This window comes from Musca autumnalis, unplaced genomic scaffold (genome assembly GCF_047663935.1).
Source record: "Musca autumnalis isolate F117 unplaced genomic scaffold, ASM4766393v1 scaffold_2, whole genome shotgun sequence".
Taxonomy (NCBI): domain Eukaryota; kingdom Metazoa; phylum Arthropoda; class Insecta; order Diptera; family Muscidae; genus Musca; species Musca autumnalis.
This window is the reverse complement of record NW_027411755.1, coordinates 215,860,142-216,004,320: the sequence shown is the minus strand read 5'-3', so window position 1 is coordinate 216,004,320 and position 144,179 is coordinate 215,860,142. Positions and strand designations below refer to the sequence as shown.

At 35.6% G+C, this 144,179-nt stretch overlaps 1 protein-coding gene across 1 annotated transcript; it reads right to left on the bottom strand.

The window, feature by feature from the left end:
• Positions 1-73,911: 73,911 nt before the first annotated feature.
• On the bottom strand, positions 73,912-140,421 carry LOC141392521 (uncharacterized). Its single transcript, XM_073965458.1, has 3 exons — positions 138,879-140,421; positions 137,967-138,807; positions 73,912-73,972 (listed from the first exon to the last, which is right to left on the bottom strand). The coding sequence occupies exons 1-3, from the start codon at positions 140,419-140,421 to the stop codon at positions 73,912-73,914; spliced, it is 2,445 nt and encodes an 814-aa protein (XP_073821559.1).
• Positions 140,422-144,179: the final 3,758 nt, after the last annotated feature.

The window sequence follows — 144,179 nt, the reverse complement described above, 5'->3', positions numbered from 1 at the left end:
CACTCACAACAAAATGTATTTTAAGGAAAAATATCAAATCAGTTGTTTAATTGAGAATATTGATGTTAATGCATAATATTACAATCTGTAATATGTGATCGAAACTTCTGTACAAAAGTGTTGTCTTAGAACATGCCGTTCGGACTCGGCGATAAACTGTAGGTCCCATGTCATTGAGCTAATATGAATCGGGGTGCACTCATTGATATGAGAGAAATCTCCCTTGTCCCTTATGGGATGTTTGTGGAACAATTATATAATATGTGATCGAATTTGTTCGAATAAGTTATAGGTACAACATAAAACGACATTTTAATTGCTGTCATAGAAATTATGACCATTCATACTGACTAACGTTACTTTTTGAGTATATAGTCATTCGGGTTTTTTTCACTCACACTAACGAAATTTATAATCTGCAAATGTGTATTTTTGGTCATCAATGGGCTACACTTTGAAAGCTTACAAGTCGCTTAAAAATAACTCAGTATTAACTCGAAATGAAAGAATTTACTCCAGAACATTTATCATGGTAATGCTAATTGTATTGATTAGTAATGCCTAGACAGCGAAATCCTATGCAAATGCATATATGGTTAGGATGGTCGTAAAGAAAATCTTATTAGACAGAAACTCGTTTTATCACAAAATAAAACGAATTAGGCCCAGAATTTTGTGCATATCGTCCATATTTTGACATATTTTTAAATATTTGCATAAAATGAGCATATGCAAAAATATATACAAGGATTTGTGATCTAAAAATCTCACCGAAATGGCTGAAATGTGGTATTAAGTCTTCGTTAGGCGTATGAAACTTTACATCTGAAATTTGTCCGCATGGATCCACGTCTTCATATAGCCCTCCATAGAACGGTACCTACCGATTTCCGATATTTTGAAGGCCTCAACATCACACTTAAATGACTGATATTTTGTATAAAGTCTTCGTTGGGACTATAAAACTTTCCACCTGAAATTTGTCTGTATAGGTCCACGTCTTCATATAGCCCCCATAGAACGGTACCTCCCGATTTTCGGTATTATGAAAGTAGTAGCCTCAATATCCCACTAAAATCACTGAAATTTGGTATTTAGTCTTCGCTGGGGGTATACAACTTTCCACCTGCAATTTCTCGATATAGGTCCACGTCTTCATATAGCCTCTATATAACGGTACCTCCGGATTTCTGGTATTTTGAATGTTGTGCCATTAATACCCCTTTCGAAATTGCTGAAATTTGGTATTAAGTCTACCTTGGGGTATACAAATTTCCAGTTGAAATTTGTCGGTCTAGGTCCACGTCTTCATATAGCCCCCATAGGACGGTACCTCCGGATTTCGGGTATTTTGAAGATTGTGGCCTCAATATTCCTCCGAAATGGGTGGTATTAAGTCTTCCTTGGGGGTAAATAACTTTCCACCTGAAATTAGTCGGTATAGGTCCACGTCTTCATATAGCCCCTATAGTACGGTACCTCCCGATTTTTCGGTATTTTGAAGGTTGATGCTGTGGTTATTACATATCTCTATTTTATTGGGTGCCACCGTGGTGCAATGGTATGCACGCCCGCCTTGCACGCAGAAGGTCGGTGGTTCGATTCCCCGGCCAGCCAACACCAAACATTTTTCAACGGTGGCAAAATACCCCTCAGTAATGTTGGCGACATTTCCTGAGTATTTCAGCCTTGAAAAACTTCTCTATAAGTGGTGTCTTAGGACACGCCGTTCGGACTCGGCGATAAACAGTAGGTCCCATATCATTGAGCTAAATATGAATCGGGGTGCACTCATTGATATGAGAGAAGTCTCCCTTGTCCCGTATGGGATGTTGTGGAACAATGTAATGTATTTTATTGACTTGTCTGAAAAGAATTTTAAACAGAAAAATTGTACATACAAACATTTGTGTACCTATTATTGAAATATTTGTTGCATAAAATGCCGCTGTCTAGTAATGTCCCACACGAGGCCTAACTTAACTTTATAGAACTTTGCTAATAATTAACCCCAAAATATTATTTCATAAAGTTCAACAAGAAAAATATGTCAACCAAAATTTAATTTCCCTTAGGTCAAATTGAGATAGCAGGCCTTGCTATTTTGTATTTACTTTAACCCTTTTGCCTTCTGTGTCATATCGCTGGAAATAGCTAATTGAAATATCATGTTAAACCTTCTGTTTTTTCTTGTAAAAAGTGGCACTTTTCAAAAGTACATGAAAATTTCAGCAATGAAATTTGCCGTTTTTTAATGTGATGATACGGCATCGTTATGGGAAGAAAATCATTATACCAAATAGGACAAATTAGTTTTGGACCGAGAATGAGGGAATCATTTGATCAACATGGTTTCAATTGAATTTGAAATATTTTTGTAACATCCACAATACTGTGGAGGGTATATTAAGAACTAACTGTATTTTATATTTGAGATTCCCTGAGGTCAAAAAACGACTGCAATAAAAATTATCAATATGTCCATGTTTTACTTAGACCCATATCACGGTAAATTCCGATTTTGAGCATTTTAACTACATCTGTATAGCCCTATATAACCTTTAGATTTAGGCTATTTTGAGAATATTAGCTGAATTTGCTGACCGAATTAGCTGTAATTGCGTATTAAGGACTCCTAGTGGTCAGAACGCTTCAAAACATACCCATAAATGTTGATCATGGGTCTATATTTTGGGATGGTCCCATATAACGGAATTTATTAAATATATTTTTCAGTGGCTGCAATTTGGGTTCCTAGTGACCAAAAGCTTCTCCAGCACTAATTGTGTTCGTATCAATATTTTCGGTCCAAATTGGCTATAATTTAATGGTAAGGATTCTCAGTGATCAAAAGCCTTTTGCGCTAAAAATAATGACTATAGACCAGGCATAACGGCACCTATTGTTTTAAGGGATTGCGAAGTTTTTCGACCGAGTTAGCTATTTTTTTGTTTTGGTGTTTTCTGCATTTTCGGCCCAAATTTGCTGTAATTGGTAATTAGTATTCCCAGCGGTCTGAAAACTTCCTATATATTTAATTTCAGTTCATAATATTTCATGGCGGAGGGTATAAAAAGTTCAGCCCGTCCGAGCTTTACACTTTCTTACTTTTTTAATATTCATTACAATTCATACTAATTAACATTACCAGAAGTATGCACCTCTAAAATCAAAACGATTCCAACTTTATAAACACACAGCAATTCAACTTGATAATGAAAGTACTTGAACCTAAATATATTACACGAAGTTGTTTGCTTTGGTATTGACCAATGGCCCTTAAGCCATGCATAAACATTTTACAATGCCATCTGAAGTTGTTTGGGAAAATTCTCGAAAACTCCCTTTGCACTTTGCATTGAAGGGGCTAAGAGGGTAACCAATTTGCTATTGTTTCTATACCACTAACATTGTGTTTTTGTGGTCATGTTGTTGTTGATGCTTTAGTTTTCCTTGCATTTCTGCACGCTCAACAGCAGCTACTCGTCGACCGTTATTGTGTTCTGGTTTTTCTTTCGCCTTGAGTGTGCAACAATTTTTACCATCATTAATCTTTTGTTGCACAAAAGTCAAACAATGCAATGACTTTCTGCATTGGCGGTGGTACATGGGTGTACGATGCAAGGCATAAGGCAATGTTGTTATTGCTGTTGCAGTTCGTGTAGTATGGAGGTCTTTGAAACAGCCTGAAGTACTCACCCGCAAACCAAATAAAACTTTAGCACAAATTAATGATGATCGTTAAAAAGAAAAGCTGAAAGAAATTCATTTTTCAGACCACCATAACCAAAACGATTGCAAAAGGTCCATAGGTTGGGTGTGCCCATGATACTCTGCAAGTACGGCACCACACATAAACAAATGCTTTAAAGTATTTATACACAGTTTCGTTAAGTTTCTTAAAAAAACAATCTTTTCTTCTGTTGCTATTGCGATTCCCTTGTGCTGCTGTGGAACTATTGTTACTCATTCTGGTTGGGTATTATTTTTTGAAGATACTTAATTTGTTGTAGTACTATCTTCTTGTGGCAAAAGTTGATATGTTTCATAAACAATTATCTTAAAAATATACAAAATAGAAAAAAAAAACAAAATTTTTAAAACTAGTTACAAAATAGTATCATAGTAGACTTCAAGTTGTTTGTTACAATTATTTTTTATTCATTCGAGTGACCATTAAGGGTAACATAAATGGATTGATAATAATTTCAGTTCTTTTCCCTAGAAAATAAGTAATTTCCAAAATCGAAAATGATAATTAACCTTAATCATGCAGATTTGGGCAATCTAGTTCATAGTCACAGTTCAAAAACGTGTCAGTAACGCCATAAAAACTAACGTATGATATTACACATACTCAGTTTGTTCATACAAACGACTGTAGTCCATTGAACTAGATTTACACAACTCTAGCAAAAGGGTTTGATGACATACAATTAAAGAAAAAGCTACGTAATATTAATGAAACACTAAGTTATATCCACGAAATTTTACATTAATTAGAGCTCATTTAATAAATAAAAAAAGATTCATTGAAGTAAAATTAACGAATTTGTTCATTAATGCAACAAAACTCCTTCATTGATGCAATGAAACTTCTTCGTTATGCTATGAAACTTTTGTCATTTATGCAACTCAACTTTTTTATTACTGCAATGACATTTTTCATTAATGCAATGAAACTTTTTTTAATAAATGCAATAAAAGTTCTTCAATAATGCAATGAAATTTCTTCATTAATGAAATGAAATTTCTTCATTAATGCAATGAAACATAATAAAATAAATGAAAATTCACATAACAACAACTGAACACATAAAAAGTACAAGAAATAGTTTACCCAATATTTGTATTTTCTTTTCACATTAAACCTTTCATACAACGAAGTTAATGATCATATTGGTCGTTATCACCTGTAAGTAAAATTGTATAAAAAATTTTAATAATTTATCTGCTTTTTTAAAAATAAACTTACCTTTAACTGTTGCCGCTGGACACCATCTCTTGGCCATCACCAGTGTATATCCACGTTGTTAGGATACAACATTTTGTTTTTTTTTAAGAGTACTGCTTCATTGGCCAATGACAACAGTTTTCCGTCATCCCATTCATCTTTAGTTTGTCTATTGCTTGCCTCCATTACAAAGAAAAATATATAAATTAAAATTCACTTAAAAGAATAACTGAACGCATAAAAACCACAAGAAATTGTTTACCCAATAATTACGTTTTCTTTTCACACCTATTAATGTTAGAAACACCAGACGTAAAATCATTTTTTTGTTTATCCACAATTGGTGATGATCGAACGCTAAATAAAACAATATTCTTCAAAATTTGTTGATGAACTTCACCCAGATATGCCGAGTGTATTACATTTAGTACACCAATTGATTTTAAGTTTCTGTGTTTATTTTTCGTTAAATTTTCTAATAAATTTACTGGGCATAGGCTGTCTATAAATTTTCTCCATCTCTGCAGGTTTGTAGCTACTTCACTCAGTTCTGCAATGTTATTATAGGATATTCCAAGACTGTGGGACATAGAGTTAATTTCTGATATCGTTGACCTTCTCCATGTGGTTTTCGGTCTACCGCTTTTTCGGCTTCCTTGAGGGTTTTAGACTAATGCACGGTTGCATACTTCTTCTAGTGTTTTTCGCAGTGTGTGGCCAATCCACGCAAATTTTCTTCTACGAATTTCGATATTTCGATGTTCGTTAGATATTCTGTTTGGCCAAAAAATACGTAAAATTCTACGTAGGCACCTGTTGACGAACGCACGCATTTTCCTCTGTATGTTCTCTGTCACAAACCATGTTTTGCAGCCATATAATAACACAGAGAGAACAAAAGCCTAAAAAATTTTAATTTTCGTACTGGTGCTATAACTATTCGCATTCCACACATTCCGCAATTCTGTAAATGATCCGAGGGCTTTGCCAATACGGGTTTGTCTTTTTTTGGCACCGCCGTCTTCGGATATGCAGCTTCCAAGGTACGTGAACTCCTGTACTCGTTCTACACATGCATCAAAGAGGTTTATTTGTTCCGTGGATGTGGAGTTTATTCTCATTTCTTTGGTCTTTGACGTGTTGATTTTAAGACCCACTTTGCTGGATTCTCTCGCAAGATCATTCAGTTTTTGCTGCATATCACAAAGCCTATGCGAGAGTTCGCATTTGTCGTCAGCGTAATCCAGAGATTCCAAACTTTCGTATGGTTTTAGAGGATCCCACACAATAACTCTAGGTTTTCATGATAGGCACGCCTCACTACGGAATCGATCACAACCAAGAAGAGCAAAGGTGACAGAAGGCATCCTTGCCTAACACCCGAAATTGTATTAAAGGGTTCTGACATTTTGCCCTCGTGCATAACAGTACGTTTGAAATTGTCGTAGCTGCTACGTATAATCGAAATTATTTATTGTGGCATCCGGGGATGAATCCCCAGGTTTTTTAGTTCTGCCCAAATGGATTCTCTATGTATGGAATCAAAAGCCTTCTCATAATCGACAAAAAGAATGTATAAAGGGGAACGCATTTCAATTGATTGTTCGATAATGATCAGTAGGGTGTTGATTTGACCGACGCATGAGTCTCCGCTTCTAAATCCAGCTTGTTCTGGTCGCAGTTTGTCATCAACTTGTTTGACGATCCGCTCCAGCAGTATTTTCATGAAAACTTTCATTATTATACACATTATAGTAATACCTCTGCAGTTATTGCAGTTTGTGACGTCACCTTCCTTTGGGATTTTAATAATTATACCCTTTAACCAATCTTGGGAAAACTTCGGTATTCCAAATCTGTTGAAAAAGTGGATGTAGAATGTTTCCGAAAAATAAGGGGACACATTTTTAAATTTCAGCAGAAATGTTGACAATTCCCGCATATTTTCCATTTTTTAAAGATTTAATGGCATCGACAATTTCTTCTTTCGACGGCGGTTGGGTTTCGGTGGGAAGGACTGGTGTAGTGTCGTTGTTTGTTACTACGGTATCTTCTCTGTACACAATTAGTACTCCCATAAAGTATTGCCTCCATCTCTTAAGCTGCACGTCAACTTGTGTTAAAAGCTTCCTTTCTATGCTTTTCACCGGTAGCGTATATTTCATTTGTGATCCTGCGATTTTCCTTGTAATTGTAAAAAGGTCCTTCATGTTCCCCACTGCAGCAGCGTCCTCTGCCTCCCAAATCATTTGGGCATACTTGCCTTCTTGTCGTCCCGTATTGACTGGTATACTTGATTATCAAGTTGGCGATATTCAGCTTGTTTTCTTCTTCTTTCTTCTCTGGGAGTTTATTTCATTTTTTTAATAAAGCTTTGTTATTAATCAGTGACCATGACTGAGCTGATATGAACTCTTCCCTTTTTTTTTCGCTAACTAGACCATTCCAGGTTTGGCCAACATTGTTGGAAGAATCGGTAACTTTTATATATTAAACTTATTAGTGTTGTATTTTATTCTACTGTAATTCGAACAGAACACCTGTCTGTAAAAAGGTTTAATCTCGTTGGATCCACCACAATTGGACCATCGCTTAAAAAGGGCTTGCGTCAATTGACGCAAATAAATCTTGAAAAACTACGATTACTGTGCTTCAAAAGACGTTTATAAGATGGTCGCAGGTGACGAATCATTGTTATATACGTAAGAGCCCGAATGTAAGGCAATCGGCCGTGTGGGTATTCGAAGACGAGCAAAATCCAACGAAGGTTGTTTATTTATTTTATTTTGTTTGAAATGTTTATTATAATAAAAAATTATAATAAAATTATATTAAAAATAGCATTATCATCTAAGGCTATCGGCTAAAACAACGAACGCTGTCCATGCCTATTTCTTCGCAAACCTAGTCAAATTCGAAACACGAATTTATAATGAAAGCTCTCACACATCGATCCAAACCAGCACCTTTTTGACCAGACAAAAGGTAGAATTAATAGGTCATCCGCCGTACAAACCTGACTTCATACCCAATGACTTCATGTGATTTGCAGGAACATCTAGAAAAAAAGGTGTGGTCAACGATTTTCGCCGCCAGGAAATATTGTTAAAACGTTCATAAAACATGCTTTGGACAATTGGTTTGAGCGCTTATTAAAGTGTATAAGTCAAATCTGGAGAATACATTAGGAAACAATAAAAAATTATTAGGGAGGAAACTTTTCTAGTAAGCCTCGAATTTACTTTACAGATGAAGATTTTGGTGAAGAAGGTGAAGCAAATTTTAAAAATTTACCATATGATGGTGACTTGATGCATATTATTCCTCAAATCTCCAACGAAAAATATATCAAAAGTGCAATTGTCTTTTGCATACATATATACCGAGTGTACTATATGTAGTTCGGCCTTAAGGACCAGTTTTCAGTTTTGTAATACTATTAGTCAAAATAACACTATTTTGGAAAACTACGAAAATTGCTTCACTAGTTTGTCCGTCGGCATATTCGGGTTAAAGAAGCACTTTTTGTTTGTACAGTTAGGCTGCTAGTGACGCTTCTGCTACGTTTTTGCAAATATTCATGCATACATATTTATGTATGTATGTGATTCCATACACACATATGTATATATGTGGAAAACTTATAAATGCGTTCTGTCTATGATTGCGGAAAATTTAAAACATTTGTTTAAAAAAAAGAAAAAAATAATTAGAAGAAAATTGGTAATATAAGGGTAATAATATATACAAGCACAGACCTTATTTTCATTCCGCATAATATGTAGTATTAGGGACTTCAAAAATGTTTCATTTATTTAATGAAACAGTTTCATTTATATAATGAAACAAGTTTAATTAATGAAACTGTTTAATTTTTTTAAGGAAACTATTTCATTAATTTTTGGAGCCAACCAAAAACATCAAATATGTAAAATATTTTTAATAGATGTTTACATACTAGTTTTTTAAGCACATACTATTTAGCACAATTTCAATACTCACACATTTTTCTTAAATTTAAAGAAATAAAAAGTTTCATTATATCAATGAAATCCCTTTCATTTATACAATGAAGCCAAAAATCATTAAATTTTAGGTAAAGTAAGATTTCATAGCACGAACAAAACATTTCATTGTATTAATGTAACATTTCAAAGCAGCAATGGAAAATAATCAATGAAACCCGTTCATTTTTCTTTCAGAGTAGCTTACTACCCTTCACCTGTGAGTGGCTGCTGACTACAAGTTAGAATCTGTCAAAGAGCGGGCACCAAGAAGCGTGGAGTATTATTTTGACCACGAATAACCGCTAATGCCTAAATCAGGTCAAAAATGTACAAAATATTAAAAAAATTTAAACAGACCACTGGAAACATTAACTGTTACATTTGTGTTGAAAATTTTTGGTGAATTGGTTTCTGACTACAGGGAAGCTCAAATAATACAATTAGTTCTGTTAACAAATGTGGCTAAAATCCTAAATTATCTAAAATCAGCGGGTGCCGTTATATGGGGACGATACCAAGTCATGTTCACAATTTTTGGGGAAGAACTTGTGTGAGCACTAGGAATCTCGCATGTTAAACAAGTGAGCCAAGGCTATAGTCGGGTCGGGACCGACTATGTAATACCCTACACCACTACCCCCGTTCATAAGCTTTTGATTAATAAAATTCAAAATATTAAAATTGGGATAGCTTAGCGCCTTTGCTCTGAATGTCTTCATTAACACAGGTCAATTTTTTTGAAACGCATTTAAGTGCATCGACAGTACAACCCAAATAAAAAATGGAAAAGTGGGATGTATGCTAACCATCAATAGGCTTCTTTCTCTGTTAGACCCCCATCAACCCCCAAAATTTCGTGAGGATCCGATCAAAATTTCGTAGTGTGATTGCACAAAAATGGAAAAAGGGATGCATTACCGACTATTGCGATATCTCTGTTGTTTGACCACCTATGACAACCAACTTCACATCGTTGTAAAGGTGATATTTTCTACTTTTCTTGCCAGGTTTTGCTTTCGATATACCTCATACAGAAGGGAGATATTAACTTTGAAATAAAACGTTGGTCTTTTTTCCAAATATTTTTTTCACATTCCGACCCCTGAATAATATCCGCCCATTATCAAAAATCAAAGGGTTTTTTTCCTCTGTGGGACCCCCAATAACATAATACATAAATTTCGTGACGATCCAATTAAAATTGCGACCTGTAGCGTGATTTCCAAAAAAGTGGAAAAATGGATGTATTACCGACTATTGCGATATCTCCGTTATTTGGATACCTACGCCAACCAGCTTTACATCATGGGGATTTTTTACTTTCATTGTCAGACTTTGCTTTTGGAAGGTCCCGAACCAAAGCTGTGATATTCGTCATTATTATTAAAATCGCAAAAATGAAAAGTTGTGTTCTATTAGCGGCTATTGCGATATCTTCGTTGTTTGACCACCTACGACAACCTACGTTGCAAAGGTAATATTTTCTACTTTCATTAGCAGGTTTTGCTTTTGATATACCCCTTTTAGAAGCGGAGATATTCGCTTAGAAATAAAACGTTGACTTTTTCTCCAAATAAGTTTTTTCCCATTCCGACCCCTGAATATTATCCGACCATCACCAAAATCAATAGGCTTCTTTCTCTGTAGGATCCCCATTAACCCCCAAAATTTCGTGACGATCCGATCAAAATTGCGACCTGTAGCGTGATTACAAAAAAATGAAAAAATGGGATGTATTGCCGACTGTTGTTATATCTCCGTTATGTGGCCACCTACGCCAACCTACTTTGCATCACTGTAAAGATGAGATTTTCTACTTTCATAGTCGGACTTTGTTTTTGGAAGATCCCCAACCGAAGCTGTGATATTCGTCATTATTATTAAAATCGCAAAAATAAAAAGTTGGGTTCTATTAGCGGCTATTGCGATATATTCGTTGTTTGATCACCTACGAGAACCTACTTTACATCATTAGAAAGGCGATATTTTCTACTTTCATGGCCAGGTTCTGCTTTTGGTATACCCCATATTGAAGCTGAGATATTCGCTTAGGAAAAAAACGTTGTCTTTTTCTCCAAATAAGTTTTTTGCCAATTCCCACCCCTAAATATTATCCGACCATCACCAAAATCAATAGGCTTCTTCATCTGTGTGACCCTCATTAACCCTCAAAATTTCGTGACGATCCGATCAAAATTGCGACCTGTAGCGTGATTTCCAAAAAAGTGGAAAAATGGGATGTATTACCGACTATTGCGAAATCTCCGTTATTTGGTCACCTACGCCGACCTAGTTTACATCGTTGTAAAGATGGGATCTTGTACTTTCATAGCCAGGCTTTGCTTTTGGAAAGTCCCCAACCAAAGCTGTGATAATCGTCATTATAATTAAAATCGCAAAAATGAAAAGTTGGGTTTTATTTGCGACTATTGTGATATCTTCGTTGTTTGATCACCTACAAGAACCTACTTTACAACATTAGAAAGGTGATATTTTCTACTTTTATTGTCAGGTTTTGCTTTTGTTATACCCCGTATAGAAGCTGAGATATTCGCTTTGGAAAAAAACGTTGTCTTTTTATCCACATAAGTTCTTTGCCCATTCCGACCCCTAAATATTATCCGACCATCACCAAAATCAATAGGCTTCTTCCCCTCCGGGACCCCCACCAACATCCAAAATTTCATGACGATCCGATCAAAATTGCGACCTGTAGCGTGATTACAAGGTTTAGATGGACAGACGGACAGACGGACGGACGGACGGACTGACGGACGGACACACATAGCCAGATCGACTCAGCTCGTCGAGACAGTCATTTTGGTATATATAAGTATGGGTCTACAACCATTATTGCGATACGTTACAAACTTGTTGGCCAAAACCAACTTATAATACCCTCCCCACATAGTGGTGTAGGGTATAATTACAGAGACAAAAACGTTGCCATAACAAAATATGGTATACTCAAAATAACGAATATCGGTAGGTACCGTTATATGGGGGTTATACCAAAACATGGACCTGTGTTGTAAATGTTTGGTGGAGTGGTTGTGTGACTATTCGGAAGAATGAGCTAAAACTTTTAAAATACTGAAGATCGGAGAAACCAATACCACCCCCTCCCGATTTTCGGTATTTTAAAGTGTTATCCTCATTATTAGACAGAACTGGCGGACAATTTTTATTTAGTTTTCTTTGTAAAGCATTGAAATAGTCATTAGCGACCCTATGAAGTATATATATTTGCACCCGAGTGTCTTTTTCCATAAGCAGGTCAAATGCGAAGATGGGCTATATTGGCCACGTTTTTGGTATAGTCTCCATATTACGCTAACTCCTGGAGCGTCCATCAAAATATTCCATACATTTTTTGGACAAAAAATCGCCACAAATTAAAAAAAAACGCTAATATACATTACTTTTGCGTTATAGGTTTTCGGTTGCGTAGCCGGTCTCTTAGCTATTGCAATCTTTGGAATCTGAATTAACCTCTTGTTAAATATTAACTTAAGAAACTGTATGTGCAACGTTATATGTCTTGCTTTATTGTTAAACCTTGTACATAAATGGTCTCAGACCTCTTATACATTTCTTCTTATAAAAATACAAGTGTGTTATAATGGTTACTCCTTTTCAATTTATGTGGAAATTACTATGCGATAAACATTTCACTTCCCACTAACCCTACGCAGTTTTTCTTTTCGTTTTTTTTCAGTAAATCTCTGCTTCCCCCCAAATGTCGACATATTAAGTTTTACATGGAAAAAGAAAAACATACGCAATCTCAAAAGGATAATATTGAAGATCCTCTGAAAGAGATAACTAAACTTCGAATATGTATTTGAAACAACGTCAATGAAGACTTATATGGACATCTGTTATATAAAAAATATATAAACCGTAATTTGAGGTAAAATGAAACCATTAACATCCGTATAAGGGTAAAATGGCATATTATACGAGGGCTGCGCGAAAACTGTCTGGTCTAGGCAACACCGTGTATTGCCAGGCGTCACACGTTGGGGCAAGATTGAAAAAAACGGGTCTTAATTGAAAAATTGAAACACAAATTTTTGATTATCTGTCTTGACAGGGTTAACGAGTACAGTATTCTACCTCACTAGCCAAAATAGAAAATCGTATTTTGTTAACTTTTCGTGTAGCACAGTGTTAAAGTTGAACATATTTTTAAAATTTAAGTAACAGGTGAAAAATATCAAATTTTGCTGCTTTTAAATCGCCATAACGTAGTTTTTGCTACATAAACTTGGCATTTTCAAAATGGATATTTCAAACAGAGGTAATTCTTAATATTTTAGGAAAAAATTGTTCTGAATAAGTCTTGTAGAAATGTGTTTAAAAAAATTCGTCAAAATGTGTCCAGATTTTGCATAATTTTGAAATGTATTGGAGTATAACAAAAAAGAGTGCCAAGAAGGTCGTATTTTTCTCTTGATTGTTGTCTTTGATATTGTGCAAACAAAACTTGCGTCTTGCTTGCGCATTTTGAGTAATGTCAAAAATGGTGGAAACAGCCTTGTGTAAAATGTTTGCATTTTGGTGTTTTTATACCCTCAGCATTTATGCTAACGAGGGTATATACACTTTCATACAGGCAAAATGTGTCTAGCTGGCTGGAGCGCACGATAACTCTCGAACGGATGAACTGATTCGGTTCAAATTTTGGTTTCCGTAATATTTTGCCCAAACTTAGTTTAAGTTCGAAGATGTGCTATATAGGTCCACTCCTTCCGGTACCTCCCCCACAAAAGTTCGAAAATGATCAGAAAATTTGTGCGCACGATAACTCTTGAAGGGAGTAACCGATTAGGTCCATACATTGCCAATCGTGAAATGTGTACCATACATAGATAAGGCTTCAATATGGACTCAATCGGTCCACTCCTTCGGGTACCCCCCACACAAAATTTCGGAAAAGTTCTGTTTAGGGCCATCTCTCGAATCGCTTTGATTTTTGCTTAAGCAACTTGTATTCACTGCCCTCCATACGACGGTATAAGTTTCATCAGGGGCAAGTCCATACTACGTGTGAAGTGGTTGGAGCGCAAGATAACCCTCGAATGGTTCTGCCGATTCGGTCCAAAATTTGGCCTTAGTAATATTTTGTCCAAACATAGTTTAAGTTCGAAGATAAGCCATATCGGTCCACTCCTTCAGGTGCCTTCCCCACAAAAGTTCAAAAATGTTCGGTAAATTGTTCGTACGGTAACTCTTTTAGGGAGTGGCGAATTGGTCCATACATTATACATCCTAATATATCTACCAGATATAGATCAGGTTCAAATATGGACTATATTTGTCCACTCCATCCGGTACCTCCCACACAAAATTTCGGATAAGTTCACTTTATGGTCTGATATGGAATCACTTTGATTTTTGTTGAAGCAACTTACATTCGCTGTCTCAATTGCGATGGTAAAAGTTTTTTCAGGGGCAAGTCCATACTTCTTGAGCAAACAGCCCGAAAGTTGTAAAATCCCCATATGGTACCATATGTAGTGGCTGGAGATCCATTCTTTTTAGTATCTCCTCCCCAAATTTTTGATCTTTAATCCTAACCAACATTATTGTCGGTTCAAACGCCCAAAACTTTTAAAACCCCCAAAATACATGCGTTTTTGGGAAAAAAACAGCAGAGCTCCGTTTCACTCGCGAGTGAAAATTTGGGGGGAGGTGGTCATTTTTTTGGGTGCAATATTTTTGGTGTTTGTGGGGAAAGTTTATTTGGGGGTGGGATAAGTTTTTGTTTGGTGTTGGGAAGGGGGCAAGTTTCCCCCCTCAATTTGCTCGAAGAGTTTCAATCGCGAGTGGAATTCGAGCGTGTATTCGGAGCTCTGATACACATGCTGAGGGTATATCTCAGTCGGCAAAGCCGACGGATACTGTTTACTTGTTTTGTCTTCATTTTCCCATTTATTGTTGTACAGTATGTCGAGATTTAGTTTAATGTCTGTGTTCAACCTACATAAGACAATGTGAGCAGGTCCACCGTTATGTTATAGTTACTATATATAATGTCATAGTTACTATATATAAACTGTCGTTACATGGTAATATGGTACAAAATTCTAAGTCTTTAACCAAAATGTCAAGATTATATATTGTTTACTTCTACAGTTACACTGTGATAAAGCTAAAGAATTTTTAATAATTTGAAGAGCACCATAAAAAATTAAATATTTTGGTGTATAAAGAGTAATATTTTTTACGCATCACAAGTGTCAATTTTAGAATGGAATCGTCAACTTCAGGTAGAAAACTGAATCTTAGAAAAATATATTTCTGGCAAAAGAAGTTTAGAAACATATTAAAAAATAATTTAAAATGTATCCATTTTTCCCTATTTTTGAAAAGTATTTCGAGTTAAAAAGGTAGCGGAATATTTCATATGGAGGATATTCCACAACGAGAATATATAGAGTTGATGTTTGACAGAAATATTTTCAATCCCTTCAAAATGCACAATTCACAATTTGAGCCAGTTTAGTTGCAATATATGCATAAAATATTCGAAAACCCCCAAAATTTACTGTACCTGTATATGGGTGCTATACCAAAATATTGACCTATATTGACAAATTTTCACACTATGAATTCTTAGGCATTCAGAACTATAAATCCTAATTTACAGATAAATGTACTAAAAAAATGTGGCCAAGACCCTCGAAATACATAAAATCGGGAGATACCCTTGTATGGGAGCTACACTAAAATATTGACCTAACTTAATAATTTTTTGCCAAATATTAGAAGATTTTAGATTCATCAAATATGAAATGTAGGCAAAACTGTAAACACTCTTTATAGTTTTTATGGTACCCATTTATGAGGGCTTCGATAATACCTCTCCAATCCCTCAATTTGCACCAAAACTGTGTCCCGTTATATTGATTGAAGTGTAAACATTCGAAAAATATTAACATTAGATCACTCAAATGCTTCCCTGAATTAATCTCCGTTGTTTTTAAATCTTGCCCCAATGTGTGTCATTTGAAATTTTTTTGGACAGTTTTTAGCCTATACGTACTCAGGACAGTTTGTCATACGACCTTATGTTGTGTTGTTTACAGTGACTTGAAAAAATCACTTTGTAAAAAAATTGAATTTACTTGTGAACATTTTCATTCGGCCATTTTTCAGAAATGTCGACATGGATAATTACGGCAAAAGTGCATCGATCAAATTAAATCTGTGTATGTCGATAAAGGACCATCCTAAAAACTGGTTTAATGAATTCAATCACCAACACTCGCTAAAAAACGAATGTCGTGAGGGTCGTCCAAAAACGGCCGTTGTGTCAGAAAAAAATTAACCAGTGCGTGAACGGATCCTTGGGCTTTTCTTCAAATCCAACGAAAGTTGTTCGTGTAAAAAGAACTTCGAAGCAAATGGTTGCATGTTTCTTCGGAAAAACTGAGCCTGTGTCGGCTATACCGCTTCAGAAATGCTGAGCGGTTAATTCTGAGTGGTACACTAAATTTTTTTTGCCAAAAGTCTCCCAACAAATTCGAAAAACGAACAAGTTAAGTCGAATCATTCTGCATCACATATCGCTTCAAAACAGCGCATGTTTTACCGGACAACACGAGGAATTGATGGGTCATCCGCCCGTACAGCCCTAAGTGGGGATTCAATAACCTTATTTGATTCCAGCGTATCAAGATAAAACGGCTCGGTCAACGATTTCCGTAGCCATAGGAGTCTGCAAAAGCGTTTAAAACCATGTTTTGGAGGTGTCTAAATCGGAGTGGAAAAAGGGATTCAATAATTGCTTTGAGAGCACGAAGAAGCTTATAAATCATGTTGGAGGCTACTTAAGGAAACAATAAAACTATTTTTTATGGTAAATATTCGCGTAATCATTGTTAGGCCAGATAGTTATCGTTCAGCCCTCGTATCGTAATATGAATTAGCTTTTCTTGAAAATATTTTGTGGTTGAAATACTGTCCAAGTATGTATTTTGTTCATATTAATATTTCCATTCCTTTTAAATATAATAGTACGACGATTGTCTCTTGTGTGTAACAATATTTTAAATTTGTGTAATGTGACGTATACGTTTTTACTCATGTTGTATGTGTGTAAAGTATACGCAAATGGGACATTTACAGTTTATCATAACTATAACACTTTATAGGAAGTTGAAACATGAACTAAAGATTACAATATATGCATGTATGTCATTTTGGTTAGAAGACAATTTCATTTTATAGTACACTAGCTTAACCCGGTGCGCTTCGCTACCCCGACTAAGTGAAAAATAAATGAATGAGTCCTACGTAGGTCACATTTACAAAGTTTATATACTCTAACACTCCTGAGTCCACTCTCTCCTTTAAAGAAGATAATTAAATTAGGAACAACACTTGTAATTTATTCAGCCTATTGGGACATCTTAAATTACTCTTAGGATAACTGCTTCTGTTATTGATAATTTTTACTCCAATATTGATATAGATATGTCAATAATGATACAAATTTCATTGAAATGGGACGTATATATCTAATCAAATACATGAAATCGGCCGAAAATACACATGGGAGCTATATCTAAATCTGAACCGATTTCGAAGTATTTTGGCACAATTATTTCTAGGCCAAATTCCGTCGCACATTACGAATGTCATTGAAATCGGACATATACAGCGTGATTGGTGTATATGAGCGCTATATCCAAATCTGAACCGATTTCGATATAATTTAGAACATCTATTTCTAGGCCAATATCCGTCACATATTCCAAATTTCAACGAAATTGGACATAATAGCGTGTTTGGTGCATAAAATACAGGAAATCGGCCGATAATATATATGGGAGCTATATTCAAATCCGAACCGATCTCGATAAAATTTGGCACATTTATGTCTAGACCAAAACCCGTTACGCATTCCAAATTTCAGCGAAATTGGACATATATAGCGAGTTTGGCGCATAAAATACAGGAAATCGGCCGAAAATATATAAAGGAGCTATATCCAAATCTGAACCGATTTCGATATAATTTGGCACATTTATTTCTAGACCAAGTTCTAAAACACATTTCAAATTTCATCGAAATTGGACATATATAGCGTGTTTGGTGCATCAAATGTGGAAAATCCGATTTCGATATAATTTGGCACATTTATTTCTAGACCAAGTTCTGTAACACATTCCAAATTTCAGCGAATTTGGACATATATAGCGTGTTTGGTGCATCAAATGCGTAAAATCGCCCGAAAATATATATGGGAGGTACATCCAAATCTGAACCGATTTCGATATAATTTAGCACCAAGTTCAGTCACACGTTCCAAATTTTATTGGAGCTATATCCAAATCTGAACTAAACTCGATATAATTTGGCACATTTATTTCTAAAACAAATTCCTACACATATTCCAAATTTCATTGAAATTGGACATAAATAGCATGTTTGGTACATAAAATAAGGAAATCGGCCGAAAATATATATAGGAGCAATATCCAAATCTGAACCGATTTCGATATAATTTGGCACATGTATTTCTTGACCAAGTTCAGTCACACGTTCCAAATTTTTTTGAAATTGGATATAAATACCGTGTTTGGTGCCTCAAATACATGAAATCGGCAGAAAATATATATAGGAGCTATATCCAAATCTGAACCGATTTCGATATAAATTGGCACATATATTTCTAGGCCAATATCCATCACACATTTCAAATTTCAGCGCAATTGGATATATATAGCGTGCTTGGTGCATAAAATACAGGAAATCGGCCGAAAATATATATTATATCTGAACCGATCTCGATATAATTAACCACATTTATTTCTAGAACAAATTTCGTCAGATCCTCCAAATTTCAGCGAAATTCCGTTATAAATTCTAAATTTCAGCGAAATTGGACATATATAGCGTGTTTGGTGCATCAAATGCGGAAAATCTGCCGAAAATATATGTGGGAGCTATATCCAAATCTGACCTGATTTCAATATAATTCGGCACATTTATTTCTAGACCAAGTTCTGTAACACATTCCAAATTTCAGTGAATTTGGACATATATAGTGTGTTTGGTGCATCAAATACATGAAATCGGCAAAAAATATATATAGGAGCTATATAGAAATCTGAACCGATTTCAAAATAAATTTACACATATATTTCTAGGCCAATATCCATCACACATTCTAAATTACAGCTAAATTGGACATATATAGCGTGTTTGGTGCATAAAATAAGGAAATCGGCCGAAAATATATGTAGATGGGAGCTATATCCAAATCTGAACCGATTTGAATAAAATTTTGTAAATTTATTTCTACACAAAATTCCATCACACATACAAAATTTGGAGATTGTATCTGTAATAGTTCTAAAGATATTTGCATACAAAATCTAAATTTTTTGGAGGTACCTCCGGTTTTGATGCTATATCTCCAGATCAACGCGAAATTTCAAAATATGATGTAGCCTATTTTCATTCCAGGCCATGTAGCAATGTACCCTTAACATTTCAGTAAGATCTGTTCAGCGGTTTTCGAGTCTATAAGGCACAAACAAACAAACAGACAAACAAATTTCAATTTTATATATATAGACTAGCTGACCCGGTACCGCGTTGCTGGCCCGTCGTTTTGGATTTCCGTGTAAGCCTTAGTAATCTATCAACAATTTATCTATCTAACACTGACACCTCTAGATTTTCGAACCGACTTGACGATATGTCGATATTTTGGTATAACCCCCACATAATGGTATCTCCAGATGTAGAATAGAAAGTTACTTAAATTATAGCTTCTACCATACGATGTGTAAGGGTATAATTAACTTTGTGATTCTGTTTGCAACACATCGGAATATTCATCGGAGAACCTATAAAGTATGTATAAATTTGTGATCAACATAAAAAATAAATCGATATAACGATATCCGTCTATCTGTTGAAATCACGCGATATTAACATAGAACTCTTCAATTTGGTACAGAAGTTTCTATTTATTACTCGTAGCATATTTGGTATTGAAAAAATATTATATCAGTCCACATTTTGATATAGCCGCCATACCACTGACCGCCCGATGTGCCGTATTTTCAAGGCTTTAACAGCATTATCTTACCGAAATGACAATGATTTGTTATTTAGTCTCCCTTGGTGGCATAAAATGTTTCTGTAATAAATTATCGACATAGGTCCACGTTTTGATAGAGCTACTCTAAAGCGGTACCTCCCGAGTCTCACTATTTTGAAGGTTTTAGTCTCATAATCCCACAGAAATGGCTACAATTTGGTATTAAGTGTTCAGTGTGGGTATAAAATATAGAATATTCGGTACAGATCCAGGTTTTGTAAATAGTCATCGCTAGATTTCCAACTTCGGTATTTGTATGTGTATAGCCACATTATTCATACGAAATGGCTATAATTGGAACTTAGTCTCCCTTGGGGTATGAAACATTTCTGCAGAGAATTATTGGCATAGGTCCATGTTCTAATACAGCTACCATAGGACTGTACCTACCGAGTTTCGATATTTTGGAGTTTTTACACCTTTTTCAGATGTATTTCGAAACATTTTAGTTGTAATTCGTAACATTTCATTTGTAATTCGAGAATTCTATTTGTAATTCGTAACATTCCATTTATAATTCGAATTATTCCACTTGTAATTCGAATTATTCTATTTGTAATTCGAATTATTCTATTTGTAATTCGAATTATTCCATATGTAATTCGAATTATTTTATTTGAAATTACAAACAAAATCATTCGAATTACAAACGGAATAATTCGAATTACAAATGGAATGATTCGAGTTATATATGGAATAATTCGAATTTCAAATGGAATAATTCGAATTACAAATGGAATATTTCGAACTACAAATGGAATAATTCGAATTACAAATGGAATTATTCGAATTACAAATGGAATTCTCGAAATACAACTGAAATGTTACGAATTACAAATAGAATTCTCGAATTACAATTAAAATAATTCGAATTACATCTGAAAAAGGTGTAGAATCATTATTCCACCGAAAATGCTACAATTTGGTGTTTAGTCTCCATTATGGGTATAAAACATTATCGGTAGAAGTTGTTATGTAGCCTCAATTGAACGATACCTTCCGGTTCTCGGTATTTTCAAGGTTTTAGCATTATTCAACATTATTTGGCATGTAGTCTCCTTTGGAGGTATTACATATTTTAGCAGAGATTTGTCGGTAAAATCCACGTTTCCATATTTCCATATATTTTGGAGTTTTTACACCTTTTTCAGATGTAATCGAAACATTTTAGTTGTAATTCGTAACATTTCATTTGTAATTCGAGAATTCTATTTGTAATTCGTAACATTCCATTTATAATTCGAATTATTCCACTTGTAATTCGAATTATTCTATTTGTAATTCGAATTATTCTATTTGTAATTCGAATTATTCCATATGTAATTCGAATTATTTTATTTGAAATTACAAAGAAAATCATTCGAATTACAAACGGAATAATTCGAATTACAAATGGAATGATTCGAGTTATATATGGAATAATTCGAATTTGAAATGGAATAATTCGAATTACAAATGGAATATTTCGAACTACAAATGGAATAATTCGAATTACAAATGGAATAATTCGAATTACAAATGGAATTCTCGAAATACAACTGAAATGTTACGAATTACAAATAGAATTCTCGAATTACAATTAAAATAATTCGAATTACATCTGAAAGAGGTGTAGAATCATTATTCCACCGAAAATGCTACAATTTGGTGTTTAGTCTCCATTATGGGTATAAAACATTATCGGTAGAAGTTGTTATGTAGCCTCAATTGAACGATACCTTCCGGTTCTCGGTATTTTCAAAGTTTTAGCATTATTCAACATTATTTGGCATGTAGTCTCCTTTGGAGGTATTACATATTTTAGCAGAGATTTGTCGGTAAAATCCACGTTTCCATATAGCCACCACAAAACGATACCTACCGATTTTTGGGGATTTTTTCAACCGAAATGTCTAAAACCTGAATTCAATATAATTAATGCTGGTGGGTATCGTCGTTTTTACTTGTTGTTAACAAAGTGCTGTTCCATTGAGCACGTAATTAATTTACACTTTTAAACATGAAACGTCGGTGATTCATAAAAAATTACTTCAAAATGCTGGTTGAATTTATCCAGACTCTGTTGTATTTCAATCCCTAAAGTTAATGTTCACGGCGTGTTTGCTGCCCCTTATTAAATTAGTAAATCTAATCAGAAGAAGTTTTCAAAAATTGGACGCAATCGCGATATTCTGATTCAAAAAACCCATTACTGACAGGCGCCACAATTACTATTGTTTTTACTAATACGTCTAATAATCTCTGAGCGATTTGTTAAAACCTGTTATGGGAGAGGTCCCCCATCCCCTCCATTTTCTGTATTCTACCACCTTATGAACCTGCACACACGGAAGTCTAATTCAGAACATCATGCCAGTCTTAAAGAATTTATATACATTTAGATAGATCATTTCACATTTTTAGACGTTCCAGTTATTTAACCATCTTTGAAATTACGTTTTGCCTGATTTCTCAATAATTTTTTGGAATTTCGATCACGCAGCATTTTACATTATCGAGGTTGTACTGTATTCCAAAATCGCGCTTTCCCACTTATTGGAGCCAGTGTTTATGGTGTTTTTGTAGTCACGCTTACTAAAATTAAGGATATTATCTATAATTATAAATTTTTGAAAAATTGGGCTGACCACGATATTCCACTTCCGAGATGACCATTCAGGATCGAGGCAGTATTTACCATAGTATTGGAAGTAATTTTTATACAATTCGTTAAAAAAATATCCTTAATTTCACGTTTTCTTACAAAATTTTGTGGGGGAGGTACCTTGGTCACTCCACTGACCAGGATAAAAAATAGCTAAAAACCTTTTCTCAGATCTAAAAACTCCACATACAAAATGTCATCGAATTCGGTCCAGCCCTTTCGGAGGAGTTTAATTTCGAACATCATGGCAGACTCGAAGAATTTTATATATATATAGATTTTGAAAATATTTTTCTAAATATGACCTATTTTTTCGAATTGAAAGACAATACAATATTAAAATATAAAAATATTACAAACTTGATTGTTTTTAAGTCTGGAGCATTACCCCAATCCCAGCAAAATAAATTGGAAGTAGTTCAATGTGGACTAGTTCTTTCACGGCATGTTTTGATGCAGTTCAAACGGAGTCGTGAAAAAGGCACTCCATTCCTCACAATTTAACTGCATTTGGATGCAGTTCAACGGAGTCCTGAAAAAGGTACACCAATTCCTCATAATTTAACAGCATCAGGATGCAGTCCAAACGGAGTCGTGAAAAAGGCACTCCGTTCGCTACATTTTATTAGCAGTTATTAGAGATCCCTACAAGTACATAAATTGGTTTGTACACCTCTACAGACATCGGCATATATTTTCCAAAAAGACATAAGCGTATTAACATTTCCAAAAATTTGTTAATAAAAAATAAAAAATATGTAATTTGCGAACATTTCTTCGGTAATAAATTTTCCCAATGGAGTGCTGTTGGAGTACATGTCAAAATTTTAACTGGTGATGGGAAGACAATGTCAAACTCATTTAGCAAAGAATGCAAGAACAGTTCGGCTTGGATTAAATGGAGGGCGGAGGAAACACGCATGGTTGCGATTGAATTCAATGGAGAATTTTCATAATTTGTGTTAATGTAATAAAGTTCTTAATATTTTTGTTTTACACAAATAATGAATGCATTTTATTTATTCTGGCATATTTTGTAATGGCTTGCACACATTCCGCAAAATGTATGAAAACACTGCATCCTATTCTACCCCCAAAGGGTTAGTTAAAATGCAATGCCAAAGGGTCAGTTAAAATGTAGTGCCAGAGGGTCAGTTAAAATGCAGTGCCAGAGGGTCAGTAAAAATGCAATGCAATGGAGTGCATCTTTCAGTAGTCACGCTCTTCTAAAAATCATGATTGAAAATGCATAATTTGATGCACTTCCAAATCACTTGTACATATGATTTAACTGCCTCTTTGGAGGCAAACTTTTTGCTGGGAATGGCTTAACTTCATCACTACTTTCTATTACAAACTTTAAAACATAAATTTTTTATTTTAGTAACTCTTCTATTGCCTTATTGTCAAATTGCAAAGTACAGGAGAAACACCTTTATCGATAAGTTGCAAGAAAATGGCAGGAGATGTCGAATTTCAGTAAACCTTATACTATTTATCTCTAACTTCCATAACACAAAACTTTTCACTCAAATCGTTTATTTTCTTTTTATCATATCTTTAGCACTTACCATTAGCAGTAAGTTGAAACTACTTCAAACTGGAGTACAAATCACTTGCTAAATGCTGGAATAACATACCAATAACAAACGCAGGAAACGAAAGAAAATAGATAGCAACTTCTAACTATATACAGTGGAAGAAAATGGTAATATATGGTAAAAACAAAATTTCCTTTACAATTTCATTTGAAAAAAATTTGCGATCACATCTACGGTTTTTGGTATCGAGGTTAAGGAAAAAATTCTGGTTTCTCATCTGTTGGCGTTTACAAAATTGGCCGATGAGCCCAAAAGTTATAGTGGTTTTTATTCTCTCCTAAAGACAAAATATTTTAAAATGTCTTATTTGTTGTATTGAGAAAATATATGCATATTTTAGTAACATCATTTGATATCCATCCGTATATGCACCATAATTTCAGACGTTTGTTTTTATATAAAAAAATGTGACCACGTCCACTTTTTCGTCCACTATTTTGAATTTGTATCTTTCCTACAAAAACTACGGAACCGAGTCAGCGAATATACAAGGATGTCCCCCGGTTAAAATGGGCCACAAATTTTGTTGATTTTCGGAAGGGGCGGGGTATTTACCCTATACCCTGTTTCTTTAAAAATGCTTTATTTACAATAATCACGAATGTATCTCTATGTAAGGTCACCGACCTACTTATTTGAAACCCAAAAACTTGACCACGCCCACTTCTTAAAATTTGTTACATCAACAAAACTACTGAACCAATTTTCCTGAAATTTTCACGAAATGTAAATTGATGGCCTACGGAGGAAATATGATACATATTTTCTTGAATTTCGAAGGGGCGTGGTACTTCCCCTTGTCATTTTTAAAAAACCCCATATCTTTATGAATAAAAATCAAATGCCGTCATAACCCAACTTATGTTTTAACGGAAAGAAAATTTTACCACACCCACATAAAAAACGCAATGTTTGCAAAAATTACGAATGTATCGGTTTAAAAATATACGAATTAATCTACAATTTATGCACACCGTTGGGGCCTAAGGACACGACCACGTTTGTTTAAACCCTACACCACTATGGGCCAATTTTTATACCCTACACCCATATGTGGGGAGGGTATTATAAGTTGGTTTTGGCCAAAAAGTTTGCAACGCATCGAAATAATGGTCGTAGACCCATATATATATATATACCATATATATATATATATATATACCAAAATGAATGTATCGACGAGCTGAGTCTGGGATCTGGCTTTGTGTGTCCGTCCGTCCAAATGTCCATCTAAACATTGTAATCACGCTACAGGTCGCAATGATGATACAGGTCGCGATGGTGATGGTCGGAATGGGCAAAAAACTTACTTAGAGAAAAAGTCAACGTTTTATTTCAAAGCGAATATCTCCGCATCTATATTTACTTTACTATCTTTACTACGATGTACAGTAGGTTGTCGTAGGTGGTCAAACAATGAAGATATCGCAATAGTCGCTAATACAACCCAACTTTTCACAGCTTTGGTTAAGGAGCTTCCAAAAGCAACACCTGACTTTGAAAGTAGAATATCCCACCTTTACAATGATACGAAGTAAGTTGGCGTAGGTGGCCAAATAACGATATATAGGAATAATCGTTAATACATCCCATTTTTCAATACTTTTCGAAATCGCGATACAGGTCGCAATTTTGATCGGATCGTCACGACATTTTGGTAGTTAACGGGGGTCCCACAGAGGAATTAATTTTGATGATGGCAGCATAATATTCAGGGGTCGGAATGGGCAAAAACTCATGTGGAGACAAATTCAAAGGTTTATTCTTTGTGAATATATCGTTTTCTTGTAGGGGTATTTCATATTATATTACCTTTACATTGGTGTAAAGTAGGTTGGCGAAGGTGGTCAAACAAGGGAAATACCACAATAGATTACCGACTATTGAATCATACAATTCTTCCATTTTTTAGCAATCACGCTACAGGTCGCAATTTTGATCGGATGGTCACGAAATTTTGGTTGCTTATGGGGGTCCTAGAGAGAAAGAGGCATATTATGTTTGGTGGTAGTCGGATTATATTCCCTAAAATAAATGCTTACCAGTGAAAAGCTTATGCACAGGGGTAGTGCTGTAGGCTATCACATGGTCGGTCCCTTCCAGACTATAGCCTTTGATCACTAGTTTTTTTTTTTGTGAAATATGTTATATCTGCTATAATACTGAACCGATTTCCATGAAATTTGCAGGAAAATCGCAAGGTTTGCGATTTGGAGGAGGTGGGTACCTTCCCCACGCCTTTCATTCAAACGCTATATGATAAGCCAAACTTATGATTATATCGGTTTCAGCAACGTTTTGGGAGGTAATGGGGTTGTGTGTACCTTAGGTACATATTTGGAGCCAAAATACCGGACCACGCCCAATTTTTTTAAATATGTTATATCTTGAAAACTGAAACATTATTTTTTCAAAAATCCTGAACCTAATTTCATGCAATCTTCAGGAATGTTCCGTGGTCCAAAATGTTATATATTTGTTGACGAATTTTTGGGGTCTATTGTTTAATAATCTCTATATTTGCTTCACTTATGAGTGCATCGGCTTGCAAATTAGTTTTCGAGGCAACGGTGGTTGCGCCCTCAATCAAGAAAAACGATATATTTTAAATTTCCTTAAATGATGAGGTAAGGCAATGAAAAACTAAGACATATTAGTCTCAATAAGCGGGAGAATTCGACTTAACCATATTTTTACTTTTATAATTATATCGCTTTAGGCTAAAGGCAGGGGTCATGGACGATAATAACTACTAAACTCTACCAATGGGCAAAAAAATCGAAAAAGTCCGTAAGAGAAAAGAAAGGTTACAAACAAAATCTGTTGATAAATTTAAAATTTTCGTCTCTTGTAAAATTGGCCGCAGAAGTGAGGTAGAAAGTACCTATTTTTGAATTGTCAAGCTCATTGCTAGTTGTTAATAAATACGATTATGGTCCTTAAAACAATTTTTATAGGATCGTTACAGACGGCTTTAGTAACGTAGGACGGTTAATTCTGAGTGGTACACTTCAATTTGTTTGCCTCAAGTCTCCTGAGAAATTCGAAAAATTAACTAGAGACGGCGAATCTTTGTGCACCAAGACAATGCGTGCCCTCACACTTCAATTCAAATCAGCACCTTTTTGACCGTACAAAACGTGGAGTTGATGGGTCATCCGCCGTACAGCTTGGCACCCAATAACTTTATTTGATTCCTGCACATCAAGAAAAAAAACATGTTTATAAGATGTCTCAATCGGAGAGGAAAAATGCTTCAAAAATTGGTGTGAGCACATGAAAAAGTATATAAATCGTGCTGGAGACTTTTGAGAAAACAATAAAACTAATTTTGATGGTAAATGTTAGCATTAAACAGTGACCAATATTCATGAAGATATTGTGAGCTTTAAATTGGTAGCAGTTGTATAACCAAAATGGTCAAATACGATATATATAGAAAACCAGTAAAGAAAGGGTCACAGTCGAGCGGGGCCGACGGTATAAAACCTTACACCACTGTAAATATGTAAAATATATATAGGAGTTATATCCGAATCTTCACCGATTTCAATACAATTTTGTGATTTTTTTTCTAGACTAAGTGCAGTTACACATTCAAAAATTTCATCGAAGTTGGACACAGCAATGTTATATAATTGGTCCACAAACATCCAATACGGGACAAGGGAGCAATGTTATTGCATTAAATATATGATATCGGTCGAAAATAACCATAAAAACCAATTTTTGCAAATATATTTCTAGACGAAATTCCGTCTCACACATTCCAAAATTTCATTGAAATCGGGCATATATAAATCGGCCAAAAATATATATCATAGTTATATCCAAATTTGAACCGATTTTCACCAAAAGCAATAGCGTTCCTATGGCTAAAAAGTTATCCGACCTGTACGTTGCGAACAAAAATACATGGGCAGACGGTCATTCACAAATCGACTCAGAAAGTGGATCTATGTATATTCCTTAAATGAAATATGGGTCTGTCTCGCTTCTGTATGTATGCTACATACAAATGAACAGATTCATAATACCCTTTACCACAGTAGGTATAACAACAGCTCATCTATCATAATTTATAATTTGTGCAATTGTAGTTCCATGGCCGATATCTCTGCTCCTATTGATAATCATAATAAAAGTAGACCATCTGTGCGTATTCCATTCCACAGTTCCACTGGAATATCAACAATAAATGCCGTGTATGTAGTTCAAAACTTGCGGAAATGGATGCAAAGTAGACATGATAACCTCATGGATTTGACATAATCATTTTATTCACCGGTCCAATGATTCTCGGATATGAAAACAAGTGCAACAACAAATTGGAAGGCAGCTGCAGTTTTTTTTTTGATATCTGTTCCCAACATGCTGCAATCGACCACTCAATGATGAGATTTTTTTTGATTATCCAACAAAAAGGAGAGCAGTAATACGAACAACTAGCAATTTGTTGCCATAATAAAAAATAATAATGGGATTTATGTTATCAAAATGCTATGATTTCATTGATGGTCTTTTCGTTACTTTTTTCCTTTCCAAGTGGATCAAAATACAATGGAAATATTGAATAGATTTATTTGCATTAACGTTTTTGTTTTCATTTGATTTCTTCTTTTTTGCTGAAATACTTATTTGTTTTTTTGCTGTTGTACATGTTCTTATTGGGAAATGGGGCATATTAAAAGATTCCAAAGTACGAAACAGATTTAAATGTCCATTTATCTGGAAATTATATCCTATTTGAAATGCAGTAGCCTATAATCCCATGTTTTTATTGGTAATCGATAGATGTTTGATTTCAAATTTAAATTAAGACAACATAACTAATATTGATATGTACATATGTGTGTATATTGTAAATAGAAGTTTTTAACAATGCAATAATGTTTTACTTAGAAATGAAAACTTTATACTATTTAGAGATCAAAAATGTTCAAAGACATTAAGACTTCTCTAATGTTATATTTAAACTTTTAAATTTAATTATGGTATATTTTTTAATAAAACTATTAAGATATTTGGAAAAAATTGATTTTGAAAGTAAAGCAAGTTTCATCAATGGCAATAATATAATAACACTGTGCTACACGAATAATGTGAAGGGTTTCTGATATATTAATTCGGTTTTGTGGGAGTCCATCGAAGACGAAAATATTTTTGGTTTCGCTTTTTGATTTTATAAAGATAAATATAGTAAGAATCAGATTTTTTAGATTTAACGGACATATCTTATTTTTTTCACAACGGATTTTTATTATTCTAGAAGATACCAAACAGCTATTATGCTAAATTTCGAAAATGAGAAAAACCTATTAAAATTATTATTAGTTATACGAACAACTATCAATTTGTTGCCATAATAAAAAAATAATAATGGGATTTATCTTATCAAAATGTTATGATTTCATTAATGCTCTTTCTCGTTACTTTTTTTCTTTCCAAGTGGATCAAAATATAATGGAAATATTGAACAGATTTGTTTGCATTAAAATTTTTGTTTTCATTTGATTCCTTCTTTTTTGTTGAAATACATTTTTGTTATTTGTTGTTGCACTTGTTCTTGTTGTGAAATGGGGCATATTGAACGATTCCAAAGTACGAAACAGATTTAAATGTGCATTTATCTGGAAATTATATCATATTTGAAATGCAGTTGTCTATAATCCCATGTTTTTACTGGTAATTGGTTGATATTTAATTTCAAATTAATATTAAAACAAAACAAGTAAGCCAAGGCTATAGTCGGACTGGGCCGACCATGTGATATCCTACACCACTACCCCTGGGAATTAGCTTTCCACAAATCAAAATTTCTTCATGGAACAAAAAAACTTATTGTAAGAAATAACTTTGTGGATTCTGGCACCGTATCACACCAAGCTTAAATAATAATATATTCATTGTTTCACAAACATCCCAGAAGTGAGTGTACCCCTATTCTTATTATATCAATGATATTTGACCAACAGCTTATCTCCGAGTCCGAACGGCGTGTCCTAAACACCACTTGTAGAGAAGTTGTACATGGCTGAAATACTCAGAAAATGTCGCCAACATTACTGAAGGGTATTTTGATGTTGCCTGTGTGGTGAATCGTTTTGAAAAAAGGTGGCAATGCGACCCATGCTGCAATGTACATATGTATAAAGATGCAATTGGGCAATTAATACACTAGGGCACCATGTAATTTGCAATAATGCAAAAACTGGGAATGGGAAAATGTGATTCTCTACACAAGACCCATTATATATTAGGCAGTAGGTCCGTTATCTAACAGAAACGTTATTGCACTTTGCATCAGGGGGAAAGGTCAGTAGTTCCTATTCCATTTCTAGGCTATTTTGCCGGTATATACCCACCAGAAAATAAAATATAGACCAAAAATATATATACCCTACACCACTATGTTGGGAGGGTATAAGTTGGTTTTGGCCAAAAATTTTGTAACGCATCGAAATAATGGTCGTAGACACATACATATATATGTACCAAAATGAATGTCTTGGCGAGCTGTGTCGATCTGGTTATGTGTGTCCGTCCGTCCGTCTGTCCACCTAAACCTTGTAATCACGCTACAGAATCGTCACCAGATTGTGGGTGTTGATGAAGGTCTCGGACGGGAAGAAGCCTATTGATTTTGGTGATGGTCGGATAGTATTCAAGGATCGGAATGGGCAAAAAACTTATTTGGCGAAAAAGTCAATGTTTTATTTCAAAGCGAATATCTCCGCTTCTATATGGGGTATATCAAAAGCAAAACCTGCTAATGAAAGTAGAAACTATCACTTTTGCAAGGATGTCACGCAGGTTGTCGAATGTGGTCAAACAACGAAAATATCGCAATAGCCACTAATAGAACACAACTTTTCATTTTTGCGATTTTAATAATAATGACGAGTATCAACTCCGTGTGGAGTTTTTTTTTTCTTTTTTTTCTCCCATCGGACGCCTCCCCAGGTGGTGGATAGGGGAAAGCTCATCAGATATGACGGGTACCGCAAAAATAAAATATGTGGGGCGAACCAAAAAATAAAAGGAAAAAGGCAGCGTCTGATCGAGATTCGGCGGCAGCAAACAGCGTCTGTACTCCATTGGAGCGGCTGAATATATAGACGGAAAACTATAAACCCTTCAGAAGGCAACGGGAAACCACTGAAGTAACATCCCTTGAAAATCGTACAACATGAACAATACAACGCAAAATACACGGCCCTCAGTCTCCGGCCAAGAGAGGGTGCTAAGAATCCCCGGAGGTAAAACCAAACAAAAATTAACAATTGGGACATGGAATGTCCGAAGTCTCTATGAAACTGGAAAACTTAAAAACACCATCAGTGAAATGAATCGTCTTAAAATAGACATATTAGGTGTTAGCGAAACATGGTGGAAGGACAGCTGTGACTTTAGAACGGAAAATGTGGCTGTTTACCACTCAGGAAATCAGCACGGCATTCATAGAAATGGAGTATGTATCATTGTAAAAAACCACATAGCCTCATGCATAACTGGATATGTTCCACTGTCAGATAGAGCCATTCTACTTAAAATAATGGCAAAACCAATAAACATCAACATAATACAAATTTATGCTCCCACATGCGATGCAAATGCCAATGACATCGAGGAATTTTATAACAACATTGAGCAACTATTAAGAATGACAAAAAATCATGAAATTAATATTATACTAGGTGACTTTAATGCGAAGGTTGGTAAGGATGAAGTCAAAGACATCACTGGAAAATACGGTCTTGGAAACCGAAACGAAAGAGGAGACCGACTTATACAATTCTGCCAAGAAAATAATATGAAGATTATGAACACATTTTATCGTCTACACCCCAGGAGATTATACACATGGAAATCACCGCAAGATAACCATGGAAATATTGTAAGAAACCAAATAGACTATGTGCTAATAAACAAAAGATACAATTCCTGTGTTACGATGTGTACAACTTATCCAGGTGCTGATATTCCATCAGACCACAATCTACTGGTCTCAAAATTGCGCCTCAAACTGTCCCTAACACGGAAAAAGAAATCCCAGCCGAGAATCGATATCGGAAAACTTACCGATCCTATCATAAGGGATGAACTGCAACATCAAATAAACACAGAACTAGGAAATATCAATGAAGACAATTTGGATTTATTGTGGAACAACCTAAAAACTATTATAAATACAGTTACTAAGAGCACACTAGGAAACCGATCAATGGCAAGAACTGAAGACTGGATAACAGTCGAAATTCGAGAACTTTGGGAAGAAAGAAGTAAGCATAAAAATAAAAATTATGAAAAATACTGGGAAATAAACAAGGAAATAAGATCGGCAATCCGCGCAGCAAAAAATGACCAACTAAATAGAAAATGTCAAGAAATCGAATATCTGCAATCCATACATGACGACTTTAACCTACACAAAAAGTTAAAGGAATCTGTTGGGACGTATGGAAGAAAGTCTAACGCTGTCATATTTAATGATAAAAACGAAGCAGTATTTGATATAGAGGGTAGAAAGACCATATGGAAAGATTACATAGAAAAACTTTTCACGGATGACCAACGAGCACCTATTGAGAATAATATAAACAATTCTTTAACAGGATCACCAATAACACGATTAGAATTAGAACGTGCCATACAAACCCTAAAAGATAAAAAGGCTACAGGTCCAGATGAAATACCATCTGAAGTTTTAAAACTAATAGATACCAGCAATATCGAACTCCTCATCACTCTTTTCAACCATGTATACGACACTGGTCAATACCCAGCAGATTGGCTCAAATCTACTTTCATCGCCATACCCAAGAAAAACTGTGCCAAACGTTGTTGCGAATTCAGATTAATAAGTCTAATGAGTCACGTACTGAAAATATTTCTAAAAATTATTCATCAACGCATATATAGCAAATGCGAAAATGCTATGGGGAAAACACAGTTTGGATTTAAGGAAGGGATGGGTACCCGAGAAGCTCTATTCTGTTTGCAGATTTTAATTCAGAACTGCCGAGAAGCCCAAAAAGATGTTTTCATCTGTTTCATTGATTATGAGAAAGCATTCGATACGGTTAAACACGATAAATTAATGGATATTTTGGCATCAATTGGAGTACAAGGAAAAGAATTACGCTGCATCAAAAATTTGTATTGGAATCAAAAAGCACGAATCGACGTCAGTGGTGAACAGACTGAAGAAATTGTTATTTCAAAAGGAGTTAGGCAGGGGTGCATACTTTCCCCATTACTATTCAACGTGTACTCAAAAAAAATATTTCAAGAAGCGTTAGGTGGAGAAAACATTGGAATAAAAATTAATGGACAATATGTGAATAATATAAGATATGCGGACGACACCACATTACTAGCTGGGAGCATATCAGGTCTACAGAAACTTGTAGAAAAGCTGGCATTCATAAGTGAAAAGTTTGGGTTAAAAATTAATATGAAAAAAACTAAATATATGATCGTAAGCAGAAAGAACGAACATCGAAATGCGAAGCTTACTATACAGAATACCGAGATCGAGAGGGTACACACATTTAAATATCTGGGAGTTCTAATAAATGACCGGTGGGACTACTCCAAAGAAATTACCAGCCGAATAGAAATAGCGAGAGATGCGTTTTTCAAATACAAAAAAGTATTAGCAAGCCACGAAATAAATGTAACAACAAAAATAAGGTTTATCAAGTGCTATGTTTGGTCAGTCCTCTTATATGCTGCCGAAGTCTGGACACTTAAAAATTCCGATGAAAGGAAATTGGCAGCTTTTGAAATGTGGACATTCCGCCGAGTACTGAAAATACCCTGGACATCAAAAATAACAAATGACGAAGTACTTAGAAGGATGCATGTGAACCGACAACTAATCTCAACAATTAAAAAGCGCAAAATATCTTACCTTGGACACATATTACGGAATAACAAATACAAAACACTACAAACAATACTTAAGGCAAAAATTGAAGGAAAACGTGGAAGAGGTAGGAGAGAAACAACGTGGCTCAAAAATATCCTGACATGGACTGGCTATAATGATGAATACACACTTTTACATGCCGCTAAGAACAGGGAGCTGAACATCATTGTGTAACAACAAATAATTATAAATATGTATTTAATATTATGCATATATGTAGCATTGAAATATTATTGTACGATCACCAATATCCGAATAACGGATGAGTAAATAAAGAAGAAGAAGATCACAGATTTGGTTGGGGACCTTCCAAATGCAAAACCTGACTATGAAAGAAGAAAATCGCATCTTTACAACGATGTAAAGTAAGTTGGAGTAGGTGGCCAAATAACGAAGATATCGCAATAGTCGGTAATACATCCCATTTTTCCATTTTTTTCTTTGGAAACTTAAAAAAGTATTCAATAATTTCAAGGAAAAAATTGATTTTGAAAGTAATGCAAATATCAACAATGGCAACAAAATAATAACCCTTTGCTACACGAATATTGTGAAGAGTTTCTGATATATTAATTCGGTTTTGTGGAGTCCATCGAATACCAAAATATTTTTGGTTTCTTTGGGTCACTTCGCTTTTTGATTTTATAAAGATAAATATAGTGAAAAAACAGATTTTACGAATATAACTGTGTTTGGGGGGTAACTGTGGTGGGGGTAATAAAAAAATGTGTTGAAGTAAACAATTGATTTTTGTGTTCTTTCTTGATTTCTGGCCAAACCACGCAACATTCAGACCTGTGCTCAAAGAAAGAATTAAAGAATACCCCTTGGGCAACATGGTTCTAATGTATGATTTTTCGATATAAACACTGCATCCCACAAAAATCGATGCTGACATTTTGAAGTTTGGTTTCGGCGTTTTTTGAATTTTTGTTATAATTAGAGGGTGCAACCAGATAATTATCTAAACTATATACAAGATTGTAGAACTCGTGATTCCACGTTGTTTGATGTATATCTCATAGTGTGCTCCGACCAGTTTCCTAGGAATAGGAGTCCAAAGGCGATAACTTCTTGCGTAAATTTTTTTAAAAAACTTATTTTTTGGCTTTAAAATTTACAACTTTCCTACGAGTACCCTTGAACCCTGCGTGATTTTAGTTTTTTTGCGCGCCGAATCCATCTACTAAAACGGCGGATATAGATACCTTGAATGTAGGAAAATCTGCAAAAATATATCTTGACTATTCCGCGCGTTGAACCGCGTTTCTCTTTGATTATTTTTACATAAATGTAATCCTCTACACACGATTATAATATTTGCCTAAAAGGTATGTCATAAATTACAGAGATTCTGGAGTAATATCCGTATTTATCTCAAAATATAATGTAGTGGCACATCCGCAGTTCTTGACGAATCTGTCTAAAATATGTTATAATGACGTATTTTTAATAGGCGGTCACTGAAATCGGATGCACTTTATAATCATATGCACATCGCGGAATTTTTGCCCACATGAAGGTTTTTTGAATAGTAAGATGCAACTGATGGCACACTTTGGCCGCTGAATGAAACATGAGAAAATCTATACGTATTGATAGAGATGCACTCGCTGGATCCGAAAAGCGCATGCAATTCAACTGATTTTAAGGAATTTGCGAATTATACGCTATTTAATTTGTATGTTTTTTCCTTGGTTGTAATTATAATATTACTCACTATTTTTTATTATATTGCTTATCACAGTAAGCAAACGTACTTTCACGGTGATGAACTATTTTCCTTAAATATGTTTTACAAAAATACTTCAGTATTGTAGTCTGCGGAAACATGGTCTTTGAAAGCTGTAGATGAAAAAAGACTGAACTCGTTTGAATTATGGGTATATCGACGAATTTTAAAGATCACATGGACCGAGCGCATTACAAACGACGAAGTGTTAGAACGCATGAATGTCGAACGACAATTAATAAAGAATATAATAACACAAAAAAAAACCGCATATATTGGTCACATTATGAGGCATGAAAAATATAAGCTTCTGCAAACAGTTATCCAAACAAAAATCGATGGGAGAAGACCGAGAGGGCGACGGGAAACATCATGGCTCAAAAACATTCAAAATTGAACCGGACACCATAACGAAAGAACTCTTCTGAATGCCGCCAAAAACAGAGACCTATCTATAAATTAATAAACTGATTTGTTAAATAAAAAATTTATCATTATGTTATTGTATGATCGCTAAAACCCGAATACGGAATGGCAAATAAAGAAGAAGAAAGTACTTCAGCTTTAGTATCAAAATTTAGCGAAATAGTGGAATAACTCCCAAAATGTTTTCTCCGATTTTTTGTATTAAACCAAAACTTATATTTTTGAAATAATATTCCAACAATAATAGTTAATCTTTTATTGTTGCTGTAATATGCAAGTTATAAACCCAATCTTTATAATTCTGGTGTCACAATTTTATACGTGTTATCTAGATTGTGTACGTATTTTTAATTTATTATACCCTCAGGATTTATGCTAACGAGGGTATATGAGGAAAAGTCAAAATTTTTTAGTTTCCATGAAGCCAAGGTTTGCATTATTATAATACGCGAACTATTGTAGTTTACCAGTAACTATGACTATTGCTGGATTATTTTAGATGTTTTTGTACAAAGCTCAAAAATTTAGCAAAAAACGTTGAAGCTAAACAGGTTTTTTACATTGCTATTCGATTTCTGATTAAACCATTCAAATGACGGACATCTGTCCAAAGTAAAAGTAGGAGAATACAAAATGAAGATTACACTTCTAATCTATCACTTTCCAAAATTTCCACTGCATCCACCTTTTATGGATGCTGACATTTTGAAGCCGGATTTCAGGTGTTTTTTGTATTTTTTATGTAACTGGGACGCGCATTCGGATATTTCGAAAAACCAATTATAGGATTAAAGAACTCCCGATTTCGCATAATCTGATATGTATATTGATTATGTAGCCCACCCAGCAGCAGAGTAATCTACTGCCAAAGCCCAAAATTTAGTGTGATATTTTTTCTAAAAAAACTATTTTTTGGGTACAGTATTTACAGTATCGTTTTGAGTGTGCTGGTACCCCGCGATATTTTAGTTTTTCGACGATCCGGATCATATGAATCACAGATCATAAAAATCCATCTACTAGAACGGCGGAAATGGCTACTGCAAAAATTGAAAAATTTGCGAAAAATGTTTTTCAAAATATCGCTGACTAATTCGCGTTTTATGTGGATCGTTTCCATTTCAATGAAGAAAGTGAATCATCACTCGCGTTTGTGCGAAAACAGCGGTTTGAAAAATTTAGTGGCGTGGGAGCTGTATCCGATTTATCCAAAAAATACTGTCTGATGCTGCATCCACGGTTCTTGATGGATTTTATTGAAATATGTTTAGATCGATGTATTTTTTCACGGTTGATAGTGAAATCGGATGCGCATAAAAAGTGTATGCACTTTGTGCAAAATATAAGCGTTATACAGTTTGTTGCACACTAAACTGCAGACGATGCTACATCTTAGCGGCCAAAGTAAATCCTGGCAAATGTGTACAAATTAAAAGAGAAGGATTCGCTGTATTGGTAAACGCATGCGCATCAAGTGATTTTGAGGATTTCGCGATTTACATGCATTTCAAAATGAACATTACCCGATACAATTTTATTTCAAGATTATACCCCATTTAAAGGAACCCAACATTTATTTGAAAGATATACATATCTTCTGCTAGATGTTAGCGTGTTTTCGAGAAGTGATTAGAATAAAAAATGTGATTTATTGCGTGAAATTTAACTAAAATAGAAGAAAAACTCCGACCTATTTTTCTTACATATTGTTCAACTAACTCACAAAATAAATTTTAATAAATATTTTCTCTTACAAAAATTTTATAAATTTCCTCAATATATTTTTTTGTTTTCGCTATAATATGAAAACCACTAAACGGATTTGTATAGTTTTGTTTTCATTTGAATCTTTGCAATGTATAGATTACATACATATTTTTTATATATTTTTCAGAGGCATAAGCAGGTTGAATTTTATTAAAACAAGTTGCAAACTACCAATTGTTTGGAATTCTTTCCTAATTTCCGCGAAAATGCACAACTTTTTCACTAAAGTTATGGGACCTCAGTAAACATATAGTATGTAGGGAGCCCCTAATTAAGAGAGTTATATTGAGAAACTCTCTTAATTAGGGGCTCTTTAAGTTAGAGACTTTTAAAGATTTGTTTCTTTTTATAAGAATTGAAACCGCCATAACTTTTGCGCGCAACAACCAAAATTAGTATCACGAACAGATTTAAGAATGGCATTTTTTCCCAATCTATGTACCAAAAATCTTTCATGTAGCTTAAAAAAAATTTTAATTTTTTTTTATGGAAAACTAAAAAATTTTGTCTTTTCTTCATATACACTTTCATACGGGCAAAATGTGTCTCATCGAAATAATGGTTTTAGATCCCTAGTATATTTGGACGAAATGTGTTTCAGACAGTTTGGAGTCAATTTAGCAATGTCCGTTCGTCTGTCTGGCTGGCTGTTGCGCACGATAACTCTCGAACGGATAAGCCGATTGGGTCCAAAATTTGGCTTTCGTTATATTTTGTCCAAACTTAGTTTAAATTTGAAAATGTGTTATTTCGGTTCTTTCCTTCTGGTACCTCCCCCACAAAAGTTCGAAAATGTTCGGAAAATTTGTGCGCACGATAACTCTTGAAGGGAGTAACCGATGTGGTCCATACTTTGCACATCGTAAAATTTCTACCAGACTTAGATTAGGTTCCAATAAGGACTTAATCGGTCCACTCCTTCGGGTACCTCCCACACAAAATTTGGGAAAAGTTCAGTTTAGGACCAACTCTCAAATAGCTTCGGTTTTTGTTGTAGCATCTTGTATTCACCGCTTCCCATACGACGGTACAAGTTGTAACTGGGGCAAATCCATACTTCCTTAGAAAATGGCCTGAAAAGTACAAAAAGAAACCTATAACACCATTTGTAGTGGTTGGAGCGCAAGATAACTCTCGAACGTATCTGCCGATTTGCTCCAAAATTTTACCTTCGTCATATTTTGTCCAAACTTAGCTTAAGTTCGAAGATATGCCATACCGGTACACTCCTTCAGGTACCTCCCCCACATAAGTTTAAAAATGTTCGGAAAAATTGTGCGCACGATAAGTCTTTTGTCCATACATTACACACCCTAATATATCTACCAGATGTATATCTGTTTTGAATATGGATTATATTTGTCCACTCCTGTTAAAGCCCCATACCACTGGAGACCACTATAACTCTCGAACTGATCAACCAATTTGGTCCAAAATTTGGCTTTCGTCATATTTTGTCCAAACTTAGTCTCAGTTCGAAGATGGCAACAACTTGCGGAATTTCCCCCTCAATATTTAAAAAATGTCACTAGAAATGCAGAATGGAATGCACGATGTCTCTTGAACGAGGACAACAATTTGTTCAAAACTTTGGATCTCCTAATACGAGTATGTTGTCCAAATTAAGTTTAACTTCCAAAATAACCGATATCGATTTTCTGGTCCAAAATGTATGCGATGAAGAAGATCAACTTTCGCAATGGACTATGTCGGTCCATTCCTATAAGTACCTCCTTCGCAACACTTTTGAATTTTAATCCTAATCCAAATCGGCAAGTACAAATGTCCAAAAAGGGCCACAAAGTTCTGAAAAGACCCTAAATACATTCGATCTGACCGTAGATGATAGTTTAAATTCAGATAGGCTGAGGGTATATCTCTGTCGGCAAGGCCGACCGAAACTTTTTTTCTTGTTTTTTAGAGATTTATATTGACTCCGAATTAGAATAAATAAAATTTACTCCTAGATTTTTCACTATTTTTTGATTTTACGCGAAAATCCAAAGGGAATATTTAAATGTTTGTTCTTTATAAGAGAATAAAACCCCATAACGTTTAGGTGCAGCATCCAGTTTTGTGAACGCGATCAGATTTGAAACCAAGATTTTTTTTCTTGACCCATGTACCAAAAATTGGGGATGCTATCGCATACATTTTTTTTAATTTTTTTTCCAATGGATTTGTAAAAGAAATTCGAAATTTTCCATATACATTGTTATAATTGAACACAAGCTTCAGAGCGTAACATTGCATAAGATCATCAAACACGCAGTGGGAGGTGCGGCTGGAGTTGTATAAATCTTGCATAATTTTAACGCAAGCTTACAATAATGGTTGATTCGGTTAATTTTAATAGGAGTTTCACCAATCGGTTTTCAGACCTTTGAGAACTACAAATAGTTCTTCAAACTCATCAGCGCATTACAACTGTCTAATGAAAAACAGATCAACCGATGAGTGGAAAAATAAATTAACATATTTAGCACAACCTGTTTCAGGCATCAGAAACAACGCAAGAAGAAGAGTATTTTACAAAGAGGATCTTATTCCTCTCAGTGACGTGATGGAAGAAAAACTTTATGTCGTCTCTGTAGCCACCTGTTTCTTTAATCTGAGTTTTACCATTTATGAAGGCTGCTTTCAATTCAGCATAATTTCTCACAAAATTCTGCACAAAGAACCACTTGATATTTAGTGATTTATTCCATCCATCCCACCCAAGCTCATCTTTCATAACAACTCGATGAACACAACACACAATATAAGTATGGGTGTATTTAAATCCTGACTGCTTTATTCTGAATTAAAATATCTACATACATGTGTATAATGTTATTAATCTAATTAATGTTTTTTATTTATTTTTTATTCAATAAACAAATTTTTGATAAAGTCTATGCGAAAAACATCTGAAAAATCCCTCAACAAAACACAGTTCTTTTTAAAACTTTTGCCAAAGGCTTAACAGGAAAATCAATTTGTTTGACATGATAAAATGGTATTCACTGATTTGTTGATTGACCCTATAGAAACTCATAAAATAAGTATCAATTTGCTGAACATAATATCAGACTATCAATATTTTAACAGTATTTTTTAAACACCAAAATCAAAGTTCGTTTTTTTTTAGATTTTCTCTCGTTATTGCATACAAAAGTGTTGCAGTTTTTTTGTGGCATTGAGCACAAACATGATGCTTTTCAGATTGTATTAGTATATGTTTTTTGGTATTCCCATTAACCTCTTCAGATTTTTAACAGAACTTTGCATTTGTGTGAATTGTAGAGAAGTTTTAATTTAAATGTATTCACAACGAATTTATTTTTATATTGACCTTAATAGGTTAAAATATTTGTTCGATAGCTTTTGAAAGTTATACATGCATTCAAATCAAACACACAAAATGAAAATGCATTCAATTGAGGCAGTACAAGTGGCTGGAAAAAAATTTTGTAGCAGAATTTTATTCCATTTAGGGAAAAAAAGAAGTAATACTTTAATTGAGGATACTTATTTAAGAAAAAAATTAAGTTGAAATTGATTCTAAAAATGTGCACTGAAAGGTATGCTGGTAACGACAACCAACAATATTTTGCAATAGCCCTGTTCGGATTTAAGTTGAATAGTAATTAGTAATATATTCTAAGTGCCCTTTAGAAATAGTGTTTTAGTAATTCATTTTCTATTTGATATTAGAATGCGAGGGTATTAAATACAAAATTGACTTGATTGTTTACGGACAACTTTGGTTTTGATTATAATGTGATAGTATTCTCCGAAACATGGTTAAAAGCATCGGCAACAAATAGTGAAATATTATGTCAAAAATATCAGATATTTAGAAAAGGTCGTAAAGATAAAAAAAGTAGGTGGTGTCCTAATTGCAGTGGACACAATCTTTTCTGCTAACTAGATTAAATTAAGTCATTTTCCTGATATGAATATTTGAGCATATCTATTGAATTTGGCAAATTTAAATTATTTGTGACTTGCTCCTACATTCCTCCTTCCTCTCAACTCGAGACATATAAGCAACATATTTCTGCAATAAACTCAATTATTAAACAAATAAAAAAGTTTCAGTCAGCTTTGCCGACAGAGATATACCTTCAGCCTGTGTATATTGAAACAATTTTTGCCCCAAAAAACGTATGTATTTACGTGTTTTTAGAAAGGTTGGATGTATGAACCGACAAAAATGTTGATTAGGATTAAATATCAACAGTTTTGCGGAGCAGATACTTAAAGGAATGGATCGACATTGACCATTATGGAAGAGGATCTCCAGCCACTACATATGGTGTCATAGGGGGTTTTTACACACTTCGGGCTGTTTGCTCAAGAAGTATGTACTTGCCCCTAAAAAAATTTTACCATCGTCAGAGTTACCGTACGAACAATTTTTCCGAACATTTTTGAACTTTTGTGGGGGAGGTACCAGAAGGAGTGGACCGATATGGCTTATCTTCGAACTTAAACTATGTTTGGACAAAATTTTACTAAGGCCTAATTTGAGTTATCGTGCGCTCCAACCACCTCACACGGTATCATAGGGTTTTTTGCAACGTTTCTCAGGAAGTGTGGACTTGCCCCTGAAATGAAACTTGTACCGTCGTATGGGGGGCAGTGAATACAAGTTGCTTAAATAAAAATCAAACCGATTCGAAAGCAGATCCTAAACTGAACTTATCCCAAATTTTGTGTGGAAGGTACCCGAAGGAGTGGACCGATTGAGTCCATATTAGAAACTCGTCTAAGTCTGATAGATATTTCACGATTTGCAAAGTATGGACCAAATCGGTTACTCCCTTCAAGAGTTATCGTACGTACAAATTTTCCGAACATTTTCGAACTTTTGTGGGGGAGGTACCGGAAGGAGTGGACCGATATAACCCATCTCCGAGCTTAAACTAACTTTGGACAAAATATTAAGAAAGCCAAATTTTGGATCGAATCGATTGATCCGTTCGAGAGTTATAGTGCGCTCCAGCCAGACAGACAGACAGACAGACGGACGGACATAGCTCAATCGACTCCAAATTGTCTGAAACACATTTCGTTTAAATATACTTGGGGTCTAAAACAATTATTTCGATGAGGCACATTTTGCCCGTTAGCATAAATGCTGAGGGTATAAACAATGAAGCTTTGACTCCCATAACTATTCTTGAAGATAAATATCACCGTACTATATGCTTATCCATGATCCACAATTACTTCCTTGCAGAGAATCAGTGAAATTTATTAAAAACTGTTCGCAACTACAAATTTCAAAAACAAATTTTCGAAAGCTCAATTCTCTTATTTCGTTCATTAATTGGGACTCTGTCTGTTATTGTAAGAGCCATACTGACCTAGATCTTATAATAGATATGTTCTATAACATCTTAAATACATTTTTGTTAGAATGCGTTCCAACAACTAAAATTAAAAATAGAGATATATGTCCTTGGCTTGCACCTTTCAGGCTGTTTTCTCAGGAAGTATGGACTTGCCCCTGATGAAACATGTACCGTCGTATGGGGGCAGTGAATACAAGTTGTTACAACAAAAAACAAACTTAATTTTCCGAAACTTTATGTGGGAGGTACACGAAGGAGTGGACCGATTGAGTCCATAATAAAACCTCAACTAAGTCTGGCAGAAATTTCACGGTGTGCCAAGTATGCACCAAATCGGTTCCTCCCTTCAAGATTTATGGTGCGCACACATTTTCGCTACATTTTGGAACTTTTGTGGGGGAGGTGCCAGAAGGAGTGGACCGATATAGCCCATATTCTAATTTAAACTAAGTTTGGACAAAATATTACGAAAGCTAAATTTTGGACCAACTCGGTTGATCCGTTCGAGAGTTATCCTGCGCACCGGCCAGACAGACAGATATTGTTAAATCGACTCCAAATTGTCTTAAAAGAATTTCGTCAAAACATACTTGGGGTCTAAATCATTATTTTGATGAGGCACATTTTGCACGTATGAAAGTGTATATAACTTTACAAAATTTTCAACCATGATCTTTTAGATTTTTTGATCGGTTTTTCTCTATCTCCTATAGTTTTTGAGATATTAAGATCGAGACACCTAAAATTTTGTATTTTTGTTTCATATCCATAAAGCCTGGCGTATGGAACAAAACAACTTTGAAATTTTTAGTTCCATATAAATGTCGTTTGGCGTATGGAACAAAAACAGAAAAGACGAATTGACCCTCACCAAAAATTATGGCGTTTGGAACAGAAAATTGCCCAATTTTGTCATGTTACAAATAATGTGGCGTATCGAAAAAATTGTATTAAAAGACTAGATTTAAAAACTGAAGAGTAATAAATATTAAATCTAAATATTTTTGAATATTGTACTCTTATATGAAACTACATTTATTTTCGCTTAATTTTAACGCCTCCTTCAAATACAAAACATGTAAGATAAATTAAATTTCAGAAAATGAATTAAAATACAATTCCACAGTCAGTGCCAGTAATTAGAAAACGATCCCTTGATTTTGTTATTGTTTCGGTTTTTCGAACGGATTTACTGCCTTCTTAACATTATCACTTAATGCGAAACTTATAGTTTAAACTCCCAAATTTCCAATTCGGTTAGCTTCAATTTAAGTATGTATTTTTCATCAACATGAGAGTAAGTCGTTTGAATATAACAACTTTTTAAAAATAAACGAAGTTTACTACTTTTTATTCGTTTTATAAAAGTATATGACGTTTGCGATAATTCCAACTTCTTTACGGTCTAAAAGCTAAAAAAATCCATACGGATCATCCAAGGTCTTATTTTTACAAACAAAATGAGACATTTACAAAATAAGTGAAGGTATCTCATTTTGAATCGAATGTATGCCTTTTGGAAACAAGTACAAAAGTGTCGGTCGGCTTTGCACACAGAAATGTACCCTAGCAGGCTTTCAGAGTTTAGTGGCCTTTTTGGAAGTACAAAGTTACCGACATATATTTGGATTTAGATTAAAGCTCAAAAGTGTTGCGAAGGAGGCATCTGAAGGAGTGAATGGACGAACTTTATTCCGGAAGTGGCATCACGCCCTCCAGTTATTTCACTTGGTCACCGTATAGTTTAGAATTTTTCTACCATTATGTAAGGGGGCATGGACTTGCTCACGAAGAACATAAAATGGCTGCACAGTGGTCCAAAATATCAGCGTGTCGCCTCCGGGTTTGAACAGCTCGGGTGCTAAGCCATCGGCTTCCGCTGCCTTATTATTCTTTAACCGATTTATTGCTGACTTTACCACATCTTGACTGTGCGATATATATTCATTACCATCTTCTAGGGTTGGATCTGTGGTATCTTCTTCTACTATTGGATACCAGCAGTTTGGAAAAAGCTCTTTCCATATCCTGAGCACACTATCTCTTTCAGTTACCAAATTATATTGCTGGTCTCTACAGGAGGAAGTACCTATACCAAAGCGATCAGTTTGATGTTTCACTCTTTGGTAGAACTTTCGGACTTCATTCTGGATCCTGTACATCTTCACACTCCCGCTTTTCCATTTCTCTCTTTTTCCTGCGGAAAAGGCGTTTCTCCACTCTCCTTTTCACCCGATACCTCTCTCGTGGGCTACGCGTTGCTACTGATTGTGGAGTAACCTTATATGCCGAATTTTTCTCTTCGTAGCAGCATGACGATCCTGGTCATACCATGGATTCCTTGGTGGAGGTCTCTGGTATCCAAGTACTGATTTTGCGGCTGTTTGCATGGAGTGGGCAATATTTTGCCATTGTGCTGATATGTTATCGGGACGAGGAGTGCTTTCGTTAAGCAATTGGGTTAGTTGAGTGGAATATGCTGTGGGTATCTGTTGTGTCTGCAGCCTACCGATGTCTAACTTTGTGTTGTGCCTGTTCGTACTTTATTCGCTACACTTGACCGGATACTTACCTTTGCTGCAACAAGGTAGTGAACCGAATCTACGTTTGCTCCTCGGAACGAACGCACATAGATCCAATACGCCCGATAAATGTCTCCCGTCTATCAAAACGTGATCAATTTGATTTCATGTTTTCTGATCCGGATACAACCAGGTGGCCTTATGAATGTCGAGATGCTTAAATCTGGTGCTGCTTAATGTTTTTTGCCGCTGCAAAGTCTATCAGCCTCATACCGTTGTCAGATATTTCACTGTTGAGATTGAATTTCCCGACTGTAGGGCTAAAGATATTCTCCTTTCAAATTTTGGCATTAAAGTCGCCTAGAATAATTTTAATGTCATGGGCAGGACAACGGTCGTATGTTTTTTTAAGCGCTCGTAAAATATATCTTTGGTATATTCGTCCTTGTCTTCGGTTGGAGCATGAGCACAGATAAAGCTAATGTTGAAGACTTTTGCTATTATTCGTATTGTGGCAAGTCTTTCATTCACTGGAAACTGGAAACCCTGCGATCAACTACAAATCCGCAGCCAAACTCATGTTTTGTGTCATACAGTGCGTCACCTTTAGGTATTGTTGTGACGACTTTCCCAATCCATCGTATTTCCTGTATGGCAGTATTACCGGCCCTGTACATCTGCCAGTGCGTAAACTGCACCTTCTCAATAAAGAGTACGACGTCGTTTGCGGGCGTCGTCAACTTTAGATGGTATTGTTTATCTTTTCTTTTGTTTTCTAATGTGCGCTGCTTCTTCCAGATGAGGGTTACTAACCCTACGCCCAACCCCAACTTCTTAACGTTCTTATGGGTGAACGCGCGGTACACGTTAGTTCACTACCATTAATGGGTGTTAAAGGCAACTCACCAGGTGACACCACGTGGACGCCAAAGTCCACTTGAGATGAAAGAGTGACCAAGATAAGTCCTGGGCTTTGCCGTGTTAAAGGACCGTTCCTTGGTATCTTTCATCCAATATCTATGGAGTAACAATATCTTTTATAGTTTTTGATAAATAGTTATTTCTTTCTCCAGAAATTTGTAAAAATGAAGTATTTTCCAAAATTGCAAATATAGAAATTAACAATCAGTGACGACAAACAATTGGTGTTTTGACCAGGAAAATCGATTCCTGAACCACTGTTCGCTATAAACAGGAACACAAAAAGTACATTCAGTAAAAATGCCCAAAGAATACTCGAGCAGATTTTAAATTGCACCTTCATAATAAATGTGAACTTGGAGGAGGAGGTACCCTAAGAAGTGGACCGATATGGCCCATTTTCAAACTTAAACTAAATCACACGTATCATTTTAGAAAAAAAAACAAGTGAGCAAAGGCTATAGTCGGGACGGGGCCGACCATGAGATACCCTACACCACTACCCCTGTGCATAAGCTTTTCACTGGTAAACATTACTTTTAGGGAATATAAACCGGGACCCCCATAAGCAACCAAAATTTCGTGACCATCCGATCAAAATTACGACCTGTGGCCTGATTGCAAAAAAATGGAAGAATTGGATGCATTACCGACTATTGTGGTATCTCCCTTGTTTGACCACCTTCGCCAACCTGCTTTACACCAATGTAAAGGTAATATTTTCTTCTTCCATTGACAGGCTTTGTCGTTGGAATACCCCTACTAGAAGCCAATATATTCACAAAGAATAAAACTTTGAATTTGTCTCCAAATGAGTTTTCCCCATTCCGACCCCTAAATATTATCCAGATATCACCAAAATCAATAGGCTTCTTCCTCTGTGGGACCCCCATTAACCCCTACACTTTCGTGACGATCCGATCAAAATTGCGACCTGTGGCGTGATTACAAAAAAAAATCGGAAATGGGATGCATTATCGACTATTGCCATTTCTCTGCTATTTGACCACCTATGACAACCTAATTTACATCGTTGTAAAGGTGATATTTTCTACTTTCCTTTCCAGGTTTTGCTTTTGATATACCTCTTAAAGAATCAGAGATATTGGATTTGAAATAAAATGTTGACCTTTCTCGAAATAAGTGTTTGCCCATTCCGACCCCTGAATATTATCCGACCATCATCAAAATCAATAGGCTTCTTTCTTTTTGGGACCCCCATTAACCCCCAAAATTTCGTGACCATCCGATCAAAATTGCGACCTGTAGCGTGATTACAAAAAAATCGGAAATGGGATGCATTATCGACTATTGCCATATCTTTGCTATTTGACCACCTACGACAACCTAATTTACATCGTTGTAAAGGTGATATTTTCTACTTTCCTTTCCAGGTTTTGCTTTTGATATACCTCTTAAAGAATCAGAGATATTGGATTTGAAATAAAATGTTGACTTTTCTCCAAATAAGTGTTTGCCCATTCCGACCCCTAAATATGATCCGACCATCACCAAAATCAATATGCTTCTTCATCTGTGAGACCCCCATTAACCCTGAACTTTTCGTGACGATCCGATCAATATTGCGACCTGTAGCGTGATTTCCAAAAAAATAGAAAAATGGGATGTATTACCGACTATTGCGATATCTCCGTTATTTGGTTACCTACGCCGACCTAGTTTGCATCATTGTAAAGACGGGATCTTCTACTTTCATAGTCAGGCTTTGCTTTTGGAAAATTTTCAACCAAAGCTGTGATATTTGTCAATATAATTAAAATCGCAAAAATGAAAATTGGGGTTTTATTTGCTACTATTGCGATATCTTCGTTGTTTGGTCACCTACGAACACCTACTTTACATCATTAGAAAGGTAATATTTTCTGCTTTCATTGTCAGGTTTTGCTTTTGGTATACTCCATATAGAAGCTGAGATATTGGCTTTGGAAAAAAACTTTGTCTTTTTATCCACCTAAGTTTTTTGCCCTTTCCGACCCCTAAATATTATCCGACCATCACCAAAATCAATAGGCTTCTTCCCCTCCGGGACGCCCATCAACATCCAAAATTTCGTGACGATCCGATCAAAATTGCGGCCTGTAGCGTGATTACAAGGTTTAGATGGACAGACGGACAGACGGACAGACGGACGGACGGACGGACGGACGGACGGACGGACGGACACACATAGCCAGATCGACTCAGCTCGTCGAGACATTCATTTTGATATATATAAGTATGGGTCTACGACCATTATTTCGATGCGTTACAAACTTTTTGGCCAAAACCAACTTATAATACCCTCCCCACATAGTGGTGTAGGGTATAAAAATGGAACTAATGTGGGGGAGGAATCGGAAGGAATCTAAGATTCACAGAATCATAACGATATCCAAATTTGGACCATGCAGCACCCTGTTCGAATGTTGTTCTGCGCACCAGCCACGTGGTGGCCGTAGGGGGTTTTTACAACTTTCAGGAAGTTGGAAGTATGCCCCTGAAATAGCTTGAACTGCGGTAGAAGGGTCCGGAGAACAAGCTGTTGCAAAATAAAACCATTTGAGAGCAGGTCCTACACTGCACTTTTCCGAAATTTTGTGTGGGACGTACCCAAAGTACTTGACCGATATGGTTATATTTGAGCTTGATCTATGTCTGGTAGAAATAGCACACTGTTCAAAGTATTGACCGAATAGGTAAGTCCCTTCGAGAGCTATCGTGGGCATATTTTTTCCGAAAAATGTTGACCTTTTTTGGAGGAGGTACCCGAGGGAGCGGACATACATTACACGTCTTCGCACTTGATCTAAGTTTGCACAAAATACTACTAGAGCCAAATTTTGAACCAAATTGGTTGATTAGTTCTAGAGTTATCTTTCTTCTTAGGGTTGGTTTTTCTACAGAATCCACATATCGACGCCTCCAAATAATAGTATGCTAAGTCGACTTAGCATGTTTTCAAGTTCTTTACATTTTTATATTTAACGTCCTTTAACTTAAATTCTGTCAAATTTTGGTAATAATCGGACAATCCGAACAGAAGTTATAAACAAATATTTACTTAGCATAGTATTGAAGGTCAATGAAATGTCCAAATTTTTAGAGCTTGTCCTGCAAAACTCACTATTCATAATTAGCAAACTATTATTTGGAGGTGTCGAACGTCCTTTAACGTAAATTCTGTCAAATTTTGGTAATGATCGGTCAATCCGAACAGAAGTTATAAACAAATATTGACTTAGCATAGTACTGAAGTTAAAAAAAAATTCCACACTTTGAGAGCTTCTCCTGCAAAACTCACTTTTTAGACTTAGCATACTATTATTTGGAGGTGTCGATATATGAGCTATCAGTACATATGGCCACATTTAAAACATAAAAACTTAAGGAAACCGGATGATGCATAGACAATATTAAGTTTATCTCCCTCACCTCCCGTAGAAGATGGAGATCTCTTTTGCAAAGTTAAGGCTGATCCCAAACATCTACAATGCGCGCTGCAACTCTCGTGCCTTTCTAGCTCTTCTTGCGTTTATTTCGATGCCTGAATCCTGGAACAGTTTACGTAAAACATTCATTTCTTAATCAGAACTGATCATTGATTCAGTAGTAAATTTTTCTGCGCTGAAGAATTTTAAGAACTAGCATTTAATGCCAACCAAAAGCTCTCAAATGTCTGAAAACCCCATCTTCAATAAGCATTGTCGGAATCAGCCAGTGCTGTAAGCGGGCGATCAAAGTTATGCAAGCCTATACTACACCTGCTGCAAGAAGGACCACCTCTTACTGTGATTCAACCTATATGTGGATCTGAATGACTACACACACGAATTTACAATAGGGGTTACTAACCGAACGAATGAGGCATTAATTTTATAAAAAAGGTCCAAAAATTTCGATTTCGGTGCGGCCGAAGCAATTGAGATGAAAATGGATGTACTTTAAGTGCTTTGTTTTATGATAACAAACCCAATTACAATATTTTTTTCGGGTCCCAAATACATAGGTAATAGTTGTGGGATTTTGTGCCTGCTTCTAGTCGGCATGTACATATGTATGATTCGCCTTTGTTCTCATTTGAATTTTGTATTACATTATCATATCCCAATTTGACTTCCTTCGAATTTCTCATTTACAGAACATTTGAAGAGGGCTTTACTGAATTCCCAGAAGTTCTTTGTGCTGGCAACGAAATCAAGAAACCCACATTTTGTTTTTTGCTCAACGGTGCACATATTAACACTATTGAAGTGTGTTGCAATCGGTGGTGACCTCAATAGCGGAAATGACATCAATTTCATATGCTAATTGAATATGCGATGTACATACAAATATGCATGCGTATGCATGCATTGAGTGTGGTTTTTGTACGTTGTTAAATTCTTCGAAAATGCATAACACCTCACACTTCCGTCCAGAGACGTCAATTAATTTTTCGTGGCAAATTGAATGACGTGACGATGAAATCTCCCTTTCCATTTACAATTAAATGCTCAACACCAATAACAAGAAATGCAATGTTGAATGTGAATATCAACATTGTTGTTGTACATGAAAATTTAATTGTAAACATACAGCAATGGCTTCGTGCACACATACACCCCATGAATTATCAAACAGTCCTCTACCAGCTATATGGAAATGTTATTTCAATGTCAATCAGGCAATTGAAGAGTTTGAAATTTCACCAAAAAATGGTAGACAAATTGTGAATTTTTGTAAAACTGTGCAAAATGTTTGTGATATTTGCCAACTTTGAAGTAGGTTGTGTATGCATTGTCGAAACGGATTAACATTGAATTAGAACTATGAAGAATTATATGAAAGAAAATGTGTCAAATTGGAAACACTAAATTCTATACGCATTTATATTCGCATTGAATGTGTTATTATTACTCATGTTAGTGGAAAGGTGTGTCCTTTGTGCTAAGCACGTTTATGACGAATTGTTAAGGTTACTTAAATGTGTTATGGCTTTAAATAGTATTTAAATACTTTGGGAATGCTGCAAGGCTTTAAGATTAATCAACGAGGAGCACTAAGGAACCTTCTGGCTTAGGCAACTCGCAGTGTCGCCAGATGTCATTTGACATTTTTGTGGAAAGTTTGACAGTTTTTAGCCTAAGGGTACTCAGGTCAGTTTGACATATGACACCTGGCCGCACAAATGGTTTTTTCTCGCTAGATCCAGCAAAATTTGACGATCGCTCAAAATAAGGCTCTCGTGGGCTAGTGCAAAGAAATTGTGAATAAACACAGTCGCGGTGCTTCAAACGGCATTTATAAGATCGTCACAGATGACGAATCTTGGATCTATGCTTAGAAGCCACAAGCAAAACAGGAATCGATCGTTTGGGTCTTTGAAAGTGAGCCAAATCCAACGAAAGATGTTCACGGAAGAAGACCTTCGAAGCAAATGGTCGCCTGTTTCTTCGGCAAAACTGACCGTGTGGCGACTATATGGCTTGAGAAATGTAGGCAGGTTAATTCTGAGTGTTACACTACAATTTGTTTGCTTGAAGTCTCCTGAGAAATTCGAAAAACGAACAAGAGAAGACGAATCGTTCTGCACCATGACAATGCGAGCTCTCACATATCGATTCAAACTAGCGCCTGTTTGACCGGACAAAACGTGAATTTGATGGGTCGTACGCCGTACAGCCCTGACTGGGGATCCAATAACTTCATTTGATTCCAGCACATCAAGAAAAAAGTCGTGGTCAACGATTTTCGTAGCCATAAGATGTTGTAAAAGCGTTCAAAATCCATGTTTTGGAAGTGTCTCAATCAAGCCACTGTAAACAACCCAACACATGGTCGCATGTCAAACTGTCCTACGTACGCATAGGCTAAAAGCTGTCAAAGTTTCAAAAAAAAAATTCAAATGACGCCTGGTGACACTGCGAGTTGCCTAGGCCAGAAGATTTTTAGTGCCCCTCGTATAAATATTTCGCTTTAAATTGTTGTTTAATTTTATGGTAGCAGCTCACCCAACCAAATGTTTATAACTTATGCTGGATTTATCTCTCCTCCAACATTCACCGTTCCAGCTCTAAACAAATAAAAGTGGGCTATAGTTGGACGGGGCCGACCACCACTTCCCCTGGGCACTACTTTTCCGCGGAATTTATTTATATGATTGCGAAGTCTCCCTTGTTCCTTCGGGGATGTTGTGTTAATATACGTGTGTATGTATGTATGATTGTGACACTGTACATATTATTTTCATTATCTTGTAATGGCCAGTTTGCCTACATATACATACATAAGTATTTCTTCAAAAAATGAAAAATTGGCATTAATAAAGAAAAAATAGCAAACGTCTTTAGAAATAGCTTCTGGTGACTTTATTCGATTCGATCAATGAAAGAGATCAATATTTCGAGGTATAACATTACTTCTAATAAAACGTAGAATAAAAAACTTCATAACCCCCTACAGCATCGTAATTTGCATAATAAAAAAGCTGGGAATTCGTCTATCATGAATAAAAAAGAACAAAATAAAAAACCAAAATAGCGGTCGAAGGTCACATTTTTTTGGTTTCCTAGGATTTCAGGGTTTTGCTTGATATAATTTGCATCAAGTGTCCTAATTTCCCTTACTAATTATTATACTCAAATTGCCCAGTGATAATGGAGATCTCTTTCCCCTCCTCGAATTTTCCGAATATACCACAGAATTCAAATTACTGATTAAAAATTAAATTTGGGTATGTTTCCCACAAAAGTAATGGTAAATTTTACACGCTAAATACTATCTGATCATTATCAACAATTATTGGCACTATCCTTTACCAAAACTTTTACCACGTAAAACATTTGTCAATATTGAACTATAACTGCGATCTCAAGAGTGATTAAGGTTACCTGACCCACAATTCGGGTCTATAACCGACCTCCTTCGTGATTCTTCTTCTTTATTTGCCTATTCGTTTTACGAATTTATGGTGATCAATGCAGTTACATAAAATGTATTACAGTATATTCGGTATATATATGTGTTTATAAGTTGTTGATTATTTCAGCAAAAGATTGTCGATTTCTGCACTCGCTGAGTAGAGTTGCAACATCATTTATACCGGTCCATTCCTGAATATTGTTTATCCAAGACTTCTCTTTTCTTCCCCTGGACTGTCTTCCCTCTATTTTGCATCGGATAATGTTTTGGAGTAGTTTGTATTTGTTGTTTCGCATGATGTGTCCAAGATATGCTGTTTTTCGTTTCTTTATTGTACGTATAAGCTCTTTTTCTTGATGTATTCTTTGCAGCACTTCATTGTTCGTTACAAACTTGGTCCATGGTATTTTTAGAATTCGTCTGTAGGTCCACATCTCGAAAGCTTCAAGCTTCTTCATGTCGGCTGCCTTCAGGGTCCACATTTCGACTCCATATAGCAAAACTGACCATACATATGTTTTCAGATATCTTAATTTTGACTTTATATTGATATCATGGCTCACAAAAATTTTCTTGTATTTTATGAAAGCTTCTCTCGCCATTTCAATTCTGCTCCTTATTTCGTTTGAAATGCTCCACTTGTCATTTATTGTGGCACCAAGGTATTTAAAACTATGTACTCTTTCCACGTCGATATTTTTTATTTTTAAAGGCGTTTGATTACCCATACTCTCTTTGGAAATAACCATGTACTTAGTTTTTTTAATGTTTTGTAATGTACACGAACGAATTCGCATGAATGCATTTTGTATTTGTAAATTTGACATTCGAGGAGTTTGGGATGAGGTAGGACGATGGGAGCCTTTTCATCCTAGCTACAGTCGGGTGGGGGGTTCGTGTCCTTCTCATTCCAACCCATGTTCTCATTACATCCTTATTGTAGACTCCCCTGTTTATTTTAATTTTGCAAAAGAAATTAGATAAGGGCCAGTGAAATTGAAAAAAAAATAAACTAAATATTACATAAGAAAGCAAAGATACCCCACATTATAAAAAATGCCATGATTTGAATTGTAAGTTATTACATTTAGTCGCTGTCTAAAATGGATATATACTCTCTGGTGTTATCGAGAGTATCTGCTCACAACCCTCACAACCCTCACCATCCTATATTCTACTGGCAGAAAAAGTTAATAGTAGAAACCCAATGTTGATTACACCCCCCTTTCACCTAACCCATTTGCGCAAGAAAACGTCTAAATTTGCTTAGAAATTCATTATGAATTAAAATCCTATTTTTATTCAATTCATTATAAAAATTATGTAGGAATTATTTGTTGTATTAAATAACAACAGATTTTTACAATATATAACTAATGATAGGGGATTTTAAATATAGCAACTATATAAATGACAATGTTATAATTTCGAAATAGTTCAGGAAAATTCCAAATTAATTAATCTTAAAAAAATGTGCATTTATATCTCATAGATATTAATATGAAATTCAATGTTCATATGGTTTTGGAAAGTATGTTGACATTGAGTAAAAATAGTGACAACACTGTTTCCCGCAATGGGTTAATATCATAATCAACAATGATTGATATTCAACTAAAGAAATTTGTGAATGGGATGTAAATAAATAGATAACAATGTAAGGAGAGATCGATGCAAAGGCAGAGTAATCAATTTGTGGCTTTACCAAAACAAAAGGAATAACAATTTTGTTCTCAATAAAGAAACATATTATTATCAATATGTATGTAAGATTGTGTAATATGGGCACAAGGTGACTACTCCCGCATCATGTAATCTCAACAAGAGAAGAATCACAAAAGCGAACAAAATCAATAACAAAAGAAATATTGTAAAAATGTAGGTTTGTAGTTTTAGCTTACCCCTGTACTCCGGTTATGATGAAGGCCTCCATGCACGACTGAATACTGGTGTAGTTTTCTCTTGATTTAAAGAGTTATGTTGAGAGCTGAGAATAGTAATATTAATTGATTTTGTTTTATGTGATTCTCAGTGATATTCCTCTATTTTTTTGCTTTGTAATTTCTATTTCATTGATAAACGTTGAGTTGTAAAAGTATTTATGCGTAAATCAAACTAAATTTAAAGATACATGACTGGGAAGTATACCCCACTGAAACATGTCTTGCAACAAATTTATGCATTAAATTTAAACATTGTATTTTAGGGTGATATTAGATCACATGTATGTTGTTTAGTGAAACACGTATTATTAATTCAAAAGGCATGTAAATAGTATACTTTAAAAATAGTCTGATACGCATATAGATACTTGTATTTTATGACAAAGTTAACAATATAATTTGGTTTAAAGTGGATTTTAATTATAGTTAGGGTGTTTTAATGAATTTTGCATTTACAATTGGGTAGAAACCATTTTGAAGTTACTTAATGCAAATTATTTAGTATTTCTGATTAGGTCACATTAGAGATATTGCCAAACTTTTTCTTTGTGAATTTTTAGCTTATTGTTATAATCTATCTTGACGATATTTAAATTATGTCGTTCAGAGAAATGTGCATTTTTTACGAATATTGGAAACTTTGAGGTTAAAGTAAAACTTTAAGACCACTTCTTGAATTTTATAGAAAATGTAGCTTATTACTCGTTCGATTTTGGATAGATTCTATAAGAATTACGGGGATTCGAAAAACAATATTGTATAATCTTCAACTATAGATTGAATATCACATCGTTCACCAAAAGAACATCACTGTATAAGCACACTGTTTAATGATGGTTTTTACTCTGGAAAGTCTGCGCTGATTTGGAGCAAAATGTATGTTACGAAAGGTTACAGTCTCTTCTTGATGATGAATATAGAGCGCTGAATTGCATATGTCAAAGATGTCACATATCGGTTGCGTTTGTTACATGTGCTTCACGTAAGATACGTATTATTTCGTAGCTGATTCCAATCGAGACAAATTTTTGGCACCAATGCCTGGTGTGGGAAGCTTTCGACTGGTAGATTTTCGATCACGTGTGGGCGTATTTTCAGGTTAGGATGACAATACAGACAATTAGGGGTCTCCACAGAACAACTTTGGACGCTTTGAGCCAGAGCGGACTCCAGCAAAATGGTACTGGAAAATCACCGTAGGTGAATTGCACTCTCACCGATTCTTTAAAGGAATTCAATGGTGGTATTTTTATCCAGTAATAAAGACACTTGACGCAGTCGAAAATTACGTCAAAAATGGATTTGTTTGTGCGTAGATCTAGAAATGGAATTTTTCTTAAATAATTTTATAAATCCACGGAAAAGGTGTTGATATTACCATTCTTTTATGAAATAATATCAGTTGATGAACGATGTGTATGATAACTTTTAACTTTTTCCAAGATAATTTTTATGATCTGTTCACTTCAGTGGTATTAGCAGAAAGGAAGATTAATTTCAAGCCAAGTTTTTTTCTTTCTACGACAGAAACATGAAGTAGGAAGTAAAAGAGCAAAATGTCAAAACTGCTATACCGATAACTTCTAATCGATAGCTCAAAGTGGCCTGCAGTACTTCAAGTTTCACATATTTTATCTAAGTATTATTATCACTTTTTTTTATTGAAATTTATAAGAGTAATGTTTATATATAAACCATAACACCGGAAAAAGAAGGATAAATGTATCCTTTTTACAAAAAAGGACAATAAAAAATATTAGCTTCGAATGGATTCTAGTTTATGAAATCAAATTTGTCCATGCATGAAAGTCCGGTTCGTCATGTGTGCTTGTACGATCAACAGAAATCGGAAGTACTGTACAGTCAAATACTTGTAATGTACAAAGAGGAACACCAAACATTATCTCTATGGAGATCAAAACAAAAGATGCAAATATAAAAGCAAATGAAATTTGCATACGCGACGAATTGATCAAATGATATTGACTATTTTACAGCATTTTGGGTAAGTTTTAATTGTTTTTAATCTCAATATGGGACTTTAATATGTGTTTTTTTTTTTACAGTAGTGCCTTTATATCCAGGATTACCGTTTTTGATGTTTTTGAGAACAAAATGTGGTTGATTCTTATCAAAACACAGAGCTTGTAATGTTGTGAGAAATATACCGAGAGAATATTTAGCTCGTAAAAGAATACGTGTTTGTTTCAAAATGACAAAAAGTGAAAAAAATAGAATTACCATGAACTCATTGGACATTAGAGTGTCCCGGAGTCATGTCAATGAGGAGGAGAAAATAAGATATATGTGTGCTGTGGCTCCAGTGTATTTATAGTTTTGATTTTAGAAGAAATTTGTTGTGTTCAATAAAATATAGTGAACATTTATACTGAATCAAGTGTGGTATTTGAATTTCTTTTTATTTCATGGTTGTAAAGGATATTAAGGTTAATTTTTATACCAACCTATTAAGCTATCGAAAACGCACACTACAGTTTATCTTTAAACCGTAGCTTTCACTGCGTGCTGCCAGTCTATGTAGTAGGTATTGCAGTCCTACAAAGCTATCAGCTAGTATGGTTGTGTCGTCTGCATATCTAATATTGTTGAGAAAAGTACCATTTATAAGAATTCCTTTTTTGATATCGTTGATTGATTCTTGGAATATTCTTTCGGAGTAGACATTGAACAATAGGGGGGATAATATGCATCCTTGTCTCACACCTTTAGATATTACTATGTCTTCTGTACATTCTCCATTTACATCCACATGTGCAGTCTGGTGCCAATACAAGCTTTTTATGCATCGAATTCGTGATTGATTGGTCCATAATTGTGGCCTGTAGCGTGCGTACAATTTTACCCTTTCCACACTTTCTGCTGTAGGGTACAAATAGTGATATTTAAATCGATCTGGTTATTGCATTAAATTCAATAAAATCTGTAATGGCGGTATGTGACCAAACAAAACCATATGCAAATACCTTGGTCGAACCTATTTGTGAATAAAATTGCTTAAAATTACATTTTGTAATTTAAATCCTTTTTACTCCACTAACAAATGGTGTCGTCAGCAAACCTCACACTGAAATAGCTAACCACGGCCTTTTTCCATTATAACCATAATCATCACCAACACAGTCGTAATCATAATTTTTATTATTATAACTTAAAATTCCATTTTAGTCATCCACCAGTTTTGAATTGAGCAGTCATGAATCTCTTTTGGTTTACATAATTTTTATGGCATATTAAAATGTGGCAGTGCTTGACATTTAAGGACGTTACAACTATCGTAGAAGAACCACAAGCTTAACAAGTGGTATTTACATATAAGAAGACTAATAATTACTATCATAGAAGGCCAGCAGTTTTTTTTCAGAAGAGCCTAGAAGCATTTATCAGACAATATTAGTTGCCAAATGGATATTCTCATTAAAATTAAATAGGCCTTTCTATAGTAGTCCTATAATACCCTTTCCAATGGTAGAACAAAATATGATATTCTATAAGACCAATAGGAATTCTTAGATAGAAACAGCTCGGTCTTCTTATAGAGGACCGACAATTCTTCTCATTGAATAACAGGAGGTACATATTCTCAAAGAAGACCGATATGTCTTCTAATAGAAGGTTGACATATTTTCTAATGGAAGGCTGAACGGTTAGGTTAAGTTAGGATAGGTTAAATTAAAGGATGGGCAGCCATATAATAGTATAGGAGACTGTTTCACTCGGAGGCCATTGGACCATTGTATTCATCCTGGGTTGGCTGAGGATGATGATGAGGTAAACATGATTAAGAAATAATGATGATGAGGGGGCAAGGTGATGATAGATTATTCTGATGATGATGTCGTTTTTGGATATTTATATAATTATGGACCATTAGAAATATTGTGGCGTTTTTTTTGGTATAGCGTTTGCAATTTTGTTTTTTTCAAAATAGTCTAGCTTAATCCCATTGTTGTTGTTTTAATATTTTAAAACAACTAGTTTATTAGTGGAAAAGATTTGGCATTGTTCGCCAAGGGGTAAGGCAGGTAATACTATAGTTTCGATTCTCACCACAGAATCTCATCAGTTCCCTTGTTTTTTGTTCTATCTCATATCTACCAAGTATACGGTGCCTTCTTGTTCGCAGCCTGCAACTTGGTGGTTGGAGTTCCAAGATTACGTTTAAGGCCGCCTGAGGAGTACTTTTAATTGAGCCGGTAATGAGTATCGACGCAGTTATTTGCACACCTGATAGTTTGGACAGTAACGCTTTATTCCCAAGTGGTTGCAAACATGCCCACCGTAGGTTTAGATGGGTAGTACAACGCGTATGACTTGTCGCCTCAGTTCCCAGCTTTTCCAAATTGAGTTATTGCAGTCATTTCCTCGTCAGCTCTTCAACATTACTTTGCCATATCAACCGGTGGTCTAGGATTGTATTGTGGTAGTTTGCTTCCGGATAAAGTGCCAATACAACTCCGTCCAGAGCAGGAGTCTGTCAATTGGGAATTTTGCGTTTTCTTGTGAATAATGCAAATTTCATATGCTCTGGGTTAACTGATCCCAGCTTGACTGTTGTACCATTGTACTTTGCAAAAGATCAGGCAGGGTTGGTAAAAATGTGCTACTTATCAGCACTACCACATTGGCCAGCACCTTAGTCTTAAGCCGGTCGAAGCACACAAGAATTTAATTTGTCATCAGAAGCCAGAGCAGAGGGGAAAAATTTTTTAAGGATATGTTCTTCTCACAAAAGACCGGTAGGTCTTCTAATAGAAAACCGATAAGTCGTCTAGGAGAAGACCAAGAACTCTTCTCACAGAGGAATGATAATTTTTTTCAGAAAAGACCGATAGACCGACAAATATGCCCATAAAAAACGAAGGAATTCATAAAGTAGACCAATAATATGTCTTCTCTTAGAATATCGTCAATGACCGATAAGTCTTTCTTTAAAAGACCAATAAGTGCTGTCTTAGAAGATCAGTAGAATACCTATAGTCTCCTCACAAAAACTTAAAGTTTTTATTATAGCAATAATGTTTAACAAACATCCCAGGCGGGACAAGGGAGACTTCTCTCGTATCAATTAGTGCACCCCGATTCATATTAGGTCAATGATATAAGACCTACAGTTTATCGACGAGTCCGAACGGAGTGTCTTAAGACACCACTTGTAGAGAAGTTTTACATGGCTCTCATAAAAATCCGATGGTCTTCACACAGAAGACCAATAGTCTTTTCCAAGAAGATCGTCAGTCATCTCATTTATTTGAATAAGGAGTTTCTTAACGTAGCATTTTTTCTCATGCAAAACCAAGAGGTATTCTGACAATGGACCTATAGATATTATCACAGAAAACCGATTGGTTCTTTCAAATAAGAGAAGCTATCTAACAGAAGAGCGACAGGTATTCCTAAAATAGACTGATAGGACATATCGAAGACTGCCATTATATACTTTCAAAGAAGATAGATACTTCTTCAATAGGTCCTCTAAAAGGGGGATAAAAATCTTCTTATACTAATAGATATTCTCGTAAAAGATCAAAACGTCTTTTGAATGAAGACCAATGGTTGTTTTCCATAGAGCATCATCACACCATAGCATATAAGATCAATAGACCTATGATGTTAATTTTTGATGCGTTTTAAGAATTTAGATCTATATGATGTTGTGGCATACAATGAAGTCCCATATACCAATTATGTCCTTGGCATGCATCAACGACTTAATTATGAAGCGTGAAATTCATTTCCTGCTGGCTTGACACATTCACAGAATTTTCTGTTATCACCATCTATAACCCTGCGTTTACAAATGCCAGTATTGGCAAGACAATAGCAAAAATACAAACCTTTTTCACAAATACATTTACAAATTTTTAAATACATATAGAGAAAAGTATGAATGTATAGGTGAAAATGGTTTGTAACTTTGCTATTGTCTTGCCAATACTGTCTGTGTGTAAACGCCTAGTAAGGGAATATGACTCGACAGAAATTTTTTCTACATTTTGCATGTAGAGTACTTCATTTATTTGAATGAGGAGTTTCTTAACAATCCCAACTCAGCATTCGCATAAAATCCATTAAAAACTGACGCCTTTTTCTCTGTTGAATTTTATGAGTCAGGCCATCATAGTTGATGGGTTTTTCTTTCGGGTTATATGTAGACCACGTTCGGTGTCAACTATCTGTTTGGTTTATGTCGTCTAACTTGTGGTTTGTTTGAATGTAATATAGTTTCGTTGCTGTTTTTGTTGGATTCACGTTTTAATTGTCCAATTTGGGTGTTTTCAAATTCACAAACACGCACAAAAGTCATTGTGGAAGGATTCTTTTTGGTGATGGCAAATTTTAATGGACCATAAAAAATTTCCTAGAAAATATTTTTCAAACAAATGATAAGTTATTATGGTTTAAAATTCAAATTTTATAACCAGACAATAAATCTAGCTAAATATTATCCTTAAAGAAATAAAGGAGGGTGTTTCTGGATATTGTTGTGGTGCTCTTTATGTTAAGTAAAAAGTGGGATGGTCTTGTAAAATTATGAGTGGAAGAAGCTGCAAGTAAAATATTACTTTTAATTTGTGGATAGAATTGCCATGAGTACATAATTTTGAATAGATTTTTTTATGATTGCATTAAAGAAAATATTTTAAATAAATAAAAATATTATATTGAATTTTAATATGTTTCAAAATTATTTAATTATACCCTATACCACAATGTGGAAAAGGGTATTATAAGTTTGTTTTGGTAAAAATTCACGTAACAAAGCGAAATATTCGTCGGAGACCCCCAATGTGTCATACCAATCTTCATATCTCGACGAGATAAAGCGATTTTGAGATGTGTGTCCGTCCGTCCGTCTGTCCATTATAAATTGTAAACACGCTCCAGGCCGCAATTATGGACCGATCGTCACGAAATTTTGTATGGAGGTCGGGTTCAGATCAGAATAGATCCCTATTCTTATTGGTGATGATCGTGAAATATTTAGCGGGTGAAATCGACCAAAAACATAATATTTATCCAATTTTCTAGCGGCTCTGTAGGTCTCAATAATAGTCCGATCAACGCGTAATTTTAAATAAAGTAAGAGCATATCACAAAGGTGAAGCTTGCAATTTGAGATGGCGATCGCATAATATTTAGAGGGTTAAATTGACCAAAACTTTTGTGTGAAAATTGTGAAAATTTTTAATATACAGCTTATATTTTAATTCCTCGAAGTGACATTCCGGACAAGTGCGATATACTTGAAAGTGGAACGCTTGACCTTTCAATTGATGCCAATTATATTGGTATACATGCTAAGATAACAGAGTTACAGCCTAATATATTCCATTATTTGTTTGTAGTGTAATAATAAACTCGCTAGAAGTCGCAACTATACATCAATAGTCACGAAATTTTGTACCGGGTAAGAGTATAGGTCGAAAAAGGTGCCTACAATTTTAAATGATGATCTGATATTCTTTAGCGGGTGAAATGGACCATTACTTTTTTATGAAAAATATAAAAATGTTATTTTTGGTCGATATTTTAATTCCTTGAGGACATATATATTTCGCAAAGTAGCCTACATATGGAAAAAAACTACTGACCTTTCCTCTGATGTAAATTGCAATAAAGTGTTTGCTAGATAACGGGCCTACTGCATAATATATAATGGGTTCTGTGTAGAGAACCACATTTTTATCCCATGCTACATATTGTTTCTCCAAAAGATTACGCACCACGAAATACTCGTCCTAGACCCCTTATTTGGTATGCCAAAATTCATATCTCGACGAGATAAAGCGATTTAGCGATGTGTGTCCGTCCATTAAAAATTGTAAACAAGCTAAAGGCCGCAATTATGGACCGATTGTAACGATTTTTTTAAGGAGGTTGGGTTCGGGCCAGAATAGAAATGATTAGTTTTTGGTGATTATCGTGAAATTTTCAGGGGATGAAATGGACCAAAAACAAAATTTAATAACCGGCAATTTGTTAAAGAAAGTTTGAGTTTATGATGAAGAAGAAGCGTACAAACCAACGTGAAGATCAGATAAACTTTTGTGAAATTGGTAAAAATTTCAATAACATAGCGGTTAAACAACGGAAGTAGTAGTACTACATAAGTGGGTTTCATTACATTTTAGTTTGTGTGAACTAAATTTTCCTTTCCTGCTACAAAAATGTCTTTGTCATGCCAGATAACTTTTTGGTTCTGGTCATAAGTATTATACATTACATCTCTGATATTTGATAATTAAATGTTCACAATCATTGAAAAGAAGTTCCGTGGAGAGCGATTGTCCAGGGATAGTGGTATAGGGTATCCCATGGTCGGCTCCGTCCGACTATAGACTTTTCTTACTTGTTTTAATAAAAATAAGGGAATTGCAGCAAATTTCAAAAATTTTTAAAATTCTTAACTACTTTTGCTTTTCAAAAATAGTCAGGCTTAATCCCATAGGCGTTGTTTTAATATTTTATTAAAACAACTTTAATTTATTAGTGGGTAAATTGGCGATGTTTACCAAGGTGTAAGACAGGGAAGACTATAGTTTCAGATCTCGCCACAGATCTTCATCAGATGTTGAAAAACAAAAACAATTGCTCGCTCAAATAGATAAGTGCCCAAATATACACTTTGATCGAGCATTTATTTGGTACTACCTAAACTCGGGCAACTTCACTTGCAAACAAAACCAAATCTTTCAAACTGTTATGCGTTCGTTGAGTCTCAACAAAAACACATAACTAATTTGTTGGTATTGCCCATTACCGGCAATAAACAAACATTTAACGGTCTCACAATTAGGAGGGTTGGCGTTTTTTAGGTAGTGTCAATGAAATTCTCGATCAATTGCCAATTGGTTATAAAAAGTTTATTGTTGAAAAACGAGAAACAAGGCAACTGATGAAGATCTGTGGCAAGATCTGAAACTATAGTCTTCCCTGCCTTACCCCTTGGCCAATTTTTTTCCACTAATAAATTAAAGTTGTTTGAATCAAATATTAAAACAGCGACTATGGGATTAAGCCTGACTATTTTTGAAAAGCAAAATAGAAGTCGTCATCCCAAAGAAAAAAGACGCCAACACTCATAATTCTTAACTACATAAACCAATAGATAAAAAATTGCAACTCTACGAGATTTTACAAAAGGCATCTTCTGTATTAGCCAATTAGTTTTAGAATTACTAGCTGTCAATACAACATTGCAAAAAATATGATTTAAATATTATAAAGGGCGCCCCAACTAAAACGTAATTTTTAAATTTAGCGCCATTCGAAGTGTCATTGTTTGACATTTGAACAATTATTATTGTTTGCTAGCAGAAGGTACGCTACACGAATGAACAACCCATTCTCATTGTGAAATTGTTTTACGAAATGGTGAATGTTTTGCGGCTAGAGTTCGCAAATTGCGATCAGTTTGGGGTCACAATAATGCTCCAAAAGAGTCAACTGCAAAAACATTATTTTATAAATTTGCCGAAACTGGACCTGTTAGTGTAAAGACAACAACGCACCTTCGAACAGTTCGAAAGAGCGAAAAAATCGCAGCTGTATGTGATGATGTCGCTCAAACTCCATCCACCTCAATTCGACACCGAGCTCAGCAAGTTGGTGTCTCCAAATCCACTATGCAGTGAATTTTGACGAAAGATTTGCCTCTTCATACGTACTCAGGAACTGAAGCCAGCGGGCCATGGACAACGAAGGGAGTTCGTTAATTGAGTATTGGAGAGACAACATGAAAATGCTGATTTTGCCGATAAAATCATTTTCAGTGACGAGGCCCATTTCCATCTTGATGGCTTCGTCAATAGGCAGAATTGTCACATTTGGGGTGAGGAAAATCCTCGAGTGATTCACGAGCAAATGCATCCTCAACGTGTCACTGTGTGGTCTGGTTTTTGGACTTAAGGAATCATTGGACCTTTTTTATGAAAATGAGGCAGGTCATGCGCAAACAGTGTTCGGTACCGTGAAATGATAACCAGTTTTTTCTAGCTTAGAATTGAAGAAATTAATGTGGAGGGCATGTGGTTACAACAAGACGGCGCCACATGTCATACAGCCAGAGAAACATATCAATTGCTGCAGCAGTCATTTTCCGGTCGTGTTAGTTCGCGTTTTGTAGACCAGAATTGGCCGCCTAGATCGTGCGATTTAACACCTTTAGATTTTTGGTCTTTGGGGTTTTTTGAAGTCATACATAACCTCATTCTGCCTACTTTACGATACAATAAAGTTTCACGATTTTTTAAATATCTGTGTTTTATTCAAAATATAAAAATTGCGTTCTAGTTGGGACACCCTTAATTTGAAAATTATAATGATTTCATATTTTTTCAGAATATCTGCAACGACATCTTAGAAATTTTCAAGAATTTTGATTTTCCACCTATACTTGGACATAAGCTAGCTGCTTGTATATAGGGGACTTACATAATATCTGCTAGAATGTTCTGTGCTTATTCTGCATACTGTACATACCGATTTTATCACACTCTCGTTTTTTTAGTCTCCTTTTGATACAACCCACAATAGTATGGAGGATATATTAAGATTGTTTTTCCCTTTGTAACGCATTGAAGTAATCATTTGCGACTATATCAATTATATATATTCTTGATCGGATAAAATTCTGAGTCGACATAGCCATGTCCGTCTGTCCGCCTGTTGTAATCACTCTAGCGTCCGCAATAATTGAGCTAGAACGCTATATTTTTGACCCGAGTGTCTTTTTCCATAGGCAGGTCAAGTTTGAAAATGCACTATATCGACCCACATGTTAGTATAGCCCCCATATAACGGTACCTCCCGATTTTTGGTATTTTGAAGGTTTTAGCTACAATTTTCGGACGAACTAGCTGTAATTTGACGTTTTATGTTCCCAGAGGTCACAAACTAACTTGACCAAAAAACCGTCAACATAGATCAATGACTCGGTATAGCACCCACATAACTACACCCCCCGATTTTCGGTATTTTGAGGGGTTTAGCCACATTTTTAAACCAAACTACCTGTAATTTGTTATTAAAGGTTCCCAGAGGTCACAAAATATATACAGTAGAATTGTCAACATAGGTCCATGTCTCGGTATAGCTCCCACATAACGGTACCTGCCGATTTTCGGCATTTTGAATGTTTTAGCTAAATTTGTTGGCCAACCTACCTGTAATTTGACGTTTGATGTTCCCAGAGGTCACAAAATATTTCCACCAAACATTGTCAGCATAGGTTCATGTCTCCGTATAGCCCCCATTTAACGGTACCTCCCGATTTCTAGGATTTTGAGAATTTAAGCTTCATTTTTGACAGAACTACATATAATGGAACCTCCCGATTTTAGATATTTTAACGGTTTAAGCTAAATTTTTGGACTGAACTACGCGTAATTTGACCCTTGGGGTTCCCTGCGTCGCGAAACTTCTTTACCAACAATTTTTAACATCCGATTTTATGTATTTTGGGGATTTTAGTTAAATTTTCCATCGGAATAGCGGATATTTTACATTTGAGGTTCTGAGTGGTCACAAAACATTTCCGCTTAAAGTTTTGGGCATGAAAAAAATTAATAATTCCATATCACGGTGCTCTTGCATCAAATTTAAATGAAAGGTGCTTACACCTGGGAAGTTTTTGCGGGTTCTGAAACTACAATGTTCATAGATGAGAAGAATCAAAAAACTAAAAAAATCGCCGGAGCGCTTTTTAAATAAATCGCGATTCAAGTTGGCATTTTTAGGGGGTTTTTTAGGTTTTCACGATTTTGCTTGGAAACCGCAAGTCCTATAAGAATGGAACTTACAAAAATGTTGTAGATATCAAAATTCTCTACAAGATTGACCTTTATGGTATTTTCGTAGGTTTTACCTTTTTTCAGATATAGAAGTTCAAATTGGGACAATGCACTGACTGTATCGCCCCCTTATAAAACAATGTCATGAAGGGTGCGCCTTAACTAAATTTTAATGAAAACCGCTTACACAGGGAAAGTTTTTGTGAATGTTGAAACAGCTATGTTTATAGATGAGAAAAATCCAAAAACAAGTAAAAATCGCTGTAGGGATTTTTAAATAACTCGCGGTCAAAATTCACATTTTAGGTGTTTTGTAGGTTTTCACGATTTTACTTGGAAACCACAAGTCCTATCGAGATGGTGCTAAGGAAAATGTTGTAGCAGTGAAAATTCTGTATAAGATTGGCTGATTCATATTTTCCTAGGTTTTACTATTTGTGAGATAAAGAAGCTCAGGTTACATTTTTAGGTTTTTTTTTTTTGTTAGAGTTTCGCGATTTTGCTTGAATGTGGCAAGTCTTATCGATATGGGACCTGAGAAAATCTTAAAGCTGTGGAAATTCTTTACAAGACTGGCTTATGTAACTTTTCCTAGGTTGTACCATTTTTTTAGATATATAAGTTTAAGTTGGGAATTTGCAGTCATGACATTGTTTTATAAGGGGGCGATACAGAATTGAATTGAATTTGAATTGTCCCAATTTGAACTTCTATATCTCAAAAACGGTAAAACGGACGAGAATACCATAAAGTTCAATCTTATAGGAAATTTTCATAGCTACAACATTTTCTTTATTACCATTTTTATAGGACTTGCGGTTTTCAAGCAAAATCGCAAAAACCTGAATATCCCCTAAAAATGTCAACTTGAATTGCGATTTATTTAAAAAGCGCTCCGGCGATTTTTTTTGTTTTTTGATTTTTCCCATCTATGAGCATTGTAGTTTCAGAATCCGCAAAAACTTCCCAGGTGTAAGCACCTTCCATTTAAATTTGCTTCAAGAGCACCGTGATATTAGTTCAGAGTATTTTATGGTGGAGGGTATAAAAAAAGTTCGGGCAGTCTTAACTTAATATGTTCTTACTTATGACGACAAAACCATCATGATCCTTCCTTACAATGCTGTTCGGTAGTTCTATCCAACACATTATAATAAGGATGGTTTCAACGGCAACACTTAAGCTGGTAGTACAACGAAAGCATATTATTATGCTGACCCACGGGAATAAATCAATTTTATGACAAGTACTAGTACTCCTCCACTTGTATTCGAGCAGCGCAGACGCTGGCCGAAACACTACGGTTTCGAGTCCATCCGGTACGAAGGAACCCACTGCAGGGGGATTTGGCCTCTTATTATTGGTTATTGTTGGCGTTGAACAGAACCTGGAATCCAATAACAACGATGTCTATACCGGATTTTTCGTAATTTATTCCAAGCCACCGGTGTCATTTTTGTCTACTAATTTTGTGACGCATTGCGTTCTTTCAGGCACCAAGGACTAATCAGTGACGATCGCATTATCCTTATGACGGTCATTATCAACAATATATGATGCTAAGAAATGTGTCACTTAATTCTGTACGCCGAGTAAAATTATAAAGCTTTCTCACGATTATGATTCTCGCTCACAGCGGATGAAGTCTTAGCATTGGACAAGGACGATCATGCCATGCAGATTCAAGATTTCCTGAACTCCACACTGATGAATTTTTGGTGTTATACGATAGTTAGGGAACTATGTTAATGGCAGCCAAGCGTTTGTTGAGCTCAGTGGCTGGAAATATCGTTAACGCAAGATAAAGTTGGATGTCGTCAATACTTTTCATTTTGCAAACAGCAACGATACCTGCTCCAGAATCATACATATCGGATTTCCTCAAGAGAAGAAAATTAGTGCTGTCACCTACAAAATCATATATTAAATTGCAACATATTTCTAATAATAAATAATTCCATAGAAAACGTTTCTACAGAGGTATCTGTAGACTAAAATCCGAGAAAAAATTAAAAGGAACATTTGACCTTGAAGGTGAGGATGAATGGATTTTATGTATTCACAATTATTATTCTTTTAGACAAGAGCTCTACGAGTAAATCCAAATTCTTAGCGGTTTATAAGATATGAGCCTGACAAAATGATCCCTTTTGACATTAAGGCCTCAAGTCTTTGCGGGCCCATAACCGCGAAAGTTGAAGTGATAGGGAAAAACGCCGGGAAACATGTCCTTTTATTTTTGGTCTTCTTTGGTCTTCTAATTTTCGTGTCGCACAGTGTAATCTTCCATTTTAACTTCACATAATAATGTGGTATACCTATGACATAAACAATATAAGTTAAAGCTGGCAATTTTCTCGCATTAAGTCTGACACTTCTACTATGGCGTAGGCGCCCCATCCCCTACATATGTATTTCATAATATGAATATATTAACATTTGTAAGTACTTTTTCCGGCATATTATTGGGATTTCTATTACACTGTGCAACATTTTTGAGCCAATCGCGTGCAAACAACTTCTGTCCAGAATTTTATGAAAGTAGAGAACTAATAGGCAAAAACCATATTTGGGTTTTGTTTTCTTAGATCGGGTTAGATTTTTATGGCCTCATCTAAACATGGTTAAAGATCGAATTTTTAAAACAAATCGGGGCTGTATCTCTGAAACCAATACGAATCTTGTTTTGACATCTGCAGCAAACTTGTAGATAAGAGCAAGAAGAAAATATTTCTTCTTGTTCATCTGTTTGACACATAACTTCTACAACTTTAGGACTACAAGATTGCTGAAGACTGCAAAGCAAAATTCTTATTAGTTTTCGAGATAAAGCTCCGATCACTGGAAAAAAGGCTCATTTTAGGTCGGTTTAGATGAGGCCATAAAAGCTAAACCCGATCTAAGAACACAAAACCCAATTAAGGTTTTTGTAGTCTCAATATGTACTTTCGCAAAATGCTCATTAGGAGTTGTTTGCATTTCCAGTGTTGCACAGTGTTATTCAGTAGTTGTCTATTAACTGTATAAAATATATTTTTAAATCACAAAAGGTAAAAAAGGTATCCCAAAACATATCTACCATGTATATTTTTCGCAATACCCTGAAAACACAAATCCGCGTGCATCCGCAATCATATCTTGGACACAAATGCCAACTTTTGGGAGATGATAGATCTTATTTAAGCTCACAATTTTCCCTGTAACAATTTTTTTCTAGTACTTATAGTTTTCAAGAAAATCGGCGATGGCGAAGGCGCCCCAGTGGCGAAGCCGCCCTATGTTAACATACTTGTTACAAACCGAATTCACAAAGTTTCAATGGTATCAGAACACAAAACTTAATCCCGAATTTATAATATGGAAAAATCCACCAAACGGAAAACAATTCTCCTTAAAAAAAGCTTTCAAAAAAATAAAAGAAAAAATAGATTCATAAACCAAAAGTTTGATAAACAATTTTACTCTTCAAAAAACAATCACTGAAGTGTGAAATGCTTAAATTTGTTTCCGGCGCACGTCCTTCAGACAATTTGTGTCTCGTTGTTAAATTGTTTTACTGGCAGAATGGTATGGATTTAGAAGGAGTGACATTCAACAAAATTCAAACCGGATATACATATGTACATATATGGTTTTGCAATATTCGTATGAAGTCAGCGGAGATATTGCGCGACGTACTTGTTGTGTAGGCAGAGTATGACATCACAAACATTCACACCCAAAGATATGATGCTTATATTTCGGTTCAACAAACTTCTTCAAGTAAAAAAGGATAATCCATAGAGACTCATAAGAGGAATAAAAAGAACTCAACTCTCTGGAAACAATCAAATTCAACTCACTGTAACTCTGACATATGGCATACCACGAACTTGCGGAATAGAGTCATCACCGAGAAGTTCTTTGTCTGACAGGGACTAAAGTATGAAAGAAAGAAAACAACGCAAAATCTTACCAATTCCATTGTGGTTTATGCCTCAATGTTGGTAGCTTGTGTGTTGATGTAATAATGTCTTCATTTCGTCGCAATGTACTTCTTCAGGAATAATAATGCCAAAAAAAACCAACCACCCACTCATACTTGGAACTTTTTCATGTTTCCTGTTTTTTCCTTATTTGTTTAATGTATTATTTAATCACGCATTATGGAAATAATGTTAACAAGTTGTGAAAAGTCATTATGGAGAATTTTTTGCTTTGACTTTCGGTTTTGTGGAAATGTCTAATTGAACGTTTCAATGTTTGCTTAGAAATTGGGAATGAATGTTTTTTATGCACAAATTGTAGCTGTTGTTTTAATTCGTAATATTTACTTCAAGCAAATAAGACAACCGTAACAAAATTAATTATGTAAAGCCCTAATGGATTTTCAAGAAATTATTTATGACTTGTTTGGAAGAAAGCATGAAAAAACATGAGACTTTAATTGATTTAGAGTTGAATTCAAATATTTGTTTCTCCTTAAGACCATCTACATAACACAAAAAAAAACAATATTTGAAATAGGGGTTCTTTGGTGGGTATAACTTAGTTACCTACTAAGAAGGCCATATACAGAACATTTGTAATAAAAGCCGAACTAATAATAGAATTCCGATACTCTCTATTTTTTGCTTTACATTTCCAATTTTGAGTATTATGACTCTTCTTCTCGTCGTTCACTTGCCTACTCCATTAGAGCCTTGTCCGTCCGGTTCTGCGTGTACCACAATGCGGCTGATGCAGTGATCAACATTCGTTTAACCCTCCGTCATGCACATGTATCTGGCCAGATATTTTACGAATTCAACTGCGATTTAAATATATTTCAGATTTAGCTAGGGGCTTGAGTCTCCAGGTACCCTCTACAAATATTGTAAGGTATCGTTTTATAAAAAAAAACACTTTAAAAAACAACAACAATCTAAATTTATGTAGATTTTTTCATCTATACATCGTATACGTAGCGCATGTATCTGACCAGATACACACACATTTTGCTCCAATCAGGTATGCCTACAACATTCGAAATCAGATTATACATGTTTTAGGTGCTTACCTGAAGCTTTGTGAGACTTTTTTAATTAAGAATTAATTAAAACTGACTTTATAACTACTAAATTTAAATGAAATGAACTTTATACCAATTCTTGTTATTTTTTTGACATTACGAGTAAACACAAAAATACAATTTTTTTGTTTTATTTCTCATATTTTTTACACGGGTTAAGCATGTACTAGGAACAAAAAAAGTGAAAATATATATCTGCCTGGCGTGATAACAATACAAGAATATAATATTATCTCTAAAATAGCATATTTTTCGTATAAATGTACTGAAATACATACTGTATCTGGCCAGATACATGCGCTACGTACGTGACTATCGGAACATGTGCATGACGGAGGGTTAAGCGCAACACAAATTTTTATGTATATTTGTATACTCGCGAATTAATTAAATTTTTGTTGGTACAATTTGCGACACTTGCAGAAGCGCACTCTACTTAACAGTTAAAATATAAGCTTAACGTTAATTAATTCTTAATAGACCCTTTAGTACCCGGAATGATAAAAAATGCGATTTGAAATTCTTGTTATATGACTTTGACTGGCTTTGAAGTAAAAGTTGTACTAACACCCTTTACCCGACAATTTTTTACCATTGAATGTTAAAAATTGTCTTTCAGCTGTGTTCATCATAGCGGCGAGAGTGCAACATATTATATATCTTCAATACAGAGCAGGACTTTAAAATAACCGCGAAAATACATGGTGTTTTAAAACGTATCATGAAGATTGGAGGACAATTTCGTAAGGAATATACCGCAATTCCGTAAACCTAAACTAATTTGGCATATAGTCGCGTCTTGTTTTTTATTACATGAACTTTTGCTTGGGTTTTAAGGATAGCAATACCCTTTATGTGGTCAAAATTTCAATTCAACACATGTTTTTAAGATAAAAAAAAAACTGAAAAGAATAGAGTTCAACATTTTATTAAATTCAGGTTAAAAACTATGGAGTATTGTCTTGGTTATTGCTTACACTAGCGAAACACACTATTCAAAAGTCATTGATCTGAAAAAAGCGGTTAAGAATTGTTGTTTCAACTTTAACTTCAAAACAATTCATCTTCTTATAATAACAATTGCGATTCGCCAAGACACATTAATTAAGGTAGCCGATTCGACGAATAGCAACAACAAAAACCTCTTATTGTACACTTTAAATGTCAATATTTGTTATGTTTTAGTATGAAGAGCTGTTCTTGTATGTTGTTTACAACAACTTTTGACATTTAACGTTCAATCAGGTGGCGTGAATCGGCTACCTTATTCAATGTACCTTGCGATTCGCGTCTGCATTGAGGAAAGCATAGGTCCTATTAAGAATTAATCTAATATATAAAAGACAATGTGTGTATGTTACTATGTTTGTATGTTTGTATGTTCCGAATAGACTCAAAAACGGCTGAACAGATTTTCTTGAAATTTTCAGATAATGTACAGGGAACACCGGTGGTGAAAATAGGCTATATATTTTCTTGAATGGTCGTCGCGGAAGTGAAATATCGCGGTCATTCCAAATTATTCAGAAACGAAAAGACTCAAAAACGGCTGAATAGATTTTTTGGAAAATTTCCGATAATTTACTGGGAACACCGGTGGTGAAAATAGGCTATATATTTTCTTAAATGGTCGTCGCGGAAGTGAAATATAACGGTCATCCTAAATTATTCAAAAATGTACTATTTCAGATAGTATAGCAAATTTTAGTAAGCGTGACTATAAAACCGCTATAACACTGGCTTCTATGTGTGGGATAACGCGGTCAACGCCATATTTTGGAATACAGTAAAATCCCGATAACTTGAGATGTCACGATAAAGCAATTCCGAAAAATCGATTGGGAAATCTTATAAAATTTTGTATGTGAAGTTTTTAGGTCTGAGAATAGGTCGTAATCTATTTATTTAACCCGCTAAGTTTAGTGACCGGTGGTCCTCCCCACAATTTTTTAAGAAAACCGCGAAATTCAAGATACTTTTTAATATATTGTTTACAAATTGTTTGCAATGCTATGGTAATTACTGTCTTGACCCTGAATGGTCGTCGCGGAAGTGAAATATCGCGGTCATCCCAAAATTTTCAAAAATGTATTATTTCAATTAATTAGAACGTTCGTAAGCTGTTTTTATACGACTAAGAGTAGTGACCGGTGGTCCTCCCCTACAATGTTTTTAATAAAATCTGAAATCGCGGTCATTACAAAGTTTTCAAAAATGTATTATTTCAATTAATATACATAATTTTAGTAAGCGTGACACAAAAATGATACAATACTACTGTAATTACCGTCTTGACCCTGAATGGTCTTCGCGGAAGTGAAATATCGCGGTCATCACAAAATGTTCAAACATTTATTATTTCAGATAATATACATAATTTTGCGTGCCTAAAAAATGCTATAAACGCTGAAAACTAAACAATAAGTTAGATAGCGCGATCAACTCCACATTTTGGAATACAGTAAAATCCCGATAACTTGAGATGTCACTATCCAGAGGTTAAATCCACCAAAAATAGCGAAAATCAGGCGCCACCCTTCTATGGGAGCTATATAAAAACGAGGACGTATACTGAAAATTCTCTGCAAGACTGTTTACGACCCCCAAAACTGACTATATCTCCAAACTATTGAAAATCGGGAGGTACTGCTTTATGGGAGCTATATCAAAACGAGAACCTATAACTGTTGCATACCGAGCCCAACTAAAAAGGCGTGTCTTTCGGTCGATACGAATATTTATGCTCTCATCTTTAAATTACATTAAAACCAAATTTTAGCCATTTCGGTGTGATAAAGATGTTAAATCGTCAAAAATAGCGAAAATCAGCCGGTACCGTTCTATGGGAGCTATATCAAAACGTGGACCTATACTGACAATTCTCTGCAGTAATAATTACGACTCAACCAAGACCAACAATCCAATATATAGCAATGTTAATTGACGTGCACCGATCATTATATGTGGGTCACAAAGTGCTTTAAACTGTCAATTTATGGTGAAGGGTATAATAAAAGAGATTTTATATCTTAAATTTAGGGGATACCTGGATACATGGAATTTATGTCAAAAACATTGATTTATATTATGAAGTTTCTAGAGGGATGCCTAATTATGGCTGTATCAATGCTGGATAGATAACTAAAATTTACACGGAGAACCCAAACAACGGGCCAGCAACGCGGACCGGGTCAGCTAGTCTAATATATAAAAGGCAATGTGTGTATGTTAGTATGTTTGTTTGTTTGTATGTTCCGAATAGACTCAAAAACGGCTGAATAGATTTTCTTGAAAATTTTAGATAATGTACTGGGAACACCGGTGGTGAAAATAGGCTATATATTTTTTTGAATGGTCGTCGCGGAAGTGAAATATCGCGGTCATCCCAAATTATTCAAAAATTTATTATTTCAGATAATATACCTAATTTTAGTAAGCGTGACTACGAAACCGCTATAACACTTGCTTCAATATGTGGGATAACGTGGTCAACGCCATAGTTTGAAATACAGTAAAATCCCGATAACATGAGAGGGAAATCTTATGAAATTTTGTATGTGGAGTTTTCAGGTCTGAGAATAGGTCGTAATCAATTTTTTTATCCCGCTAAGTGTAGTGACCGGTGGTCCTCCCCACAAATTGTTTAAGAAATCCGCGAAATTCAAGATACTTTTTAATAAATTGTTTACAAATTGTTTGCATTGCTACGGTAATTACTGTCTTAACCCTGAATGGTCGTTGCGGAAGTGAAATATCGCGTTCATTCCAAAATTTTCAAAAATTTATTATTTCAGTTAATTAGAACGGTCGTAAGCTGTTTTTTACTGCTAAGAATAGTGACCGGTGGTCCTCCCTACAATGTTTTTAAGAGAATCAGAAATCTTTGATATTTTTGAACGTATTGTTTACAGATTGTTTTCCCTGAATGATCGCGGTCATCACAAAGTTTTCAAAAATGTATTATTTCAATTAATATACATAATTTTAGTAAGAGTGACACAAAAATTATGTGAACACTAGCTTGAACAAGTGGGATAGCGCGGTCGTGAGCTATTTTAATATGGCTAAGTGTAGTGACCGGAGGTTCTCCTTCAATTTTTTTTAAAGTCCATGATATTTTTGAACGTATTGTTTACAGATTGTCAAGTCTCCCTTGTCCCGTATGGGATGTTGTGGAACAATGTTTTTTTGTTTTTTTATTGTTTACAGATTGTTTGCAATACTACGTCTTCGCGGAAGTGAAATATCGCGGTCATCACAAAATGTTCAAACATTTATTATTTCAGATAATATACATAATTTTGCGTGCCTAAAAATGCTATAAACGCTGAACACTAAACAATAAGTGGGATAGCGCGATCAACTCCACATTTTGGAATACAGTAAAATCCCGATAACTCGAGATGTCACTATCCAAAGGTTAAATCCACCAAAAATAGCGAAAATCAGGCGCCATCCTTCTATGGAAGCTATATCAAAACGAGGACGTATACTGAAAATTCTCTGCAAGACTGTTTACGACCCCCAAAAGTGACTAATCTCCAAACTATCGAAATTCGGGAGGTACTGTTTTATGGCAGCTATATCAAAACGTGAACCTATAACTGTTGCATACCGAGCGCAAATAAAAAGGCGTGTCTTTCGGTCGATACGAATATTTATGCTCTCCTCTTTAAATTACATTATAACCAAATTTTAGCCATTTCGGTGTGATAATGATGTTAAATCCTCAAAAATAGCGAAAATCAGCCGGTACCGTTCTATGGGAGCTATATCAAAACGTGGACCTATACTGACAATTCTCTGCAGTAATAATTACGACCCCAACCGAGACCAACAATCCAATATATAGCAATGTTAATTGACGTGCACCGATCATTATATGTGGGTCACAAAGTGCTTTAAACTGTAAATTTATGGTGAAGCGTATAATAAAAGAGATTTTATATCTTAAATTTGGGGGATATCATTACATGGAATTTATGTCAAAACATTCATTTATATTATGAAGTTTCAAGATGGATGCCTAATTATGGCTGTATCAATGCTGGATAGATAACTAAATTTACACGGAGAACCCAAACAACGGGCCAGCAACGCGGACCGGGTCAGCTAGTTTATTATAAATGTTGGCCTAAACATGATATTAAATCCTATTAACTAGGGTGCGCTTATACGAATGTCTTACCATTTTTAAGGTTTTTGTAAATTTTTTCTCCGCCACTAATTGTTATGGAGTAAGTTTTGTGCCTAATTGGTTAAAATGTAATAAGACTAACTGTTTTATAAGGGAAACTCGAAATAAATGTATGTAGTTTAATTCGCGAATAATTACAAAAGTTGGCTTGCGCTTAAACGAGTGTCGACCACTGTATATACATACGTCTTTTTTTGTGGGTTCGTCATAGCCCATTTTCATGACATGCCTAGCCAACGCACCGTTGCACGTTTAATTATGCTGGTGTCGTTGTATAGCCGGTAAACATGTTCGTTCATTCAAAGTCGTTCGGGGAAGCTAAAACCTCCATCGGGACCCTCCCATTGGCGAATTGGGGACGTTCACTTTATATTTCTATGGCGAACATCAGGGAAATAAAATACCCGAGGGTGACCAAATTCTAGTCTAAGGGGCGACAGCTGGTCCTTTAGTACAATTGGCAACCGGAGCTGAGACAGCTGGTATGGTTTCCTTTGAACGACAGAAGGCGCTGTGGGATCCGCATGTACTGCTTCCGTTCAGCGAAAGAAAGAGCGTGTGTTATCACTAAATATTAACGTCCAAGGTAGCAGACCTACCACCAAAATCGGAAGATATGGGCCAATCACTTATACCTTCTGAAATAATAAATGATTCGAGAATGCAAAATGAAAGGAAACAAAACAAAAAGAATGATCACATGGTAAAGACAACTGGCAACGTTAAAAGGACTCGATTTGGTCAATGGAATGTGCGAACGCTATATCAAGCAGGGAAGTATGCTCAACTAGAAGCTGAATGCGAACGGCTAAAACTAGGCGTCGTTGGTTTAAGAGAAGTTCGTTGGAACTGCAGCGGTGAATTCTGCAGTCAAAAGGGTAACCTTTTAATATTCTCTGGAATGCCACAAAGCGATGATCCCATATACGAGGGTGGGAATCTTCTTAAGCAAAAGAATGAAAAACGCGCTAATATCTTGGAAAGTAGTTACAGAGCGTATTATTACAGCGCGCTTAAAAAGTGGAAAGATCAATATGACGGTTGTGCAACGTTATGCTCCCACAGAAGACGCTGAAAAAAAATAAGATTTCTATAGCTTATTAAATAGAGTTCCAAGTGATCTTCCTCGTCGGGACATGGTATTGATGATGGGCGACTTCAATGGAAAAATCGGAAACGATAACTCAGGATATGAACAAGTAATGGGAAAGCATGGACTTGGACAATGCAATGAAAACGGCGACTTTCTTATAGAAACATGCTTGAATAACGACCTTAAAATTGGTGGCTCTGTCTTTCCACATAAAGACAATCACAAAGTGTCCTGGAGAAACCCATCTGGCCATGAGAAAGTGGTTTTATACAGTACACGATGTGCGCAATAAACGGAGTGCGGATATTGGCGGCGACCACTACCTAATAATATCTGAAAAGTTTCTGAAATTACACCCAAAAAGCATTACACAGCAATCAAACCCACCTATTGATACAGAAAAATTTAACGCCGTAACGCCTTCAAAAGTAAAATTAGAAATATCGAAATTAACGGCGATGGCAGCATTGATATTGATACCATATGGAGCTGCCTAAGAAAGAGAATACAAGAAATATGCAAAAATGTTTTAACTTATAAATCCAAGTCGAAAAAAGAGTGCTAAATAGGAAATATAAGGAATAAACAACTACAAAAAATTAAAAATATATAAAATTATTTCAATGAAATGAGCAGTGCAGCACAACTGGCAGCAAACAAAGGCCATACGAAATAAGTTTTCAAAATAATAAATGACCGGGAGTCAGGAAAGGACTTCAACACAAATCGAAAATGAAAAGAAATGAGCAAATCACGGATAAAACGTAACAACTGAATATATGGAAGAAGTATTTTGAGATGAGATTAAACGTTATTCATGAGAATGATGATCCTAACGATGGAGACGTGTTAGAAAGTGAATTTACAGATACAGACATTGACGTAAACCCTCCTACTTATGCGGAAATAGTTGAGGCAATCTCAAAACTGAAATCAGGCAAGGCAACTGGATGTGATGGTATCCCAAACTTTTGGAGCCAGTATTTAAACGAGTGTGGATAGAAGAGAATATACCTACGGAGTGGAAAGAATCCGTCATTATAAAAATACCCAAAAAGGGCGACAGGAAGAAATGCAGCAACTGGAGGGGTATATCTCTAATGCCAACGGTCATGAAAATATTCAACAACATAATCCTCGGCAGAATATCAGAACAACTAGATAATCAACTCAGCTCTTCACAGGCTGGTTTCAGGACAAATAAATCATGCATAGACCATATAAACTCCATTAGAATTATCAGTGGAATTTAATGCTCCTTTATACCTAGTCTTAATAGACTTTGAAAAAGCATGTGATGTTCTGAGACGGGACTATGTTTAGAAAGCATTGCGATCACGAGGTATACCAAATAAAATTATAAATATACTAAAAAAACTTCTATGATGGTGCAAGTAATCGAGTACTTCACAACGGAAGTCTTAGTGATGCCTTTATATCGATAAGTGGTGTAAAGCAAGGATGTGGGCTGTCACCATTATTATTTATAACAGTTTTAGATGTTATACTACAACGAGCGAATCAAGAACGTTATGAGATTAATTGGTATTTACATAATAAACTAGGTGAAATGGTCTACGCAGACGACATAGTCCTTGTAACAAACAATCGTTCCGACATGCAAAACAAATTGAATAATATTGTCCAAGAGGCTGAGAAAACAGGATTTAAGATAAACATTAAAAAAACAATAGCTATGAGGATAAACGCATCAGTCAACACATCTATTTATATATACAATGAGGCCATAGAGGACATCGACAAATTTGAATACCTTGGCAGTATTCTCACAAAGGATGTAGGTACAAGAATGGATGTGGAAAACAGAATACGAAATGTGGAGATCAAGAAGCCTAACCCTAAATACCAAGATAAAGATATTTAACTCATGTCTTAAGTCAGTGTTGTTATATGGCTGCGAAACCTGGCATGTCACCAAATCGATCACTATGAACATGCAAACTTTCACAGATATTTGCGACGCATACTTGGTATATGGTGGCCCCGCACAATCTCAAATAATAATTTATTACACGTTACCCACCAAAAACGTATAGATAAAGAAATTCTCAAAAGAAAATATGGTTGGATTGGACACGCGTTAAGGAAGCCAAGAACTGAAATAGCTCATGCAGCGTTGGAATGGAATCCCCAAGGATCGCACAAGAGGGGTCGGCCTAAAATGACGTGGTGACGCATAGTCCAGATTAAGACGACCAAATCGTTAAGAGAGTTACGATCGATGGCGAGAAACAGAGAAACGTGGAAAATTTTTGTAAAATCTATTTGTGAATAGACTAAGTTAATAAATATAAATTTAAGAACATGTCAATACATAAATAAAAATTCGAAGTCGATATTCACCATCGACGCCGAAGCCTGAATTGAGGGCTATATCAAATCGAGGGCCGATATAGCTCATTTTCAATACCAAACATTCTAGGAGTAATGGAAACTTCTATACCAAATTACAAAGCTCTGTCTTAAAAATTGCGACATAGAATTTTATGCAATGTGTTACCAATGGAATGACAAATTTAATTATACCCTTTATGTTATGGTAGAGGGTATAAAATAAATAAATTTTGACTTTTCTTTGGGGAAACAAACATCTCAGAGCATCAGACATGGCATCTACTTATAATAATTCCGGCGTTTTGATGAGGTCTCGTAAGTAACTTAAAAATTAACTAGCAAGATTAAACTTTATATGAGTTTCTAAACATTCCAGTTCCAGTAACAAACTATGTTAATGGAAATTGTTCCTCAGATAATTTATTTAATGCAGACTTCGTAATGTTTTTACTTAATTGAATTATTTGACACAAGGAGTTTGTACTGAAAAAGTTATATCTAGCGAAGTGTTTGTTCGGCTCATGAGGCACTGATATGAAATTCTTTAACTAATTTTTTCAGTTACCGACAAAAATCGGTAAAAATGTACCAAGTTATATCGAAATCGGCCCAGATTTGGATGTAGCTCAAATATAAATTTTCTGCCGACTTCACATTCGAAGGATTCTTCTCTAAAACACACCTTCGGAACAATAAATTAAGACGGGTAGAATCAGTATTTGTAAAGTGCGATTTAGTTTGATGAGTCTAAATTAACCCACATTCTTCTTATACCCTCCACCATAGTATGTAGGTTATATTAAGTTTGTTTTTCCGTTAGTAACGGATTGACATATTCATGTGCGGCCATATAAAGTATATATATTCTTGTAAGTCCATGTTCCGGAATACCCTCCACTGGAGGGTACAAAATAACTATAATTTTCGTTGGTAAATTTGTAGATGTTTATGTGTTAGGTATCGTAAACTGTGGTCCTAACTATCCCATTGACAGATCCAATCAATTAACGGATTTAAGAACACCAATTGGGATCGAGAGATGTTTGTACAATGAAATTACAGTGCTGTACTAGAGACCATAAAGCCTAACTGAAGTCACAATCAGTTCTGAGATGCACTTTTGTAATGGAGGTGCATGATAATAACATAAATGTTCCACAAACATCCTAGGCGGGACAAAGGAGTCTTCTCTCATATCAAAATGTTGGACCAATATCAGTCAATGTTTTCAATTTAAATTGGTCATCATAGGTTCTTGTAGGGTCATTTAAACCATTTTTGTAGAACATTTTTGTAGAACATTTCAAAATCATCCTCTGACTGACCTCAAACTGCACTAACGTGAAAACTTTGATCTTTGATCTTAAACAATTACTACACGACATTTTCTTAAAAAATACGTGTTTAAAATTACCCAAAAATAATCTGGATAAAAAAAATCATAAAAAGGATAAAAGTTATTTAAAAAACAAGAGCTGCTAGAGAAAAACTGATTCGAAACTGATTCATAATTTGAACTCACCAATTTATGTAAGAAGCACAAAAAATGGATTGAAACTACCAACTTTTTTTATTTCATAAAATTAAGCTCATCCAAGGCAAGTTTCTGCATCAGAAAATTTTAATTTATATTTTTTTTTATTTAATTGCATAATAATTCGCTAAATTAAACAATCACAAAAACTCTGTATCAATTTTTTACGTGACAAACCATATATTAAAGCTTTCTAAAGCTTTCTAACATCACATATCTATCCATTTAACATTCTTCCCCTTTATTATTTCACGTTTGTTGCCGTAGGGTCCTTTCCACTTCATCAACTTTTACATAGAATATATTATTTTTCTTAAAATTCAAACCTATACCTTCGTTTTCAAAAGGACACTTCAAAAAGGTAGCCAAATTCCATTTAAAGTAATCATCAAAATGTTATTATAATGACGTGAAAAAAAAACAATCTCATAATATGTGGAGTGAGTAACAAAAAAACGCACACAGCCGACATTTGCATAAAAATGAATTTTTCGCCGCTGACATCACTCATATCCACTACGGCAGCAGGCAAGTAGGCGGACTGGCTGACGAGCACCAGTAACTTAATAGCGGAACATATTCACATATTATAACACATATACACACAAACGTACATACTTTTTAGTTATGAGTTTGGGTATCGTCAGATAAATTCTGATGTATTCATTAATCTTTCACTACCAACCATTTTTGCATAATGTTCATATTGTATCTTTATAAATATGAAGTTTCACTTAGGGCATAGCAGCACAGTTACACACACACCCATCTATTCATCATTAAAACACATTTATGTAAAACAGTAACAACTACATTACTATGGACTATTTTTGGTCATTATAATTAATTTTGGATGCAAAGTTTGATAGGTTTTGCAGATAACACTAACGGTATGGTGGTATTAATATTGGAAATTTTACACAGCAACACCTATGAATAGAGAATATGAAGGTGGCCTATTGCAAAACCATCAATACTTTTATTCAAGTTGTTTGAAGCAAAATCTCACACGATAAATTCTAAATAATGTAAGTTCGTGAAACTTTAAATGTTACATTAAGCTACATATTTTTATAGTTGTTATTTTATATGAAATATTGGCACAAAGGAATGGATAGGGTTTACCATATTTAAGAAATAATTTCGAAATGTGGTACAGAGTATAATATATTAGGTCTTGGATTTAGAATTGAAAAGGAAGAAAATTAAACATATCGGACCATGTTTCTTATAGTCCTTATTCAAAAGTTCTGCCCAGATTTCGGTATTTTCAAATTTTTATGTCCATGTTTTGGTATATCCCAGAATTTTCCATATGCTCTCATTTGGAATTTTGGGTTCTAGTTCCGGGAGAGAATTGTCATTGTTTTCGCTAGAGCAAGGTTTTTAGTATTTCGAAAATCGTAGCCTAATTTTTAAGAATATCGCCAATAATGGTTGGATAACTTACATCCAGGAATGTGGTTATGATATATCTACGTTTTACTGCAATCCCTATATACATCTACTCGCGAATATGTCGAATAGAGTTGCAGACAATTTGGAGTTTGATTGATATGGACTATATCTGTTCACTCCTTCCGTTACTTATCAAACCAAAATTTTGCGCACGACAACTCTTGAAGGAAGTGACTGATTTGGTCTATAGTTTACACATCCTAATATATCTACCAGATATAGATCAGGCTCGAATTTGGACTATATTTGTTCACTCCGTCGGGTACCTCCCACACAAAATTTCGGATAAGTTGACTTTAAAACCTGCTGTCGAATCACTTTGATTTTTTTGAAGCAACTTGTATTCGCTGCCTCAATTACGACGGTGACATTTTTTTCAGGGGCAAGTCCATACTCCTTGAGAAAACAGCCCGAAAGTTGTGAAACCCCCTAATAATTCAAATGGGCGCTGTTAAATCTTTAGGTTCAATCGGTAAGTGTGCTGACGATAAGCTGGTTTCGACCGAGTATCTGGGTACGGGCGGCTGGCTATGAGCGTCACGAGCTAGCTGGCTATGAGCGTTGAGATGGCTACGCGCAAGTAGTTGGGTACAAGCTTTGCTGAGCGGTGAGCTGGATGCGAGCGATGAGACGGCTACTAGCGATTAGCTGGCTACTAGCATTTCTAAGCTCGATGCGAGCAGTGATATCGTCGGTGTCATGCTTAAGTGTTCCATACGCCATTTTTGACTTTTTGAGGTACAGGTGGTTTCTAGGGTTTTCCGATATGCTCTTTATGAATTTTTGGTAGGCTTTCACCTATCTGCTTAAACTTTTTGATTTTTGAAATAAATATTTTAAAAACTTGCAAGTTTAAAAACACATTTCAAAAGTCAGAACCTTAATTTTCGAATTAGAAGTTTTTACAGTGTTTTATTTAACTTTCTTTGGTCCGTTTAGTTCAAATCTGGTAACTCATTTTTAACGCAGTTGCAGTTGACCAATCGAACTGAAACTTTGCACACTTTTCAGATTTGGATGACAATACATGAATATTAAAACAAAACCAATATGGGTCCATTTTTTCTATATTCCAATCGAACTGAAACTTTGCACACTTTTCAGATTTAGATGACAATACATGAATATGGAATCAAAACCAATATTGGTCCATTTTATAGTGTTTAACTGTGTTTTATTTAAATTGCTTTTCAAATCAGGTAACTCAATTTTGACATAGTTGCAGTTGACCAATCGGACTAAAACTTTGCACACTTTTCAGATTCGGATGACAATACATGAATATTAAATTAAAACAAAGATTGGTCCATTTCACAGTGTTTTAACGTGTTTTATTTAAATTGCATTTCAAATCTGGTAACTCAATTTTGACACAATTGCAGTTGACCAATAGGACTAAAACTTTGCACACTTTTCAGATTTGGATGACAATAAATGAATATGAAATCAAAACCAATATTGCTCCATTTTTACCATTTTTACAGTGTTTTACGATGTTTTATTTAAATTGCATTTCAAATCTGGTAACTCATTTTTAACGCAGTTGCAGTTGACCAATCGAACTGAAACTTTGCACACTTTTCAGATTTGGATGACAATACATGACTATTAAATTAAAACTAAAGTTAAAAGTAAACTAATCTTAACCAACACAATTAGGGATGTCGATCCCAAAATCCCGAATCCCGAAAACCCGTGATTTTTCGGGATTTCTCAAATCCCGAATCCCGGGATTGACTTCTTTGAAGTCCCGGGATTTTTTCAAGTTACTTTAAATGGGTTTTCATTCATATATGGAAGAATAAACCTCAAGAAATTGGATTGAAATATACATAATTTATCAATTCCGTCCGTAATTCCGTTCCTTAGCTCTCATCCCAAATAATAATAATTGTGAACACACAAAATCTATGCAACCTCATCTTGGAAATTTAACCTTGAAGATGAATTTGAATGGATTTCATGTGTTCACAATTATTATTCTTTAGGCAAGAGCTACAACTTTGCTTCCACGAGTAAACCCAATTTCCTAGCGGTTTAGAAGATATGTGCCTGACAAAATAATCCCTTTTGACATCAAAGCCTCAGGTCTTTGGGAGCCCATAACCGCGAAAGATGAAGTGATAGGGAAAAACGGCGGGACTCGAATCTTCCTATTTTTGGTCTGCTATCACTCTACGGTGTCAAAATATGGTTAATAATTTTCGTGTCGCACAGTGTTATGTAGATTTTCTATCAAAATTTTAATTTTTTTAAATTAAAAATGTCAGGTTGTGAAGGGTAACGATAACAAAATGTATGTTTAAGTCAGGCATTTCACGACAATTTTAGTTTGGCAACGCAAGGCGAAAAATCCTGACTTAGTAAAATGTGGATTTAATTATTTTGGTACAGAATTTTATATTTTGTATTTGTAAGAGCACAATTTCTGTCTTAATTTTGTTGTCCCCACTTCGAGGATGAATGTCCAATAACAAGGATATCATGAGCAACTTATATAATATCGAAGTTAATATACCTATTTTTTCCATTGCCGTACATTTTGATTCAAATACTTATACATTTCGATCAATTTTGTACCTATTTAACAAAACCGAAAACCGGGTTTTGAAAAAAATTAATATTTCGTTTAACCGAAAACCGTTTTGTTTGAAAACCCGGTTTTTTGGACACCCTAATTGGTAAATTTTACAGTGCTTAAACGGTGTTTTATTTAACTTGCATTTCAACTCTGCATTTTAACCGAACTGAAACTTTGCACACTTTTCAGATTTGGATAACAATACATGAATATGGGCCCAATTTTTCCTACAGCCCTCATATAGCGGTACCACCCGATTTCAGGTATTTTGAAGATTTTATCTTCATTTTTGCCCGAATTAGCTGTCATTTGACATTTGGGATTTCCAATGATACAGACATTTCCCCACCAAAAATTGTGAACATAGGTCCAGGTTTTGGTAGAGCCCTCTTAAAGCGGTACCACCCGATTTCAAGTATTATGAGGATTTTATCCCAGTCCCCAATGGTACAGCAACTTCTCCACTAAAAATTGTTACCATAGGTCCAGGTTTTGGTATAGCCCCATATAGTGGTACCACCCGATTTCAAGTGTTTAAAGGATTTTGTCTCCATTTTTAGCCAGGATTGGCTGTAACTTGGCATTTGGAGTCCCCAATGTTACAGAAATTCCCCACCAAAAATTATGGACATAAGTCCAGGTTTCGGCATAGCCTTTATATAACGGTCCTCATCTCATCAAGCTGCATCAACACTATATCATCTCCTTCATCTTTATTCATCTCAACAACAAACCTCCATCATCTTTAAATCATCATCTTTAAATTGCCTACACAAGATGAACACAATGGACCAACGGTCTCAGAGTGAAGCAGTCACCTATTCTAATAGAGGGCTGTGCATCCTTAAACCTAACCTGATATAACGGTACTACACGATTTCAGGCATTTTAAAGTTTTTATCTAAATTTTAGGCCTATATTGACTATAATTTTGTTCTCAGCGGTCAAAAAAATTTATTTACTAAAAAGTTAAAAATAAAATATAATTTAAAAAAATTAAGTTTCAGTGTTTTATTTAGAAATGCACTTAAAACTAGGAAATAATTTGTCGCTTAGCCTCAATAAATATATTCTTTCTCGGGATGGAATCTCTCAAATAAAACGCATGCATTCAAATTATAAATGGTGGCAAAATTAAACGGCAAGCGTTTTATTTGAGAGATTCCATCATGAGAAAGAATATACTTATTGAGGCTAAGCGACAAATTATTTCCCAGTTTTATGTGAATTTCTAAAAAAACACTGAAACTTAATTTTTTTAAATTATTTTTTATTATGAAATAAATTTTGTATATCGGCCTTTTTGTAGAAAATTTACTTATGTTGACACTGAGGTATGGGGTATTGTAACTCGCGAATTTTTGTAATATACCATAACTTTTGAACGCATTTAGGTACACTGAAAGAAAAAGCTTCATAATATAAACGAAATCTTACGTTCCATCAATGAAATTTGTCATTGATTTTGAGCCAACGTAGAGCTTCATTGAATAAACGAAAAAAGTTTCATTGATTTTCATTGAAGTAAAATTAACGAATTTGTCCATTAATGCAATGAAACTTCTTCATTGATGCAATGAAATCTCGTCATTAATGCAATGAAACTTCTTCATTGATGCAATGAAACATCTTCATTAAAGCAATGAAACTTCTTCATTAATGCAATGAAACCTCTTCATTAATACAATGAACCTTTTTCATTAATGCAATGAAGTACTTTCCTTAATATAATGAAATACTTTCATTAATACAATGAAATACTTTCATTAATGCAATGAAATATGTTCATTAGTGTAATGAAATACTTTCATTAATGCAATGAAGCCTTACGTTGGTTCAAAATCAATGATACATTTAATTGATGTAACGTAAGATTTCATTTATGCTATGAAGTGATTTCATACTCACGTAATACATAAAAATTAAGTCAAATTTAAATATGTTTAATTCATTTTATTGCAATTAGTTTTGAACATGTCGTCAATACGTCATTTTTAATTCCTTAGGTATTAACTAAATACATTAATGACACCATTGGTCGTTGTCATCTGTAAGTAAAATTGAAAGAATAAACAATTTGTTACTAAATAACAAGTTTTCTACACAATAACTTACCTTCATATTTTGCCGCTCAGTCATCTCCTGTGTACGTCCATGATGTTGGGATACTGCATACAAAATTCACATAAAACAACTGTACACATAAAAACTACATGCAAGAGTTTTAGTTTAATATTTCTATTTTCTTTTCACATTAAAGACTTCATACCTACTTTCAGCGTTGCACCAGTAATTAAAATTGAAAATTAAAAAAATATTTGTAATTTATTTGTCTTTTGTCGCTGGACACCAAACTTTTGGAATTTTCTCCGTCATTCCACTCTATTTTAGATTTTCTATTGCTACATCTATTACAAAGAAAAACCCAAATAAATGAAAATTCACTTAACTAAACAAATGAATACATAAAACTTAACAGAAATAGTTTGTCCAATATTTGCATACTTACTTTTCTTAGTTAAAAGCACGAATGGTAAAATGTTTATTCATCCACACTTGGCGGCGTTATAAAGTCAACTAAAATAATGTTGTTGAAAATTTGCTGATCAACTTAAGCAATCGCTTATTGTTTTAACAGAGAGAAAGAAGGGTTGCTTTGTCTGATTTTGTTTTCTGCTTTTAAAACGCACACACGCACATTCACACCACATAGCTGGTATTTTTTCCATAACAAAGAAATAAATAAAAGCAAAACAACTGAGAATAACATGCAGAGAGAATAAGTCTTGACACACGAGTAGAAAAATGAGACAAACCTGTTTTAATGAGCATGAATAAATATGTATATCAAAGCCAATCGCTGATTGTGAAGAATTCTTGAACAGTCACGCTCCTAGTGACGCTTCTGCAAATATTCATGCATAAATATGTATGTATCTATGATGTATGTGATTCTATACACACATATGTATGTACGTGGCAGTTTCAAAATGTGTTCTGTTTATGATTGTGGAAAATTTAAAACAGTTGTTTAATAAAGAAAAAATAATTATAAGAAAAATAATAGTATATGGGTGATAATATAGATAGATAAGATTTAATTATAACAGACCTTTTTTGGGGACTTCAGAAATGTTTCGTTTCTTTAATGAAACTGTTTCATTTAATTAATGAAATTATTTCATTTATTCCATGAAGCTGTTTCAATTATTCAATGAAACTGCTTCGTTTATTTAATGAAACTATATCCTTAATTTTTGGAGCCAACCAAAAACATCAAATATATCAAATTTTCCACCAATTTCTTAAAAGATGTTTGCGTACTAGTTTTTTAAAGCACATACTTTTTAGCTTAGCTTCAATACTCACATATTTTTCTAAATTTAAAGAAATAAAAGTTTCATTACATCAATGAAATCCGTTTCATTTATTCAATGAAACAAAAAATCATTAAATTTTAGTTAACGTAAATTTTCATAGCGTGAAAGAAACATTTCATTGTATTAATGTAACATTTCATAGCATCAATGCAATCAATGAAACCCGTTCATTGATACAACGAAGCATTTTTCTTTCAGTGTACAATAAACTGTTTAAGTACGATTAATCGATGGATTTTTTAAACTATAATTTGAGCGGAAGCTGTGGTCATATTAATGTAAAAAATAGGAAAAAAATCGTTGAAGGAAACGAGTTTTTTTTAAATCAATTTTCAATTAGTGGCTTTACAATACAACGTAATGTAATACAATGTAATGTAATGTTCAGAGAAGAAGTTAAAGAATACACTTCAGGGATGAAGTTTCTAATTATGATTTTTTAATATAACCACTGCTTAAGACTGAAAAATTGGGTTTTTTTGAATTATTGCTCTAAACGGGACGCGCAACTGTGTTCGTTTAAAAACTAATTATGGGATTGTAGTACTCGCGATTACGCATTTTTTGAAGTAAAACTCGGGAGTGTAGCCTTCAAAGGTTCACGACAATCTAAGTTTAAAGTCGAAATTTTTGTTATGTTATGTTGTCTCAGTTTTGTTTGCTATAGAATTGTCTCATAGACGTATGAACAATTTGATTCAACATTACAACAAACTGCTAATACGCCATTTGGTGTCCATTGAAACATCTTCGACGGCTTTGTGATTTCAATGCCAGCTTCTGGATTACAAATGCATTTTTGTACTTTAGAAATTCCATCCGTCTAGAAAAGTCTCCTATGACATGTCTGTACAATTAAAATTTCTTTCCAATTGTCACTCAATTGTACTAGAAGTTTTAGATGTCGTTAATTCATTCTCAGACAACCATAAAATATGTTATGTTATAGTAGTTATGGCCCTACACCAGTGTGATGTTTTGAGACATCTGTTGCCACCCAATGATACTCGCATTTTGTTCTTTTCTACTTTGGCTCCATCACGAGGTTACATTTCTATTTTAAAAGTTTTAAACGAGAAATGACAAAGACTACGATATATTCAATGAAGATGTCAGGCAGGGGTGACAGAAAATGATTAAAAAACAAACAAGAAACGAATTAAAGAAGAAGGACAACATTTTAATTTGGGTATTCAATTTGTGCTGCAGTCTTTGTTTGTTTTTTGTCTTTGGTTTCTTTGTTTGTTCAATTCGTCTGTCATTGTTTAAGAAATGAATGATGTTTTTTTTTCCTTCTTGAAAATGTGGGTTTCTATTCTTTTAAAATATCTGCTAACAGAAAAATTCACTTAGAAAGAGATGACAAGAATGAATATATATTCCACCAATTCAAACTAAGTGGGCCAAAGGCAAAAAGACAACGACAAATAATGAAAAGAAAAGACAATAACAAACCAAGACAGGTTATTTATGGTGACGAACTTAAAAGAAATGTGGTGTGGACAAACTTTTGCCATGGTTATGGTCTATTAGAGGTCCGTCTTTGTTGTTTGGGCGCCTTTGTGCAGGCATTCGTGACCATTGTTTGGAGAAGTTTGTATGTTGGTAGTCGGCCATTCGTTGTCTTTGAAGTCTTTTATGTTATTAACAAGAATTGCTCTGTGAAGGTATCTAAAAACTTCTGTTGCAGAAAATAGTCTCTATTCAAATGGGTGATTAAGGTCATGGTTATAAACAAAAGCGGTCAGATTGTTAGTAATTAACAGCTTGTTGATATTCATGGATAATCTTAGTGTTGGTGCAAAGATGCAACAATAGCTACTGAGCGCATTCGTGGAGAAGACTCGGGAAAAGGGCCATAATTGTTTCAGTGAATGCCTAAGTCTGACATTGTCTCATACAGGGTCCACAGTCAAAATCGGAAAGAGTTTTTCCTTTCGTACCAAAAGTTTCTACATAAGAAAAGAGTACACCATATAATCTCCTGAGAGCGAAGATTTTCATGAGCTTTTAATTAATATAATATAAAGTTATTAGGTAAAAATGTAGAAAATATTTAAAAACAAGTAACAACAGTAATTTCGACCAGGCCGAATTTTGTATACCCTCCACCATAAAATATTCTTAACAAAAATGGAATAATTAGTTTTGTGTTAAGTGCACAAATTGTTCGACCACGGATACCCACATTCTTAAATTAGATAACAAATGTATCTTAAAATTTCTTCAATCTGTTGGTACCTTTATATGGGGGATATACAAAAGATGGACCCATGTGGACGATTTATGGTGGATGAGTTTCGAATCTTCTGAAACCTCTGGTGGAGAAGTTTTTGTGACACTGAAAACCGCTAGTTCGGTTAAAAATTGTAGCTAAAATCCTCAAAATACCAAAAACCGGGGGTACCGTTATATGGGGCTATACCAACACATAAACCTATGTGGACGATTTTTGGTGGAGGAGTTTTGGGATCTGTGAACATCAAATGTCAAATTTCAGTTAGTTCGGTCAAAAATACCGAAAATCGGGGGTATCGTTACGTGGTGGCTATACCAAAACATGGACCTTTGTTGACGATTTTTTATGGCGAAGTTTCGTGACCGCTGAGAACCTTAAGGGGCGACCCCCACTTGTAAATTTCCGAAAATCTAAAATTTTGTTCTTGACCTATTTTAAAGTAGAAGTAGCGAAGAATATGTGGTAAAATTTTCAAGTCGATCAGAACAATATTGCCTAAAGTATGAGCTTTGCAGGGAACAATTTATTGTGTTTTGTAGGTAACATAGAAACTAAAAACGTGTTTTTCTCGAAATGACATTTTGAAATAAGTGCCAACTCTCGCTCAAAAACTAATGAACCGATTATCACAAAATTTTAAGAACATCAAAAATAGTCCTTCGTCGATTGATTTTATTTTAAAAAAATTCTTTGCCTGTTTATGACCAGAAAACTTAATTTTTAAACCGGAAATTTAAATTTTACTTTCTTGGTCTATTTTTTATTCTTTAAAAATCGATAAATAAAGGACTAGATCTTTATATTCTATACTAAATGGGTCAATGTTTTGTGGTCACAAGGAGCCCTAAATATCAAATTATAGACAATTCGGTCTAAAAATGTTACTTAAACCGTCAAAATACCTGACAACGGCCCGTACATTTATATGGGGCCTATTCTAAAACATGGACCTACGTCCGCAAGTTTTTTTATATAAGTTTATTGACACTTAGGAACCCTTAATGCCAAATTATAGCTAATTCGATCCGAAAATGTAGCTAAAATGAAGCAAAATACCGGAAATCGGGGGTACCGCAATATGGGGGCTATACCAAAACATGGACCGCTATAGCTCATCATCGAACTTGACCTGCCTGCAATAGAAAGACGCATCTTCCCAAAATTTTAGCGTCCTATCTCCATTTTTGTTGCTGCTAGAGTGATTACCACAGACGGAGGTCGTACATATGGACATGCATTGATCGACTCAGAATTTTACCCTGATCAAGAACGTATGTATATACTTTACAGGGTCGCAAATGATTATTTCAATGCGTTACAAACGAAAAAAGCAAACTTAATATATCCTCCACAAACTTAATATACCCATGGGATTTCTTTAGTGGAGAAGAGGGTGTGGAAAGACCCAACAAAATTGCGGGCTGTTAAGTCATGTCATTCTCCAGACGCCATTGCACTACGTAGTTATTGCTCGCCAAATGTTGCATTATGTTAGACGAATAAGGGGGGCATAGATTTTCAATTTCAATTTGTTTATTTCAGTCTATAGAAAGTATTCCTTACAGACTATGATGCTTAAACTAAACATTTGCTTAAATCTAAAATGAATATTCTCCTCATTAAAATTTAGCTAGAAACAAGTAAGCCAAGGCTATAGTCGGACGGGACCCTACACCATTACCCCTGGGAATTAGCTTTCCATAAATCAAAATTTCTTTATGAAACAAACAAACTTATTGTAAGAAATAACTTTGTGGATTCTGGTACCGTAGCAGAAGACTTCTCTTATATCAATGAGTAAGTGTACCCCGATTCATGTTCGCTCAATGATATGGGACCCACAGCTTATCTCCGAGTCCGAAAGACGTGTCCTAAGACACCACTTGTAGAGAAGGTTTTCATGGCTGAAATACACAGAAAATGTGGCCAACATTACTGAAAGGTATTTTGCCATGTTTGAGAATTTGATATTGCCTGGCTGGGGAATCGTTTTGAAAAAAGGTGGCAAAGCTGCAATGTATGTATAAAAATCCAATTGGGCAATTAATATACTAGGGCACCATGTAATATGCAATAATGCAAAAACTGGGACTGAGAAAACATATTATTATTATATATCAGGCAGTAGGCCCGTTATCCAGCAGACACGTTATTGCAATTTGCATCAGGAGGAAAGGTCAATAGTTATTTTTCCATGTGTAAGCTACTTTGCCGGTATATGCCCCACAAGAATTCAAATATGGACGAAAAATAAAATTTTTATATTTTTCATATCAAAGTAATGGTCCATTTCACCCGCTAAATAATATCATATCATCATCCAACATTTTTGGCATATTCTTCTACCTAAACTCTTACCTCGTGCAACATTTCGTGACTATTGCGCTACAATTACGACCTATAGCGTGTTTATGATTACACTACAAACAAATAACCGGATATATAAGGCTGTAACTCTGTTATCTGAGTATGTACACCAACACAGTTAGCATCAATAGAAAGGTCAAGCGTTCCTCTTCCAAGTATAAAGATATAGGTTGTATATTAAAATTTTTCAAAATTTTCACACAAAAGTTGTGGTCCATTTTACCCTCTAAATATTATCTGATCTTCATCTCAAATTGCAAGCTCCTTCTTTGCCATATACTCTTACCTTATTTAAAATTTGGAGGCGATCGGACTATTATTGGGCCCTTCAGATCAGCTACAAAATCGGACAAAAATTATGTTTTTGGTCCATTTCACCCGCTAAATATTTCACGATCATCACTAATTAAAATAGCAATCTATTTTGGTCGACCTCCATACAAAATTTCGTGACGATCGGTCCAAATTGCGGCATGCAGTTTGATTACAATATATAATGTACAGACGGATGGACGGACGGACACACATCTCAAAATCGCTTTATCTCGTCGAGATATGAAGATTGATATACCACATTATGGGTCTCCGACGAATATTTCGCGGTGTTACATGAATTTTTACCAAAACAAACTTATAATACCCTTTACACATAGTGTTGTAGGATATAAATACAGTTTAAAATCATCTTTGGAAATGCAAACCTCTTTAAATTTTCAGTATTTCTTTTGATAATTTATGTTAGTATCATTTATGTACACATGGAATCGATGGGGACTTTTGGGACCCCTATCTCTCCACCAAAATTCAGCTTTGTCGGAATTATTGCTCTTTCCCCCTTATATGCATGTCTATTCTGACTTGACTATAAGATTTTATTTAAGATTTTAGTCAAATTTGTTTACCGTATTTGTTGTTAATTGGAATTTTGTGTTCCCAGAAGATCCTGGTTGTAGTAAGTTTATTTAATGTTTGTTTTGTATTATAAGTTGGTTTTGGCCAACAAGTTTGTAACGCACCGAAATAATGGTCGTAGAACCACACATATAAATACCAAAATGAATGTCTCGACGAGCTGAGTCGATCTGGCTATGTGTGTCCGTCAGTCTGTCGATCTAAAACTTGTCACCAAATTTTGGGTTTTAATGTGGGTCCTGGAAGGAAAGAAGCTTATTGATTTTGGTGATGGTCGGATAATATATAGGGGTCGTAATGGGAAAAAAGTATCTTATGCGAATCTCTCCGCTTTTAGTAGTCTTATTCCAAAAAGGAAAGCCCGTCAATGGATGAGGAAAATATCACTTTTATTATGATGCAAAATATGTTGACGCACATCCCACTTTCCCATTTTTTATTTGAATTGTACTGACGAATATCTCAGCTTTTGTTGGATGCGTTTCAACAATAAAGACATTCTGAGCTTTAATGTGGGAATTTTGCGTTACCAAAATTAGTGATTTTGAAAAAAAAAGAAACTCATGGAATTTTATTTCTATGTCGGATATTTCTGCTTCTGTTGGACATATTGCAAGGAGAGAGCTTGATAATAAAAACTAAACCATCTGAGCTTTACATTAATATAAAATGTGGCATTTATGATAGAATATCAGAGTTATTGCAAAAGGCGTTAAGCTATCGCAATTTTAATATTTTGAATTAAATACTGTGTCATTTCGAATTTTTTTGAATTTTTTACTTAATATTTTAAGACTATGTCTTATCAGGCTAAAAGGTGAAAATAACGATTATTTATTTCATTTTCTTATCCGCTTTTATTTTAATGACAAATAACTCTGCTTCTATTTGGTGTATTTAAGACATGTAAAATGCTTATAAATGTCATGTAGATGTCTACACTAGTCAAATATAAAATTAAATATTTATTATGGTTCAGTTCGCCTGAAGTCATTTGGTATAAAAACCAGATATATGAAAGAAAAAATCCCTAAAAGAAATGTTTACGAGTGTTACATACGAGTAGTTACGTTACATCGTTGCAAAGGTGATATTTTCTACTTTCATTAGCAGGTTTTGCTTTTGATATACCCAATACAGAAGTGGAGATATTCGCTTTAAAATAAAATGTTGACTTTTTCTCCAAAATAAGGTTTTTGCCCATTCCAACCCCTGAATATTATCCGACCGTCACCCTCCGGGACCTTCATTAACACCCAAAATTTAGTGACGATCGGATTAAAATTGCGACCTGTAGCGTGACTGCATTATTTTCCCCCCAAATGAATTTGTATGCGAATTTCAATTTAATTGTTCGTAATATTCACACCATTTTTGGATAATTTTTAATAATTTCTATCTCTTAATAGCGCTCTGCAAAACTTATTACATTCACCTCATTAGCATAGAAAATTAAGTTAAACCGGTAACCTTTCACTACTTTTCCATTTACACCTTCTCATTGCGTAACATTTGTCCATTTATTAGAAATGCATTTAGACTGACATAACCCCGCACTTAGTAACATTAATTTTTGCAATGGCCAAAATCTACTTCAAGTGCTAAAAATGTTATTTTGTGTCTGTAATCACTTAACCAAATGCCAGCACAACCTGTAAAGCCATAAATCTTTGCCATTACAATTTTTGGCTACGCATAGCAGAAGTAGCGGCAGCATGACAGAACAGGCTTTGTCTTCTTGTCTGCTGTTTAACGAAAATAATGACTTTGGCCATTAAAAACAAAGGCAACAAAGTCATTTGTAATATTATTTGAGATTTTTAGCTGATGGTACGGTTACCATAACTGCTACAAACCAAACCCCGGATCTATCTTCCCTATAAAAGGTGAGTTAAGTACTGTTTATTAGGCGTTCAAGGAAATTTTGAGGTGGTACAAATTGTAAGAGATATAAAGTGAATATTGTTATTGATCATTCCTGTACTAGCAGTTCATTGCTATCTCTACTTCATTCTAAGATTAATTTGTGGCACTGTCGTTGTAGCAGCTACTACACCTGGACTAGTTCTTATTTTTATTGCTTCCAACCCCAAGTTCAGAAATGATGCCATCTGAAAAGGATTGGTCCGTAATTTATTGCATGCTGGGCAGATGTTTTGCGCTCTGCCATCAATCCTGGCCCAGTGAGAATTAAAGCGTATGCACCAACCGGATTTTAGTTGATCCAAAACCACTCAAGTCTTTCTAGGCAGCTGTTGTTCTTACACTGGCACAGATGGTGGTTGAGTACTGAGCACGATATTCATTCCTATAGCACCCAAGCAAATACTGATTCGACAATCTGCTGCACTTTTCAGGCTGCATTTTGGCAAGCTTGTAAAATCTTCCATTGCGTATCATTTACATTGGAAAACCCCATTGACGCCGCATAGCTTATCGCAGACCGACTTACCTCGTTTTATGTAAGCAAAAGAATTTCTTTATCTGCTCTATAAATGCTGCCTTCTTCTCATCTTAACGGTGTAATTGCGTAGTTATTGACCCATCGACCTGCACATTCAGTGGGAGCTTCATCTCCGTACTTCATGTGGTGAACAGTATGAATGTTGACTTAGTGGCGCATATTTTCATATTATTTGCGTAAAGAACTTTACAATATGATTGGGATAGGCAGTTAGTTCTGCTTGAGATCTCGGATTGTATGTGTGGAAATATCGTGCAATGCTGTTGAAGTACTGTGCTGCTTTCGGAACCCGTGTTGAAGGTTTTGCTTAGATACTCGAATTCTGCTTCATCCAGCTACTTTAGCATCTCCATTGGAATTCCGTCAGGTCAAGGTGCCTGTGAAAACATCTCTTATATCGTTCATCCTAAACTGTGGTGGTTGATTCGGGCTGAAACAATCCGCGCTCTCTTCATATCTGTCACAAACCCGCCGTTAAACATGAAAGATGTCCGATTATCTTCTTCCCAAGGTTCGATAGGCTTTAACCGTAGTTCACATCTAAATAATACCGGTTTCAATGTTGCAGCACTTTAGGTGGTATGGTTCGAACGGAGAAGCTTATCACGCTAGCCACCCACATCGTTCATTAAGTCCGGAAAATGAGCAGGGAGGTCCCTCTACTGAAGCCACGCAAGGATGCCAGATAAGGTGAATAGTACAGACCGATTTCGCTTTTGTCGCCAGTAGCAAAGACCATTGAGGCTTTAATCATCACAACTTCAGATAGAGCTATCCAGTTGTCGATCATCAGCAATGGTTCCATAAGCAGGACAGCACGACAACAGCGCTGCACGCCCTCTTGACGCATATTACACGGTGCTCTTGAACCAAATTTAAATAAAAGGTGCTTACACCTGGGAAGTTTTTTTCGGATTCTGAAACTACAATGTTCACAGATGAGAAAGATAAAAAAAAATCGCCGGAGCGCTTTTAAAAAAATCGCGATTTATGTTGACATTTTTAATGTTTTTTTTAGGTTTTCGCGATTTCGCTTGGAAACCGCAAGTCCTATCGAAATAGGACTAAAGAAAATGTTGTAGCTATGAAAATTCTCTACAAGACTGACTATAATGACATCTTCGTAGTTTTAGTCGTTATCGAGATATAGAAGTTCAAATTAGGACAATGGATTGACTGTATAGCCTTCTTATATTACAATATTATGCACAGGGCACCTTAACTAATTTTAAATAAAATCGCTTACACCAGGGAAGTTTTTGCGGATTCTGAAAGAGCAATGTTTATAGATGAGAAAAATCCAAAAACAAGAACAAATCGATGGATGGATTTTTTAGTAAATCGCGATCAAAATTGACATTTTCAGGGTTTCTTAGGTTTTCACGATTTTGTTTGGAAACCGCAAGTCCTATTAAAATGGGACTAAAGAAAATGTTGTAGCAGCGAAAATTCTGTTCAAGATTGGTTGATTGACATTTTCCTAGGTTTTGCCATTTTTGAGATATAGAGGTTCAGATCAAACTATCAGATTTTTTCTTAGGTCTTCAGGATTTAGCGTGAAAACTGCAAATCCTTTCGAAAAGGGACTAAAGAATATGTTGTAGCTGTGAAAATTCTCTACAAGATTGGCATTCGTAATTTTTTTTGGTTTGTACTATTTTTGTGATATATAAGTTTAAGTTGGGAAATTGCAGTCATGACATTGTTTTATAAGGAGGCGATATAGTGAACCCATTGTTCTAATTTGAACTTATATATCTCAATAACGGTAAAACCTACGAAGATATCATAAAAGTCGATCTTTTAGAAAATGTTTAGAGCTACAACATTTTTTTAGTCCTATTTCGATAGCACTTGCGGTTTTCAAGCAACTTGAAACGGGATTTATTTAAAAAGCGTTCCGGCTATTTTTTGTTTGTTTTTTCTGATTTTCTCATCTATGAATATTGTAGCTTCAGAATCAGCAAAAACGTTCCAGGTGTGGGCACCTTCCATTTAAATTTGATTCAAGAGCACCGTGATTAGTCTAGTACTCAACCAGAGCAAGCAGTGTGACAGAACAGTGATGGTGCGCTCGACTTATCGAAAACCTATGATACTCTCAAGAACATCTCGCTGTTTGATAATCAGATATAAGTATCCGACATTAGTCGGATGATTGTACGATCTGATCTTACTCGTGAAAGGCTGAACTCGTATTTGAACGCTCTTACCACGAGAGAAATATGCAAATATCCACATCCACTCTCTTCATCACATGGACAACAGAGGTGAGAACTGTGATGAATGTCATAACTGATGACAGTAGGATTCCGACCACCAACTAACCAAAGATTCTAGTGGTCACATTCTTCAGCATACTCACGTTGTCCACGCATTTCGCAACTATTTGCGTCAAGCTGAGATGTAGGAACAAGATCACTGATCAAGATCATGCTTTCGTTGCAGTACTTACTAGGGTGTTACCGGGCATTTCAGGAAGGACGTTTATGATCTACAATGTGAGGTCAAACATTACAAGACAGATCCCCTATATCAACAAGCCTATCAAGCAGGTATAAATAGCTTTCACACAGATGCAGTTACAGATGCAATAAAAAACTATCGTGTTAATGCGGTACTCGTAGAACATCACCCATCTATCGCAGCTGAGGAGCAACAGCTGCCACGACAAACTAGAGTGGTTTTGGTACAACTATGCTCGGGATGGAGCAGCCTTCTGCATTTATATAAGGCAGGGATTGATGAGACCATGCAAAATTTCTGCCAAACATACGGCAAAGGCCCGCCAAACCTACATAAAAAACTCCAGTAAATTTGTGGCTACGAACCACAGAAACAGCCTTATTCTTAGGACTAGAGATAGATCCACAACCAGATTAAGCAGAAAACAAACTTACAAACATATCATATACGAGGGACACTAAAAAACCTTCTGGTCTAGGCAACGCGCAGTGTGGACAGGAGTCATTTAATTTTTTTTTTTTTTTTTTTGAAAGTTTGAAAGTTTTTAGCCTAAGCGTACTCAGAACAGTTTGACATACGACCATGTGTTGGATTGTTTACAGTGGCTCGATTGAGACATCTCCACACGTGGGTTTGAACGCTTTTACGGCATCTACTGGTGACGAAAATCGTTGGCCACGCCTTTTTTCTTGATGTGCTGGAATCAGATGAAGTCAATAGATTCCCAGTCAGGGCGCATGACCCATCAATTCTAAGTTTTGCCCTGTCAAACAGGCGCTGCACAGTGGATCCACTTGTATGGAGAAAGTGGCCAAAAGTATTTAGAGTGTAAAAATCAAGGCAATGCGCCGGTTACAGCTTTGTGCTGCTGCGAAGAGTGTTTTAAGAAAACACGAGCCTTACATTGTTGTATGCTGTTAATACAAAATGACATGAACAAAGGTCCCGATTATCTTATGATGCAAAAATAGGCTTGAGGAAACAAAACAAACAACAATTAAAAAATCAAAAATTTTGTCTGAAAATGTCTAAAATTTTTAATACAGATCTTATAGCGTTCTTCCTGGAAGGCACGTACCTCCAACGTAAAGCAAATTTGGAAGAAGATTTCTTCATCTTGCCACTAATGCCAATTATGTTAATGTACGTGGTCAGATAACAGAAATCACTATTTATAGTCTGGCACTAGATGGCAGTTGATTTTGATACTGAATAATCTTAAACCCATGACCTACTTTGGAAAATTATTCCCGAGGTGTGCACTGGTGGGCATCATGACTAAAACCTTAGGTCAAATTTTAGTATATGATAGAGTTGTGGCGTTCATGAACGAACCGGCTCAAAGGAACGACTCCGTGAATAGAACGAACGGATACGTATCCAGCTCATTCGTTTATATCGTTCATTTAGATCGCTAATGGCCAAGACATTGCTGCTTACAAAACAAAACCACCACCATTAGCTTTGCACACACACAAGCAAGCAAGAAAAACAAATGCATATGGTTGCAGAGTTGTGTCGTTCTTTTACATCGTACGTTTAATTTCTGAGCTGAATGATCTCGTTCAGTTGGCTTCGCTCGTTCTTTTTTGCTTATCTCGTTCTTTTTACTGTTCTCGTTCTTAAAGCGCATTTCTTGTTAACATCATTGCGCGTTGGTGAATTAGGTGAATTAAAAAATAAATATCTTGTGTGTCGAATGTAGTGTTTTTTTTATACCCTCAGCCTTTAGGCTTGAAGGGTATATACACTTTGATACGAAAAATGTCTGTCTGGCTTGTGCGCACGATAACTCTCGAACAGTTCAACCGATTCGAACCAAATTTTGGGTATCGTAATATTTTATCCACTCCTTCTGGTACCTCCCCCACAAAAGTTCAAAATTTTTCTGTAAAATTGTCTGAACGATAACTCTCGAAGGGAGCAATCGATTTGGTCAAAACTTTGTACAATATGAACTATATCTGTCCACTCCTTCGGGTACCTCCCACACAAAATTCGGATAAAGTTTAAGGGGCCCTTGGTTTCGGATGGTTTTCCATTTTTATACCCTCTGCCTTTAGGCTAAAGATGGTATTTACACTTTGATACGACCAAAAATGTGCCTCATCGAAATAATGGTTTTAGACCCCAAGTATGTTTGTACGATATCCGTTTCAGACAATTTTGAGTAGATCTAGCAATGTCCGTCCGTCTGTCTGGCTGGCTGGTGCGCACGATTACTCTCGAACGGATCAATCGATTGGGTTCAAATTTTGGGTATAGAAATATTTTGTCCAGATTCGATTTAAGTTCGAAGATGGGCCATATAGGTCCACTCCTTCAGGTACCTCCCCCCCAAATGTTCAAAAATAGTCGCAAAACTTGTGCGCACGATAACTCTTGTAGGGAATAACCGATTTGGTCTATACTTTGCACATCGTGTAATTTCTACCAAACTTATATGAGGTTCCAATATGGACTCAATGGGTCCAATCCTTCGGGTACCTTCCACACAAAATTTCAGAAAAGTTCAGTTTAGGACCTGGTATCGAATTGCTTTGATTTTTGTTTACGCAAGTTGTATTAGCTGTCCTCTATACGACGCTGTAAGTTTTATTAGGGGCAAGTCCATACTTCCTGAGAAAATAGCCTGAAAGTTACAAAAAACCCTATGACATCGTGTGTAGTGGTTGGAGCGCAAGATAACTCTCGAACGGATCTGCCGATTCGGTCCAAAATTTGGCTCTCGTAATATTTTGTCCAAACTTAGTTCAAGTTCAAAGATGGATTATATCGGTCCACTCCTTCCGGTACCTCCCCCACAAAAGTTCGAAAATGTTCGGAAATTTTGTGTGCACGGTAACTCTTGAAGGGAGTGACCGATTTGGTCCATACTTTAGACTTTAGACTTATATGAGGTTCCAATATGGACTCAATGGGTAAACTCCTTCGAGTACCTCCCACACAAAATTTCGGAAAAGTTCAGTTTAGGACCTGCTCTCGAATCGCCTTGGTTTTTGTTGTAACATCTTGTATTCAGTGTCCCCTATACGAAGGTACAAGTTTCCTCAGGGGCAAGTCCATGCTTCCTGAAAAAATAGCCTGAAAGTTGAAAAAACCCCTATGACACCATGTTTATGGGTGGAAACGCAAGATAATTCTCGAACGGATGTGCCGATTCCGGCCAAAATTTGGCTTTCGTAATATTGTTTCCAAACTTAGTTTATGTTCGTAGATAAGCCATATCGGTCCTCTCCTTCAGGTACCTACCCCACAAAAGTTCAAAAATATTCGGAAAAATTGTGTGCGCGATAACTCTTAATGGGATTGACCAATTTGGTCCATACTTTACACATTCTCATAATATCTACCAGATATAGATCAGGTTCGAATATGGACTATATTTGTCCACTCCATCCCGTACCTCGCACACAAAATTTTGGATAAGTTCACTTTAAGACCTGCTATTGAATCACTTTGATTTTGTTGAAGCAACTTACATTCGCTGCCTCAATTACGATGGTAAAAGTTATTTCAGGGGCAAGTCCATACTTCTTGAGAAAACAGCCCGAAGGGTGTAAAAACACCCTATGGCACCCCCATGGTCTATGTCGGTCCATTCCGTTAAGTACATTTTCCGGAAAATTTTTGAACTTTAATCCTAATCAACATTTTGGTCGGTTCATACGACCAAAATTTTGAAACCCCCTAAATACATAAGTTTTTTTTTGTGAAAAAAGTGTTTCAATTTGCACAGGCTGAGGGTATATCTCTGTCGGCAAAGCCGACTGATACTTTTTTACTTGTTTTATTAAGTTTTCCTTGCGGCTCCCTTTATGAGGGTACATTTTTTTCCTGCGGAAGTCCATACTTCCTGAGATATTGGCCTAAAGATCCAAAAAAAACCCTGACGGCACCAACCAAAATGGCAAATCCGCAAGATAATCCTCGCAGGGAGTTTTTTATTGATGAAGGCTTTGGACATCGTATTATTTCATCCAGTCCAGTATGGGATTGAAATATAGACTAAATCAGTCCAATCTTTCGGCTACCTCCCACACAAAATTAGGATAAAATGAAGTTTAGGAGCTCCTCTCGCATCGGTTTGACTCTTTTTCAGTAGATTGTTGGATCGGCCTCATTTACAATGGTACATTTTGTTCCGGAGTAAGACAATGACCCAAAAGCTTCAAACCCCTGTCGGATATAGTGCAATATAACTCTAAAACTTTTTCAAAAATTTCTTTCAAACTTATTTTGACATAATTTAATATTTTGAGTCCTTTAAGAGGCTATTTGGTTGCCAAAAATGTTTGGTATATGTCAATGATGGTATAATGGTATAAACCCACTTTACGGTACATAAAGATTTTAAAGCAAACTCGTGATATAAAATCAATATATTTTTTATACGCCATAATTATTGTGTTTGGTTTTATTGTTTTTTTTTCTTGGTCAGTGGCTGAGGGTATTTCTCCGTCAGCATAGCTGACTGATACGTACTTACTTGTTAATTTATAGGTATATTCAAATAAAAATTAGTTTTTCTCTACTGAACATTTTTGGCTTATTTTTAAGACTGATAAAACGACTATTGAATATTGATGCAGATAACTAACGATATTCACAAAAATGATAGACTGAAATGTTTTATTGAACGAAAAAGAGCCAAAGAACGAAGTGAACGATCCGGATCTTTTTGGTGAACGGAATAAAAAAGATCGATCCGCTCAACGAGCGAATTGGCATTACAAAATACACTAAGAAAATATGCAGCTAACTAGAATTCCACGCTTAAACACTGTTTTTTTAATGAAAATTAAGCTATTACCCCCTCCTTCAAAATCCACTACAATATTTTGCTATACGTATTAATTTTGCGATATTTTGAATATATTTACTTGCACTTAAAAAATAGGTTGTACTGACAAAAAATTTGTTTTCAACAGTTCCGAATTTTGAAGATATTCTTAAGATCGCGTTCGAATGAACGATGTTGTACCAAAATTTTGACATTAATTTTTTTATTTTTGGCCAATGGGTGGATCCACTGTGCGCTGGTACAGAATGATTCGTCTTCTCTTGTTCGTTTTTCGAATTCGTCAGGAATCAGTCAGTTTTGCCGCAGAAACGGGCGACCATTTGCTTGAAAGGTCTTCTTCCATGAACAGATTTCTTTGGATTTGGCTTCCTTTCGAAGACATAAACATAAATCGATTCCTGTCTTGTTTCGAGGTCCTTAGCATAGATCCAAGATTCGTTGTCTGTGACGATCTTATAAATGTCATTTGAAGCACCGCGATTGTTTTTATTCACAATTTCTTTGCACCAATCCACAAGATACTGTTTTTGAGCGATTGACCAATTTTGCTGGATCTAGGAAGAAAAATCCTTTTTTACGGCCAGGTGTTCATGCAATGTCAAATGTTAGTTGGTAGAAGAATTGCCCAAGGATGCCTCTATCTCACGATCCTGCATTATGCGTTCAGGAACGGCTTAATTTTTTTTTTTTGGCACAACGGCCGATTTTGGGCGGCCCTCACGACCTTCGTTTTTTTTTGCGAGTGTCGACCATGGTTGAATTCATTAAACCAGTTTTTCAAAGAGATATATAGGATGTCCCTTTATCGACATACAAATATTTGATTTGATCAATGCGCTCTTGCCGTGATTGTCTACGCCGAAATTTTTAAAAAATTATCGGACGAAATCGTTCACAAATAAATTCCATTTTTTTGCAAAGTGATTTGTTCATGTCGCATGTACTAGAGCCGAGTTCCAGACTAGTGCAATAGGATTGCAAATCCACCACTTCCACTTCTCGTACGAACCCAGCGCAGTATGGATACAACCATCAAAACTTCGAAGACTGGAGGTATAGTTCTTCTTCCGACTCATAAAATCCAAAATCTTATTTATTTTTCACTGAAAACCATCGATTCAAAAACTGCAGGAGTGTCACATTGTCAGTAAGTTCCACGCCAATACTCGGTGTTAAAGAATACGGTGCTAATGCTGTTGGGGAGATTGTGGGGGAGTTTCTTACTCCGATGATCATGACTTTGCCAATAACTGGTGTGAATTAAAGAAGTAATACTGAAAATGAAAAAAATTGTGCTTAGAGAATAATTATTTCATTTCAAATATAATTTTAAAGTAAAATTTTCCAATTTTGCCCATGGGGACTCGCCAACGTGAAGGAGAAGCCATACACGCAGGCAAAAAACGGCCTCTCTAACATATTTTGCGGCAAAGGTATATATGTTCTAACATAAAAATATAAATATATATGTAATAACATAAAAATATATGTTACAACATAAAATATGTTTGGATACACACATATGTTATGACTGTTGCAAACAGATAATATGTTTGGATACGAACATACAATATGCTTGGATCCAAGCATATTTTATGTGTACATCCAAACACATTATATGTTTGCTAAATTTCTTCTGCGTGTAGCTATATACTCATTGTTTAAATGGAAGTCCTACCTTGGATTTTTTTAGTGCCGTGAATAATGGTCTTGATAAAATGCTGTATATATTTTTAATAAATTTATTTAACCCTATTGTCCATGTGGCGCCATCCGTTCACACCTTTCGACAAAAGCAACTTTGCACTACGTCCCTAATGTTTTTGTTGTTACTATTTTTTCTATAACAGCACAAAGGGCAGAAGAGAGACATTTTACCGGATGGCTTTTGTTGCCGTTGCCGCGTTGTCATTATGAGTTTTTCACACTTTAGGCGAAGCATAAAATATGACAGTGTTACAGGAGTTGCGCTGCGTTATAGCATTACAACACAGTATCAGCGACATATTGTTCTAAAAGTTCTTCACACTAACGCAATGAAGGACGGAGAGCAACGACAAGTTGAAAGCTAGACATAAAGTCATGAAATAAGTTAGTACAACTTAACCGTGTGTTAAAAGCAACAATAATAACAACAACACTAAAAACTGCAAAAATTCGTTTTAAGGACTTCATGTATTTTGCATGATATGCTTGCTAAAGTTAAATTGAGATGAATATGCGCTTGTGTTGGATGTTTGTAACTTTAAACGTGTATCCTCATTGCATGCAAACACACAATGTGATTTAACTAACGCCTTAAGCTTTTGTAGCGTATTTGTGCAATGCACAAAAGAAACACAATAATGTAGTTCTTTAAGGCATTTTATTATCATCTCCGCCATAGGTTTTTGTCAGCTTCGTTTTGGTATAAACTTGTTAAACTTTAGAAAATATGGAGGTCAATGCCTTTGTTACTGTAAATAAATTTAAAATATATTTAAAACACATAATTTTAAATACTTGTCCCTTAATTCGTTATGAAAGTTAATGCTTTAGATACAGTTTTGGAAAAAAATTAAAATACTTTTAAAGCATTTCCTGCGCTATAAGAAGTTGGGTTATGAATAAAGAACAATTCATTGATTAATTCAAGGGTTTTGGAGTCGGGCTATTTTTGCTTCGACACCCAACTCCGGATTAATTTTTCTTAACTACTTAAGTCACTCGAAATAATGTTTTAGACCTCAAGTATTTGTTCCATTGCGCACAATAACTCTCGAACGGATCAACTTTTTATGCTTAAAATTTCGGTTTTGGGCAAGATGTTACATCTTGTCCAAACTTTTAATTCGAAGAAGGACAATATCTGTCCACTCCTTCGGGCACCTCCGCCATAAAAGTCAACACATGTTCTCTAAAATTGTGTGCACGATAACTCTGGAAGGGATTAACAGATTTGGTTTATACTTTACACTTTGTAACATTTCTAACATATATAGATTAGGTTTGAATACGAACTATATTGGTTACCTTCGGGTATCACCTACACAAAACTGCTGGAAAGTACAGATTAAGGCCTGCTCTAGAGTTGCTTTGAGTTTTTCACGGCCGGTCTGAACTTTTTATACCATCCACCATCACTGTATTGAAGTAAGTATGAACAATTAGTAACTACTAAGCTCTTTCTCTACGTTAAGTATAATTCCTTGAAGGAGATGATAATCATAATGAGATTCCAAAATTACGTGTTACATCCACTTCAGAAGGAACATGTGGCAACACTCTTTTTAGGAGCTCATCGTTGTTCTTTCTATCCTCTCACTAAACACAATACCAAATCACTGCAATCTTAGTTCATAGTTCGACATACATAAAATTTGGCAATACCGGGCCATGGGAGTCATACTACATTATATATATTTGAATATGTATAGTTTTATGTAAGTCAGTTTTCTATCTTCTGGAAACACTAGAGTGGTTTTAGAATATCGGATTTTTTAGGCGGCACCCTCCTAAAAAGTTTAGTTTTGTTAAAAATTAGGATTGCCAAAGTTTGAGCTTTATCGGACTATGTTAACACGTGTCACTGGTGCACAGTGGAAAAAATACGCCAATTTAAAAACAAGTAAAAAAGTCTATAGTCGGACCGAGCCGACCATGATATACCCTCTACCACTATCCCTGGACAATCGCTCTCCACGGAACTTCTTTTCAATGATTGTGAAAATATAATTATCAAATATCAGAGATGTAATGTATAATACTTATGACCAAAAACAAAAAGTTATCTAGCATATATAATTGTTCCACAAACATCCCATAAGGGACAAGGGAGACTTCTCTAGCATGACAAAGACATTTTTGTAGCAGGAAAGCAAAATTTAGTTAACACAAACTAAAATGTAATGAAACCCACTTATGTAGTACTACTACTTCCGTTGTTTAACCGCTGCGTTATTGAAATTTTTACCAATTTCACACAAAAGTTTCAGTTTATTTAACCCGCTAAGTATTATCTGATCTTCACGTTGGTTTGTACGCTTCTTCTTCATCATAAACTCAAACTTTGTTTAGAATTTTGCGGGTTATTATTTTGACTTACAGAGCCGCTACAAAATAGGTTAAAATTTTGCTTTTGGTCCATTTCATCCCCTGAACATTTCACGATCATCACCAAAAACGAATCATTTCTATTCTGGCCCGAACCCAATCTCTTTAAAAAATTAGTTACAATCGGTCCAGCTTAAGCTTGTTTACAATTTTTAATGGACGGACACACATCGCTAAATCGCTTTATCTCGTCGAGATATGAATTTTGGCATACCAAATAAGGGGTCTAGGACGAATATTTCGTGGTGTTACATAAACTTTTGGAGAGACAATATGTAGCATGGGATAAAAATGTGGTTCTCTGCACAGAACCCATTATATATTAGGCAGTAGGCCCGTTATCTAGCAAACACTTTATTGCAATTTACATCAGAGGAAAGTTCCTCAAGGAATTAAAATATCGACCAAAAATAAAAGTTTTATATTAGTCATACAAAAGTAATGGTCCATTTCACCCGCTAAAGAATATCAGATCATCATTCAAAACTGTAGGCATCTTTTTCGACCTATACTCTTACCCGGTGCAAAATTTCGTGACTATTGATGTATAATTGCGACTTCTAGCGAGTTTATTATTACACTACAAACAAATAACGGAATATATTAGGCTGTAACTCTGTTATCTGATCATGCACACCAACATAATTGGCATCAATTGAAAGGTCAAGCGTTCCACTTTCAAATATCTCACTTGTCCGGAATGTCGCTTCCAGGAATTAAGATTTAAGCTGTATATTAAAAATTTTCACAATTTTCACACAAAAGTTTTGGTTCATTTAACCCTCTAAATATTATCCGATCGCCATATCAAATTGCAAGCTTCTCTTTTGTGATATACTCTTACCTTATTTAAAATTACGCGTTGATCGGACTATTATTGAGACCTACAGAGCCGCTAGAAAATTGGATAAATATTATGTTTTTGGTCCATTTCACCCGCTAAATATTTCACGATCATCACCAGTAAGAATAGGGATCTATTCTGATCTGAACCCGACCTCCATACAAAATTTCGTGACGATCGGTCCATAATGGCGGCCTGGAGCGCGTTTACAATTTATAATGGACAGACGGACTGACGGACGGACACACGTCTCAAAATCGTTTTATCTCGTCGAGATATGAAAATTGGTATACCACATTGGGGGTCTCCGACGAATATTTCGCGGTGTTACATGAATTTTTACCAAAACAAACTTATAATACCCTTTTCCACATTGTGGTATAGGGTATAAATATTAAAATTTTAAAAAAAAATTTAGGATTACTTGTTTAGCCGCTACAAAGAACTGGTAAACTGTTTTCATCGATTGGACAACTACACGTTGGATATATAAATTTTTACAACGATATTTTCTACACATTGAAAACTCACTGTGCCAAATTGCAGCCAATATGATTGTAAAATGTGGCTAAGAGGCAAGAGATACCTTAAATCGGTGGGTATATCAAAACATGGACACAGAGATCCCATTTTCAATACCAGAAGTTTAGTTGACATAAGAAAAATTTAAGCCAAATTTTCTCAGCCTACGTCAAGTGGTTCGGAAGTTAAAGAGTTTTTACCCAACATTTGGGAAAATACTCGAAATCGGGGTACCCTTATATGGCGGCTACAAGAAAGCGTCTATACATTGAGAACTCAGCCAATATGATTGTGAAATGTGGCTAATAGGTAAAAATACCTTAAATCGGGAGCTACGGTTATATGGGGGCTATATCAAAACATTGACTCAGAGGCCCCTTTTTAATACCAGAAGTTCAGTTGACATATGAAAGATTTGAGCCAAATTTTGTCAGTATACGTCAAGTAGTTCGGCAGTTAAAGAGTTTTTACCCAACACTTGTGTAAATACTGGGATTTTTCCCAAGTATTTAGCCACTTTTTTATAGTATTTTTAAAACTATCCATTTTGAAACGATTTCACAACCTTAATCCAGAAACAGGGTGTAACATGTTGTATTGGCGATTCAATATAGTAAATACCCAAATAAATACCCACAAATGGGTATTTACCCACTGTGTGGGTATTTACCCCAAATGAAGACCAAATACCAAACTTCAGTCATTTCGGTGGATTATTGTGGCCACAACCTTCAAAATACCGAAAATCGGGTGTTACCGTTCTATGGGGGCTATATCAAAACGTCGACCGATATAGCCCATTTGCAATACCAAACATCCTGGGAGTTATAGAAATTTCTGTACAAAATTACAAAGCTCTATCTTAAAAATTGCGAGCTGTATCTTGATATCAACAGACGGACGGACGGGCAGACAGACATGTTTATATCGGAATAGAATTTAGCCTGATCAAGAATATACAGTATAGTCTCGATAATCCGGACACCACATGTTTCGGCGATGTCCGGATTATCGAATTGTCCGAGTAGTCACAAAAACACATAATTTTGTAGGTTAAAATCATTAATATCGGACGTTTAGTAGATAATAACCTGACATCTAAGGTAAACGAATTCATATTAAACAACTATCACGGGTTGCGACCATTTTAAGCAGCTTTCTTGGCTACAAATTTTCTTCTTAATTTTACTCCTCCAGCGCAATTAAGGTGACAATTTCTATGTATTTCTGTAGTCTATAACTCAGCTCATGTTTTACGTTACCGAAAAAATCGGTAAAAATAAATTGCTTATAATATAAGTTCGAAAAAGTAGTCGTTAAATTCTGCCTATAGCAAGAGCGCTAACAACTTTTATTTAAATTTGTCATTCATAATTTAACGTTCTAATTTTACCGACCTTTGCCTGTAGCTCAAAAAATGAGTAATATCACAGTTCCAAGGGACTTTCTCACTAATCGGAGGCCTAATGAACTAATTCCTTTAGAGGAAAGGAACACCTAACATCGATTTTAAGGCAACTAGGCTATGCAACACTTGGTTTAAAATACTGTTGCTTATCATAGTTGTAGTTAAAGGGTAGAAAAATCATTCGACAAATAGTTAATTCCATATGGACAGTATTACTCAGAAAGACGAGATGTGGACCGGAAATTTTGAAAAACTTAATTTTTCTTATTTATACGCCAGTTGCTATAGCTAAGTTAAGAATCTAATGCCTAAGAGAGGAAAAAAATATTGATGTCTGGATTATCGAGGTACGAAAAATGTAAGATGTCCGGATTACCGAGTCTAGAATATAACAAGTAAGAAAAGCGTTAAGGTCGGTCGGGCCGAACTTTTTATACCCTCCACCACAAATTTCAGCCATCTCGGTGTGATAATGAGGCCAAAACCTTTAAAATACCGAAAATCGGGAGATATCGTCCTATGGGGGCTATATCAACACGTGGGCCTATATAAACATTTTATGGTAGAAATGTTTCTTAGCCTCTAGAAACACAAAATACCAAGTTACAACCGATTCTTTGGTCAAATTGGTCTAATACATTCAAAATATATTAAAATGACGCGTACTTTATAAGGGGCCTTATGTGGGGGCTATACCAAAACGTGGACCTATATAACCCAACTTTGGTACGAATGTTTTCTGGCCTCTGAAGACACAAAATACCAAATTACAACTAATTCTGTGGTCAAATGGGTCTAATACATTCAAAATATATTAAAATGACGCGTACTTTATATGGGGCCTTATATGGGGGCTATACCAAAACGTGGACCTATATAACCCAACTTTGGTAGGAATATTTTTTGGCTTCTGGAGACACAAAGTACCAAATTACAACCAATTCGGTGGTAAAATGGGCCAAATATCTTAAAAATTCCTTAAAACGACGACGCGTCACGCGTCATTTTGTATGGGGGCTATACGAAAGCGTGGACCTACATAGCCCGCTTTCAATACCAAAAGTCCTACGTAAATACAACATATTTTCCCAAAATTTCATCAACCTACGTCAATCCGTTCGGACGCTAGAGTGATTTCCACAGACGGACAGACGGACGGACATGGCTATATCGATGTAGAATTGCACGCTGATCAAGAATATATATACTTTGTGGGGTCTACAATGAATATTTCGAGTAGTTACAAACGTAGTGACAAACTTAATATACCCCCATCCTATGGTGGAGGGTATAAAAAATGCAAGTGTCCGGATTACCGCGTTATCCGGATTAACGAGTGTCCGGATTATCGAGACTATACTGTATATACTTTATAGAACCTCCGATGAATATTTCGAAGTGTTACAAAAGGAATAACACATTTAAATATACCCTCCATATAATGGTGGAAGGTATAAATATGTCTTTATTTTACAATATTCTGTTTGCACTATTCTACAATATTAATTAAGGCTTTCAAATCCTACAAGTTCTTTTACACTCCACTAATGGGAAAAGCAACTTCTTAAATATTTTCGCAGGAAATTAGTTTTGTTTCCAATGTAACTGTTTGTCAGTATTTTACCAGTATTTAAACCATAGTTACGACACAAGTATTGACTTTAATAGGAAATTGATACTTTATAGCCCTTCGAAACAAGAATTCCGTAGAAATGTTCATTTAAGTAATTGGGTCTTAAGGATGGAAACTCACAAACACACATTTATGGAATTATCCACACACATACATATCTAAACGTATATTCCGTATGTTCTTACAAATCAATAGAAAAACAAATTTAAACAAAAGAGGACATATTTATGTCTAGAATTTGTTTTGGGTGCTTCAGCAAGAAGTTCCCACACATTCAAATATGTGATTACGTAAGAATGTGTGTGTGTGTCTTTGTTGTTATTTGCAACTGGCTAACAGACAAACCCCCTAATTTTGAATTGTTTATTGCCGTCGTAATGGTAGAATTTAGCAAAAAAATATTTTTAGCAAAATCCTTGTGTGTTATGCACGTCTTGGTATTAACAGCATAAATAAAAATCATTTTACACATGTTCAAATACTCAATAAACTTAATATAATACGCACATTCACAGGCACACTTAGTTATGCACATCTTACCCTCAAATACATAAAATAACATTTCTTTATTTATTGATTGAATTTATTATACTTGTTTTTCTCGTCGAAAATGTTGCCTTGGGAATAAAATTCACTCTATGGGGAAACATATGTGGGTGTGTGTGTTGGCCTTGTATTAAAGTGTAATTAGTGGTTATTAATCGATTTGTATGTTTTGGCCTATAATGGCATTTATTTACAAACACAATATGAGGGAAGGTTTCTTGCCATTGATTTGTGGTATGATTTGTGTAAAGAGCATTCATTTTTATATTGTATTTTTGTTGAGTGTTTATTGTAGCACTGCACTGCATAGCACAACAACTCTGGTTGGTCTTCGACAACTATCGAAGACTTCAACAGATTTTGTCATACTTTGCAAATTTGTGGGAGGTACCCGAAGGCGTGTCGCACGAAAATTGTGCGCACGATAACTCTTGATGGGTCAGAACGATTTGGTCCATACTTTACGCATCCCAATATATCTACCAGATATAGATCAGGTTTGAATATGGCCTATATTTGTCCATTCCTTCGAGTACGTCCCACACAAATTTTCAGATATGTTCACTTTAAGACCTGCTCTTAACTACCTTTGATTTCTGTTGAAGCAACTTGCAATCGCTGTCTCAGTTACAACGGTCTCAATTACAAGTCCATACTTCTTGGGAAATCAGCCCGAATGTTGTAAAAAATCTCTGTGGCACCATATGTAGTAGTTGGAGAGCACAATAACTCTCGAACTAATAGACCGATTTGGTCCAAAATTTCGCAAATTTTGTCCAAACTTAATTTAACTTCTAAAATGGCCCATATCGGTCCTCTACTTAGGATACATCCCCCACAAAAGTTCAACATTTGTGTCCAAGTGCAGTTTAGGGTCTGGTTGGAGATCCTTTGGAAATTTATACCGATGATATACATCCATTATATGTTTTCCGTGGACAGGTCCATGCTTCCTGGCATACTGATCCAGCAGGTGTACGATAACCCACTGAAATGACTAGTGGGCGCGATATCTATCGAAAAGATATGACTTTTAAAATAAGATGCACTAATTAATCCTAATTCACATTTTTGTCGGCAAATTCAAATGTCCAAAAAGTGCCACAAAATTCAGAAAAGACCCTAAATACATTCGATCTGTCCGTAGATGAAAGTTCCAATTCACATAGTCTGAGGGTATATCTCAGTCGGCAAAGCCAAGTGATACTTTTTTACTTGTTTTATAATACATACATCCCTCCTTAATATATTAAGGATTAGGGATTTTACTTAGGTCCATCACTCCTAGTACTGCGCTTAATACAGTCCACATAAACCCTAATATTTCTCACAAATCCCAATATTTACTAAACACATGTTATAACACGTTTTAACATGTCCAGTCAAGCACGACAGATGTTAACGAACATATGCGAATAAGAGTAGATTTGTATACGGTCAACATAGCCCAGCTGTGAAATAATTTGTTGTTATTTGTCCATAATATTTTTATTCGCATTTTTTTTATTCACATTTCATGGGTTTATGGGTTACGAATTGTATTTTTTCTGTTTCACAGACACACAAAAGTAATTTTTATTATCTGTCATTTCGGTTTTATTTGTTTTCTGATATGTTTTCCATAAAAAGTACATATCAGCATATTTTCACATTATTGTGTGTGAGAGAGAGGGAGGGAACGAGGCGAAGGTTGCGGAAGTACAAGAAACAATAAAATCAATATATTTGGCATTCTCAAAGGGATATTTGTGTAAAAATTTACAGAGCTGGGAAATTTTGGAGCGCAAAAAATTAAAATAAATGTTTAACTAAAATAAATTTTAAACTTGTGCACGTTCGTGAATCGCCGTTAATTCTGGATGAGGGGCGGCGAAACCGATATGGTAACTCTGTGACGAAGTCTATGTTTCGCTATGACAACACTGTTTGAAGTTGTCACTCGCCGGCCAAATTTGAGCGAATTTGTGACATTTAAATAGTTGAATAATTCGTTGTTCGAGCGCGTGATTATATTTGGCGCTATCGCTTTTTGTAAATTAATAAATTATAATTTAAAATAACTTTGAATTTATATAACTTTTATTTATATACATACGTAAATAAACATTTTCGGAATTTTGTGGATTTTTTATAATAATAAAAGGAATGCGTTTTCTATATAAACCGATATAGTTTGGAAAATCCAAAAGTGTTTTTGTTTTCTATATTTTCTTTTCATATTGTTGTGCCTTTTTTCCTCTCTTCGTTGGCTCCAGTTTTGCTCCCCAGTTGCCGCTAACCTTTGTTGTTGGGATTTTGCCCAAATAGTTTCGAGAAGAAACAAAACTAAAAAATGAAGGAAATTTGTATATAAATAATACCCTTTCCACATTCTGGTGTTGGGTTTAAACAGAAGTTTTATAATCGTTCAAACTAATTCTTTCGAACAAAATTTGTATTATCCACGTGGCGTATGACTACTGCAGTTTATACACTATGGCGTGAATCATACGCAAACGAAACTTATTATTAGACATCGGATTTTAGCATGTTTTTTATTTCTTATCCGATTGGACTCAAATTTTGGATCTAGGCGTTTTGAGGGTCAATTTTTCGATATTTGGGGTCATATCAAAAATATGCAAAAAATATGCAAAAAATATGCAAAATATATGCAAAAAATATGCAAAATATATGCAAAAAATATGCAAAATATGCAAAAAATATGCTAAATATGCAAGTGTTTTTTTGACAAAAATCGTCAATTAAACTTGGAGAATCATCAAAAAAGCATTCTAAATTAAGTATTTTGACGTTTAACATAGTTTTTTGCAGATTATTATGTTATTGAGACTCTCCAGATATTCCGCCACAGCAATAAATCTAGACTAACAAGACTTAAATCAGTTTTCACAAGGTAAGAAAATGTCAAATAACCCAGCATTCCTATTACAACATAATTTGCTTCCTATACAAATGTAGATAGATAATGGAAAAATTTCAAAAACTCAATCAGAAATGTCAAAATCAACGTGTCCAAATATGGTGATAGTTTCTAATCGGCCAAAATTGTTTAGCAGAAAAACAAAGGAACTAGAGTTAGTCATCGCTATTTTTGTTTAGATAAAAGCGCAATTTTTTCTAGTTTTTGGAAAAAGGGTTCGTTTTTTAGCGAAAAATGGGAAAAGGTACTAAAGTACCATTTACGATTCCAGGTTCTGGAATATAACTATAATTAGAATTATACGTTTTGAATATCCACATATTAGATTTTAATATATTTATAGTGTTTAGTCCTTTATTCAGTTTATACAGACATAAATTGGCAATTTTTGTTCTTTATGGTCAAAAAGCTTCTTTGGAAAAATGCTCTAACTGCCGCTTTAATATTGATGACATGCATTATTGTTATACCCATCCACGATGAATAATAAGAAAAATGAAGAACGTCCAATGATTAGTGCAATATGACATCACTTAGAAAAACCACACAATAGAGTGGTAGTGGTAAAATAAGTCAAAAACCTTGGAATTGTCTTTAAAATGGCAAAACAACTCACATATTTCTGCTAGAAAAGTATTTGGAATGCTAAAAAATATAGTTCATTCATTCCTGCTACAGGAAAACAATTTTGATAACACAGTCGAAAAGTCATAACCCTTTTGTATACACAATTGTTTAATTTATACCTGTCCGTGTACTCGATAATTTGTACTAATTATTACCAATGCTTCGAATTTTGACAGTTGTTTAATGGAGAAGTTGGTAAAAAAATTGTTTCAGCAACATTTAGTAAAAATTATCGAGTACAAGGACAAACCTTTCATGACACATTAGTCTTGTTGTATAGGATATAAATAAATATATTAAGAAAAATATTCGCGCAATATTGTCATTAAAGTTGCCAAATGCACTATACACCTAAAAGGCAAAGATTTTAAGGAATATTAATTTACAAAACGATGAAATTATGCATCTGTCTCTAGGTTTGCTTACATCCTGATGTAAACTTTAAAAACGCCATATTTCTAGCACTACTTTCACAATCTGATTGACTTTTTCTTTTTCCGGATTTTCGAGTAGAAAAATCTCACTAGTTTTTACACGTAGAGCACTTTCATTTAAATGTTCGTAATTAGCAGTTACAATTTAAAAAAGTATTATTATATAACTTCCAGGAGTGATTTAATCATATAAAATAATTTATTTTCCTTACAATTCGTTAATCCGAACATTTTGATAATTCGGACACCGCCGAAACCTGTGGTGTAGGGATTATCGCGAATCAACTGTATATATGGGAGCAATATCCAAATCTGAATCAATTCTTACCAAAATAGGGATCGCCCTAGGGCCAAAAAATCCCCAATTTTTATGCGAAGTGGTCTATAAATGTGACCTGTGCTTTATTTTCAAAAAGACATGGCGAGATGGATAAGTGCGAATCTATGCAGATCATCAAAAGGAACTGTGGGTCATTTTGCATTTTGCATGTTGCAAACTCATTCACTAAGACATAATACCCTTAGGGTATTAAAATATTGTTATCAGTGCAATCATGAATAAAAATTCCGTCCAGAATTTGTTTCCTTTCCCCAATTTCACAATTTTTTATTTCCGTATTTATGCTCAAAAAGGGAATATTTTTGTCGATTCGACTAGTATACGCCATAATGAAGCGAATCTAGTACTTTTCAACTTTTAACATATATTGATTTTAAAAGAATTTCACTTTTAAAAATTATTTTCCGTGTGGAAAATTCAGAGGGAAATATTCATGATGGCACCGTATATATTTGTTATATGTTTTTAATTAAATATGAAAGATTTTATGTAATATTCAATATTTCCTTAGTCTTAATTTCTAGCTCATTTGTTATTCTGTCAGACAATTTTGGCCGAGCAGAACCTATCAACATATTTGGATACATACATTTTGACATTTCTGATTGAGTTTTTGAACAAATTTGTATTAGAAAGCAACTTATGTTGTAATAAGAAGGCTGTGTTATAGGAAATTTTCTATGTCTTTTAGTCCAGATTTATGGCTGTGGCGGAATAATAACTAATAACATGATAATCTGCTAAGAAATCGACGTTTAACGGCAATAAACTTAATATAGAACACTTTTTGATGACTTTCCAAATTTAATTTGATGATTTTTGTCAAAAAAATTACTTGCATATTTTGCATATTTTTTGCATATTTTGCATATTTTTTGCATATTTTGCATATTTTTTGCATATTTTGCATATTTTTTGCATATTTTGTGCATATGCAAAATATGCAAATATGCAAAAAAATAAAAAATATGAGCCTGCCATTGCATTCATTTTTCTTCAAAACGAATTTTGGTCCAATCAGAATTTTCGTATCTTTATTAATAAAAAATATGCAAATATGCAAAATCCGATGTCTACTTATTATGTACCTTAAAACTAATGATAACTTTACACAATTAGAAGAGAATGAGTAATTTTAGATAATGCTGATGTGCCTTAGCATTGTCATGCCCCAATATTGTCTTAGGAGGAATTTTTATGACACGCTCTTAACATTAGTTCAGTATACATGTCTTCAGAATTCACTTTGTTTACGACTGTGGAAAGTGTTGAGAAAAGCATATCGTAAATAAATCCACTCAATAGATAGACTACTTTCTCCAGCAATAAAAATTCTCAAGAATCTATGTGCAAGTATGTGCAAAATGTTTGGAATTCATAATTTAAAACAATAAATGTGTATGTAATGTATTTGTATATGCCATTGGCCATCACTTAAGCCATGACAGGCATGTAAACAAATTGTGTTTGGCATTTCGAATCCACTACATTGTTGTTGGTGTAAATACGTACATATGTGAAGATAACTTCATATATTCTCCTGATGTTTATCACTGTTATATCAACTTTATATAATGCTTAAGTTAGACAGAAAAAAACGAAGTCGGTACGACTAGACATATTAAAACTTTTCAGTCAAACCGTAGTAGCTTTTGATGTGTAGACACTCGTTGGACTTTTTTTGGGACAACGTATATGTGTTTTTGATAAAAATCGATATTCAGAATTTCTTCTTTGCTTGTTTAGAACAATAAAGTACAAACATACGACATTTTACGATGTAGGGAATTCGGAATTATTGCATTTCATAACATGTCCGAAATTCCAAATATTATTTCCAAGAAAATTGGCAAACGTGGTCAGCATTAATTTGTACTACTAAATTGTTTGTGATGTCTAACGTTGATATACATATAAAACAATGGGAAATACTCTAAGGAAAGCGTAAAATGGTTTCTCAGCTTTCTTTCTCAGTTTCTAAATAGCTTGATCAATATGTTAGATAATTGAAATCTAAAACTTGTTTTTATAAAAAAACTAGCTGAACCCGGAGCGCTTCGCTACCCCGACTAAGATAAAGTATAAAGGAATGACTATAATTATATTACCTTTAATGGTTAGCACTATTTAAAGATTATACTGCATAAATATATGAATGCGTTCTCAGTCCGTTCAGTGCTGTGTATGTTATTTTTGTATCTTGCGGGAGTTAACACTTCTCCTAAATCCTTTTCGGCTATTATTACTTCTGTATGGGAGCTATATACAAATGTGAACCGATTTCGTTATAAATTGGCACATCTATTTCTAGGCCAATATCCATCACATATTCTAAATTTCATTGAAATCGGACATATATAGCGTGTTTGGTGCCTCATATACATGAGATCGGCCGAAAATATGTATGGGAGCCATATCCAAATCTGAGCCGATCCCAAGAGTCAGGAAAATCAGACTCCACGTAAAACATCTGACAATGCTATGGGACTGGTATGCTTTCCAGCGGCAAAATCATGGTATTAAGAAGTGATAGATTTTAGCATCTCGACATTCGTAAGGGCACCTGGCTGTCTCCAGATCAGCAAACAAGAAATCAAACTGATCACGTTGTGATAGCAGAGGAGCAACCATAGACTCGGACCACCACCTTGCTGCAACAAAGGTACCTACCCGGTTAAACGTATCAAATAAAGTACCAAGAGACAAACACGAAAGTTGAACATCGGTGAACTGCAATCACAGCAGACAGAGAGAAAAGGAGAGAGGAGAAACGCCTGAAAAAGAGAAAAATGAAAAAGCAGACTGTGGGAAAATAGAGGAAGCAGAATGGAATCCGAAAGTTCTACCAAAGAGTGAAACATTAAACTGATGGCTTTGGAACAGGGACGTCCTCCTGTAGAGACCAGCAACTTAGTGCTCAGGATATAGAAAGAAAATTTTTTTCCAAACTGTTGGTATCCAATACTGCGAAGACGACGAAGATACCACAAACAAGTAAGAACAGCGTTAAGTTCGGCCGGGCGAACTTGTTATACCCTCCACCACGAGTTGTAATACAAAATTTCAGCAATTTCGGTAAAACAGTGTGAAGCACCAATCGGGGGTATTTCAAAACGTCGGTCTATACCGACAAATATCTGACGGAAAGTTTTTAGACTCAAAGAAAATTCAATACCAAATTTCAGCCATATTGGTGGAATATTGAAGCAACAATCTTCAAAAAACCGAAACTCGGGAGGTACCTTTCCATGGGACTATATGAAGGCGTGGACCTATACGACAAATTAAAGAGGAAAGTTTAAAACCCCCAAACGATGTCTAAATACCAAATTTCAGCCATTTCGAAGGAAAGTTGAGGCCATAACTTTCAAAATACCGAAAATTGGGAGGTACCGTTCTATGGGGGCTACATGAAGGCGTGGACCTATACCGACAAATTTATAGGGGGAACTTGTATACCCCCAACAAAGACCATATACCAAACTTCAGCCATTTCGGTGGAATATTGAGGCCGACACGTTCAAAATACCGAAAATCGGGAAGTACCGTTCTATGGGGGCTATATGAAGGCATGGCCCGATACCGACAAAATGTTGGCAGAAAGTTAAATACCCCCAACGAATACTAAGTACCAAATTTCAGCCATTTCGGTGTGATAATGAATCTGAATCCTTCAAAATACCGAAAATCGGGATGTACCGTTCTATGGGGGCTATATCAAAACGTGGACCGATATAGCCCATTTTAAATACCAACCATCCTGCAAGCAATAAAAACTTCTGTACCAAATATTGGCTCTCTATCTTTAAAATTGCGACCTCTATCTTGATTTCAACAGACAGACGGACGGACTGACGGTCGGACAGACGGACATGGTTAAATCGACATAGAATTTTATGAATATTTCGATGTGTTACAAACGGAATGAAAAATTTTAATTATACCCTCCATATGGTGGAGGGTATAAAAATAAACTGGCTGAAAAATATAAGGCAGCACGAGGCGATGGCATACCCGCCGAGCTGTTCAAATCCGGAGGCGAAACGCTGATAAAGTGTATGCATCAGCTAGTTAGCACCATCTAGCAGAAAGAACGTGTAACCGATGAATGGAACCTGTGTATCCGTCCACAAGAAGGGAGATAAGACTGTGTGATCTAACTACAGGAGCATAAGTCTGCGCCCTTTTGCTTATAAGACAGTGTCATGGATATTGTGCGAATGACTTAAGCAAATGGTCAACGAAATAATTGGGCCATACCAATGCAGCTTTAGGCCTGGCAAATCTTGAAGAAGACCTATGAGATGTAGATCGACATCTAACACCTTTTTGTCGATTATAAAGCAGACTTCGACAGCCCCCTGTGTTCAAAGGTATTCCACGACATGTCTTAATTTGGTATCCCTCATTCGGCTTCATAAACTGACATTAAATAATACTTGGTCCTCATTTAAAATAGGAAAGAACCTCTCCGAATTCTAAAAAATTTCGAAAAATTATAAGAAATCTTGGTGGTGTTGGGTATCATATGGTCGGCTCACCCCATTTTAAGCCTTTCTTTATTCTTATGTCACGCAGCTTATTTGTTATCCTTCAGCCCAGTAAATATCTTTCTAACTTTAAGAATATTTTCACCAAATCTTTATTTGTATCATCAGTAACCATTGTAATGACATTTAACATTTATTCACTCATGACCTGCTTTTTCTTGGTAAAATTCACATTTGCAAACATGAGAGCAAACGGATTTAAAGCATGCATTACACCATTTCAATGAGACCTTTCAAGCATGCCATTCATACTTACAAACATGCATTTAGTCAAAAACACCAGCAGTGATAACGCCCACACACAAAGAAACCCACTCCCATAGCCATCAACAAGGATATGAATATCATTCTAAGATAGATGTGTCGTTTGTGAGCTTTTCAATGGAATGATTCCATTTACAGATGTCATTCACAGAAAAGCACACAGAGATACATACACCCACGTGCAAACACACACCCTATTGAACACAAACAAACTGGCGCATTATCTTCGAACAAATAGAGATATTAAGGATAACAAATCCTTAAATGCATTCGAAAAACATGTGGGTCACGCATTATGCATTATGCCATGAGAAAGAAAATCCATTTTTATTTGAAGCTCAACAGCAGTAGTTGTACCAACATCAAAATGCATCGAGTAAATATGCAGGTCTTAAGCAGAGAGAAGAGTAGGTGTAGACAATGGAAGTTAATGTAAGCTTTGATGAATTCTCGATTGAAAAATACCGATTTTAATGGATGCTCTTTGAGATAAGACCATATAAAAGCATTTTAAATGCACATAGCATGACATTAGCATTTCTAGAATTTGTGTCAATTGAAGAATATTGAGTTTATTAACTTCTTTTATGTGTTATGTACAAAGAAACATATTTGCATATTAATGAACTCAAGAAATACTACATGACAAGAGATTTATGTCATTCTCTTGCACAATGTGCTTGAACAGAATTTGGCTTATAAAAACAAATCAATTATTTCCAGAGCACTTACTTAGTTGGCCCCTACAGAACATTTGTCTTATAAGCCGAACTAAGATAATATTTCCATTCTTCTCTATTTGTTGCAAAGGGTAAATTTGTTATTAAACTTAAAGAAATTTAAACACATCCACATATGGGAAAATTTTGTAAAATTGAGTTTAAGTTGAGTTTTTTTAAAAAAAACTAAGAAATTTTTTAATGTACCTCAATTAATTTTTGTACAAAGATTATGATAAAATCGTCAATCCAAATCTGTTTTTGTAACTAACCCTGATCATTGCGTGCAAAAAATATGACCGTTTTAATTTGAATGTTTAAAAAAAATTAAAACAAATTGGGCCTAATATATAAAAGCTATTATATGTCATTACCGTAAACTGAATACGTACTCTTTGCGATGATGCTAAAATACTCCCGAAATTGCTAAATGGATTCGCGAAAAATCAAATTTTCGACAAAATTTTACGTATTTGCACACATATTTTTGAAATAAATATAAAACTTCTTATTTTTATAGTAAGCCCAGTTTAATCACAGATTTGTTGTTTTCAAATTTTAAAAACAGTTAAGTTTTTAAAGTGGGTATATTAAAATTGATTTACTTTAGGGAAGGGCAGAGAATACTAGTTTCGTCCAACTCCACTTGGACTCATCAGTTCTCTTAGTTCTTTGCATTGAAGCAAAGAACTCTTCCCCAATTTTATGACGATTCGAACTCAAGAATAAATGTGACCGACGAATTCGTTTAAATGCGAATTCAACAGAAACATTCAAAAACTCTCTTAGCCGCATATGCAAACCAAATAAACTAATCCCAGTGTAATGCGACTCCACAGTACAGAAAATCATCATAACATTGTTGATAGTTTGTTGAAAATAGCAACAAACAAATCGTCCACCGTGCTGTGTGTCTATTTTAGATGCACTTTGGCAGTTTTGTTGTGATGTGCGTTTAGTTTTTTATTTTTAAAGTAAACCCAACGCTTCCCAAGAATCCCGTTTACTCGAGGGCCAATGATCGGAGTCCATCGGAGCGAGACGGCAACCATGGCACTGATGGAGCAAATTAACACAGGTAAAGTACACATCGGTTTGATCCAGCAACCATGGACTATTCAGAACAAGGTTTCTGGACTAAACCATATAAATTACCAACTTTTTTATGCTAATACAGGGTTTCGCCCGAGAACCTGTATAATATGCCACAAAAAAACTTAAGTTTTATTATCTCTCCAGAGTTGTCAACATCACACGCAACTGTACTGAAGCAGGGGAATGGCAACATATACCTGGCGTCAGTATATCTGCCGTATGATTCACCGATACTGCCACCTACGTCGGAGCTGCAGCGGCTGGTGAAGGAAGCAAAACAAACAGGTAACGAATACTACCACCTACGTCGGAGCTGCAGCGGCTGGTGAAGGAAGCAAAACAAACAGGTAACGAAGTACTAGTAGGTAGCGAGGCTAACGCACACCACGTCACGTTGGGGAGTACTAATACTAACAAAAGGGGCCAAGTCCTTTTAGATTACTTGAATACTAACGACTTAATAACACTTAACACAGGGAATACACCAACCTTTGTTAACAAAATTAGAGAGGAGGTATTTTATATAACTATATGTTCAGAAAATCTTATAAACGAGGCACTGAACTGGAGGGTCTCGGAGGAGCACTCCTTCTCAGATCATAGGTATATAAGGTTTGAACTAACACGGCCGCCGCCGAAACCAATAAGTTTCCGGAACAAATCCAAAACCAACTGAACAAAGTATGGAAAACTAATTAAAGATAAGCTAGGGCAGGAGAATTATGAATGCCTAAGCACCGAAGACATAGATAAGAAAGTCAATAAACTAACGGAAATTATAGTAGAGTCATTCGAAGAAAGCTGTCACCTTCGAGAGAGGACATCTGCCTACGAAAAAACCCTGGATAACAGGAGAGATTCGTAATAAAGGAAAATAGGTCCGTAGACTTTACAATAGAGCTCGACGAAAAAACAAGCTGTATTCTGGGACAGCTATCATACAAAGCTTAAAGAATATAACAAAATAACAAGAACAGCAAAGCGCAGCTCATGGAAACTCTTTTGTGAGCAGGTTGACAGCGTTAATGATGTATCAAAAATATACTCAAACCGAGATAATGGTAGATGATATGGGTAATAAGATGGAAACAATCGACGACACTTTAGGGCTTTTGATGAAGACGCATTTTCCGCCGAGCACTACGGCAAATGTAGGGATATCGGCAGATGGGGAAACTGCTACGGACGAAGCACCAAACATTGATGAAACAATGGTAAAAGATGCCATCAACAGTTTCAAACCTTTTAAAGCAGCGGGACCAGACCAGCTATTTCCGGCCTTACATCAAATGGAGGTGGACTATATTTCGTTCAAATTAGTTGGTATCTTCAACGCATGCTTAAAGCCTGGAAAGGCTAGCTACGCAATTCCTAAGTTTTATCGCCCGATAAGTCTAACTTCTTTCTTACTCAAAACCATGGAACGTATAGTCGATACCATGATTAAGAGCAAGATCCCCAACGATATGCTTAAATATAAACAACATGCATACGTTAAAGGCAGATCAGTGGACACCGCTTTACATAAGGTAGTACACCACATCGAAAACACCTTCGACAAGAAGATGTATGCACTGGCAGTATGCATTAACATCGAGGGTGCTTTCAATAACGTCAGCACTGAAACCCTTATCCAATCCTTAGATAAATGTTATGTGGACCGGGCCCTAGGAACTGGATAAGCAATATGCTAAGGAATAGGTGTATAAGTTGCGGGCTACATGACGTAACGAGACGGGATAAAGTTGGTCAGGGAACCCCACAGGGGGGATTTTGTCACCTCTTCTGTGGGTTACTACCATAAATAGCCTACTGAGGGCTTTAACGAAAGAGGGATATGAACCAGTCTGTTATGCAGACGACGTTATAATACCTCTGAGGGGAAAGAACTGTAATTTGTTATGCAGAAGGGCCGAATCGACCCAAAACTTGCGTATAACTGGGCTAGACCAAGAGGTCTAAGCGTAAACTCGAAAAAATAGAAATATGTATTTTCACTAGGGAAACAAAACTGGGTCACATAGAGGAACCTGTTTTCCTTAACAAGTCTATTAAGATTTCCAATAAGGTCAAATATCTGGGAGTAATCCTGGATCTTCTTCTTCTTTATTTGCGGATCCGTTATTCGGATATAAGCGATCATACAATACTATATGTATTACAAATTAATATATTTTAATGTTTTATGTTATGAAATTATTGACAGCTCTCGATTCTTCGCAGCATATATTAGATTCGTTTCATCCCAGTATCCTGTCCATTCTTGGATGTTCCTTAACCAGTACGTCTCTCTTCTGCCTCTTGTTCTGTGTCCTTCTATATTACATTTAATAATGGCTTGTATAAATTTATATTTATGGTTCCTCATCAGGTGCCCCAGGTATGCGATTTTCCTTGATTTTGCGGTGCGTAAAAGTTGCCTATCGAGGTTCATTCGTCTTAGAATTTCTTGATTCGTAATATGCGATGTATAGGGTATCTTCAGTATTCTTCGGTATACCCACATTTCAAATGCTTCAATTTTTTTCTCATCTGCACTTTTTAGGGTCCAGGTTTCTACTGCATATAGTAGTATAGACCAAATGTAGCATTTGACAAATCTTGCCTTCGTTTTGAGACCAATTTCATGGTTTGTAAGTGTTTTTTTGTATTTAATAAAGGCATTTCTGGCCATCTCCACTCGACGCTTAATTTCGTTTGATGTGTTCCATTGGTCGTTAATTAAAACGCCGAGGTATGTAAAAGATTTTACGCGTTCGATGTTTTCGTTTTTGATATTTAGTGACGTTTCACAACTGACATATTTTCGACTTACAATCATATATTTTGTCTTCTTTATATTTATTTTGAGGCCATATGATTCGCTTACGTACGTGAGTTTGTCTAAGAGTTGTTGCAGCCCAGATATACTGCTAGCAATAATTGTGGAATCATCAGCATAGCGTATATTATTTATAATTTTACCCTGAACTCTTATTCCAATTCGTTCTCCTTCAATTGACTCATTAAATATCTTTTGGGAGTATATATTAAAAAGAAGCGGCGATAGTATGCATCCTTGCCTGACTCCTTTTGATATGGGAATTTCGTCAGTCAGATCACCATTTATTTCAATTCTTGCAGTTTGGTTCCAATATAAATTGCGTATGCATCTAATTTCTTTTTCTTGTATTCCAATTTCCCTTAGTATATTTATCAATTTGTCGTGTTGGACGTTATCGAATGCCTTTTCATAATCAATGAAACATATATAAACATCTTTTTGAACTTCGCGGCATTTCTGTACCAGTACTTGGATGGATAATATGGCTTCTCTGGTGCCCATACCCTCCTTGAAGCCGAACTGGGACTCTCCCATAGCACTTTCGCATTTCGTGTAAATTCGTTTGTGGATTATTCTCAAAAAAATTTTTAATATGTGGCACATAAGGCTAATAAGCCTGTAGTCACAACACTTTTTTGCATTAGATTTCTTTGGTATCGCAATAAAAGTTGATTTCAGCCATTCGTTTGGATATTGGCCAGTATCATACACATGATTGAAAAGTCTTACAATGAGTGAGATGTTATCACCATCTATTAATTTTAAGACTTCAGAAGGAATTTCGTCGGGTCCGGTTGATTTCCTATCTTTTAGTGATTGAATTGCATATTCTACTTCGGATTTGGTAATTGGGTTTCCCGTTAAAGATGTATTTATGTTGTTATCATATCTTGACCGTTGGTCGTCAGTGAATAATTGTTCAATATAGTTTTTCCATCGTTTCTTTATGTGTAATGGCTCAAAGATTGGTCGATTGTTGTCATCCATTAGTACTGATGGTGATGCTCTCTTATACACTCCTGCGGATTCTTTTAGTTTTTTATGAAGATTGTAATCATCGTGAATATTTTGTAGATGTTCAATTTCTCTACACTTTTCATTCAATAGAGCATTTTTTGCAGCACGCGTAGCGGTGCGGATTTCCTTGTTGATTTCCCAGTAACGTTCATAGTCAACATTCCTATATTTGCTTCGTTCCACACGAAGTTCCATAATTTCATTATTCATCCATTCATTTTGGGGTCTTCTTGTACAGTTTCCAAGATATTTTTTTGTTATTTTGCACATCGTATCCTTGACATTGTTCCATATATTTTCTACATCGTTTGAATCTATGTTTTCAAGTTTATTATTGATTTGCACCTTCACTTCATTTCTTGTTGATGAGTTATTGAGTATCTCAGTATTTATCTTGTGAGATTTTTTCTTCCTTTTCTTAAATCTTGCAATTTTTATTCGAACGTTGAGCATCAACAGATTGTGGTCGGATGGCACATCAGCTCCCGGGTACGTTGAGCATTTGGTCACACAAGATCTGAATCTGCTGTTGATCATTATGTAGTCAATTTGATTTCGAACGATATTCCTTCTGTTATCTAATGGTGATCTCCATGTATAGAGTCTTCTGGGGTGTAGTCGGAATATTGTATTAGTTATGGTCATCTTAAACTCTTGACAAAATTGAATTAATCTTTCTCCTCTCTCATTCCTTTCGCCAAGCCCATATCTTCCAGTTATACCATTTACTTCTTCATTCCCCACTTTGGCATTGAAGTCGCCTTGAACTATTGTTATTTCATGTGACTTCGTCATGTTTAATAATTGACTTATTTCTTCATAGAAATGTTCAACCTCGTCATTATTTCCATCACATGAAGGGGCATATACTTGGATGATATTTAAATTCAAGGGTTTTGCTGAGATTTTTATCATCATAGTCCTTTCAGACATGGGGATAAATCCAATTATACAGTCTGCAATGCTTTTTTTGACAATAATGCATACACCTCTCCTGTGTATCCCTTCCATATTTCCTGAGTGATATACTATTACATTTTGGGATTGAAAATCGCCGCATTCTGTCCACCAGGTTTCACTTACACCTAGTATATCAATATCAAGTCGGTTCATTTCATTGATTGTATTGTTTAATTTACCGATTTCGTATAAACTTCGGACGTTCCAGGTTCCAATGTTTAGCTTTTGGTTGGTTTTACCTCCGGGGATTCTTAGCACCCTCGTTTGGCCGGAGACTGAGGGCCGTTTGTTTTGATTTGTGTTGTTCATACTGTATGATTTTCAAGGGAAATTACTTCAGTGGTTTCCCGTTGCCTTCTGAAGGGTTTATAGTTTTCCTTCACGTTTTCAGCCGCTCCTCCTGGAGTTCAGACGCTGTTTGCTGCCGCTTTACTTAAGAACAGACGCAGCTACCTGTTGGTCCACGAGACGTATTTGATTTCCGTCTTACCACCCATATCTGGGAAGCATTCCCCTATCCGCCACCTGGGGACGCGCCCTATAGGGGTTACAGGTTCCCCCAAGGGATAGGAAACTTAAATGGAAGGATCATATCCAAGAACGAGCCAACAAAGAATACAGATGTTGGTCAACCTGTAGAAGGGCCATAGGCTCTAAATCCAAATATGACACACTGGCTATACAAAAGCTTAGTTAGACCCATCCTAACATACGCATCAGTAGTCTGGGGAGTCAATGGGTAACGTTAATTCGGACCGTATACCCGAAACAATTGTAGTTGCCTGGTCTGAAACATTAATACCTGACAGAGACTCGTGGATCGGCGGGACTCTAGCTGAAAAGCCTCCTGGAAACTGCTGTTAAACAGACGGCTCGATGTTAGGGGGAGGAAGGGACTGGGTCTTTTTATTGAAGAACCAGAGACTGAAATCTCTCTTCGGTTGCCGGATCACAATACGGTCCTTCAAGCGGAGATCAGAGCGATCACAGAGTGTCTGAACTGGTTTAATGCTAACTCGAGACCAACTACCGTAAACGTCTTTACAGACAGTAATAAGGCAATCAATGCAATAACATCCAAGACAGTAAAATCAAAAACTGCACTGGACTGCATAAATACGACAAACAATTATTCCCAGCAAGGAATAGTGCGTATCATATGGGTACCAGGCCATGTGGTGATTAAAGGTTATGAAAGAGCGAACTCTCTGGCAAAAAATCGCAGGGAATCAGCAACAGTAAACTTAGACAGCGCAAAGCCTCTAAATGCGTCACGTCTAGAGTTAAAAAATTGGGCAAAACAGGCCCATACATCCCTATGGAATAGAGAGGAGATAGGAAAACCACTAAGATCCTCTGGGGGAATTCAAACGAGGATAAAACTAAAAACTTACTATTATTAGGTAAGCCAGACATTAGTAGGCTAACAGGTATCCTTACTGGTCACTTGGGCCTACAGACTCATCTGCATAAAATTAAATGCGCAGATAACAGCTTATGCAGGGCATGCGGAGAGGACGACGAAACGTTGGAACACTTTCTTTGCCAATGCCCAGCTTTCGCAAATATCATGTCCCAGTCTTTAGGGACCGACACTATACCGGCACTTAATCAGATAACGGTAAATGATGTTAAACATTTAAGGGACTTTATCAACGGCACAAAATTCCTAAAATAATAAAGAGACCAAATATGACCCTTTCTTCAATTAGTCTAGAGTGTACAACAGGTCTACTCTGGCTTAAGTGTATGTCCATTGGACATGTGGCGACTTGCGCCCCTCTTTTCAACCTAACCTAGCCTAACCTAACCAAACCCAGCTTAATCACAGATTTGTTGTTTTCAATTTTTAAAAACAACAAGTTTTTGAAGTGGTTAAAATTTATTTACTTTAGGGAGGGGCAGAGAATACTAGTTTCGTAAGTTGTTACAACAAAAATCAAAGCGATTTGAGAGCAGGCCCTGAATTGAACATTTCCGAACTTTTGTGTGGGAGGTACCCTAAGAAGTCGGCCGATTGAGTCCATATTGGAACCTCATCTAAGTCAGGTAGGGCCAAATCGGTTACTCCCTTCAAGAGTTATGGTGCACACAAATGTTGCGAACATTTTCGAACTAAGTTTGGACAAACTATTACGAATGCCAAATTTTGAACCGAATCGGTTGATCCGTTCGAGAGTTATCGTGCGCTCCAGCCAGATAGACAGACATACGGACAGTGCTAAATCAACCTCAAATTGTCTGAAACGGATTTCGTCGAAACATACTTGGGGTCTAAAACCACTATTTCGATGAGGCACATATTGCCGTATTAAAGTGTAAATACCATCGTTAGCATAAATGCTGAGGTAAATTGGAAAATTTTTTAGAACTACCTGAACTTTCACATTTGGCTTTCCCCGTGTTAACAAAATTTCTCCCCCAAAAATTGCCAACGTTGGTCCATTTATTGGGAAAGCACTCATATGACGGCGACCTCCGATTTAAGGTAATTTGAAATTTTCATCGATGTTTTCGGGGAAAATTGGATTTAATTTAGTGCATAATATTAAAAGTGGTAAACCGAATTCTCTTGCAAATGTTATGGAGTTAGGTCCACGTTTTGGAATAGCCCCATATAGCGGTACGGGTAATTTTCCGGAATTCTGAAATTTTTAACTACTTTTACTTACCGAATTAGATAAAATTTGACATTAAGGCCCCCGTATGACGGTACGTCCCCAATTTCCCGTATTTTAAAATCATTGGCCTTTACCAGTTCCCAATGGTAACAAAAAAAAAAAATACTACCCAAAAACTCACAACGTGAATAAATTTTCTAGTGTAGCTCCCATATAGCGGTACCTCCCAGTTTTAAGTACTTTGAGAATTTTGGCGACATTTTTGGACCGATCTACCTGTAAACTTCTACCAACCAAAATTTATTAACATAGATTCTAACTACGTCGGGTGACGTAGGGGATGGAAGATACCAAGGAACGGTCCTGACCGGCTTTAACATGGCAAAGCCCAGGATTTATCTTGGTCCCTCTTTCATCTCAAGTGGTCACAGACCTCCCGTGGTGTTACCTGGGGAACTGCCTTTAACTCCCGTTAAGGGTAGTGAGCTAAAATGTGCCGCGGGTTCACACATAAGAACGTTAAAAAATTGTGTTTGGGCGCAAGGTTAGTAACCTTCCCTAGAAAAAGCAGCCTACTATGAAAAAACAAAGTCCTTTAAATTTGACGACCCCTGCAAACGTCTTAAGGACCATGATCTGTACTTGAAAAGTACAAGGCCGAAATTACTGCCATACAGTAAATACGATGGAACGGGAACGGCGGCACAACGACACATAAAGTTGACGCACAGTATTATAGCTGCCATGACACAGAGCATGAGTTTAGTTGCGGATTTGTAGTTGGTCGGAGGTTAAAAAATCTGGTCTCCAGCTTTACTCCAGTGTATGAAAGACTCGCTGCAATTCGATTAAAAGCAAAATTCTTCAACATCAGCTTTATTTGCGCTCATACTCCAACAGTCGGGAAATTGAATCTCCACAGTGAAACATCTGACAATGGTATGAAGCTGATAGACTTTGCACATGCAAGAAAGATGGTAGTTAGCAGTACCAGATTTAAGCATCTCGATTATCATAAGGGCACCTGGCTGTCGCCAGATAAAAGACCGAGAAATTGAAATGATCACGTTGTGATAGATGGAGAAAAGGAGAGACGTCCACAGGAAAAAGAGAGAGATGGAAAAGTGGGAGAGTGAACAAATCGAGATGTACAGGAGACTGAATGAATTCCGAAAATTCTACCAAAGAGTGAAACATCAAACTGATGGCTTTGGAACTGGCACATACTCCTGTAGAGACCAGCAAGGTAATCTGGGGAGCAAGTTGAGTTGAGCCGTTCAGCTAAAATTTGTTTTCTTTAACTTGTATATTTTTGTAAATAGTCGACTTTCCGCTGGGGCTTTAAGACATTCTCTTATGGACAGGAGGAAATCTAGGGCACGGGAACAGCATTTTTTTAATTTAAATTTCTTTCTTAGTAGTTGGGCTTTAACCAAGGTAGTTTTTAAACTTCAAAGGACCATATCTCGGGAAGTATGGATTTCCCAAAAAGAAATTATATATTGTCGTGATCAGGAAGATGAGGTCTACCTATAACAAACCGGCTGAAGAATATCACGGCAGCAGGAGCTTATGGCCTACCAGCCGAGTTGTTTAAAACTAGAGGCGACACGCTGATAAGGTGTATGCATCAGCTAATTAGCTCCATCTGGCAGGAAAAACGCGTAGCCGACGCCTGAGCATCCTGTGTCCCGTCCATAAGAAAGGAGATAAGACTTTATGCTCCAACTATAGGAGCATAAGTCTTCTCCCTATCGCCTACAAGATAGTGTCAGGGATATTGTGCGAACGACTAAAGCCCATGGTCAACGAAATAATTGGACCATTGGGATGGCTTTAGACGGCTTTAGACCTGGCAAGTCCACCATTGACCAGATATTTATCCTGCGGCAAATCCTGGAGAAGACCCAAGAGATGCAGGTCGACACCTACCATCTTTTTGTCGATCATAAAGCAGCCTTCGACAGTCCGCTACGTATTCCAAGCCTTGTCTGAATTTGGTATCCCCGCAAAGCTCATTCGGTTTTGTAAAATGACTCTAACTGACACAGATCTTCAGTTAAAATGGCAAAGAACCTCTCCTAAGAGTCTTGTTCCAAAAAAGGTTTCAGACAAGGAGACAGTCTTTCGTGTGATCTTTTCAACATCCTGCTCGAAAAGGTTATACGAGAGGCAAACGTCAAATGAAGTGCACAATATACATCAATAGCCACATATTACTTGCTTATGCTGATGATATAGACATCATTTAACGATCAGTAAAAGAAGTAACCGATACTTTTATCAAAGTCGAAGGAGAATCTGCTAAAGTGGGTCTGGCGGTAAATGGCGAGAAAACAAAATTGATGGTGTCGACGCGCAATGCGTCCATTGAGATCGGACCAACTGTTGAAGTTGGTTCCTATAATTTTGAGGTAGTAAAATACTTCGTATACCTCGGCACCGCCGTAAACACAACAAACGACATTAGTTGTAAAATAAAAAGAAGAATTGTATTGGCCAACAGATGCTACTTTGGCTTAAGTAAGCACTTCAAAAACAAAGCCACAATACGTCAAACAAAAATAACGCTTTACAAAGCACTCACACCACCCGTGCTGATGTATGGTTCCGAAGCCTGGGTACTTGCGCAAGCAGATAAGGCAGTGCTTGGGGTGTTTGAGAGAAAAATTCTTCGAAACATCTACGGACAAATCTGCGTTGAAGGTGAATATCGACGTCGTATGAACCACGAGCTGTATCTGCTATACAACGACATCAATATAATTAACCGTATGGAGATTGCGTTGGCTAGGCCAATATTTGACAAATATTTGGTTCATATTTGTTTTCAATCAAAAAAATTGAATGGGTCTTCTTCAGGCGATTCGAATACAAATTCGTCTTAGTGAAGCAGGGATTTAAATCCTAATTCGTCTCGGCTATCCTGATGACATGATAACGAAACATGAAGTTATATTGAAAACAATTTGATAGCATTATTGCTACCCCCGTTACGAAAATTCTGATCGAAATGCCAGTTAAAAAACACTTTGACATTCAATATTAAACTAAAACAACACTTCCGTCACTCTGTTATTATGGTGAAACTATTATTAACGGAAACTTGCTTCCATGGGTGTCACTTTTGGGTTTATTAATTTCTGCGGAGCTTGAAGTTAATGAGCTGCAACTCATTGAATTGTCAAAATATAATGTGTTGAAAAATATTTTTTTTCTTAAATAAGCGATATGTAATTTTCTTCAGTATACTCAGTAAAATAAAACACTTTTCAAATACAAAACGACGACACTAATTTCGATATTAATTAATGAAGAAAGCTAATTTAAAGGCTTCTCGAATTTTTTCCAGTTATTACTTAACACATTATTTAAAGCCTTTCCACTGTCCAGCTCTAAAAAAATTAATAGAAAAAATAAATAAAGAGAATTATATAATTATTATATATTATTGTGCAAGTAGTACCGGAAATTCAAAGTAGAGGCAAAGACATGCAGCACAGTGCAATGTTTTCTAACGTCCTTTCACATTTTTTCTCCTTTCTTTTACAGTGCAGAGGAATTTCAATTATTTTATGTTGTTGCATGTTTTTCTTGCCTTTGCAAAATTTCAGCTTTGTCAAATCTTATATCTGTCAGAAAGAAATGTGAGTACAATGTAGTAGTGTTCGGTAAATTGGACAGGTAGGACAACGTTTTAACAGTCTTATGGGTAGACAGTAAAGACCATTGTGTTTTAAAATTAACAAGTAAGAAAGTTCTATAATCGGACAGGGTCGATCATGCGAAGCACTACACCACATCCCCTGGACAACAATATACTTGAAATCGGGTTTAATTGATTAGCTTGTTAATACTGGGAACCATATGTGTTAAATTACAACAAATTTTGGCCTAACATAATTTAAAATTTCAGGTCGATTGGGCTATTGAGTGCGACCTACAGAACAGCAGCGAAATCGGATAAAAAATTTAGTTTTTGGTCCATTACACCCACTATATTGCGATCGTTACCAATAACAATAGGTATCTATTCTGGTCTGAAAACGACCTCCAACAAAACTTCGCTTTATCTCGTCGAAATATAAATTTTGGTATACCACATGGGGGGTCTACGACGAATATTTATATTTATAATACCCTTTCCACATTGTGGTGTAGGGTATAAAAACAATCAACTACAAAAATGTTCCTACGGTACCAGTAAGTGACTTTGTAGAATGATTGAACTTTCTCGGAACAACTCTTAAATATCAAAAACAAATTAAACAAGTAAGAAAGTATCAGTCAGGTGACGCCGATATACCCTCAGCCACTGAATACGAGTTTGCTTTAAAATCTGTAGGCACCGTAAAGTGGGGCTATAACCAATCATTGATATTTACCAAACGTTTTTAGTAAAAAAACATAAAGAACTCGAAATATTAAATTATGTTAAACTAGCTGACCCGACAGACGTTGTTCTCTTCTGCTCTTAATTTTGTAGAAAGCTATTGCAAATGTGAAAAAACAACGTTTGTAGTGATAATTTGTTATATAGGTTTGGGGCATGGTACAATCACCAATAATTGTAAAAATAGTTTTTCGATTGTTTAGCTGTAATAACATAATTTCGTTCATTGCAATGCTCTATGATACACGACATTTTTTGTTTTGTTATCTGGCGCGAAAACATATAATGCTGATGGTGTTCCCACGCGGGAACAGGCGACATACAATTGGCCATGCGAAAAACATGGATTTTCAAGGTTAATGCCGCAAACTCTCAATGACTGCCCTTGAGACTTGTTAATTGTCATTGCAAATGCAAGCCTTACCGGAAATTGCAAGCGGTTAAAATCGAATGGCATGTCCGTCGGAATCATTGGGATCCGTGGTATCAATACGTCTTCACCTTTGTACTTTCCTTTAAGTATTGTTGCTTCGATTACGTTATTCATCAGTTTTTTAACCGCAAGCCTGGTGCCATTACAAAGACGTGGTTGGTTTATGTTTCGTAACATTATGATTACCGACCCGACTTTCACTTGGAGGTTGTGAGGCGGTAATCCTGGTAACTCTAGCGAGTTTAAAAACTCAGTTGGATAGTTGACGACATCGTCTTGGGAAGTAACTGAATCCAACGATTTGTACGTCATAGATTCAGAATCTATTTCAGATTGAATCTCAAAATTCAATTCGTCGACATCAATATTTTTCGCAGCCAATATAGCACGTTCGCTTAACCAATCATGATTTTTATAATTGTGTGCAATGTTTGGAAAAATCTTTCGGATGAGTTCGGATTTTGATTCAGTGAACTGGCAGAAGCCGACTGGAAATTGAATACAGCCGGTCGAAATATCAACCGAGATTTTGCCATCGCCAATGTCCAGCAAAATTTTTGAAAATACTTCTCCATTTTGATCGTTCAGCAGCTCGACACGCATGTTCACAGTCAATTTGAGTTTCTTGACGTGTTTCCATAAGACGGACGACTTCAAGCATGCATTAAGCACATCGGCTGGAGTTGAGCGTGGAATCACTGGCAATGTTTGACGAAAATCACCTGCCAACAGAATCATTTCACCACCAAACAGGTTTTGATTGTTTCGTAAATCTTGCATCGTTTTGTGTAATGCCTCTAGAGACTTTTTATGCGCCATTGTACACTCATCCCAAACGATCATTTTGCTTTGTTGCAAAACTTTGGCCATCGCGCTGTTCTTGGAAATGTTGCATGTTGGATTTTCATTGATTTGCATATTCAATGGCAACTTGAGTGCTGAATGGGCAGTTCGACCGCCTTCCAACAACGTAGCTGCAATTCCTGATGAAGCTAGTGCAAGTGCGATATCATTCTCTGAGCGTATCGTTGCTAAAATCAACGCAAGCAAAAAAGTTTTTCCAGTTCCACCGGGAGCATCCAGAAAAAAAATCCTCCAGTGCCATTGTTCACAGCCTGCATAATGGTTTGATACGCATATTTTTGTTGTCGATTTAACAGGGGAACGCTCGTTCGAACTAATTCCCTTAAGGCATCGCAATCATATTGCTTTTCGCGTCGCAACTCTTGATTGAATGCGTGGTGCATCGGGCGATTGGGAGCTGCCATGCCTAAGTCAGATAATGGCTTGTTGGACATCATCAAGCACATGTCCTCAATTAATATCAAAGCCTCGTTGTAAATTTCATCGCTCAGTTGTAAATTTGGATTTGATGTTGTTATACGAATCTGATGCAAAATATCATCACACATAGCATCTTTGTAATTGTTCCACAAATCAGTTGGTTTGGATGGGAAACATGTTGAGATAATTATGGAAAATAGTGTTCGTATTTGATGAGGATTTGACGAAAGCACTGCATCTTCGAGAGTGTATATCCAATGAGAGTCATTTTCCAGCAATCGCAAACGCTGACACGCTTCTCTATATGTGTCACACAGTTCACCATTTATAGTACGCAAATTTTGAAATGATGTTGGGCCACGTACGTTGACTAACAGCAAACGTAAATAGAAGCACTCATCGTTTTTTGGATGGACTGTATAAATTCGACCTAATGAATCGGTGGAAAATAAATTGGGGTAACCTGCAACTGAATTTCCTTGCTTTCGCCGTTGAAATTTCTTTGCTGATTTATTCCAAGTATAATACCTTGGAATTTCGGAATAGAGAAGCCTTCGCGCAAATTCATCATTCTGACACAGTTCAAAAAAGCTGGTCAGTGTTGTAGAAGGCGGTCGATCAACTCGTTGTAATACGTTATCCTCAGTAAAGTACACTCTTTGACCATTTTCCAAATGCACGGCTAAATGAACAACAGGTGGATGTCTTTCGTGAATGGCAAATGAATAGATGCGCCAAAGTGCTTCGTTACTGCTAACATAACGGCCCATTTGAAATTGAGTGAGTTCATCGTTGGAATTCTCCGCATTTACTCCAATCACTGCCATGTCACTGCCTTTGGTCACATATTTGCATATGTATTTGATGGATTTAACAGAATGACAAGATTCGACGTTGATGTGTGCTTTGAATGTTTTCGAGAGTAGTGGAGAATACGGAACAATCCAACTGTTATCAATTTCAATGTCTTGCTGATTCACTTTCACCATTGTAGATCTTCCATTGTCCGAAGTTGAACGACGACGGTACAATGGGTAACCGTCATTTCCGGTTATTGTTTCAGCTACTAATGGTCGAGGAAAACGCTTCGAACATTTTCCGTCGACCATGCAGGGAGAATTGATATTTAATGATCCACAGGGGCCATGGATCATGTTCTTAGTAACAACCTCATGTAAGTCTGGATCTTCTGATTCATCAGGAATTTCAGCTGATATTACATCATCGATTTCATTTGGTCTTATCTTCTCAATTAACCAAATCAGAATATGTGCATGTGGCAATCCGCGTTTTTGCCACTCCACTGAATACATCCAACAGCGCGTCTCACCGAACACGCGATGCTTCACAATGAAATCCATCAGTGATTTTAATTTTTGTTTGAAGACCCTTGCAGTGATGTCATGGCGGTCGGAGGGTGATTGGCCAGGGAATAACTCTTGCCGAATCTCTATCCACTGGGGATTGCAAGTGAATATTATGAATAAATCTGCTGTGCCGTATTGTCGAACGTACGACATGGCGTCTTGGGCATATTCATGCATGTGTCGCGGACTTCCGATGTACGTTGCCGGAAGAATTGTCATTCGGCCGACATTCTGGGCGTTTCCGTCCGCATTTATGGCATCTCGAAGATGAATATACTCTTCGGAACGGAGTTTTTTCTGGTTCAATCGGATGAATTTAAGTCGTTCTGTCTTCTGTCTTTTTACATACATATCGACAGCATATTGGTGGAAAAGACGACGACATTTCAATATGTGATTGTCTTCATTCTGACGAATCATTAGTCTATATGAATAATAGTTCATTGAACTTACTTTTTTGTTGGTTTCAGCGCCTGTAAATTAAATGTAGTGCCAAAATGAATGAATTTTATATTAGAGAAATTTTAGATTTGCTATTCACCTGTAAGCGGATTTATCATTTTGATCGAGAAATCATAACCGTCTTCACCTTGCCAAAATATAATGGGATATTGTAACGCATCATATGATCGGTGGGTTTCGTGCACACGCTGTAGCTGACTATTTCGTCGATGTAGAACAATATCACGGGATTCGAAATTTTCACCAACTATGACAATAGCAACATCGTCAATTGTTGGTGCATTGAAACGCCTTGAGTGTTCTCCCGCAGGAGTCTTATCGGCTCTAATAACTATTTTGTGATTGTCAGAGGGCATGCAGTCTATTGCGGTTTTGAACAATGCAATTAATTGATTATGTTGATGAAAAAAATGTTGCAGTTGCTCAACTATTGGTCTCTGTACCGAACTGTTATATGCACAACGCTGATCTACTTCTTGCGGTGCATTGCCCATGAAGTAAATCTGCAGAAATTTATGGTCAGCACCCGGAACTGGCAAAAGTGAACCTGCTCGATGATATATTTGGCCTTGAATCTCTAGTTTTTAATTTACATTAACAAAACGAAATGCTGTGATTGTATTGAAATTACCTTGAAAGTAGGCATAAAATTATCCTGAACAACATTTGCTGCGCCAAATGAAGTCATTTGGAAACAATTGTTGTACTTTTGGATTTGTGTCAGGAAATGTTTGGACTGTGCTCCTGTTCCAGAAAGCAATGAGCGCAATGGTTCTGGTGGTGACATCAACGGTGCCAATTTTACCTTGCCACTTGCGCAACACACACCAGGAGATTCATTCCTATATTTCAATGCGTTACAGTGTGGACATACAACACTCATCGAACCAACAGCAACTAATTGGTCAGCACTGTAATCAATCGTCCTATTGTAATGGAATGCAGCTCGATGAGTATTGAACGCAACATTTGTTTGTCTTCTTGCACGAACATTTGGTTCATCGTGGTTCATTCGATGCATATCTGCTTCGTTGACACCTTCGCGCCCTTCACGTCTACGTACTGAACGTATTTGTGATAACCGATTTCGTTCAATTTCATTTCGCTCTTGCAATTGCTCCGCAGTTTGAGTAGATCGAAAATATTGTTGATTTGAAGCATTGCGAGTTCTGCGACCTAAATTGCTCCTTCTTATTGGTGGCATTACAACGCGAGTGAATTTATTCACTTTGTTCTTACCTTGCAACCGCTAATAACTTCAAAACCCACAGGTTAATCTATATATTTTGTTGATATAAAACCATGTAACTTATTTCAATTCACGAAACAATTGCAATGTACTTACAATGGAATTCTAATTACAAAAAATTAACACCGTTTAAAAAAATTATTTATCTTTTTTTGAAATTCACAATTGTATTCAATATACAATTAATCATATTTTATTTTTCGTCGCAAGATTAAGTTAATCCACAATTTGATAGTTGAACAGTTTATGACTTTGTGTGATTGGTACTGGATCGTATCATTTGTTTGTGTTCATTGATAATAAGTGCAAACAAAAATTAACAGTTTTGAAAACTGTCAAAATTCAAAACAATATTTTTTTTTTTAAACTCGAAAATGAAATTACCCAACAGTACAATAAAAGTCCACGAGCACAATTTTTTCTGTATGTTAAACAGCTTTTGTATACTATTAAAACATTTAAAAGTTTAGACAAATCGCGATTTCCTTGAAAATCCTTTCAGTAGTTTTGTAGATATAACCTAATTAGAAAGTGAGCGTGGTCGGATCTTAAGTCCCAAAATAAGTACGTAAGGTTGGAGACACAATCGCCATTGACTCGCAAATAAATTCCGAAACCGATACATTCGTATTTGTCGCAAATATTGCATTTTTACAAAAATAGGGCATAGGGGAAGTACCCGCCCAATCCGAAAGTCAAAAAATATGTAGCCTATTTTTATCAGGGACCAACCCTGTACATTCGCTGAAAGTTTCAGGAAAATCGATTCAGTAGTTTCGTAGATATAACATATTTAAGAAAGTGGGCGTTGTCCAGTCTTAATGCCCCAAATAAGCACGTAAGGTCGGAGACACAATCGCCATTGACTCGGAAACTAATTTTCAAAGCGATACATTTGTAATTGTTGCAAATATTGTATTTTTACAAAAATAGGGCATAGGGGAGGTACCCCGCCCGATCCGTAATTCAACCAAATATGTAGCCTATTTCAACCGGGGGCCATCACTTTACGTTCCCTGCAAATTTCAGGAAAATCTATTGAGTAGTTCCGTAGATATAACATATTTATAAAAGTGGGCGTGGCCAATTTTTCTTTGCATAAAAACCTAAATTGGACTATGACTAACATTTCCACAAAAAATTATCCAAATCGCTCTAGCCGTTTTCAACTGATTCAATTACCAACAAACGACAATTGAGTTTTATATATAAAGACTAAGTTTGGAAGAAATATTTGAAAAAGGTTAAGAGTTATCTTGCACAGGGTTTTGGAGCTTTTGGGCCATTATCTCAGGAAGTATTGACTTACTCCGGAAAAAAAATTGTACCGTTGTAAATGAGCTGCAGAACAACCTATTGCAAACATTATCGAAACGCTGCGAGAGGAGCTCTTAAACTTAACTCTTTCCGAACTTTGTGTGGGAGGTACCCGAAGAAGTGGGCCATATTCCATCCTGATATATAGCGGGATGAAATAATACGATGTGCAAAGTTTGCGAGAATTATCTTGCGGATTTGCCATATTAGTTGGTGCCGTCAGGGTTCTTGGAGCTTTTAGGCCAATATCTCAGGAAGTATGGACTTACGCAAAAAAAAGTGTACCGTAATAAAGGAGGCCGCAAGTACAATCTACTGAAAAAAAATCAAAACGATCGTAGAGGAGCTCTTAAACTTCACTTTATCCGAATTTTGTGTGGAAGGTACCCGTAGGAGTGTACCGATATGGTACATATTAGAAGCCGATATATACCTGGAAGAAACGATGTGCAGAATTTCGACCAAATTGATTGCTCCCTTCGAGAGTTATCGGTCACAACATTTTAGAGAAATTTCTGAATTATTGTGGTGGAGGTACCCGAAGGAGTAGACCGATATGGCCCATTTTCGAACAAAAAATAGGTTTGGACAAAATTTGGTACAAAATGGTTGATCTGTTCGATTCCGAATTGTCTGAAACGAATTTCGTCCAAACATACTTGGGTTCTAAAACCGTTATTTTAATAAGGCACATTTTTGGTAGTATCAAAGTGTACAAACTATC

What these genes read in the sequence shown, in the direction of transcription:
- LOC141392521 (XM_073965458.1), bottom strand. Translation starts at nt 140,421, where the DNA reads ATGGATTTCATTGTGAAGCATCGCGTGTTCGGTGAGACGCGCTGTTGG. An exon ending in TATGCAGGCTGTGAACAATG is followed by an intron (nt 138,808 to 138,878) that starts GCACTGGAGGAT and finishes CGTTGATTTTAG; the next exon opens with CAACGATACGCTCAGAGAAT. An exon ending in AACCTCCAAGTGAAAGTCGG is followed by an intron (nt 73,973 to 137,966) that starts GTCGGTAATCAT and finishes TCCTCAATGCAG; the next exon opens with ACGCGAATCGCAAGGTACAT.